The 144,179-nt window shown below is 42.1% G+C and overlaps 1 protein-coding gene across 1 annotated transcript; it reads right to left on the reverse strand.

Annotated features, from left to right (window-relative positions):
- Window positions 1–29,192: 29,192 nt before the first annotated feature.
- Window positions 29,193–103,108, reverse strand: LOC126184371 (uncharacterized). The gene is made up of 3 exons (XM_049926756.1): window positions 102,915–103,108; window positions 35,430–36,127; window positions 29,193–29,251 (listed from the first exon to the last, which is right to left on the reverse strand). Exons 1-3 carry the CDS (start codon window positions 103,106–103,108, stop codon window positions 29,193–29,195), a joined length of 951 nt encoding a protein of 316 aa, XP_049782713.1.
- Window positions 103,109–144,179: the final 41,071 nt, after the last annotated feature.

Here is a 144,179-nt window from a genome sequence, read left to right on the forward strand (position 1 = left end):
AGAGTCGAAAAGTTCGGGTCTGTTTGTTATCAGTAGGTCCAAGATGTTATCTCCACGAGTCGGTTCTCTGTTTAATTGCTCGAGGTAATTTTCGGATAGTGCACTCAGTATAATGTCACTCGATGCTCTGTCCCTACCACCCGTCCTAAACATCTGAGTGTCCCAGTCTATATCTGGTAAATTGAAATCTCCACCTAAGACTATAACATGCTGAGAAAATTTATGTGAAATGTATTCCAAATTTTCTCTCAGTTGCTCTGCCACTAATGCTGCTGAGTCGGGAGGTCGGTAAAATGAGCCAACTATTAACCTAGCTCGGTTGTTGAGTGTAACCTCCACCCATAATAATTCACAGGAACTATCCACTTCTACTTCACTACAGGATAAACAACTACTAACAGCGACAAGTACGCCACCACCGGTTGGATGCAATCTATCCTTTCTAAACACCGTCTGTGCCTTTGTAAACATTTCGGCAGAATTTATCTCTGGCTTAAGCCAGCTTTCTGTACCTATAACGATTTCAGCTTCGGTGCTTTCTATCAGCGCTTGAAGTTCCGGTACTTTAGCAATGCAGCTTCGACAGTTTACAATTACAATACCGATTGCTGCTTGGCCACTGCATGTCCTGACTTTTCCCCGCACCCTTTGAGGCTGCTGCCCTTTCTGTACTTGCGCGAGGCCATCTAACCTAAAAAACCGCCCAGTCCACGCCACACAACCCCTGCTACCCGTGTAGCCGCTTGCTGCGTGTAGTGGACTCCTGACCTATCCAGCGGAACCCGAAACCCCACCACCCTATGGCGCAAGTCGAGGAATCTGCAGCCCACACGGTCGCAGAACCGTCTCAGCCTCTGATTCAGACCCTCCACTCGCCTCTGTAGCAAAGGTCAGCAGTCAGTTCTGTCGACGATGCTGCAGATGGTGAGCTCTGATTTCATTCCGCTAGCGAGACTGGCAGTCTTCACCAAATCAGATAGCCGCCGGAAGCCAGAGAGGATTTCCTCCGATCCATAGCGACACACATCATTGGTGCCGACATGAGCGACCACCTGCAGATGGGTGCACCCTGTACCCTTCATGGCATCCGGAAGGACCCTTTCCACATCTGGAATGACTCCCCCCGATATGCACACGGAGTGCACATTGGTTTTCTTCCCCTCTCTTGCTGCATTTTTGGTAATTTCGCAAAAACAGAGGGGAGGATCGTCGCAGTATACAATAAACCCTCTTGTTTGAAGGGCTAATGAAATCTGACACTTTGCGTTAGTTATAATGCATGCAACAGTAACTTAAAATCACAAACGCCAATTTACTACGGAGTACCTTATGTTCACGCGCACGCACGCGCGCGCACACACACACACACACACACACACACACACACACACACAACTTCGGAAAAATCAAAAAATATTATTTTATTCAGATAGATATGTACTGAAATTTGACGTGAACGATTTTTTAAACTGGGATACTGCTGCTAAAGTTGTATAAAGCACAAATGTAGACGACAACTGATGATAGCAAATGGTTCAAATGGCTCTGAGCACTATGGGACTCAACATCTTAGGTCATAAGTCCCCTAGAACTTAGAACTACTTAAACCTAACTAACCTAAGGACATCACACACACCCATGCCCAAGGCAGGATTCGAACCTGCGACCGTAGCAGTCCCGCGGTTCCGGACTGCAGCGCCAGAACCGCTAGACCACCGCGGCCGGCGTGATGTTAGCACAGAACAGTTTTTCAAGACGTTCAATGTTCGAAGATCGAAACATGTCGCGACACACGCACGATTATTTGTACAATTAACACAAAAGGACGTTTAAATTTGAAATGAAGCTATAGGATGTCGGTTTCCGAAGTGGATTGCTCTGGATACGTGATTTTATTCGGGCACAAAGAAAAGTCGACATACATAGATAAATATATGAAATGACAACTTGAAAAATAAGAAATTCTGTTGTTAATTACTCTACTACCTCTAACCTGCAAAAGTGGTTCATTGCTTGAACTGTGAAAAGTGCCGATCTCTTATTAATGAACTGCATTCACATTTTACAATTATCGCATTTGGACATTTCGGTCACCGCAGTTGCAATTGTTTTTTCTTTAAAAGTTCTCCGGATATGTAAGGACATGTTTCGTGAGCATGTTTCATAGGTACAGGGGTTGATAGGAATAAAAATAAATAAATGAAAAAAGTCTCTAATATAAGAAAATTACAATGCACTCGCTTTTTTAACCAACATGCTTCTTTCTCTGTTTAGATATCTCAATTCAGCAATATATGTTGTTACTACTTTGGTTTTATGTGAATGAGTGACATGAAAGCAGTAGAAGTAATATCGCAGACTTCCACAAAATTTAAGAAGATTCATCAGCTTTTTTAGTAATGCACTTTGCAGCAGTAGCTCTCTTTCTTATGTATAACTAGCGACCCGCCCTTCATTCACACGGCCAAACGACTTGTCTGGTGCATCGGTATTTTTGTTGATGGGGCCACAGTGTCATGATTGAAATTCAAATAAGAACGTTAAGTAACTGCCTGTCATCACTTTCATATAACTTACACGACTTAAGCAGCGCAAGCCAGAAAAGTCTGAGGAGGCACGAATGTTATCTGTGCCATATTTAACTGGTATTACGAGTGGCATCTCGTGCCAATGGCGGGAGCTGCGAGCTACTGTAGCGTCCGTCCGCCCGGCTGCAACGCCAGTTCGGCGTCAACTACGACCACTTGCTGGAAATCCGACTCCAACGCGAGCTACATTTTCTGTGTGTTCTTTTATGCATTTCCTACGTAACATCACTACGAAGAACCCTCAGACACGTAACATCGGTAAGAAGCACCCTCTGCCATGGACAATCGGTACAAAGCATCCTCTACCATGTAACATTTTACAAAGGTCCCTCTACCACACAAGTCGAGGATGAAACATCCTTTGCCATACAACACTGCTGCGAAGCACTCACGGCCACCCAAGAATGTTGCGATGCACCCTCTGTCGCATAGCATTGGTAAGGAGCAACTTCCGCCGCTCCACATTGGCACGAAGCACTCTCTGCAATGTTACATCGCTACGAAATACCTTCTGCCACGCAACATCGATACCAACCGCCATCTGTCATGTAACATCGCTAGGGTGCTCCCTCTACCACGCTACTTTCGTATGAAGCACCCTCTGCCGCGCAGCATCTGTACGAAGCACTCAATGCCACACGATATTGGTTCGACATCTGCCACACGACATCGGTACGAAGCAGCGTCTGCAACGCAGACTTGATAGGAAGCGCCTTCTGCCACACAAAACTAACATCGTTGGAACTGATTGTGCTAGCACCATTTACGGTAGTTTCCTGTATCATCGGTCTCCCTCGCTGTGCCAGCTCACAGAGTGGCAGCATTCGGTCAAATTAACCTGTATACATGTCCAGATAATTCAGTTTATGCTTCGTTCTTCTAACTATGCTCCTTCAATACACATACACTACTAGCCATTAAAATTGCTACACCTAGAAGAAATCCAGATGATAAACGGGTTTTCATTGGACAAATATAATATACTAGAACTGACATGTGATTACATTTTCACGCAATTTGGGTGCATAGATCCTGAGAAATCAGTACCCAGAACAATCACCTTTGGCCGTAATAACGGCCTTGATACGCCTGGGCATTGAGTCAAACAGAGCTTGGATGGCGTGTACAGGTGCAGCTGCCCATGCAGCTTCAACACGATACCACAATTCATCAAGAGTAGTGACCGGCGTATAGTGTCAAGCCAGTTGCTCGACCACCTTTGACGAGACATTTTCAATTGGTGAGAGATCTGGAGAATGTGCTGGCCAGGGCAACAGTCGAACATTTTCTGTATCCAGAAAGGCCCGTACAGGACCTCCAACATGCGGCCGTGCATTATCCTGCTCAAATGTAGGGTTTCGCAGGGATCGAATGAAGGGTAGAGCCACGGGTCGTAACACATCTGAAATGTAACGTCCACTGTTCAACGTGCCGTCAATGCGAACAAGAAGTGACCGAGACGTGTAACCTATGGCACCCCATACCATCACGCCGGGTGATACGCAAGTATGGCGATGACGAATACACGCTTCCAATGTGCGTTCACCGCAATGTCACCAAACACGGGTGCGACCATCATGATGCTGTAAACAGAACCTAGATTCATTCCAAAAAATGACGTTTTGCCATTCGTGCACCCAGGTTCGTCGTTGAGTACACCATCGCAGGCGCTACTGTCTGTGATGCAGCGTCAAGGGTAGCTGCAGCCATGGTCTCCGAGCTGATTGTCCATGCTGCTGCAAACGTCTTCGAACTGTTCGTGCAGATGGTTGTTGTCTTGCAAACGTCCCCATCTTTTGACTCAGGGATCGAGACGTGGCTGAACGATCCGTTACAGCCATGCGGATAAGATGCCTGTCATCTCGACTGCTAGTGATACGAGGCCGTTGGGATCCAGCACGGCGTTCCGTATTACCCTCCTGAACCCACCGATTCCATTTTCTGCTAACAGTCATTGGATCTCGACCAACGCGAGCAGCAATGTCGCGAACCGATAAACTGCAATCGCGATAGGCTACAATCCGACCTTCATCAAAGTCGGAAACGTGATAGTACGCATTTCTCCTCCTTACACGAGGCATCACAACAACGTTTCACCAGGCAACGCCGGTCAACTTCTGTTTGTGTATGAGAAATCGGTTTTTTAACTTTCCTCATGTCAGCACGTTGTAGGTGTCGCCACCTGCGCCAATCTTGTGTGAATGCTCTGAAAAGCTAATCATTTGCAGCATATCACAGCATCTTCTTCCTGTAGGTTAAATTTCGCGTCTGTAGCACGTCATCTTCGTGGTGCAGCAATTTTAATGGCCAGTAGTGTATGTCTCAGTTATAAAACAACATCTGTCGTCCTCGTTTCTGTGGCGTCGTTAAAGGCACCTAAGAATTATACTATAAAAAAGAAATAGAGAGTATCAGAAAGTTCTCTGCGTAAATTCAAACCTTCATTGACCCGTCAGATCAAATGTAACGTCGGAAACACTTTTACTCCGTTGTTATCAAATGGCGAAGTCGTCTGGAGCTCACAGTTTATATTCCAAAGTGCTATCTACTGTGCCATTTGAAACGTATGCAGCACTAGGAGTGACATTAAGGTCGGGGCTTGCAGCACGGATGATCTGCAAATGCCCAACAGAAAGGGGAAGTGTTCACGCGATGACAGCTAGTAGTACCTACCACTGTAGCGCTCGACTTAGTGGCTGTTGCTTCGCATCCAGCTGGTGAAATGAATATTCACCGCCAATGTTTCCCTGACAAGTGGTGAAGAGGTAGTTGTGTGAAGTTCCTGATCGCAAGATTGTGTGAATCTACCCTGGATTAAATTCTAAACCTTTCTGCAGTATCTCATCGAGGAATGTTATGTGACACAGTTGATGATGAACAGTCTTTCGGATGGCTATCCAACAGTAGTAGGCTATATACCAACCCGGGTTTCAACCTCTACCTCCTCTGTCACCAACAACACAAACACTACACTCCTATTCAAACATAATCGTCGCAATAACCTGCTATAAACAGTCACACTTGAGACACAACACTCAAGAGGTGGTTGAAATCCTAAGGTACACCCAGCTATCACTGAGGAAAAAAAAACTGATTTTCAGAATGCAGGGCATGACACTCGTTTCAAATTTGATTCTTCTATTTGGCAAGCCAGTAATTTAGCTATGCAGTGTACTCTCCCCAATATCTAATAATCAGCGCCGGGCAGTGGCGGATACAGAAAAACCTCAAGGAGAGGGCGCTAAAGATATCTTGAGCTGCCTTTAATTTTGCCGTAATAAAAAGTAATCATGTCTATGCAAAGGTTAAGAAAGTTTTATTTAAACTGATTATACACATATACAAGAGAATGCCGTCTTATGATACGATAAAAGTTACAATTGTAGTTCTCTTCCTTAAATAATGAATTCTATGCGCTTATTCTTCCTGGCAAATTGGTTAATTACATCGTCAATAGGACAATCAATGTTAGTGTTCAACAGAGCTAAGCCATTAAGTTGATCCTCCTTCATTGTCGACCTCAGCCATGTCTTTGCGCGCCGCAATGTTGAAAAACTTATTTTTGCTGTAGCAATAGATGCAGGTAGACAAGCAAATATTTTGTACAGCGTGTGTAAAGTAGGATAGTCAGATCTAGGACAAACACACAACGCTTGCATAGGAAAATCACGATCATTAAGGGCGCTTATGCTCGTTTTCTTATATCGAAGAATCTCTCCCATTAGTCTCTTTTTAATCACAAATAGTGATTCTTCTTCAAAGAACGGTAGTTCAGTTAAGCAGTGATTCAAATTATGTGCCAGATCATTACCGCCATGTTATCGAACAAATGCCAGACCGAATAACGTATCGAGATCACTAGAATGGGTGCGACTTTTCTCGTAGGTATGTGTTAGCTATTATGTGCCGGATAGAAACGTATAAAATACGATGACGCGGACGCGCGTACTACATAGGAAAGTACAACTACTGATAACTCGATTCAGTCGGATCGAACGAATAGCGTGCGGGCTGACTGGCGCCGGGAAAGGGTACATTTGCTCACACAACTGAGATCCTGAAGTTAGTTTTCAACAAAAAAGAACATCTGTCTTACAGACGGACGATTAAGGTTTAACTTCCCGTCGACAACGAGGTCATTACAGACGGAACACAAGTTCGGATTGTTTCAAGGATGTTGGAGGAAAGCGACCGTATCTTTTCAAAGGAACCATCCCAGAATTTGCGTGGAGTGATTTAGGGAAATCACGGGAAACCTAAATCACGACGGCCGAACGTGGATTTGAGACGTCACCTTCCCGAATACGAGTCCAGTGTGCTAACCACTGCGTCACCTCGCTTGGTATAAATGTTACATAGGTATAGAGGTGGATGTTGTACTCCACTTTCATTTGTTTAGAAGCCTGCTTATGTCGAAATTTAAGTCTTTTTCTGCTGATCTTCCATTAAATCAAAAACTAATCTTCTAGCATGTATTAGATAAATGCTACGTTGACAGCAGTTTTATTACTGTACTGCAGGTTGCAAATAGAATAATTTTGTCCACGTACCCCTGTCACTAACAACATGGAGTCTTATGTGTGACTGAATATGCGAAAACCACGTGGGCTTCCACTGTTTACTCTGTGCTGGTGTGCCGCAGCCAAATCGCATATAGTTTACGAAAGAAAACATGTTTTATGTTTTATCGAACACATACAGATTGTCTACACCATTCAACAGCCAATGTCAGATACAGATGAAACATAAATGACAAGTTAATTTACGCAGTACTAATCAGTTTATAGTGACGTACTTGAGAGTGAAATATTTATTTTTGAATATTTAGACACTTTGACAAAGACTGGGTGTTGTGTGATGTCCTTAGGTTAGTTAGGTTTAAGTAGTTCTAAGTTCTATGGGACTGATGACCATAGATGTTAGGTCTCATAGTGCTCAGAGCCATTTGAACCATTTGAACACTTTGACAAATTCGAAAACAGGCATACACAGGTCGTCAAACGTAGAATTTTCATCCATCCGAAACCATTTGTTTTTACTCAGGATGTGTTTGTTTCGGATTTCTCTTTTTTTGTACACTTGGCAACCTAGTGAACGAAAAGCATTAAACATTCTTGTGTCATCCAAGAAGGTGAGCATTCGAGGCTTGTTTAGATTACACCATATACATTGTTCGTTCAGATCGTGGGAGATCTTCGAGAATGTAGAACTTAACAGAAAAAGAAAAATACACAATATCTATTAACAAAAGAATTGTTATCCTAACGTTCGACTGCCAGGCCCTAAGTAAGATGGTTCTCAAGGAAGTTGAAAAAGTAAAAAATAGATATTACGCATTTCTCTTTTACAAATTAATTAAAAATCATACCATAGACATTTTAACGTATGCATATTAAAGTGCTGATGATGATTCCAATATTATTGTAACCAAACATCGTCCAAAACAAAAACAATTTGCAAACCTTGTTCAGTTATAGCGCATTACTGCACTGAAGTTGAAGTTATATATATAAGACATCAACTTATGTACATATTCGTTTTCGGGCCGTGCCCATCCAACTATCTCAATAGTAAGGTCAGTTATGACGATACGAATGTAGAGGCAACACAACACTCAGCCTCGAGATCTCCTACCGGACTGGGAATCAATCCTGGGTCCCTTCGCTTAGTAATCCCCCGTGCTGACCGCGCAGCTACCGGAGCGGACTGAAGTCAAGTTATGAGATAGAAGCACTGGGCGCCAAAAAATTAGAAATCCTCAGGGGAAAGAAATAAATATCGTGTAACGTCTCTTCTAGCCTACGCTGTGACACCAGTTTTGCGAGTCTACTTGTTTTTTTCTTTTTTTTTCACGTATGCTATATCCAACTGAAGCGACTCATTGATGACTGGGATCCGTAGAGTTGTCCAAATTGTTGGGATGTTGAGTGCTACGTTTCACCCGCTATTCCGAGTAGTCCCATACATTTCCTACGAGGTTAGGATTGACTGACTTACCTGGCCAATCGAGGTGCGTTAAGGCTCCTGTCTACCTGTCAAAGCAGGAACGTATGTTTGCACCTGTGTAAACGCAACACTGTCGTCAACTTGGAGGCCGAGAATGTCCACAGCATACTCGTCATGAAGATGTACAAGAAACGGCAACATTCGGTCATCGAGAATATTGAAATAAAACTACCTGGATCAAGTTCATAATAGCCTTAATGGATGTGGCCACGTAATGGTACGAAAAACGCCCCCAAAACATCACAGAACCACCTCCGGCCTGAGCTACACCCTGTGCACATTGCTGGTTAAAATCCTCATTGGGCCGTCGGTGGAACTGACGCCCTGCATCATTTGAAAAAGACGCAAAACTGCGACTCGTTGGACTACACTACACGCCTCCAGTGGGATACTGTTCAGTTTTTGTGTTGTTTGACCCACTGAAGACGTGCAGCTTAAAGTACCGCTGTGATAAGTGGCCTTTTGCGAAATACACGTCTCCAAATGTCCATTGCATGCAGTTCCTTTTGCAATGTGGCATTGTTTCCTCAGAAATGCCTACACTTACGACTACATTATTACTCTGCAATTCACAGAGGGTTTATCGAACCACCTTCAAGCTACTTTTCTACCGTTCCACTCTCTAAAGAGGTGCGGGGAAAACGAACACTTGAACCTTTCCTTGCGAGCTCTGATTTCTGTTATTTTGTTATGATGATTATTTCTCCCTATGTAGGTGGGCGCCAACAAAATATTTTCGAATTCGGAGGATAAAGTTGGTGACTGAAATTTCACGAGAAGATCCTGCCGCAACGAAACACCCCAATTCGTATCTCATACCTGTGTCACTTTCTCCCCTGTTTTGCGACAATATAAAATGAGCTGCTTTTCTTTAGACTTTTTCGATGTCCTCCGTCAGTCCCATCAGATGCTGCGGATCCTACATGTCACAGCAGTACTCCAGAAGTGGTCGGACAACCTTGGTGTACGCAGTCTCTCTAGTAGGCTGGTTGTACTTTCTAAGTGTTCCGCCAGATCGCAGTCTTTGGTTTGCTTTGCATGTGATAATGCCAATTTAAGTTTCTCGTAATTGTAATTGCTGAGTATTTAGCTGCATTTATAGCCTTTAGATTTGTGTGGTTTGTCGTGTAAACCGAAATTTAGCGGATTTCTTTTAGTATTCATTTGGATGACTTCACGCCTTTCGTTATTTAAAGTTAATTGCCGTTTTTGCACAATACAGATATCTTGCCTAAATCATTTCACAACTGTTTTTGATCATTTGATGACTTTACAAGACTGTGAATGAAAGCTTCATCTGCAACAATCTGCATCAAAAAATGGCTCTGAGCACTATGGGACTTAACATCTGTGGTCATCAGTCCCCTAGAACTTAAAACTACTTAAACCTAACTAACCTAAGGACATCACACACATCCATGCCCGAGGCAGGATTCGAACCTGCGACCGTAGCAGTCGCGCGGTTCCGGACTGAGCGCCTAGAACCGCTAGACCACCGCGGCCGGCCAATATGCATCGTTTATGTATATCAGGAATAGCAGAGGACCTAGGCACGCAGTTTGATTAGAAGTCTCTTGTGACGAACGGTGTCAAAAGCCTTCTGGAAATCTAAAAATATGGAACCAGTTTCACATTTCCTGTAGATACCACTCATTACTTCGCGAGAATAAAGAGCGAGTTGTGTTTCACAAGAACAGTATTTTATGAATCAGTATTGACTATTTGTCAATAAGTCGTTTTCTTCGAGGTTCAAAAATGGTTCAAATGGCTCTGAGCACTATGGGACTAAACATCTGTGGTCATCAGTCCCCTAGAACTTAGAACTACTTAAATCTAACTAACCTAAGGACATCACACACATCCATGCCCGAGGCAGGATTCGAACCTGCGACGTAGCGGTCGCGCGGCTCCAGACTGTAGCGCCTAGAACCGCTCGGCCATTCTGGCCGGCTGTCAACCACAGGTGGCGCCCGAAGCATGTTCGTCAGACGAGCCAGGCAGGCCCTCCAATCGGCCGCGTGGATAGTCTTTTACTGCCTGCCACGGCAGCCATGGCAACAGTAACTTCTTCAACAGTTTACGGTCAAATTGGTCGTTCCCAAGTCGTCAGTTAATTCGGACTTCCGAACCACGTTATTCAACTCTGGTGTTTAAATGGGACTTCTCTGTATTCCTTTAACGCATCGATACTCGCGAAGAGCAGTAGCACTACTGCTGTCGTTCTGACAAAAAGAGAGAGAGAGAGAGAGAGAGAGAGAGAGAGAGAGAGAGAGAGAGAGAGAGAAACCTGTATGAGTAAAGCTCTGCTCTCCCAGTCAGACCCATATTGGCTGTCTACAACTATGATGCACGCTGATGCTTCTGTTTCAACCCTGTGTCACCATACAAGTATCTGCGTCTAACGGCAACATTAACACTAACAACGCAAACCCTACAGTGCACAGTCTCATATTATTATTATAATTTTGGGTATCCATGCGGTACATAGTTTTACATCTACACTGGCTTGGGTAGAGAAAGTTTAGTTATGACCACCCTGTAGATGTAGAAGTTAACACAAAAAAACATGTATGTATACGTCACAGGACAATAAGAGCAATGTTCTCAGGGAGACTTAGAGCTACAATCGCAGTTTTTATTAAAACTACAGGGATCACAGTGTCAAACCTTTACGCCCTATGTGATCTTCAAGCAGTGCATGATCTGTGTCAATTGGGGGATGCTCATTCGTGACTTCGCGGACACCTGTGGTGGTTGCATAAGGCACTACGAAAGCTGTAAGCTGTTGACTACGTCATTATTGCTTCTGACCGCTAGTATTGTTTCATGTCTTTTTTGACCTCTTCACCAATGCACATAGCATTTTTCAGGAATTGTCGTACTGTTTGCTTACAGTCGTACTGTTAAGTTCTAAAAAGTATGTTAATGAATTTCATTAGATTCCCTGGGACTCGATATCATTGCAAGTTCATGCTACAGACAAATCTATAATGTTATCAAGCGACGTACTTCGAGCTCACACATCACGTCATTGTAATCAACAGGAATTGCACGCAAGTCCATAGGCATCTGGTGCCGACTCCCTTCAGTTTCCAGCAGAAGATTTCTGTGGTCCATGCTACGACGATATGCAGCTACTTTTCTTCCCAAAGGTAGACCAACAGGCAACAACATACGGAGTCAGCGGCGTTCGCGGCGCACGAGGCGGAAGGTCAATGTGGAGGCTGGCCGTGTGGCATCGCCCGCTCTGTCTGTGAGGGGACATGGGGCTGCTCCTTCAGCAAGGTCCGAGCAGGCACACGGGGAGAGGGGTTTATTAGTTATTGGGAGCTCCAACGTTAGGCGGGTGATGGAGCCCCTTAGGGAAATAGCGAGAAGGTCGGGGAAGAAGGCCAGTGTTCACTCTGTCTGCTTGCCGGGGGGTCTCATCCGAGATGTGGAGGAGGCCCTACCGGCGGCGATAGAGAACACTGGGTGCTCCCGACTGCAAATTGTTGCTCATGTCGGCACCAATGACTCCTGCCGTCTGGGTTCAGAGGTCATCCTCAGTTCGTACAGGCGGCTGGCGGAATTGGTGAAGGCGGAAAGCCTCGCTCGCGGGGTGGAATCAGAGCTAACTATTTGTAGTATCGTTCCCAGAACCGATCGCGGTCCTCTGGTTTGGAGCCGAGTGGAAGGCTTAAACCAGAGGCTCAGACGATTCTGCGGAGATCTGGGGTGCAAATTTCTCGACCTCCGCTATCGCGTGGAGAAATGTAGGGTCCCCCTGAATAGGTCAGGCGTGCACTACACGCCGGAAGCGGCTACAAGGGTAGCGGAGTACGTGTGGAGTGCACATGGGGGTTTTTTAGGTTAGAGAATCCCCTCCCTAGGCCCGACAAGACCCCTCCTGAGACGCGGCAAGATAGGAGTAGGCAAAATGCAACAGGGAATAACAATATTAATGTGCTAATAGTAAACTGCAGGAGCGTGTATAGAAAGGTCCCAGAACTGCTCTCATTAATAAACGATCACAACGCCCATATAGTACTAGGGACAGAAAGTTGGCTGAAACCAGACGTAAACAGTAACGAAATCCTAAACTCAGATTGGAATGTATACCGCAGAGACAGGCTGAACAGTGAAGGGGGAGGCGTGTTTATAGCGGTAAGAAGTGCAATAGTATCGAAGGAAATTGACGGAGATCCGAAATGTGAAATGATTTGGGTGAAGGTCGCGGTTAAAGCAGGCTCAGACATGGTAATTGGATGTCTCTATAGGCCCCCTGGCTCAGCAGCTGTTGTGGCTGAGCACCTGAAGGATAATTTGGAAAATATTTCGAGTAGATTTCCCCACCATGTTATAGTTCTGGGTGGAGATTTTAATTTGCCGGATATAGACTGGGAGACTCAGACGTTCATAACGGGTGGCAGGGACAAAGAATCCAGTGAAATTTTTTAAAGTGCTTTATCTGAAAACTACCTTGAGCAGTTAAACAGAGAACCGACTCGTGGCGATAACATATTAGACCTTCTGCTGACAAACAGACCCGAACTATTTGAAAAAGTTAACGCAGAACAGGGAATCAGTGATCATAAAGCGGTTACGGCATCGATGATTTCAGCCGTAAATAGGAATATTAAAAAGGGTAGGAAGATTTTTCTGTTTAGAAAAAGTGACAAAAAGCAGATTTCAGAGTACCTGTTGGCTCAACACAAAAGTTTTGTCTCAAGTACTGATAGTGTTGAGAATCAGTGGACAAAGTTCAAAACCATCGTACAATATGCGTTAGATGAGTATGTGCCAAGCAAGATCGTAAGAGATGGAAAAGAGCCACCGTGGTTCAACAACCGAGTTAGAAAACTGCTGCGGAAGCAAAGGGAACTTCACAGCAAACATAAACATAGCCAAAGCCTTGCAGACAAACAAAAATTACGCGAAGCGAAATGTAGTGTGAAGAGAGCTATGCGAGAGGCGTTCAATGAATTCGAAAGTAAAGTTCTATGTACTGACTTGGCAGAAAATCCTAAGAAATTTTGGTCTTATGTCAAAGCGGTAGGTGGATCAAAACAAAATGTCCAGACACTCTGTGACCAAAATGGTACTGAAACAGAGGATGACAGACTAAAGGCCGAGATACTAAATGTCTTTTTCCAAAGTTGTTTCACAGAGGAAGATTGCACTGTAGTTCCTTCTCTAGATTGTCGCACAGATGACAAAATGGTAGATATCGAAATAGACGACAGAGGGATAGAGAAACAATTAAAATCGCTCAAAAGAGGAAAGGCCTCTGGACCTGATGGGATACCAGTTCAATTTTACACAGAGTACGCGAAGGAACTTGCCCCCCTTCTTGCAGCGGTGTACCGTAGGTCTCTAGAAGAGCGTAGCGTTCCAAATGATTGGAAAAGGGCACAGGTCATCCCCGTTTTCAAGAAGGGACGTCGAACAGATGTGCAGAACTATACACCTATATGTGATTCTTGAGTTTCTCCCGGCGTATTTGGTAATCAAAATATCCACGGGTATGCTGCCGGTCTATAGTGTCCAACGGGCACAATATTTCGGCGATCAAACATGTCGCCATCATCAGGTGAACTGACGGACTGAGCTCCTGTGAACGTACCGGCACGGAGATCCGTACGCTATGGCTGCTCAGAGGGAACTGGGTTCGGTCGCGGCGGCGGCCGATTTAAATACCCTCCGCCCGCGGCGCGCTCCCTCCGCCGTCCGCGCCCAGCGCCACGGTCGCGCGGTGGAACAGCTTGCGACGGCGTCTGAGATGACGTCGGTGTGATGGCTCTGTCCGCCGTGGTCGTCACAACTATACGTCTGCTCGATTTACTCTTGATTAACCCGATCGCTGGTTCCCAAGGGCCCGCATCTCGTGGTCGTGCGGTAGCGTTCTCGCTTCCCACGCCCGGGTTCCCGGGTTCGATTCCCGGCGGGGTCAGGGATTTTCTCTGCCTCGTGATGGCTGGGTGTTGTGTGCTGTCCTTAGGTTAGTTAGGTTTAAGTAGTTCTAAGTTCTAGGGGACTGATGACCATCGATGTTAAGTCCCATAGTGCTCAGAGCCATTTGGTTCCCAAGCCTTGCTAAGATTATAGCCACAGTCCCGGTTTATGAGGTCGTCATTGGTGCGAATTTCGATGGCCTCTCTAACAACGCTGTCCCAGTATCTCGACGTCTGTACCAGAATCCTCGTGCGGTCATACTCCATGGCGTGATTTTCCGACAAACAATGTTCAGCGACCGCCGACTTGCTCGGATACATCAGTCGAGTGTGCCTCTGGTGTTCACGGCATCGATCCTCGACGGTACGCATCGTCTGACCAATATACGACTTGCCACATTGACACGGAATCTGGTACACGCCGGCCTTCCTCAAACCGAGGTCATCTTTGGCGCTCCCCACCAGTGCACGAGTTTTATTTGGAGGACAAAACACAGTTCCGACCCGGTGTTTCTTCAGAATGCGGGCGATTTTCCCCGAGAGTGCGCCTGTGTATGGAATAAATGCAGTGCCTACCTCCTCCCTCGTGACTTCATCCATCTCAACAGGTTGTGCTGCAGTGGTTGGGCGGAGAGCACGTTGAATCTGCCACTCTGAGTACCCATTTTTTCGAAATACAGTTCTCAGATGTTCCAATTCCTGGGGTAGACTCTCTGCGTCAGAGATAGTGCGCGCCCTATGTACTAGAGTTTTAAGTACCCCATTCCTCTGTGAAGGGTGGTGGCAGCTGTCTGCATGCAAATACAGATCAGTGTGCGTAGCCTTCCGATACACCCCATGACCTAGGGTGCCGTCAGCCCTTCTCTTGACCAAGACGTCAAGGAAAGGTAATTTACCCTCCGTTTCAGTCTCCATAGTGAATTTGATGTTGGGGTGTATGGAGTTTAGATGTGTAAGGAAGTCAAGGAGTTTATCCATACCATGTGGCCAGATGACGAACGTGTCGTCCACGTAACGGAAAAAGCAAGTAGGTTTCCATACGGATGACGACAGGGCTTCCTCCTCGAAGTTCTCCATGTACAAATTCGCTACCACCGGTGAGAGTGGGCTACCCATGGCGACTCCCTCCGTTTGTTCGTAGTATTCTCCATTAAAAAGAAAATACGTGGAAGTCAAGACATGCCTAAAAAGTTCAGTGGTCTTCTCATCAAACTTCTGACTAATCAATTCTAGTGACTCTCGCAGGGGTACCCTCGTAAACAAGGAAACGACATCAAAACTCACCATGATATCTGACTCATCCAACCTGAAGCTATCAAGGCGTTTAACAAAATCCACGGAATTACGGATGTGATGAGGGCATTTACCCACATAAGGACTTAATATTCCCGTCAGGTATTTGGCCAACAAATATGTAGGTGCCCTGATGTTGCTGACAATGGGGCGTAATGGTACCCCCTCTTTGTGAACCTTCGGGACTCCATATAGTCTAGGCGGTACCGGACCTTGGGGTAACAATTTCTTAGCGTCACCCTCCGGTAAATCTGCGTCTTTGAGAAGCGCCCTCGTCTTGTTCTCCACCTTCTTTGTAGGGTCAACGCTGATCTTCCGGTAGGAATCGTCATTTAGCAGGCTCTGCATCTTATCAGTGTAGTCCTTATGGGAGACAACAACTGTAGCATTGCCTTTGTCAGCTGGTAAGACAACAATTTCAGAGCGCTCCCTCAGATCACGAATGGCCGCCCTCTCTTTACTGCTGATATTTGACTTCATCGGCTTGGATTTCGTCAACGCACGACAAGTTTCACGACGTATTTCCTCGGCTGATTCTGGCGGAAGTCGAGCTGCAACCTGTTCAACAGCACTAACAATTTCTGCGACCGGAGTGAACTTGGGGGTGGGAGCGAAGTTGAGACCTCTCTGCAAAACCGAGACCGCATCATCACTCAACACCATGCCACTCAAATTGATGACAGTCTTGCACGGAACCTGCAGGGATGGTTTGTCAAGGAGACGTGAGAACTTAGCTGTTTGACGTCCTGTAGCCTTCTTATGGGCGGAATCAGCTGACACCCAAGCGTTGACGAAATCCAAGCCGATGAAGTCAAATATCAGCAGTAAAGAGAGGGCGGCCATTCGTGATCTGAGGGAGCGCTCTGAAATTGTTGTCTTACCAGCTGACAAAGGCAATGCTACAGTTGTTGTCTCCCATAAGGACTACACTGATAAGATGCAGAGCCTGCTAAATGACGATTCCTACCGGAAGATCAGCGTTGACCCTACAAAGAAGGTGGAGAACAAGACGAGGGCGCTTCTCAAAGACGCAGATTTACCGGAGGGTGACGCTAAGAAATTGTTACCCCAAGGTCCGGTACCGCCTAGACTATATGGAGTCCCGAAGGTTCACAAAGAGGGGGTACCATTACGCCCCATTGTCAGCAACATCAGGGCACCTACATATTTGTTGGCCAAATACCTGACGGGAATATTAAGTCCTTATGTGGGTAAATGCCCTCATCACATCCGTAATTCCGTGGATTTTGTTAAACGCCTTGATAGCTTCAGGTTGGATGAGTCAGATATCATGGTGAGTTTTGATGTCGTTTCCTTGTTTACGAGGGTACCCCTGCGAGAGTCACTAGAATTGATTAGTCAGAAGTTTGATGAGAAGACCACTGAACTTTTTAGGCATGTCTTGACTTCCACGTATTTTCTTTTTAATGGAGAATACTACGAACAAACGGAGGGAGTCGCCATGGGTAGCCCACTCTCACCGGTGGTAGCGAATTTGTACATGGAGAACTTCGAGGAGGAAGCCCTGTCGTCATCCGTATGGAAACCTACTTGCTTTTTCCGTTACGTGGACGACACGTTCGTCATCTGGCCACATGGTATGGATAAACTCCTTGACTTCCTTACACATCTAAACTCCATACACCCCAACATCAAATTCACTATGGAGACTGAAACGGAGGGTAAATTACCTTTCCTTGACGTCTTGGTCAAGAGAAGGGCTGACGGCACCCTAGGTCATGGGGTGTATCGGAAGGCTACGCACACTGATCTGTATTTGCATGCAGACAGCTGCCACCACCCTTCACAGAGGAATGGGGTACTTAAAACTCTAGTACATAGGGCGCGCACTATCTCTGACGCAGAGAGTCTACCCCAGGAATTGGAACATCTGAGAACTGTATTTCGAAAAAATGGGTACTCAGAGTGGCAGATTCAACGTGCTCTCCGCCCAACCACTGCAGCACAACCTGTTGAGATGGATGAAGTCACGAGGGAGGAGGTAGGCACTGCATTTATTCCATACACAGGCGCACTCTCGGGGAAAATCGCCCGCATTCTGAAGAAACACCGGGTCGGAACTGTGTTTTGTCCTCCAAATAAAACTCGTGCACTGGTGGGGAGCGCCAAAGATGACCTCGGTTTGAGGAAGGCCGGCGTGTACCAGATTCCGTGTCAATGTGGCAAGTCGTATATTGGTCAGACGATGCGTACCGTCGAGGATCGATGCCGTGAACACCAGAGGCACACTCGACTGATGTATCCGAGCAAGTCGGCGGTCGCTGAACATTGTTTGTCGGAAAATCACGCCATGGAGTATGACCGCACGAGGATTCTGGTACAGACGTCGAGATACTGGGACAGCGTTGTTAGAGAGGCCATCGAAATTCGCACCAATGACGACCTCATAAACCGGGACTGTGGCTATAATCTTAGCAAGGCTTGGGAACCAGCGATCGGGTTAATCAAGAGTAAATCGAGCAGACGTATAGTTGTGACGACCACGGCGGACAGAGCCATCACACCGACGTCATCTCAGACGCCGTCGCAAGCTGTTCCACCGCGCGACCGTGGCGCTGGGCGCGGACGGCGGAGGGAGCGCGCCGCGGGCGGAGGGTATTTAAATCGGCCGCCGCCGCGACCGAACCCAGTTCCCTCTGAGCAGCCATAGCGTACGGATCTCCGTGCCGGTACGTTCACAGGAGCTCAGTCCGTCAGTTCACCTGATGATGGCGACATGTTTGATCGCCGAAATATTGTGCCCGTTGGACACTATAGACCGGCAGCATACCCGTGGATATTTTGATATACACCTATATCTCTAACGTCGATCAGTTGTAGAATTTTGGAACACGTATTGTGTTCGTGTATAATGACTTTTCTGGAGACTAGAAATCTACTCTGTAGGAATCAGCATGGGTTTCGAAAAAGACGGTCATGTGAAACCCAGCTCGCGCTATTCGTCCACGAGACTCAGAGGGCCATAGACACGGGTTCACAGGTAGATGCCGTGTTTCTTGACTTTCGCAAGGCGTTCGATACAGTTCCCCACAGTCGTTTATTGAACAAAGTAAGAGCATATGGACTATCAGATCAATTGTGTGATTGGATTGAGGAGTTCCTAGATAACAGGACGCAGCATGTTATTCTCAATGGAGAGAAGTCTTCCGAAGTAAGAGTAATTTCAGGTGTGCCGCAGGGGAGTGTCATAGGACCGTTGCTATTCACAATATACATAAATGACCTGGTGGATGACATCGGAAGTTCACTGAGGCTTTTTGCAGATGATGCTGTGGTGTATCGAGAGGTTGTAACAATGGAAAATTGTACTGAAATGCAGGAGGATCTGCAGCGAATTGACGCATGGTGCAGGGAATGGCAACTGAATCTCAATGTAGACAAGTGTAATGTGCTGCGAATACACAGAAAGATAGATCCTTTATCATTTAGCTACAAAATAGCAGGTCAGCAACTGGAAGCAGTTAATACCATAAATTATCTGGGAGTACGCATTAGGAGTGATTTAAAATGGAATGGCTCTGAGCACTATGGGACTCAACATCTTAGGTCATAAGTCTCCTAGAACTTAGAACTACTTAAACCCAACTAACCTAAGGACATCACACACACCCATGCCCGAGGCAGGATTCGAACCTGCGACCGTAGCAGTCTCGCGGTTCCGGACTGCAGCGCCAGAACCGCTAGACCACCGCGGCCGGCTAAAATGGAATGATCATATAATGTTGATTGTCGGTAAAGCAGATGCCAGACTGAGATTCATTGGAAGAATCCTAAGGAAATGCAATCCGAAAACAAAGGAAGTAGGTTACAGTACGCTTGTTCGCCCACTGCTTGAATACTGCTCAGCAGTGTGGGATCCGTACCAGATAGGGTTGATACAAGACATAGAGAAGATCCAACGGAGAGCAGCGCGCTTCGTTACAGGATCATTTAGTAATCGCGAAAGCGTTACGGAGATGATAGATAAACTCCAGTGGAAGACTCTGCAGGAGAGACGCTCAGTAGCTCGGTACGGGCTTTTGTCAAAGTTTCGAGAACATACCTTCACCGAAGAGTCAAGCAGTATATTGCTCCCTCCTACGTATATCTCGCGAAGAGACCATGAGGATAAAATCAGAGAGATTAGAGCCCACACAGAGGCATACCGACAATCCTTCTTTCCACGAACAATACGAGACTGGAATAGAAGGGAGAACCGATAGAGGTACTGAAGGTACCCTCCGCCACACACCGTCAGGTGGCTTGCGGAGTATGGATGTAGATGTAGATGTCTCCTCATAATGATGTTTGGTCAGTGTATTTCACCTCGCAGACTAAAGAGAAATGTGGGGAAAAGTTTACTTCCTTCCTGTGTCCTACAGAAAGAGCACTCATTACAAACGCCTAAGGAAAAAAAAAAATTTATTTTTTTATGAAATTTGCATGTGAAGTCGAAATCTGTGTTTTCGTGAACAGTTCATTATTTCTATTGGACAAGGATAGATGAAGAAATAGTCTCGGCGTACGCCAGAAATGCCGGCCGTTGTGGCGGAGCGAGTCTAGGCGCTTCAGTCTGGAACCGCGCGACCGCTACGGTCGCAGGTTCGAATCCTGCCTCGGGCATGGGTGTGTGTGATGTCCTTAGGTTACTTAGGTTTAAGTAGGTCTAAATTCTAGGGGACTGATGACCCCAGATGTTAAGTCCCATAGTGCTCAGAGCCATTTGAACTCTTTTCTTTTTTTGTACGCCCGAAATAATTTAGTGAAGTAAAGAGATTTGATGTGAAGTTGCGTCCTCGCGCATACGATTAATCTTAGGGCATTATTAAGGACTGAGGATTGGATAGGTCACAATATGAACTGCAGGTAATCTACTGACTAAATTAATAGCCTCCAACCCTTACAGGATTTTTTAATACACGCTCCTCCGTATCCCAAGATCATAGTAAGGGCTCAAAATTCAGTTAAAATGCAGCTTTTGTTCATACCGATTCATCACAGAACTTTCCTTGGTGGTGATTATGTGGTTTCTTCAAAGACAAATCGTGTGACGTTTCGTTGAGAATGGAGTACGTAAACGTACAACTGAGTTCCCGTTCAGTATTATCTTACATGAATACAGCTAACTGCCTACAGTTATTCAGGACATATAAATGAATTCTAAATGCTTTGGTGGACAAACAACATGACACACAATTAAAGACTCATTAGAAAAGCATAAAATTTGTGGAGCACAAATTAATGGCTATATCAATAAACGATTAAGGTATCACCCAAATACATTAGCCTTAGAAAATCGGATACATTGTGCTACGGCTCCTTCAAAATAACTGACATCAGTAACGTAGTGTTTAAGACAGTAGAAAAGTATTTGCTAAGAGCTGGTCTCAAAGAACGGCCGTCGTCAAACACGCCCAGATGAAGCAAGTGAGAAATATACTATTGATGGTTGCAACGTCTTTGTTTACAGCCTCTGTATGTTCACATTACCCGCAAACGCTCGCGATAAGCGGGAAATTCGGTTCCGAGCCGTTACAAAATTCGCAAAATGTGAATCAATTTAGTAATATTTATCACACCTGTCATATTCACAACAGCGCCTGTTTCTTCAGACGTGCATGTATGCCTGAAGGACATCGTAATGTGAAGATACAGACACTGTACAAACACAGACATTATCATCATCAATGATGTATCCAAGCCTTGATGGGCTAAAATGACGATAAAATATGTGCCTCTCTCTCTCGGCGGGATCACAAAATGTTTGGGCGTAAGGGTTGTGGACCGCATCATACATGGACGTTTGGGTTGATCTTGGAGGCGTACTCACATAGCTGAAATGGTTAAGGCGACCGCTCGCAATAAGTGGCAAATCCAGGTCTGAGTTTCAGTCTGGCACAATTGTTCATCTGTCACAAACAGCTGACGTCAAAATACTAATATACTGCATAATATTTACCACGGCTGTAATCGTCAGCCGGCCGCGGTGGTCTAGCGGTTCTGGCGCTGCAGTCCGGAACCGCGGGACTGCTACGGTCGCAGGTTCGAATCCTGCCTCGGACATGGGTGTGTGTGATGTCCTTAGGTTAGTTAGGTTTAAGTAGTTCTAAGTTCTAGGGGACTTATGACCTAAGATGTTGAGTCCCATAGTGCTCAGAGCCATTTGAACCATTTTTGTAATCGTCAGAATAACGTTAATTCCTTCGGATATGCATTCATGTCTGAAGGACATTGTGATGTGAAGATCGACATTTTATAAACTCAGACATTATAACCATGAATGATGTATCCATGCCTCGACAGGCAAAAATGTCGATAAAATATTTGTCTTTCCCTCTACTGGAATCACGAAATGAGCAGGATCAAGGGTTGTGTACTTCAAGCATGTGGAAGTTTGGATCTGTCCTGGAGGTTTGCTCAAATAGTAAAAGTCGTCTGTCTGCCTTCGGCAGTGGCGCGGATGTCCTGTTTACGTCCTTGCCACGCTAGTGCATGAGCGGTGTTGTCGCGTACCTCAGCCATCATCATGCTCTAAGCATACTTCGAGGAAGAGTGAAATATCCATACCAAAAATCGTCACTGAAGGACGAATATACAAGACTGAAGGCAATGAAAATCGAGAAATTTCTATTAGATGAAGTTCGGGTTGATTATAATGAAGTTATCAACATCCAACTTTCTCAGTTGTAAGCAGTGTGGTGTATATGAACATGATCAACATGGCTTGTGACAGGATTCTCAACGCGACGCGAGGTCGTCTTAAATCCCAACATTCAGATGGACATATAAGTAATGTGCAGGTGGAACATGCAGGAGTCAGACAGAGGACGATATGGGTGTTTGAACTACCGTTTGAGGTTCCCACTGAGATGGTGGTTAGTGCACTGAGCACCTATGGAAAAGTGGTTAGCTATAGAGCTGACAATTGAGCATACTTCATGACATACCAGGTTCTTAATGGGATGCATCAGGTCCTTATTGAACCTTTCAAGCATGTCCTAGTTGTACATCAGCGGCTGTCGTGCCATCATCATTCATGCCGGTCAGCTGCAGATGTGTTTGGCATAAGGCCAAGAAGGTTAGTAGGACGACACAGAAGGAACAAAGAGGTTGACGGAGCTCCCTTCACTTATGCCTTCATTGTGACCCATGTGATATGGATGGAAGTCACCTCCACGGTTGTGACAACCAATGTATTCATCCCCAACAGTCAAGACCCTCCGACATCTTTGGACACCGATGCCCATGTGTGCAAACAAATGTCTCTGAAGAGGCTGAAGAAACGTTGGCTGGCTCTGTCAGGCACCTGCCAGACGCTTTCTCAGGAAGAAGATGATCCCACCAGCAGCATGTTTGTCTGCAGGATGACACCATCATGGAACGACCAGTCTGGCCCCAGTTGGCGGCAGCATCAATGACACACATGCACAGTGATATGCCTATGTATGAAGTAGTCAGAATCAAACCACGACTCCGTAGTGGATGCAACCTTGACCACTACAGATATAGTGCCTCAACCGAATGAACACCGACCAAACACGATGCTGTGGTCCGAAAACTTTGATAATGGGCCGCAGGACGGAGTGGCTGGAGCGGCTGCAACTTCGCCGCTTCATGAATCCTAACTGATAGTGGGTTTAGGTGGGGGGTGCTGCCGACGGCAGAGCCGTTTTAGAAACCTCCGTCTCTCCCTACTCTCATGTACGCTGCCCCTCGCCATTCCTCAATAAGTTTATCGATAGGCACTATCAGTCTTAACACTATTGGCACATGGGTCAACCTAAGACGCTCCGTGACTAGTTGAGGGCGGTGGACCTCGATATGGTCCTTCTGCAGGAAGCTCGCCTCGATCTGCTTCCACCTATTTATGGGTACTACATCTAATATACACCATGCGTCGATAACGATAGTGGGACGGCCGTACTCCTGAAGAAAGGTATCGAGGTGGACGACGTAAGTTACCTCCCATCAGCTCAGGGCCTCGCTGTCACTTTTTGGGGCGTCAGGATCATCAACGTTTAGGCTCCAACTGACACTGATAAATGAAGAAAGTGAGCACAATTTCATATGGAAGACGTAGTGCCATTATTTGAGGGCCACTACGGCCACATCATCCTCAGAGGCGACTTCAACTCTGTATTGTCCTCAAAGGACCAAATTCCACACCACAATCCCGGAATTGAACCACCTGGTAAACAAACCGCACCTCATAGATACCTGACAACATGTACAAAGCGGCCAGCAAGGATTCAGTTATATCACCAGTCACTCGGCTAGCTGTCATGACCGTGTTTACGTCTCCCCAGGTCTTCGGCAGCGACGCTCGCTGCGGAGCTATGGCCGACGGCATTCTCTGATCATGTTGCGTATGTCTGCATACTGTATTATCCTTACCACGGCGGGAAGTGTAGTGCGTGTGGGACATATGGAAACTGTATGATGCGCTCCTCAAGGAACCGTAGTGCCAGCAGCAGATGACGAAGAAATGGAGGGAATGTGAGAGGCGCCTTCCGTCACATCCATATACACTTAGGTGGTAGCTCGAGTGCACCAAGCCGGCCGTCAGATGCACGCTGATCCGGTATGGGCATGAAACAAAAGTGTTGGAATTGCCATACAATAGAATGCTATTGGCTGCTACTATGGGAGCTAGCCACACAAGCTCCGTCTGCTGCAAGCAGAGGGAATTACAGAGGATAGAAGCAAAGTTTATCATGCTCACGCATCGCAGTCTGGAAGGCACACTTGTATATGCGCACTGTCGGAATTGGCTCGGAGGCGAACCACAGTCCATGTACCATTTAATCTGTGAAAAACAGTGATGCCGAAGAACGATAGTACATGCACTCAACATGCCAGATGGCCGACACCTGACGGCCCAAAGAATATTGCAGACGCCTTTGTGGAACACTATCGGCGGTTCTATTGTGAGCGTGAGGTTGATCTGAGATTCTGTTATTCTGCGCAACGGATTAATCTGAGATGTACCCTTTACCCTGTAACTCCTGCAAGATACAATTTCCACCCCCACACTACTACAGAAGTCAGACAGACGCTCCTAAAGTTCTAAAGAGAAATGCCTGAAAAACTTTCAGCAATAAATATCTTCTGGAGTCGTCCGCTGTAAGGAAATGACACAAAAATTCACAAAATTTCTTACGTAACTAGTGGGATACTTGGTTACTGGAGTAGTGCTAATTAGTGTAAGAAAAACATGAAACTAACGAAAGTTATTATTTATTTTGCAAAAATTCTGAGAAATCACAATGGCACTTTTAGTTATGAATTGAACTAGTTATATCCTGGTTCTTTTCGGAATGTAAAGTTACCTCTCAAGGATAGGATTCGCTAATGAAATTTCTATACAAAGTTTAAGATAGTTGTTGAATTGGCAGAATGTCTGAGAGGCGCGCCTACTCAACTTGAATAATTATCCTTTAGAATGTTGCTAGGTACGGTCGAGACTGTCGCGTGTGAAATGCAGTGAAGTGTACTGTTGTGTAGGAAATATGGGGCTCGCAATAGCTGTAGCGCACAATACCGTAAGCTGCGATGACTGCTGTCTGCGCCGCTCGCTGCTGACAAATAAGATAACTCTCGTTCTATCTGAATTGGACTTCGCCAATTAAACTCTCCCTACGCCTTGATGAAGTCAAGGATTCCTATTCGCCCTTAGTCTAACTATTGGCGTGGTACACCGGTCAGATAGCCAGTCCACCGCGATGCCACTCAAAAATGCTTGCCTGACACGGATGTACATCGCCGGAGTGTGGACCTTTCACGGAGATATAGCTATTGATAAGAAAAATGCTTGCCCTTCTTCTTCGCACAGCACCATATGCAGTGCTCCCACAGTTGCTTTTGTTCCCGGATTAGACGTTTTTCCCTAGAACTAAGACTAATCAAGGATATCAAAAATGGTTCAAATGGCTCTAAGCACTATGGGACTTAACATCTGAGGTCATCAGTCCCCTAGACTTAGAACTACTTAAACGTAACTAACCTAAGGACATCACACACACCCGTGCCCGAGGCAGGATTCGAACCTGCGACCGTAGCAGCAGCGCGGCTCCGGACTAAAGAGCCTGGAACCGCTAGGCCACAGCCAAGGATATCAAAGAAATGTCAATATCGTATCAGTTCCACGATGGTGACAAGAGTATTCTAGATTTTAGGGCTTTTTACAGGAACTTTATAGTCGTCTTCAGCACTATCCGTGCTATCGATAATAATAAGCCAATTTTTTGGGCAGTATTTTCTTGAACCCTCCCTACAGCTAGAGTGTGCTGGCCATCAGAAGGTAACTTCATTGTGAGTGTCTAGTTCTCAACACATGACCAGTAACAGGGACATAAGGCATTTTTCTTCCGAGTCTACGTGCCCGGACCTTGCATTCAGGACAAGGGAATGAACTTTTAACTAATCACATACAGCCGCAGGTGTGTGGCCTTTTGTTCGTTCTCCCAGGAGGGCGGTCTCTTCCTATTTTTCAGTATTGCACATTGTGTTGTTGTTGCTTACTTACCACAAGGAACCCACTGTGCAAAACAAACTCTGATGTGGTCCCCTTCACTAACTTTTCATTATTGTGCATTGTGATGTCGGTGGAAAAATATTGAGATCAAAGTTCTTAAAAAAATGGATGCTAACGTGAAAAAAGAAAGAAAGTCCCAGTCCGGCACAAATTTTCGTCTGGCAGTCTGTCATTAAAAGCTGACCCCAATCCGGATTGGCAAAAAAAGAATCAGTTTTGTGACGAGAAATACTCTGCTAGCAATGAAAACCGCAATAGCTGGAAGGATAGGAAATATAAATCTTTTACTTATTGTGCGTATACAATATGTTAGTAGTAGTGGATGATTAAATTTTTAGGCCATTTGGGAGTAGACAGGGTTCACAGAAATGCAACATCTGGTAAAATCCACGGCTCTAACACGACTGACATCGAGTCGAACTGAGTTAGGATAGTAGTTACAGGTGCAGCATGCGTCAGATTTATCAGTCATAGCCGGCCGCTGTGGCCGAGCGGTTCTAGGCGCTTCAGTCTGGAACCGCGCTGCTGTTACGGTCGCAGTTTCGAATCCTACCTCGGGCATGGATGTATGTGATGTCCTTAGGTTAGTTAGGTTTAAGTAGTTCTAAGTCTATGGGACTGATGACCTCAGGTGTTAAGTCCCATAGTCTTTAGAGCCCTTTTTTTATCAGTCATACCGGCTGGCAAGTAGTGGTGTACTAGTTTCTCGGCAACCCATGACCAGATGTTTTCTACATCTACATGGATACTCTGCAAATCACACTTAAGTGCCTGACAGAGGGTTCATCGAACCACCTTCACAATATGAAACTTCCTGGCAGATTAAAACTGTGTGCCCGACCGAGACTCGAACTCGGGAGCGTTGCCTTTCGCGGGCAAGTGCTCTACCAACTGAGCTACCGAAGCACGACTCACGCCCGGTCTCACAGCTTTACTTCAGCCAGTATCTCGTCTCCTACCTCCCAAACTTTACAGAAGCTCTCCTGCGAACCTTGCAGAACTAGCACTCCTGAAAGAAAGGAAACTGCAGTGACATGGCTTAGCCACAGCCTGGGGGATGTTTCCAGAATGAGATTTTCACTCTGCACCGGAGTGTGCTTCGGTAGCTCAGTTGGTAGAGCACTTGCCCGCGAAAGGCAAAGGTCCCGAGTTCGAGTCTCGGTCGGGCACACAGTTTTAATCTGCCAGGAAGTTTCATATCAGCGCACACTCCGCTGCAGAGTAAAAATCTCATTCTGGAAACACGTTCACAATAATTCTCTGTTATTCCAATCTCGAACAGCGAGCGGAAAAAACGAACACCTACATCTTTACGTGGGAGTCTGATTTCCAAATAAATGGTTCAAATGGCTCTGAGCACTATGGGACTCAACATCTGAGGTCATCAGTCACTTAGAACTAATTAAACCTAACTAACCTAAGGACATCACACACATCCATGCCCGAGGCAGGATTCGAACCTGCGAGCGTAGCAGTCACGCGGTTCCGGACTGACGTGCCTAGAACCGCACGGCCACCGCGGCCGGCTCTGGTTTCCCTTATTTTATTATAATGTTTTATTATATGCTCGTTTCTCCCTATGTAGGTCGGCGTGAACAAAATATTTTCGCATTCCCAGGAGAAAGTTGGTGATTAAAATTTCGTGAGAGGAGCTCGCAACAACGAAAAACGCCTTCTTTTTAGCATATCATGACAGTGTCACTCTCTCCTTTGATTCACGTTAATACAAAACGTGCTGCTCTTCTTTAAAATTTCTCGAGGTACTCCATTAATCCCATCTGGTAAGGATCCCAGATCGCACAGCATTACTCCGAAAGAGGACGAACAAGCTGTCTCTTTAGTAGATCTGTTACATTTTCTAAGTGTTCTGCCAATAATACGCAGTGTTTGCTTTGACTTCCCCACAATATTTTCTATGTGTTCTTTCCAATTTAAGTTGTTCCCAATTGTAATTCCTAGGTATTTAGCTGAATTTATGGCCTTTAGATTAGACTGATTTATCGTGCAACCGAAGTTTAATGGATTTCTTTTAGCACTCATGAGGATGACCACACACTTTTCATTGTTTAGGGCCAACTTCTGATGAGTTTACTAGACGGTAAACAACAGCATCATCTGCAAACAACCTAAGACGGTTGCTCAGATTGTCTCCTAAATCATTTATGCAGATAAAGAACAGCGGATGTCCTATAATTATTACTTCTGTTTTACTCGATGTCTTTCCATCAGTTACTACGAACTATAGCCTCTCTGACAGAAAATCACGACTCCAGTCACACAACTTAGAAGATATTCCATAAGCACGCAGTTTCACTACAAGCCGCTTGTGTAGTACACTGTCGAAAGCCTTTTAGAAATCTATAAATACGGAATCAATTTGAAATACCTTGTCAATAGCACTCAACACTTCGTGTGTGTAAAGAGCTAGTTGTGTTTCACAAGACCGATGTTTTCTAAATCCATGTTGACTGTGTGCCATTAGATCGTTCTCTTTGAGGTAATTCATAATATTCGAACACAATATATGTTCCAAAATTTCGTGCATGTGGAAGTTAATGATATGGGCCTGTAATTTAGTGGATTACTCGTACTATCTTTCATGAATATGCTCTGATGAAAGCTTCCTGGAAGTTTCATAGTGAACGGATTTACCATCCGTTTCTATGCACCAGTGTGTGAAGAAAGTAGTGGATAACAGATTTGGTTATGTCTCAGGGCGAGCACTGGTAACGGGATTGAGAATGTGACAAAAATAAGGAGGCAAGAGGCGGGCTTGATCGGCGCAGCACGGAAAGCTGTGCCGGGGAGTGGTGTCGGAGCCTGCGCAACGTGGACCGCTTACCGGCCGGAGAAAGCGAGTGCCTGATATAAGCCTGCACGCTGCTCCGCGCCGGGCTCTGATGTAACCCCACAATCGTGACATTACTGGCTTACTTACGCTCCTATAAATGTCGATGGCGTGATTATGCATTTCTATCGCCGAATACACATTTTGACAGTTTTGAGCAAACGCCTCCTTCGCAGAGGACTGACATATAAAACCGAGAAGAACACGCAACGTTTCGAAAAGAAAAATCAAATTTCAGGTATAGTTATCGTAATAAAATACTCGAACAAGCTACGGAACAAGTATTCAGCTGTTATCAGCCGCATCTTTTGTAGTGGTTTTTGGTTTCGGTGCTTGCAAAGAAAAAATATTTCGATGAGTTAGTGACGGAAATAAAACGAAATATTACTTACTTTGCCGCATAAAGAAACAGATTTACGTTTGGATAATGCATTATTCACCGCAGACCACATAATTATATTTATAAAATGCAAAAAGTGCGTGAAACAGGTAAAACCCCGAAAGTAGTAAGCACCGCGTGAAACAAATTTCCAATTAGTTTGTGACTGCTACACGAACAAAACGTTTATAAACATCGTTCCGATGGTATAGACATACTTAGGCCTACTTTCACATATAGCACGAATGGTTTTTCACAGGATTTTCCATGCAATAAATTTCTTATTCATTCACTTGTATTTTCGAACCGTAAAAAGAGCATTTTGTGTTCTGCTCAACAAGCTGAAAATTTATACTATTTGGTATTGGTTACACAGTCGGTTCTCACTGGCAGCAATTAAAGTTGTGTAAAGTACTCGAATTATTTATTTTGACACTTTCTGAAAGTCGTTTTCTATCCACATGTCTTATAAAGAGGCTGAAACAGGTAACGATAATACATAGTTTGTGACTGCCAGTCAAAGATGCGGTCGCTACATGAGCTAAACGTTTATGAACATCGTTTAGATCGTCTAAGCATATTTAGCACAATGGTTTTTTGTAAAATTTTCCGTGCATTAATTTGTTATTTTCTACCAGGTAATTGGCCAAGGAGATTAAGGAGATTAATACAACAAACTTACTTAAAAAGGCAGTTCAAATGACTCTGAGCACTATGGGACTTAACATCTAAGGTCATCAGTCCCCTAGACTTAGAACTACTTAAACCTAACTAACCTAAGGACATCACACACATCCATGCCCGAGGCAGGATTCGAACCTGCGACCGTACAATACAAAGAAGTGTGAAACATGTATAGGTGAAACAACAAGAAAGAATTTTTACTCGCATAAAGCTAAATTCTCACCGTAATAATTTTATGTCTTAATATTCTCTGTTCCCGTTGAAGTTAAGACAAAAGTAGAATTCGTCTACAATACTTCTCAGACGGCATGTTACTTCGAAGAAGTCTACAGCAGTAAGTATTTTATTTTTGAACTCAACGAAATCAGTCAAAACTGGAAGTACAACACTGTCTCGTGTAAATCGACATAAAATTTGGTAGATGTTGTGTCTGGAGGCTGGGAAGTCTTCGATAGTAAATATGTGGTGTCATTCCTCACGCTTTTATGAGATACATCTGGTAATAAAGCAAAGAATAATTCAGAATTTGGTGTTCTCCAAATATACAAATCATTACGAGAGGGGAATGAAGCGATAAGAGATAGAAAAAGAATCCATGGGAACCCCCAGACCTTTGAGTTTAGTGGTTTGACACTTGTCCACGTGTGAAACCTGAGTTTCTCCTGGCGTATAGAATTTTAGAATGTTCAAATAACTTACGGGGGTACAGCCAGGTAATGTCTTCGACGACTGCCGATATTTAGACAGGTGCACACCCTGTCATTTTCAAGGCCCAAACGCAGCGAGGACGCGTTATGCGAGGCAATTTTAAACACACAAACACACACACACACATACACACACACACACACACACACACACACACACACGAAACAAACACACACATACATATTGTACATACTAGAGCCACCACACAAGCGAAGATGTCCGACGTCAGAAGCGATAAAGAATATTAATAACCAACGAATGAGGTAGCAATAACTTTCTTCCTCTGTTTTTGACAAGGGAGAAGGCATAACTTCTGACGTCGGTTTGTGCCTTGCGACAAAGTATGAACCTGTCGAAATATCGGCGGTAGTCGAAGATGTCAACTAGCTGCATTCCCGTTAGTCATTTGAACACTTGTCCACACTTGTCCACTTAGCCACCGAACCACACTACGAGACTCGCTGTCAATAATATTGAAGAGGTATTTAGGATGAAGTATACGATTTTCTTAATATTATCCACGCCGGAAAAAGTGAACATTTAGAATACTCTTGATGAAACTTGCAGATGACCGAACTATTGTGTTCTTTTACGCTATTGTAATAAATATAATTATTTTATTTTTTTCCCTCTAAGAGATGTTTTATCACCGATGCCGCAGCCGTAACTGTTGAAACTTTTTATTTTTCCATTTTTTGTCGATTTCAAAATTATTTGAGAAAATGTCATCTAAAAATAGTGGTCGAGCTATTTGTAAAGATCTGTTCAAAACATAGGGAATTTTAACTAAACCATGTAAGTAGGCTACGTTTCCCAACCAGTCTTACATACCAAAAATAGCATTAATAATTGATAACTACTGCAAAAACAGATTTATCAATGACCATGGAACAAGAGCTAGATTAAACTTTAATTAACAAAGAAAGAAAAAAAAGCATAACACTCAAATCAACATTTTCTACCAGGGAATTGGCCAAGGAGATTAAACAACAAACTTACTTAAAAAGGCAGTTCAAAAGTGCCTGTTAAGCAATACATAGGCCTAGTATACATTAAAGGAATACTTAGATAACATAACGAAGGGGTTGTTGAAAAAATGTAACACATATAAGTAATAATAACGACAATAAAAATATGCCACTTCACATACCATTTTCACATTATATTTCTTTCCTTATATGGAGAAATCCACTTCCAAAACTATTCAGTGTATAATGCTAATACCGCATTGTCATTTTGACCTCAACATCTGACTTTTTTTTATAGAGGGATGCTGATTCAATTTCTCAGGCTAGTCAGTGGCAAGCTGCATAATATGAAATGGAATCCAGACATCGTCGTTATGGTCCTGACATCAGCTGGTAGTGTGTGTAGTGTTGAATTAAGAAACCGTCTTAGTATGGTGTGTGTGGTGTGTGCACTGAATGGGAGTGTTAAAAGATTGAACAGTATACCACTAGCCTTTTCCAGCCATCGTCGTTATGGTTCTGACATCAGCTGGTAGTGTGTGTAGTGTTGAATTAAGAAACCGTCTTAGTATGGTGTGTGTGGTGTGTGCACTGAATGGGAGTGTTAAAAGATTGAACAGTATACCACTAGCCTTTTACATTATTAGATATCTTCTTTGTAAAGCAGTATTGTACACTAGGGATAAAACTAATGAGGTAGCACTGTTTTATACAGACTGGCCTTGTATTCGGGAGTGTAATGGTTCTAATATTCATTCGGTCATTCTTTCGTGGAATCCTAAATTACTTCAGGCTAATGCTGGGATGGTTTCTACTATCAGGCCTAGGCCGACTACCTGTTACATCATTATCGAACTAGACCTGTGCGTATAATGTATGTTATTTTTGTTTTTCTTACATATTAATACCAAAACGTTGCCATTATCCTTGTAAAAGTGATCTATGGATTAATATACTACTACCACTACTATCACTGCTGCTACTATGAAACAATTTGTACGCTTAGGATTCTTCCCAAAGACTAATTTGCTGCTTCACAGGCAGCGTGGAGGTAATTTAAGCTGAGGGAGCGAGGAAATGGTACAGAAAAATGGAGCTGTTGAGTCTCGCACACAATATTTACCAAGTAAGATTACTTTACGCGAGGACTACAGTGCACAGTCGTGTGAAGCTGCGTCATCAAGATGTTTACTAGAGTCAAATATCCTAACGCAAACAGTTTTGTCAGTCGGCGCATATAGTTTTTTGCAGTGGAGAGAAAATTGTATGTTTCTAGCTGGTATCTTTGATAACATCCATCTGAGACGGAATCCAAGTTACTTCACTTGTAGGCGATGTAGGCCTATGGGTAAATACAGAAAACCAACACTATTTTGCAGAAGATGGTCTAATTAATGTTACATGATTCTTGAATACATTAATGTAGTTCTTATGCATCCTAAAGTACCTCCTTGGTATAAACAATAGAGACTGACAGAAGTATAAAAGTGCAGACACTAGTTTAAAGCAGGGAAGCACTCCGTAGAAAGGGAATATAATGATACATGATGAACAATTTTGCACAGGTCAAAAAGTCCACTAACATATTTCTACGGATTATCGTTTATTTTAATTTTATTATGAGCTAGAATCATTTTAGAATTCAAAATATTCACTGCAGCTGACTTTACATATTCAAGTCCGAAACCACTCATTACCAAATATAAAGTATTGATGAAGCAGTAACTTATTTTTAGCATACGTTTCATATTTACATAATACTATTTCACTTTCATTTACGACGTTCCTCTTCTTATTTACGGATTATTTTGCCAGATAATAAGCCCACTGCCTTCCTTTGTTCGCTCCTATTCTGCGACACATTGCTACGAAGACTTTATGACATATAAAAATCATGCCCTCACACCAAGAAAACATGAAAAGATTCTTCTCATATCTGTATTCCATAATATAATTAGAAAAATTTACAACTTAATATGTATGGTATATAAATACATCTGATACCATCGTGACTCACTGTTAAGCAAAGAAATATATTATTATTATTATTAAGCATTACAATCCATGAAGGCTTTTTGCTGCAGAATGGACAATGTTGAACCACTTTGCTCTGTCTTTACAAGTAATTTGCCACTGTCTGTCATGTCCTAGTTTTCTGAGATCGTCTTGAATATTGTCCAAGTATCTCATGCGTGGGCGTCCAAGAGGTCGTCTTCCGGTGGGAATCTCTTCAGTCACTTTCTTGATGGTCCTGTTTGGTGGTGCTCTGATGACATGCCCTATCCATTTCAGTCTTTTGGCTTTAATTTTGGCCACTATATCGGAGTCTTTATATAATTTGTAAATTTCATTGTTATTTAGCAATCTCCATTCATCACTGATCCTATCTCTTATGGGTCCAAATATTTTTCTCAAAATTTTTCGTTCAAATACTCTTAATCTGTTTTCCTCTTTTTTTGTGAGAGTCCAGGTTTCAGATCCATAGGTGAGTACTGGTATAATCAATGATTTGTATACTTGTAGTTTGGTGTTCCTAGATATTAACTTACTTTTGAAAACTGTCAAGAGACTATAGTAGCATTTGTTAGCCTTCTGAATTCGTGATTCTATTTCAATTTTTATGGAGTTGTCAGAGGTTACTATTGTACCAAGGTAATTAAATTCATTTGTCTTTGTGAAAGCTGTGTTATTAATTTGCAGTACATTATTATTTGATGGATAGCGGGATAATATAAAGTACATTGTTTTGTCTGTATTCAGCTGGAGGCCTGTGCCATTTGTGGCTTTAATTAATTGTGCTGTAAGAAGCTTCAAATCATTCTCACTGTCAGATAATAATGCAATGTCATCGGCGTATGCTACAATGTTAATTTTGCTTTCCAGTTGTGCTCCAATTTGTAGTAGCTTTACTTTTTGGATTATTCTATTGATTACTATGTTAAAAAGAACTGGTGAGAGTGAATCCCCTTGTTTGACTCCAGTTTTAACCTCAAAGTCTTCAGAAAGTTTGCCAGCTACTTTTATTTTGTATTTTGAGTTTAAAGTGCAAGCTTTTATTAAATTTATCAATTTGTTAGGGATGCCAATCTGCCTCATGCACTTCCATAAATATTCCCTGTTGATACTGTCAAAAGCTTTTTTAAAATCAATGAAAAGCATATGTACATTTTGATTGAATTCATATTTCTTTTCACCCAACATCCTTAGGACATATATATTGTCAATAGTCGATCTGTTAGGTCTAAATCCACATTGGGCATCATCTAGGGAGTCTTCAACGTAAGGGCTTATCCTTGCTAACAGTATATTTGTCAGAATTTTATATGTTGTGTTTAGTAACGCAATTCCTCTGTAGTTTGAACAATTTGTTGGGTCCCCCTTCTTGTATATAGGGCACACAACTACTTCTTTCCAATCATGTGGGACCTGTTCCTGCTTCCAGATGTTGGTGATGATTTTGTGTAAGCAGTTTACAAAAGGAAATTTACTGAGCTTCCATATATCTGTGTCTATACCATCACTTCCAGGAGCTTTATGTCTCTTCAGCTTCTTGATGCTTTCTTTAATTTCTGCTAAGCTGGGCTCTTCGTCCGATGGGTCAGCAGTAAGATATTCATTGTCATCTTCCTGAGAGACGCTTATAGTTGGAGCATTTAGTAACTCATTAAAATATTCCTTCCATCTGTTAGCAATGTCACTTCTTTCTGTTAGCAAGGAGCCATCTGGGTCTGTTATGAACTGTCCATAATTTTTTATATTCCCACTTTTAAACATATTTATGCTCTTGAAAAATCCTCTGGAGTCTGTGGTACGGTCATTCTCAGCTCTTTTTAATTTGTGATTCATAAAATCCCTTTTCTTTTTCCTAATGAGTTTCCTGGCATGTTTCTGTTTCTCTTCAAAAATAAGTTTGTTTTGTGTTATTGGTTTTTGTAGGAATTTTTCCCTTGCTAATTTTCTATCTTCGATAGCGTTCGAGCACTCGGCATCAAACCAGGGGTTCTTAGTTGTAGTAAAATGTCCCAAAACTGAGGTAGTTGCTCGTGTGATATTTTCTTTCAGAGCGTTCCAGGCTTGATTAGTATCATCATTGTTAATTTTACTTTCCACTTCAGGTTTGTGTGTTTCTAATTCTCTAATGTACTGGTTGAGAATGTTTGGGTTTTTCAGTTTCGTTGTATTAAACCTAGGAACACCATTTAATTTAGACCATTTATGTCTTGAGAGTGAGATCTTGAACTTGGCTTTTACCAGAAAGTGATCCGAATCGCAGTCTGCTCCCCTTTGACTTCTGATATCATGTATGCATTTATGATGTTGTTTTTCGATTAATACATGATCAATTTGATTTTTTGTGATGCCATCTCTTGAGGCCCATGTTTGTTTATGTATATCTTTATGTGCAAAATATGTACTTTTGATCAACATGTTTTTGGAAGTGGCAAAGCTAATAAGTTTTGTTCCGTTTTCATTACTCTGCTGATGTAGACTATGAGGTCCAATTGTAGGTTTATAATGATTTTCATGTCCTAACTTGGCATTGAAATCTCCTAGAATTATTTTAATTGAATTTTTCGAGAATGTATCATATACCTGTTCCAATTTGTTGTAAAATTCTTCTTTAATATTGTCCTCTTTATCCTCTGTTGGAGCATGGCAATTTATAACATTTAAAGTCTTATATTTGCATTGAATCGTAATGTGAGATATCCTTTCATTCACTGCCTCAAATTTCCTAATAAAAGGTAACAATTTGTTGTTTATTATAAATCCTGTCCCTAGTGCATGTATTTGTGTATCATTTCCCCCATACATTATTGTATACTTATTTTTGTTTATACTTCCATTACCCGTCCATCTGATTTCTTGTACTGCAACTAAATCCATTTTATACCTTTCAAGTTCCTGTATGACATTTATCAGTGATCCTGATCTATAGAGACTTAATACATTCCATGTTCCCATATTCATAACCTTTAAATTTTGCAAGTTCGTCATCAAGTTTGGTGGCCCAGCTTTCTTGTCATTCTGATTCGTAGCAATCCATTTTCTCCTACAGGATCCTGTGATAGGGTCGCTGGCCCTAAGCACAACCCCCAACCTGGAGGACCAGGGTCTTGATTTCGGGGATGCCTACCCCTAGAGCAGTTGCTTTCACTTCAGCTAACGAACTTGCTCTGTCCGGCCTGTTGGTCCGCGGGAGGTATTTGATTTCCCTCCTACCACCCATATCTGGGAGGCGTTCCCCGATCCGCCACCTGGGGACGCGCCCTCTAGGAGTTACAGGCTCTCCCGAGGGAAAGAAATATAGCCCAACAAAATTATCATAAATCTCTCCTTGTTTGGAGCTGTCTTCGTTTTTAAGCTTAATCGAAGTAGTAATTATTAGAACGTAAATTCAGAAGCCAGGATATGCAGTTACATTGTATATACAAATATGTTTGCCTATTGCTTTATCTGAGGAGTGGGATAACAGCTCCAAACATGTAGGAACTCATGATAAAGTTTTGCATTGGTTTTTTCGATTCGCGTGTGTCAATTTCATCTCATTTACCATTTATAAATTAAATAGCTATTAAGAACACTGAAATGAAACACTAAATAAATACTTGGCACTATTATTTTTTGCAGTAACTCACAGTGTATAATATGGCAGGGTACATGTCCATATGCTGGATTGGATCTAGAGCAGCTTTCTAGGGTCTTATAGAGTAAATGGATCATAGATCATTGTCCATAATTTCTCACCAAATGGAGCTGTGTGTCTAGTAACCTTTGATTTATTACAGAGTAATTTTACAGGCATCTGTTAGACGTCTAATGTCACATGGACAATAAAAATAAATCTTTCACCTAATAATTACATTCACAGCACAGTAACAGCACTCTTATACGAACAGAAAACCAAAAGTAAAACGAATTTATCACTCAAGTAATGCAAAAACTCTCAGACCAACATGTAACCATTTTTAAAGACATCATTGTCGCCTTCAAATATCAAAATTATTTATTTCTGAAGTTTGCGATTGCAATTAAGCCTTTGGTAATTTGTAAGGGGGACAGGTATGATTATTAATTATATGACAGTTCTTTGATTTTATCTATAATGTAATATTAAAACGTAGTGGAATATGTATAATAAATAATAATAATTATTATTATTATATATGAGCAAACACATAATAGTATTTTTTACTGACCCTGGGAAAGCATTTGTCTCTGTAGACAGAGAGTACTAGATAAAATCGTTAGGGATTTTGACATTTAAAAAATTTAAATACAATATTTAAAGCGAAATTTGTGGTAGAAATGTCTTACTCATTTGAACTGAAAACTGATACTAGACAAGGGGACGGCTTATCACCTATAGTGGAAAGTGTTGTACTTGGAGCATAGTGTACCTAGGAACTCATGATGTTTCCTAATCGGTGTTTCGATCTAGTGACTGACTTTAGAATCATATGAAGGAATGAGCACTAGAATCTGCCATAAGCAATTTCCAGCATCGTCTACGGCTTCTGTTGTTAGAATATGAGGTTGTATTTTGTGCAGCATTTATAAATATTAAGAGTGCTACATATTTAAGTGATGTATACGGTATTAAAACTATCTGGAGTATATTGTTAATTCTTCAGTTACAGGGTTTTATAGTGAGTAAAATTCTATGTATGTTTCAAACTAGTTACATAACATCTTGATCACTAGGCCATACTTCATCGGTCGTGCACTGTGCTCTACATTGAAACAGAAGGAAGTCTTTTACCATGGAACACGCTATATTTACAAATAAATGAGTTCCTTCAATGTCTTAACAATTTCCCCTGTCTTGAAAGTGGAAATTTGTGTTGGTTGGCAACACTTTGTTTTTCAAAATATTTATAACTTGTAACTGGTTTTCGACAGGACTTTTCTTAATTTTAACTTACTGATTATTGATGTGCAGCAGAGTAATAATGCAATACAACGATTATTAAATACAGTGTTCACAAGATTTTCTCGATCGCAACACTTTTAAATTTGAATATAATAGTTTTTCCTTGATACATGACCATCTTGTGGCTTGGAAAGATTTTTCACATTTGCAAAAACCTTACTTTTCTGAACTAACGGTTATAATTTCAGAAAAAGATTGCAGCACACAAAGTAAATGCTATTATTTCAAAATGGAGTAAGAAAATACTTCAAACTTCTATTACAGAGGTAACTAGACGCGAAAGCCTGAAACGTGTTCGAAGGTACAGCTCTCTCTCCTACTGTTTAAATGTGTTCCGGAATAAAAATTGCAAGGATCTGAAATTTGGAAACGAAAATTTCTAAACAATGAACCAATAATTCTGGGAAGAAAATAAACTGGAATTAAGATAAGTTGCTTGGGTTTTGCAGACGATTTTGCAATACTTTCAGAAAATCTGACAGAAGCTGATGCTCAGGTTAGTCTGATGGAAAGAGTACGGAAAAAACTCCTCTCAGAACTTCGCTTAAAAAGAAGCTGGAGAGACTAGAGATACTTAAAAGAGAAATTATTAGAAAAAAGATTATGAGTGCAGTAGGAATTAAAGCAGGTTGGAAAGTGAGAGGAAACGAGGAAATATAACAAAATATACAGCAAATATCAGGAGTAATGGAAAGCGAAGCTTAATTTTCTTTACAAACATGTAACAAATCAGTCAGAACAGGCTAACGAAACAAATGTTCATGTACAGCAGGAAAAAGAAATGAACAATAGCATAGATTACAGAAACAAGAAAAGAACTAGAGAAAAACAATACCAAAGAATCAGAAATATCAGAAATAAACATTTTTGAGAATAAAATACTAAATTTAGAAAGTTTCGAGGCAGAAGAAATAACAAATAATGAACAAAATGGACAGAAGAAAGGAAGACATCATGGGATGAAGATGAAGGAGTACTGGATAAACTGAAAACAACAATGAAAAGAGAGGAATTTAAGTTGTTATTTGAGCCTCGATCCAATAAGAAGATTGACGAGGAGGGACACTTGGAAAAATTCGTGCTTTGGCTCATGACGAAATTTAAAAGTATTAGACAATGTCTAAATTTTTAATTAAAAATGGCTGATGGCCCAAATAACAATCGTGGTCTTCAGAAATAAATTATTTTAACAATCTAAGGCGACAATGATGTCTTTAAAAAAATCATGTGACTGTTAGCCTCACCCAAGAAAAGACAATCATGTACCCATTTATTTCAATACTATTAAATATCTACTCCATTACTGTACAGCAGTTGTTCAAAGCCCCTACCAGCATATTTACGACAGACTGTACAATGAAATATTCTGGAGTTTTAGACACGTTAGATTGACATACGGTTCTAGCGACCGCGACAGTCCCAGAAATGAGGACCATCGGTATGTCGACTGGAATCTGTAACCGAGGTCACTATAACACTCTATCGCAGTGTTGCTCCACCGGGACATAAACGGTTAGTAGAAATGTAGAAATTTTCATCAGTACTTGGCGGTGATGGGAGTGGAGTAAAGTTTCTGATCACTTGAGCGCGCCCAAACGGCCTGGTTAAGTACGTAACAACTTCGCATTGCGTTATCGTGTGCGGGCATGTGTCACTGTTCATGGTGATCAGTACGTCGGATGAGAAAGTTTGTCTTAGCGACGTTTCGGATTTAAAGTCGAACAGGCTATGCGCCAGCACTGTTTCACAGTTCCCCTTCTGTCTTTCACCATCAACAAAACAAATACCGTACAGCACTATACACACACTGAGTAGCCGCCACACAAAGGAGTTATAAATTAAGATTTTTACTGTAAGCGTGTATAACAGGGTCGGCATCCGACATCAAAAGAAGGCTGTCGACATTATATTTTCTAATGGACCTAAACATGGAACAGGGCCACAATGTCCAATGCGTCCGTAGCTCGTGGTCGTGCGGTAGCGTTCTCGCTTCCCACGCCCGGGTTCCCGGGTTCGATTCCCGGCGGGGTCAGGGGTTTTCTCTGCCTCGTTATGACTGGGTGTTGTGTGATGTCCTTAGGTTTGTTAGGTTTAAGTAGTTCTAAGTTCTAGGGGACTGATGACCATAGATGTTAAGTCCCATAGTGCTGAGAGCCATTTGAATGTCCAATGCTTCACATCCGAAATTGATCACAGTGCTGCGGTATCCAGTCTGGTTGAAGCCACGGAAGGCTACACACCTTCCCAGAAACTTGGAGGAAATATTCAACGAATTTGTTGTAGACTTACGCTATCAGTCTCTCTGGAAATGCTGTTGCTAGTGACGAGCCACTGGAGATAATGGATTCATTATATGAAACCACTTGTCGAATATTTCTAAACAACCTTCCGAAATCTGTCGACAGAGAACACATCAACCCAGTTTTGTTACTGATTCATAACATTTCGCCTAGATGCATATACCTACATGGTTAAATCAACTGTGTTTTTTATTTGACGTAAGCAATGAATCTATTTAGGTATTCATGTAGTTAATAATGTCAAGTCCGTAAATCGACTCTCAGGAATATATTAAATTTTTATTTAAATTATCGTCAGTGCCAAATTGCCATAAACAAAGACGTAACCAATTTTTACTTTTTTATTTTCTTACTTCAGAAAAATATGTAAAGCGAAGGAAAATTACATGTAGAAAAAGAGTTTTCATTATTTACGTGAAAATCGAGTCCAGTCAATCGTTGTTACACATTTCCATCTTCAATTACTTTATAAAGTTTTATTATTCACTGACGAAAGTGTTGATATGGCATTTAATACAGAAATAATTTTGTAAATAAAGGAACTAGTGAAATATTATTATATTAGGTACACAAACTATTACAAATTTGGCAGTTTTAGAAGAAGAGGAAAATAGTTTTAAAAGAAGACGAAAAACTGTTTTAAAAGTTCTGAAAATGGAGAAATGGATGAAGTACCAAAAAAATAGTGTCATCATATTTATTTTCAGCGGTTGGACTATATACTTAAATAATTGTAAATAATATTCGTAGAAATAATGGGGTCACAGGAGATATATAACCCTGATTGGTTCAGACTCTTTCATGAGCTTGGGATGACTGTCTTACAAATCACAGATCCTAAAAAATGTCTTACAAAACCTCAGTTGAATTCACTAAAGGTTGAAAATTATCCTTTCCCATAAACATTACAGGTGTTGGAGGTAAAGTCAGAACACTAAACATTATGTGCAAGGGTAGAAAGTTTTTCAGAAATTCATTGTTTATGGGACTGTTTGTTTTCGTTAGTGGAGCAGCAAACTGACTTTACGTGATCTTGTGCCAATAATTTCTTAGTTCGTTCAGAGTGTACGCTACTTGTACTCCACATTATACGCTGAAAGTAAATCAAAAAGTGGCATGTTACACTTCATCTACCTTGTTTACAAGTAAGATTGTTTAAAAAATTGTCTCAGTCCTGCGATACTGAACAAGATAATGATTAACAATGAATATAGCATATGAATTTTATCTGTGTTGTTTCTGAATAAGGCAGCCTCAGAAACATGCCGAAACATTTGTAGATATACTAACATGATCGTGAAAGTGCCTTTCCGTCTAAAAAGCGCTGTTATCTGGTATTTAAACTGAATAAGTGACACAAGTCTTAAAATCTTGCTATAAAAAGAGACTGGTCTCAGTATCATAGCCAGTTCATTAACCTGTATTCTCACTTTAGTCGTCATCTAATATTTACGAAGAATCGTTATGCTAACTCATAACATTCCTACAAATGAGAGAAGATGTATTCAGAGTTTCATAAAGGACTAATCATGAGAATGTTGAGGTCTAGTGATTCAGTCCTCCAAACGGATAGACAGGCAGTATGTTGCAATACCTCTACTAATCATCAGATTGATCTCTACCAACTTAAACTACCAATTGTTCCCAAAACTGGATAGAAAAGGGAAGGACAAAGTAAGGATATGAGGATCGGTCAGTTCAAGTGCAGCTTAAGGATCATCATAGATCCCAATATAACAGTGTCACAGCTGGTTTTAAGTAAGCTGGAGCCATGACAAGTGGCACTGCTGTGAAGACAGCTGACCTTCTACAGTTTTTAGTGCTTGGGGAATATTTTGTATCGTGCGTGAACTTTCTTGACTCACGTTGCCGTGACGTCTGATAAACTATGTTGCAGATTCCATACATGGATGGACAGGGAGTAACTCAGCTATAACAGCTGACTTTTGTTTATCAAATTTGGTTGCTCATACGGCTATGTCCTTTGAAAATTACTGGTTCACATGCAATCGATTTGGGGTTGACTTATAGCTCAATCGCGTTCTAGAGTTCACCAGTAATTTCACTAAGTAGTACAGTGTCAAATGAGGACATGGTCATAAGAACGCAACAGCCATCAACCAAATGGGATCCAGCCAGTGGGTCCAGTAGCGGGGCAAACGGAAGAAGAAAGTGGTATCAGGAAACAGGGACTGCCGGAATTTATCAGTACCTGACGGGTTTTCCATTGTCAAAAAATAAATATCGTGACGCTAGTTCCTCTGTTAGATATGCAAGAATCTCAGATAGATGTAGCTGCAGCTAAGGATTAGAGAGATTACAATGATCGACCAATAGTTTTAGAGAAAGTAGGGAAGATTGGGCAAGGTCCTGGCGTAACAGTCATGCTAGAGAGTTGGGTCAGATGGTGAAGGGACGATTAGAAAACAAGTACCAGATCACAGTGCTCGTTAAGACAAGAGTATGCCTTAACCAAGTGGATCTTCATAAATTCTGCTTCCTGCCGCAAGCATTATCATAACATGATCACCCCCCTAAAAATGAGAGTGATATTTGAAACAGTAGTTCAGAAATTCAAACACCAGTTTTGAAACACTGAGAGGAAAGAAGTACATAACATATCTGGTACAAACTAAAAATATAACATATTCAGTAAAGTAGTCATAGGCTACTTTGAAAACTGTTGCCATAAAAATTGAACAGCGTCAGCAACTAAAATGACAGTGTCAGAATATTACGAAAACTGAAGTATGACTTTACTTATTATCGAGAAACACTGACGATGCCTGGGTTAAATTATACAACAAAGAAAGTTCTAAAATTATTAAGTAAAGCATCAGAATATTAAAATACATCTAATTTTAAGAAAAAGTGTCTTCTGTTCGTAGTATATGAACTATTTCGAACATAGTGGAAAAAGTCAGCAAAACCAGATCAGACAAAGGAAGAAAATAAATAATGAAGTGGGCAAAGATGGTCCCTCTCCACGCCAAAACTAACCTCTGACGTTTCTTTTATGTTATTAGTAGCTAAATAGGTTTGAACACCCTCCTCCCCCCAAGTGGATGGCATACTCTTCCTAAACGATGTTCCAAAACAAATTCGATTCAAAGTAGATACATCCTATAAGTCCCAAAGAGATTTATGAGATTTTCATACCTCCAAAAAATAAATATCATAGTGATTCTAATGAAATAAGTAACAAAGCAATGAAATATTTACCTGCAGAGGTTTTTGCTACACTTAGTCATTTATGTAATGAATATGTTCATAATGGAACTCTTCAGACAGAGGTAAACATGTCACTTTCACGCCACTTCGCGGGAAGGCAAGCAGTAATAGCATAACTGAGTCATACATTATATCAACATTTTCGACGTTTTAGAGAATATAATGTATAACGGAATATGTAAACACTGAGTGCAGTAAAACAGTGTCAGTGACAAACAGTTTCGATCTGAAAAAGGGCTGTCCACTGCACGTGCTATATTCAACTTGGTAAATGATATGTTAGACTCAGTAAAGCAGGAGCTATCACTGTTAAGAATATTTTGTGACTTTGCGAAGGTATTGATTGTGTTAACCATGTTACCATACTGCGAAAGGTAAAATATTATAGAACAGTTGATAGCGTTGATTCATGATTTATGACTAACATGTATGATAGTAAACAGTGTGCTTAAATTCTATTTCCATCACATAGCAAAGGGAACTTTCAGTTTGAAGCAGTAAGATATGGCATCACAAGTGCGTATTCTCGGTAATTCCTGGTGTATAACGTACCGTATTTTACGGACTGTAAGACGCACTTATTTCTTAGAAAAATTGCTTCCAAAATTCAGGTGCATCTTATATACGAAATTAATATAAACATATCCAGTGTCTGATTTAATATTCCTGCCAGTCTTAAAAATGGCCATATATACGATTCCATGGGAACCTGTCTCTGTCTGGAAACACTGGATTGAACTGGCAGCAGCAGTGCACCATGCGACGAACATGAGTTGCGGGGATTCACAAGCTTCCTAACACTGCCGCTCTCCCGCCCAGCCATCGCAAACCCAGAACACTGTGTAGCCTATGATGCCTCACTGCAGTTTAGGGTGCCAGTGAACTTAACTGAAAGTGGTTTCTGTTATTGGTAACAGCACAATATTTTAATTGTTTTAATTGAATCAACTGTGGGTTCTTGATGATACAATGTTAATTAATTAAAACACTGCTTTTTGCCTTGTTTCACAAATTTTATTATGGCTACTGCAAAGCCTAGGTTTCGGTTATAAGCCTGTTTTCAAGTACATTACTGGTTCCAAGGATGATAAAGCAAAGATAAACATGATGATAAGGCAAAGACAAGCATCTAAACTTCTTAACGTATCGATCCTTGGCTTAGTGTAAAATTACTTCAAAGACCATTTTTTGACAAATTACCTATGGAATTATACAATTCAGCAATTAAACTAACATGACTAAACATACCTAGGAATAAAGTTGTGAATTAGTCTAGAACTTTTTTATCTACTGATGGATTGAGGCCTAAAGTTTTCTTCTATCTAGTTGTTATATCATCTTAAAGAGGTGAATAACTGTGTTTGGTTTGCTCATTTAATAATAGGTGTGGTAAACATCTGTTATTTTTTTTACTTCGAGAATATGTAACTGGTTGTGTTTTGCCCCTTTTCCTCTGTGTGCAAGACTTCTACGTCTACTTTGTGCTTGTGGGTTTTGTGAAGGCAATATTCCGCAAGGCTATAAATGTGAAGCATTCCAGCACATTATCCTCCGTCTCCTTTCTTCCCCATGTGCCAAGAAGTCTATGATCAGGAATTTAATACAATAAAAACAATAGCCACAAATCACGAATCTGAAGCCAGCATCATTGACAAATTTCTAAGTAAAAAGATGAAGAAGTAAGCTGGTCCCTATTGTTCCCAATGAACAACACCAACAAACTGGAAAATAAATGGTACAGATTACTGTTTATAGAGAAAACGTCAAACAGGATAAGTAACGTTTTGAAGGCAAAGGGTTTCTCGGCGCTTTTCTATGTCCCTCAGACAATAGGTAGTTGCTCGTTGAATACAAACGACAAACAACCAGCCATCACAAAAAGTGGGGTTTATCAGATCATATGTATATCTTGCTACATTGGACGGACTGGGAGGTCAGTCTGCACCAGGCATAAAACCTGGAGATTGAACAAAGCAGATTCAGCCTTTGCGGAACATTGCTTTAACAAAAACCACAAATATGTAATAGATGTAGAAGTCTTACACACACAATGAAAGGGGACAAAACTCAGAAAATTAGAATTTCTCGAAATTAAAAAACAGATGTGTATATCCCAACACCTATTATTAAATGATCAAACCCAATTCAATTATTTACCTCTTTTAGATGATATCACACCTCTAGATAAGAAAAAATTTGGTTCACAATCCATCAGTAGATAAAAAAAGTGCTAGGCTGATGCATAATTTTGGTCCTAGCTATGTTTAATCATGTTAGTATAATTTCTGAATTGTGTTATTCCATAGGTAATTTGTCAAAAAGTGGTCTTTGAAATAATTTTCCATTAAGCCAAGGATCGATACATGAAGAAGATGAGATGGTTATCTTTTACTTGTAGTCATGTTTATCTTTGCTTTATCATCTCTGGTATCAGTAATGTACTTGAAAATGGGCTTATAACCCGAAACCTAGGCTGTGCAATAATCATAATAAAATTTGTGAACCAAGGTAAAAAACAGTGTTTGATTAGTTAAGTACAATATTTTTGTTAGTAGCTAGTTTCGTAATGGAAAGTATAAAGGTATTCATGTAATGTGGCTAAAAATTGAAAGTAATAGCATTTGCAGAACATGGAATCAGACAGAGCAGCCGAGTGGCATTTCGGCCCTCCACCAACACACACACACACACACACACACACACACACACACACACACACACAAAACATTCGCGACTGGCGGGCTAGTAAACAATAACTGAAAACAATGAGCGAGACTAAATGCGCAAATAGGGAACTGTGTGCAAAATGGCCAAAACCAGAGGATGACATATTGAAATAGATTCAAGTATACCGTCAAAATGACAATGGAATTAATACAAAAATGATTCAAATAGATGCTCGTAAGTTAGCGCTACAGTGGAACTTAACAGACTTTAAGGGTAGAGTTGGTTGGTGCTACACGTTTATGAAGCGTCATGCGGACCAAAACCAAAATATCTCAGAAAACGCCACAAGAGCATGAAGAGAAAATATTATCTCTCCATCGTTTTATCATTCAACATCGAAAGAAAACCAGTGTGGAACCAAGTCAAATAGAGAATATGGTCGAAACTCCTCTGACAATTTGATGTGACGGGTAACAGAACTGTTGTCATAACAAAAAAACAAGTAGCCATGAAAAAATGCACTACACTGTTGCCTTTTCGTATTGTGCTGACGGTACTAAACTTGTCCCAATGATCATTTTCAAGCGCAAAACAACGTCAAAACTTCTACAATACCACTAGATGTTGTTGTTCACGTACATAACAATAGTTGGATGGAAAAGGCTGGTATGAAAGTATGGATTAACAGAATGTAGTAGAGAAATAAAGGTGTTTTATTGAAGAAGAGTTCTCTTCTTGTGCTAGATCAGTTTAGTAGCCACTTCAAAAATTCTATGAAAGAGACATTGAGACAGGGAAATACAGAGCTTGCTGTTATTTCGGGAGGACTTACTTCACAACTGCAACCTCTTTATGTCTCAATAAATAAATCATTTAAAGTGCATATAAGAGGTATCAAACAAATGGATGATGGATGAAATCCAACATGAATTCACGCCGAAGGGAGCCTTAAAGTGACCTCCAATCAAACAAGTGTGTCAGTGCATAAAACAGTAGTGGTCTGGAGGGAGAGAAGACATTATTGTTAAATCTTTCAAGAAGTGTGGCGTAAGTAACGCTTTCGATGGCAGTGAGGACCATCTTATAGATAAAGGGGTCAGAGATGATGACGAAGCGGAAGAAGAAGAAGAAGAAGAATAAGAAAGTTCAGAAGACAATTTTCAGGGATTTTAAAGGTCAGTTCGGTTTTATAAACTAAGAATTTTTTTTTAGTCTGGCATTGCAGTCTAATAATAAAAATGGTAAAAATGTCATTTAAAAATTGCTTAAAAATTAAGGTGCATCTTACAGTACATCGTATCTTATAGTCGGCAAATTACGGTATATCTCCTACCTGCGCTATAGAAGAATGTAAATTTTGTCCTGTATGTAAATGATACAAGTATGGGGATAAAAGGTAGTATCTACATCTACATCCATACTCCGCAAGCCACCTGACGGTGTGTGGCGGAGGGTAGATCACGACTGAATTGGAAAGCCCATATTATATGTGTAAGGTAGTACCTGATTTCAGCTGTATTTTCAGTAACGGTACGCATGATTATCGCTATGGATGAATTAAAAATGAAAATAACTAGTTTATTCTGCATATTTGTATCATGTATGAGTTGTAGAATCATTTTTGGGGATAGTTGACTTAGATCTCTAAGTGACGATTCCGCAAAGCATAAGCATGTTATGAGAGTTTTTGTATCTGGTGTAATTTTAGACTAGCCTGTAGAGCTGTACTAAAAATCTGGTATTCTGATACTGTTTCCCAATATACACATCCATAATAGTTCAAATCGTTCAAATGGCTCTGAGCACTATGGGACTTAACATATGAGGTCATCAGTCCCCTAGAACGTAGAACTACTTAAACCTAACTAACCTAAGGACATCACACACATCCACGCCCGAGGCAGGATTCGAACCTGCGACCGTAACCATCCATGATAGTGTAAAGAATGATTATAATATTGGGATAAGAAACATTCTCTCTGATAAATACAAGAGTATAACATTAATACAGGAAGAGGCCTAATATATGAATAAACGTACATTCAACAACGCACTCGAGAATATCAAATAGCTAGTGGCCAATATAGTGAAGATAAAGAGTGGATTACTGAATTTTATGATATGAAACTCCTTCTGCTTCATTGAAAAGTATGTCCACAAGGACACCTTTAAAAATGAATTATGTTATAATAAAATTACATTTTTTTTTGATTGGCGACTCCATGTTGTCTTGTGCACTACGACCAGGTAACAGGTATACTTGAAAAAAGAGACAGCATTGGTCGTATATTTTTTCTATTGCAAAATCGATTTTCTGTCACTGAGTGACCATCTTCAGTGCTATATTGTATAACAAATTGGGATGCACTGTCACTAAGCTTACGGCAATCACATAGACTCTATGTGATTGCCGTAAGCTTAGTGACAGTGCATCCCAATTTGTTATACAGTATAGCACTGAAGATGGTCACTCAGTGACAGAAAATCGATTTTGCAATAGAAAAAATATACGACCAATGCTGTCTCTTTTTTCAAATAAAATTACAGTTATTACTTTAATTCTATAATATTTCATAAATTTAAGGAATTCTGTTGTTCTGATCTTGGAAAAAAAGTGCATCTATCTCTATATTCGAGTGACTTCTCTCCATAGGGCTCGTGGCCGATGATTTATGTAATATTGTGTAAAATGTAATCCTTGGTGGCCTTAAGTTGAAAATTATTCCAGCATTCATAAAACATAAACTGACAGACATGGAAAGTGAGGCTTCATGAGGAACTGATACTTATCAAATTTTGCAGAAATGTTGCTAACATAAAGGGTATTAAATGACTAAACTTTCACTGCATTCAGAACGATGTCCTTAATCAACAAGAGTACGACACTAATGGAGGAGAATAGACCGGCATTTTTTGTGACATGGAAGCAACTATCTCCGAATATCATATTGTAGAATTTCTTGTCATGCCTGAAACGCCTGCTGTGTCATGTCTTGAAGACTTCTGGTTGGAGAATAGTATGAACGTATGCGTCTTCCCGTCACAATACATACAAGCTCCACTGGTGTCAAATAGTGGGCCTGCGCAGTTAAGAATCCATACAATCGTCAAGGTAATTGTGTTGTGAACTGCAGTGTTATCTCTCGCACTATCCTATTGGAATATGCAGTTTGGTACCCTGGTCATGAAGGGTATGACAACAGAGTTCGCGATTTTTTCCACATACTGGTGATCATTCGGCTTTCCTCACACAGTTACCAAATTAATCATGTTGTCACATCCAGTAGCTCCCCACACGATGATTACAGGTGTTTGAGAGATACGGGGGTTGAAAATCGCTACTTCCTGTGACAAGTTGTCGTCGTTCACTCCACCACAAACAGAAGCGAGACTCATCGATGAACAACTCTCATTGTAATTCAAGTCTCTGTTGTTAATGGTATGTTGACAGCCGCAAACGATGCACGACAACTCGAGATCTCAATCCAGCTTCTAGCAATCTGTTCCCTACGGTTCATGGTGACACTCTGTCTACAGCCTCTGCCAGCATTTCAGCTGCTGTCGTCCGTCTATACGGCAGAGACAGCTGAACAATCCTACGATCTTCTCGTGGTGTAGTCCTAGTGGAAGGACCCTTGCCGACTCTTCTTGTCACACTGTTGTCCACAGCCCATCTCGCCACCATCCGTTCTACACTCATTGCAACTATAGCCAATCGCCTGTGCGATCCATCGGTATGATGATTCCGTGTCCCTCATGGCAATGATTTGATATTTCTCACAGTCCAGAAGATGGCGATAAGTTACACGTATACGTCCTCTGGAAATGCTATATTGAGATCACCACTTTAATGTTTCAGTATTAACCTGTGCTCACGCAGTTCTTCATCTGTAGGAATGGCATTTCTGTGAATTGAAAATAGTGAAAATAAGGTCGCACGATGATGACATTGCAATCAGTATATCTCACAGGCATGGAAGCACAGTAGTATTTGTTTGGTAGTGTTCGGTCAAGGTGTTCATGGTGTAACACTTCCATTTTCGTCAGTGTATGATATAGGCCTATGCTTCTCTAGGGCTCGCCATCGAAAACGGCACACCTGTCACAGTGTGCGCCATAATTAGACTGTTGACGACTTGAAAGTATTTGCTTGTCTGACGTCTGCTCCTCTGTCTATATTGTGGTGCAATTTCTAGTGACAGCAGCCCCCATAGCCATCGAGCATGTCTTGTGTAAAAATTTGTCGTCGAACCTAGTAGCGGTTTTCAGCCTTACGAGTGCTCCATAAGATCTTAAATTTGTTGAAGATATAGGAGATTCAAGAACGGTAAATCCGCTTACTCAGTCTCTGGTACGATGACTACTATACACAGGAAACATACTTGCAATAATACGTTCTTCAGTAAAGAAGACCTTCGAAATCACAAATTTTATGCAAGCAGGCGCTCACCCTCATTTGGGAAAGAATGCTGTCGGCTTCACGGATGCAACACTTCCACGAAAGGGCATTAGCGTGTCATAATAATAAAAAGTATTATTATTATTATTCTATTCAGATCGGTAGTGTTGTGCTGAAAATGGGAGGATCTGCAGCTATGATAATTCGTAATGTTGCCCAGGGTAAATCTGACCCTTTGCAATATTATGTTATCAGCGGACCGATCTTCGCGGAGGCATCTTTCTTGTACCCATCACTGCAATAATAACAAGTAAGCTCTCTTGACGTTTTCGTATAGGGTAAATGTAATCCCAGTTCAATGTTGTCATGAGTAACTCACCTTAACTGCTACGTGAAGGTCGCGGTTCTCAGTCTAACACCTCTGTAACTACTTCCTGTAATTTGATATTTTCCTTTAGCGTTCCTGTCTTGCCTTAAATTTGAAATTTTATTTAATATTTTAGTTCCAATTAAAAACTTATCCTTTTTTCAATTGTACATTGCGATATATAGTTACCCTGTATAAAATTAAAGGCACTTACAAAGTGAAGTTCGTAGCCGCCAATGTAGGCTGGTGTTTTGATTTTCTTGCAGATACAAAGTAGCTGCACGTTCCAGTGGACACGCCCTCGCTGAGACGCAGTTGTGGCGTTTAGAAGAAAGTGTCACGGCTGACGGAACCAAACGCCTGTTGCAACACATGGACAGGTATAAATATGGCTCAAGCTGCAACAAGCCGTGCGTAACTGCCGCTGACAGCAAAGCAGCAGCGCTATCACCTACGTGGACACAATTCAGCTATCCAAAACCAATCACCTCGGACCCACGTTACTGAACTATACAATGGATATCGTATTTTAGTAGCAGCAAATGATGTGGCACACAGCAAACGTTTCTTTAGTTCAGTAAACAACTACAACTACATCCCCCCTCATTTATTTTTGTCCTCATAGATCTAAGACAATCTGTAAATAGGATAAAATCGTAAGAACTGTGTGAAGATTAAATCAAAGGTGGAAGAATATCTGACAAGCCACATGGGTACGTACATCTGTTGTTCACCTATGCGTCTTGTTGAATGAGACTGAGCAAGCAGTATGTCTGCAACGACTGCGTCTTTTAAACCAGTTTCTCGGTGTACACTTCAGGCTAGTACTTCGCCACATATATATCACATATACGTCATGTTGTCGTAGTCAGGTATACTGACTACGGCTGCGCGTAAAACATAAACATCTTGAACATTTGCCTCTATTACTGCTATGCGTTTCTGAAACAGAGCACGCTGTTGTTTTGACTGTAACCCTCACCACAGGCCATTTAAGAAAACCATGTATTACGTTCTCCTGTTTAAACACGCAAATTCATCACGGTAAGAACCAAAAGAATTCATGCCTGCCAACAGCGAATCAGTCCTCACTGATGGCTCATTACCGTTATCCTATTTTTTCGAAACGATTTATGCTGTTTACTATTGTTTTAAGGTCAATTATATTACTAATTTTAACTCTCTCTTCGTCGTTTGTGTTCTTGTATCTTCGTATCCCTAGTCTTTTTCCTATCTCCCTTTATACTAGATGCTGATGCAAGCCAAATATCCTCTTATTACTTTGTTACCGTTATTACCACCATCAATATTATGTTCCCCTGCCTCGATTTAGCCGTATATCAATGCGACTTTATTAGTTTAACTGTTGCTTCAACCATCAAAACACGTTTGTTGCTAATTTTTTTGTTATTTTTCTTACAACAGTTAAGTATGATATTTGTGCGTGGCAGATTAAAACTGGGTGCAACACCAATATGTGAAAGCAGATTCCTGCCTTTCACTGCCAGTGCGCAACCAAACACGTCATACGAGTACACCACCGAGCGCATCTCAAAACTTTAACTTGGGATATTTCGTCGTCTTTCGTTCCAAGCAATACAGCGCAAAATTGAAACTCACTAAGTCCGGCCACCTTGAGGCGTTATGTCGCTGTCTGCGATGTGTTTATAACCGCTTTCTTTATTTTATTTACAATAAAGAAGGAACAGCAATTGATTATACTCTACCTGATGTAAATTTCAGTCACTCGACTCAAGCTAAATATATTAGCTGTTTTACTCCTTACATGAATAGCTGTCATTATGAGTTTGTGTAATATCTATTCTTGATATTGAAATGTAGATATCTGTTTTTGGTATTGTTCGTGGCACCAACAACTAAATTAATACTCCTGGTCTTTCGTTGAATGCTGAGTGACGTAGATGCTTTGAAGGAGTTTCAGAATGCAGATACTTTGGCGTGAAACAGTGTTTTAGTTTAATTACATAATTGATCTGGATCTAAAATAATATTCTGGTAAAACACAGTTATATAATTATAGGAAATTAACTGTTATTAGTATAAATAAATAACAATCAGAAGCTGAGCATCTAGTAAACGTCAATTGGTGGCATCTGCGGTAAGAATCTTTTCGTTTTTTACCTCCACATGGCAAGAAATTAATTATTACACCAACATTTATGGATGAAAGGTGCGATATCACAAATTTTTCGTTTTTTTATCAGTGTTAATCAATGTCTACTGTGTTATTTGTATGTCAAGAGTGCAAATCAGGTATAACAAAGGGTTTTATAGTCCAAACCGTCTCAGATTAATTGAACGAATAAATAAATACATTTCCAGCAGATCAAATTGCTGACATTGGAGTGACATGCAAGAGCTGAAGACATCCAGTCTCTACAGAAGCGCATTAAGCATACAAATGAGTAGTTGCCACCTTCCAACCGAATAGCTGCAACAGAGAAGGATGGCGTAATGCTGAAATGTCACCGTCGTGCTTGGTGGAAAGGTTAAAGAAAGGATGAAGTTTGCTGCCAGGTATCCCCGTAACGGGGCAATGAAAAATTATGAAAAGACAGAAATATTAGAGGTTTTCTGAGGAGATAGTATTGGCAGCCGACGTGAGCAGTGGGTCAGTCACAATTTAGACCAAATTTTGTGGATCGATCAGGTCCACAACTGCCCTCTGCTAGCCCATGCTGTTGCAGTCTTCACATCTAGACAGCCATTTAAATCTATAGTCTGCGAAACACTGTGAAGTGTATGGCATAGGACAATTCCCGTTCTACCCGTATTAGGATTTCTACTCGTTCCATTCGTATATGGATCGCGGGAAGAATGATTTCTTAAATGCTTTTGTATGTGCTATGGTAAAGTCAATATTAGCTTCGCGGTCTCTACAGGAGCGATGTATAGGGCATTGTAGTTTATTCCTCTATTTCTCATTTAATACTGACGCTTGAAAATTTGTAAGTAAACTTTTGCAGAGTAGTTGGTGTCTATTTTATAGTGTCTGCCAGTTCAGGTTTATCAGTGCCTCTCCTGTGCGTCAAATAAACATATGACCACTCTGTATAAGTCAGTATCGTCTGTTACTTCAGGAATACTCTAGGATAGATTGCGGGAGAGTTTTGTAAATAATCTCGTTTTGAGGTTGACTACATTTTCCCAATACCATAACAATTAACCGAAGTCTTATCACCTCCTTTTTCTTCGACTGAGCCTATGCTATCACTCCATTTCATATCCCTACAAACTGTTGCTCTCAGGTATTTGTATGAGTGCACTGATTCCAATTGTGACTCGTCGATGTTGTAGTCGTAGTATACTATGTTTGTTTTTGTTTTTTCCATTTTTAATTTTGAAGGACGCAGAGTTTTATGTTACGAACTTTTAAAGCAGATTGCCCATCTTCGCACCATTTTCAAATCTTATCAAGAGTTGACTGGATAGATTTGCAGCTTTTTTCAGGAATTACTTCATTATACCTAAAATAATCTAAGTTTACTATTATCATTGTCTGCCAGACCATTAATATACGACATGAAGATCAAGGGACGCAACCTTCTTCCCTATGGAACGGCTTAAGTTACTGCTGTCCGTATCGGTGACTCTCCATCCAAGATAAGATGCTGCGTCCACCCTAACAAGTTATCTCCAATCCAGTTACAAATTTCGTTTGGTACCCCATATGTTCGTCCTTATTTAGTCATCGTTGGTGTGGTAGTGAATTAAATGCTTTTCGAAGGTCAAGGAACGTTACATTTACCTTATTACCTTGATTCACGGCTTTCAGGATGTCATGCGAGACACTCCTGAGTTAGGTTCCGCATGACCAATGTTTGCAGAGTCCATGCTGGTTGGGACGGAGATGGTCATTCTGTTCAGGATCGTCTTCACGTTTTGTGCTCAGAATGTATTTTAAGATCACACAACACATTGATGGAAAAAAGGTATTGAGAGATAGTTTTGTGGATCACTTATGCTACTCTTCTTGTAGAGGATGTGACTTGTGATTGCTTCTAAATACTGGGCACAGCTTGTTGTTTCAGGTTTGTACGGCATACTACCGTCAAAAAGGGCGCTAACCCAATCACACTTTCTGGATGTAATGTGGTAGGCACTTCATCGGGCTGTAGAAGTCTGGGGTTTGACCACTATTGTGGTGGATGATGAGTCTGGCAGCGATCTGTACTGTAGGACAGGAACCATCGAGCATAGAGGACGGTGGTTGTATAAAATCGCATCAAATCAGCAGAAAAAATCACTCGTGAATTTCAGAATGCAACCAGCAGACCACCTAGCACCGTGACTGTGGGTAGACGTTTAAAATAAATGGGGTACAGAAGTCGAGCAGCTGCTCATAAGCCACACATTACTGTAGTCACTGCGATATTTGAAGTGGTGTAAAGATCGACACCACTTGACAGTGGATGACTGAAAACGAATGACTGGGGTGATGACTCACCCTTTACCCTGTGGAAATACCATGGAGGGGTTTGAGTTCAGTGACTGCCTGGAGAACGCTACCTTGCCATCACGTGCAGTGCCTAAAGTGAAGACCGGAGGTGGTGGTGTTACCGTGCGAGGATGTTTCTCATAGTTATTTTGTGGCCCAATTATTGTGCTTAAGGAAACGCTAAATGCAGATGGATAGGCACACATTTTACAACATTGTGTATTGTATATAGTTGAGGAACGGTTCAGATGATTTTAATATTATGTCAATGCACACTTTCAGAACATCAGCGGGGCAATAACTTATGAACAATAACATTCTTGAAATGGACTAGCCTGCTCAGAGACCCGATCTGAGCCAAATGGAACGCCTAAGGGAAGAGCCAGAACGTCGACTTCGCTCCAGAACCCATCGTCAAACTTCAAAACCTTGTCTGGTTTCGGCTTTTGAGGAAGAATGGGCTACCTTTCCACCACAGAAATCGAGATACTCACTAGAAGTGTCCCCAGTAGAGTTCATGCCACCATAAAGGAAAGGAGTGAATACTCGCCATATTAGTGTCCACTAATAGGTGTCCGGGCACTTTTAATCGGATAGTATATGTCAATGGCTCGACTTCAGATCCAACAATATAGAGTTCTATATCTGCCCATTCTCCGTGTGGGAATTGTATTTGGCATTGTATGCAACTGGGCGTACTGCGCTCGATCACGACCAAATCATATACAGTATCTGAAGAGAAAATCCACCTCATGCATGACACCGCTTCATTAATTTTGTTTTACTCAAACATGTTTCAGCATTTTCAGTGCTACCTTTAGTGGGTTTTTCTTTACGTTCTTTCTTACGTTATGTTATGACTTATGAATTTTGGAAATTTGGATTCTACCATGAACTCTATAGTTTGTCATTTTTCTTTTGTGCTGTGGTCTTACTTCTCTTGTTGATGAAGTGTTGGTATACTTATTTATTTCATTTAATGTTGTCGTTTTTAGCTGTTACAAATGTATTTAAGACATTTTATGAGCAGAACACAAGGTTTCTGCCTCCATTTCACGCGGAAGTGTCGCAAAAACTTGTGTTTTGATGGTAAAATATCTCAAATGCGTGTGTAACAAATAGAAACGACGATAGCAAAAGAAATAAGTGTTTAGATTCGACATAAGCAAGGGAAGCAAGACCACAGCACCACAAAAAAAAATGTAATGTAGAAACTGTAGAACTATATAAAAATAGAGAAAAGTTAAGATGGTGTTTTTAATGCTTCAAGTATTTTACATAGTTCCCCCCTTCCAAATCGAATACAATGCACAGAAGTTTCGTACAACCATGTGAAATTGCCAAGAAAGTCCTTCGTTGGAATGTTCAACTCACGCGTCACGTTGGCTTGGAAATGTAAGAGGAGCTAACACATCCAAAAGATGATTAATAGAGACAGTATGCTGAGACACCTGCGAACCGAATCAAAGAAAATCCTGCTATAATAGTTACATTTAATATAGCAAACAGAACAATTTTCCAAATTGTGGAGCGAGACATCCAGGGAAGGATTATACTTGCTATAGTAATTATAAAAGCAACGCCCTAATGAACTGAGCAGAAAATACGTTGGAACAAATGGTAAAAAGTTACCTGGTCTGATTACTAGGGGCCAGGCACCAAATTAGCCACACTCCGTGTGAGTTCAGCGGGTTCGACCCACGGTAGACAGCTTGACACAGTTGCAGGTTGCTACTATTTCAGACGTAAGAACACGGTGTCTTACAACTGCCTTTTCTCCATGTGGTAACTGTAGACGGCATAAAATAGGAATATTTGTGATATACTCGTGAAGGGTGTTTAGTAAAGAGGATATCTGTCTGTGCTATAGCTGACCACTTCCTTAACCCACCCCGTTGCCTGGGTTGTGTCAACTTTGTATTTTCGAATGGGAACCCCCATTTTTATTGCGTATTCGGATTATACGCCAAAAAATACGTACGCTTTACTCAAACCATTGTTTTCCAGTCGTAGTAGATGGTCCTGTAATCGACAAATATCATGTCTGTTTTTACAACTGAGAACCGACGCATTTGATTCTTCATTTCATTTACGATGCAAATGGAAGCCCTTGTGTTTGGTAATTTATTATGAATTGCAGTTATTGTGAAAGGACAGGGGACTCGCTGAAATCAAGGACCACAATAGTGAGAGGCAAGTGGACTCACCGACATCAAAAATCCCGATAAGAACAGAAACTATTACACCCACGTCGTTGTTCCTGGGTCACGCTAAGCGCAGTTGGTAAACAGACAATGAAACGGCTAATGTACTGTATAATCAAATTTGCAACATTAAATTTCGAACATAATACCAACCGTTAGAATACAAATGTTTACAGATGCATCGTGCATGAAATACACAATCAAATGCGTCAGTTCTTAATTGCAGAAACAGGCTCACTTGATATTTATCGATTACAGCGTCATGCACCACGAATGGCAAAAAAATGATTAGAGTAAACTGTGCGTATCTTTTGGCGTAGAATCCGAATATGTAATAATAATCGGGGGCTACAGTTTGAAAATTAGAAGCTGACCCCGCCCAAGCAGGAAGGGGAGGGGGTGATTACGAGGTGGTAATACGTAGCACAGCACAGATAGATATCCACTTTATTAACTTTTCATCAGTAACATTTATTTCGTACGATGCGTCGTTTTCGAGATATTTAGTTGTCTCAAAATAAAACAAACACCCTTTATAAAATGCGCCATCAGAATTTCGAGGCACAATATTCTAGAACATATCCATTGATGGGGCTTCCGAGATCTGCCTGCATTGATTCGTTTCTTCCTATCAATAGGTTTTATCGGATACCGATTTGGTGAGACTCTGACAGTCAACTACGTGCATGAGAATAATTTCCCCTCACCGCTTCTTTTAAATGTTATCCACTTCACCGTTGCCAAAAATACCCTAGTGTCCATAGTAAGAAGGACAGTACCCTTTATTTTTGGACGATTTTGCAGTTTTGGTTCCTCCTCCAACAAACTTGCAATGGCAACCCGTTAGTTACAGCTCATAGAGAGGACGTTGTTAGGGTGTGTTGGCAAGACGGATTTGACAATTTCAACTCGTATGTGTGTACGTGGTTCATTTAAAATATATTAAAACATCGTGGTGTAATCGTACAAAATTATATGAGATGGGCCAACTATATGAATATTATAATGTGGAAGGAATCGACCGTGGATGCGATTTATTGGAACATTTCTGTAACAATGACATAGGTAACCGGTTTCTGTTATTTTTACACAACCATCATCAGACCCATGGCTCCCTTAGGATGGTATGCGGAGCTCTCCTCAGCTGCTACGAAGTCAACTGATCGTTGATCAGTTGACGTCGTAGCAGCTGAGGAGAGCTCCGCATACCATCCTAAGGGAGCCGTGGGTCTGATGATGGTTGTGTAAAAATAACCGAAACCAGTTACCTATGTCATTGAAACATAAATGGTGTGATCAAGACTGAACTTTAGTCAAAATATAATAATATACTGATCACTGTATTCCAAAAATGTTTACCAAAATTGAAAAAAAGAAAAAAAAAGTTTCTGTAACGGTGAAGCATGAATCTGTTGCGATCCATACTTCAGTACTGCTTCTATGTGTGAGGTTCGTCTAAAGTCGGAGTGACTGAAGAATGTGAAATACTTCAACGAAAAACATTCAGTGTTAGGCCCTAGAATCTATACGTCATTTATAACGTGAAACACGACATTTGTAATTCTAAAACTCTCTCTTCGCAGACGATTCTAAGGAACCAATTAACCCACTTGCGTGCATGTTGTGGAAGGTTCACAACACTAAACTTAAAAAGGAGACGCGTACTGAAATGTACTGTCAGTCGCAACATTCGTGAATAGCGTAAAGAGGAAGCAGAGCTAGTTCTCTCAATTTTTGTTAAGTGTACATTTTGCCCCACCCACGCCTCTCACCATTTCAGTGTTACCCGCATGATGGAGTCCAAAGCCACAACCTATGAGAAGAGAATACTGAGTTAGCGGAAAAATTAAACTGTAGCTCTGATATTACTCCCACACTTCGTCAAATACACGCCGATCGAATGGTTCGCAATGAGTGAGGCGAGTAAGTTGAGTAACATGCCATCACTTCTGATATGCTGCGTGAGTAAGGATTATGGCATGCGTTTTACTTTCATTTGCCAGGAACCGCGGTCACGCGAGGAAGTTCCTGAGTCAGGCGTGGAGTGTTTGTAAGCGCCTAACGGTGTCAGAAGGACAAGTCTGGATGTCTGAAGAGAGCGGTGTCGTAATGCAGCTTCGCACATCACTTCACAGCTCCATGCACATCCAGACCCGTTAAATACTTTCCACACGTGCAAGAGATTACAGTCTCGCCTTTTACTTCACAGCCTTGAGAACTCTCTACTACTCTTAAATCTGCAGACTATTACTTCTGTGTTCCTTTTTATTTGCCTCGATTTTCGTGTGCAGCGTATCATTTTCACATTATATTTCTACATACAAATTTGCTTTCCTCTGTTTCTTCCATATATCTCCTTTGAAACTGTTGGTAAAATTTATAATACGACTAACAGATGGCAAGCTGAATGAGAAAATAATACACTACGGGCCATTAAAATTGCTACACCACGAAGATGACGTGCTACAGTCGCGAAATTTAACCGACAGGAAGATGCTGTGATATACAAATGATTAGATTTTCAGAGCATTCACACAAGGTTAGCGCCGGTGGCGACACCTACAACGTGCTGACATGAGGAAAGTTTCTAACCGATTTCTCATACACAAACAGCAGTTGACCGGCGTTGCCTGGTGAAACGTTGTTGTGATGCCTCGTGTAAGGAGGAGAAATGCGTACCATCACGTTTCCGACTTTGATAAAGGTCAGAGTGTAGCCTATCGCGATTGCGGTTTATCGTATCGCGACATTGCTGCTCGCTTTGGTCGAGATCCAATGACTGTTACCAGAATATGGAATCGGTGGGTTCAGGAGGGTAATACGGAACGCCGAGCTAGACCCCAACGGCCTCGCATCACTAGCAGTCGAGTGACAGACATCTTATCCGCATGGCTGTAACCGATCGTGCAGCCACGTCTCGATCCCTGAGTCAGCAGATGGGGACGTTTGCAAGACAACAACCATCTCCACAAACAGTTCGACGATGTTTGCAGCAGCATGGACTATCAGCTCGGAGACCATGGCTGCGGCTACCCTTGACGCTGCATCACAGACAGCAGCGCCTGCGATGGTGTACTCAACGACGAACCTGGGTGCACGAATGACAGAACGTCATTTTTTCGGATGAATACAGGTTCTGTTTACAGCATCATGATGGGTGCATCCGTGTTTGGCGACATCGCGGTGAACGCACATTGGAAGCGTGTGTTCGTCATCGCCATACTGGCGTATAACCTGGCGTAATGGTATGGGGTGCCGTTGGTTACACGTCTCGGTCACCTCTTGTTCGCATTGATGGCACTTTGAACAGTGGACGTTACATTTCAGATGTGTTACGACCCGTGGCTCTACCCTCCATTCGATCCCTGCGAAACCCTACATTTCAGCAGGATAATGCACGACCGCATGTTGCAGATCCTGTACGGGCTTTTCTGGATACAGAAAATGTTCGACTGCTGCCCTGGCCAGCGCATTCTCCAGATCTCTCACCAAATGAAAACGTCTGGTCAATGGTGGCCGAGCAACTGGCTCGTCACAATACGCCAGTCACTACTCTTGATGAACTGTGGTATCGTGTTGAAGCTGCATGGGCAGCTGTACCTTTACACGCCATCCAAGTTCTGTTTGACTCAATGCCCAGGCGTATCAAGGCCGTTATTACGGCCAGAGTTGGTTGTTCTGGCTACTGATTTCTCAGTATCTATGCACCCAAATGTAATCACATGTCAGTTCTAGTATAATATATTTGGCTACGGTCGCAGGTTCGAATCCTGCCTCGGGCGTGGATGTGTGTGATGTTCTTAGGTTAGTTTGGTTTAAGTAGTTCTTAGTTCTAGGGGACTTATGACCACAGTAGTTGAGTCCCATAGTGCTCAGAGCCATTTGAACCATAATATATTTGTCCAATGAATACCCGTTCATCTTCTTCATTTCTTCTTGGTGTAGCAATTTTAATGGCCAGTAGTGTACTTAACAGCTACTAATCGTCACCAAATACAGTGATAAGCCCTAATATTATGACTACTGCCCTCTGCGACGTTGGCGGGCACTTGGCGCGGTAACAAAAGTATGTAAGCGGAGCAGACACGAATGGGTGATCGCTCTACCGAAGATGTGGGCGTGAAATGGGGAAATCCATTGAAATAAGCAACTTTGACAAAGGACAGATTATTATTACGCAGGACCTGTGAACGAGTATCTCGAAAACGGCGAAGCTGATCGAATGTTCACATGCTACTGTCATGAGCATCTACGGAAGTAGGTAGAAGTACAGTGAAATTACCGCTAGGTGCTAGATGGTTGGACGTTCACGATTCTTCACAGCATGTGGGGTTCGAGGGTTTTCTGGCTCTGAGCACTATGGGACTTAACTTCTGAGGTCATCAGTCCCCTAGAACTTAGAACTACTTAAACCTAACTAACCAAAGGACATCACACACATCCATGCCCGAGGCAGGAATCGAACTTGCGACCGTAGCGGTCCAGACTGTAGCGGCTAGAACCGCTCGGCCACCTCAGCCGGCCGGGGTTTTCTGCTCTGCAAAGTAGAATAGATGGTGATTTGTAGCATTTCTACCGAAAGAGCATAATGCTGGTCCACGCACAAGTTTTTCGGAGCACACCGTTAATCGTACGTTGAGGAACATTGAACTCCGCAGCAGACCACCCCTACCTGCTCACATGTTGGCTCAACGACATCGTCAGTTATGATTGCAGTGGACACGAAACCATCGGGGTTCGACCGTCCATCAATGGAAACATGTGAGCTCTTCAGGTGAATCACATTTTTTCTACACTAAGTCGATGGTCGTGTCCAGAAGCGTCGTCATCGAGATTAACGGCGGCTCGAAACGACCAGCGCGCCACGGACGCAGGCTGCTGGGAGCAATTTTATGCTATGGGAGACGTTCTGCTGCACTTGAGTGGGGCCTGCGGTAGTAATCGAAGTCTCGCTGACGACTGCGAACCACCTGCACCTCTTCATGCTTGATGTGTTCCTCGACAGCGATGTCGTCTTTCAGCCGTATAATTGTCAGTGTCTCGGAGCCAGGCCCATGCTACAGTGGTCTCAGGAGCATTACAGTGAACTTACGTAGATGTCTCGGCTACCAAATTCGCCTGATGTAGACCCTATGGAATTCATCTGGATCGCTATTGGGCGCAGTCATCGTGTACGCAAATCAGCTGCCCGTTATTTACGCTAATTACTTGACCTGTGCGTAGACATCTAATGCCACATACCTGCACAAACCTACCAAAAAACTGTCGGATCCCTGATACGCAGAATCAGTGATATATATTTCGCTCCAAAGACGAAAAAAAAGCTATTAAGCAGGTGGTCATAACATTTTGGCTCATCAGTGTAACTGTTCTTGTGATCAGGGATCATCCAATAATAGCAAAGATGAATTATTATTGCAACGTATAGCATTTACTACATTGCTACGGTATTAATGCGTAAAATTAAGAGAGGAATGAATGAGTTTAATTTGTCCTTTATTGTAGACGTTAATTGCTAAACGAAACGACTGTTATCTACTTAACCAGCACATATTAGGTAGTAGGTGAGAAATTGGTCTATTTTTCCCTTATTATTAGCTAAGCAGGCTTTCGGCTAAAACCAGAAACTCAACGATATGGCATGTTAGAAACCTAAATAAGAGAAACAAATGCATTTATACAGGTCAAAATTGGAACCGAGATTCGAAACATTAATACAATAGAGAATGGTGTTACCGTTTTTTCCACGTCAAAAATTAGGTGTTGCATCACGGATGCGGCTCAGTGGAAATGTGCTTAGGTTAAAGGTTGCTTATTGTATGAGCCTACTTTCAAAGCAGTTATGTTCGCTGCGTTACGAGTATTGTGTGCCCAATATCCATCGGAAACGAAGTGTTAACGCAGTATAGAGTGATCTGAGTTACATACAGTGCAAAATTAATAGATTTTATTTATTGTCTGTTCTGACATAAACGATACCTTGAACCATTTTCTTATTCCGTAAAACTGTCATCCGGTAAATTAATCAGATTCAATAACAACAGTGCCAACAGCGCTGTAATATCAGATACAAAGAAAATAGTAAAATTACAGGCATCGATTTATGCGTCAGAAGAATTTGATAAAATTTATAACATCAAAATTAGTGTAAGGTTACTGCGGGTTCTTAATGTAACAAACAATTTATTGGTAACTTTCGGTAAACCATATGGATTATTTTAGAGTGAAAACTGTAGGGCAATCAACAAGTTCCCTAAGCCAATATTTTTGTCCAAATCTTGTTAGAGAAGAAAACTAGCCGGCCTTGTATGGAAACACCCGAGGCCTTGAATCAGACCCGAACCGCGATGAGATGATTGCAACACTGTGGCTTGTATCTGGGACGAGGTATCTACGGCCTCACGTACATTTCATTTAGCTAAGAAGAAGACGTTTGTTCCTATACATGTGGTAACAATTTATTTTGGTACCATTTACCGCTTCCCTGTTGTCGTTAGTTATATATCTTTCTCAGGAAAGTTAACTTTTTGTTGCAATAGATAGTAAAAAATTACTGAATATCATTTAGTGGTTCTAATAATTAAAGCATATGCTTACTACAACATTAAAAACGGAAACATTTGTGTTGAAAGCATCTGTGGAAATCTTTGAGTTGAATACGCAGTTGTCTCAATACCGGAATTAGTGGACTAAACAGTAGGTCATATATCTCCTGTGGTAATTTAACTGTGAAAATGAAGAAAAATCAGAATTTAACGAATTTTGTTTAAATGAAGACTGGTAATCGATTTAATGGAAATTCTGCTGATAATGCTTCTGTAGCCGAGGTTGTTAACATTTGCTGGCTGGGTTGCGTGATTATCGATTCCGACCTGACCACCTCGAATCTCGCCTTTTTGTAGGGTACTATGTAGTAAGAGCGTCTTAAAATTTTGATTTTGATCAATAGGTGGGGTGGGGATGTTAAGTTTGGTGCCCGTTTTGGTGCTATTTACGTAGTTGAACCTCTTGGGCATTTTACAGCCGCCAAATGTATATTACTTCACTTAAATTAGAAAGTTACATATAGAATCTTACGCGTGAGTTCATCGCTTTTTATTAGATGACGGCTGTCGGATTGTTGAGATTTTCTAAATACATATTTTCCATAATCTCTTCTAACAAAAAGTTTCACTGGAGCCAATGTCTACAACAGTTAGAGTTTTGTTAAACTCTTTCCTTTCGGATGGGTAAATTAAACCAGACACCTCGTTCGCTGGCTGATAGAAAAATGGACCCGAGAGAAAGGCGAAATTACTTGCATTGATATTCACATTTTTCATGGGCTATGACCAATATAAAGCGTGTTCTTCCAGTAGATTCGAAAACTATTACTCAGTCGATGTCCTAGTTATTACTCCCGTAGGATAGGTTTTATTTTTATTTCTATATTGACTTTCACCAACATAAAGATAATTAAATATGGCTAACTTGCGCCCATATGTTACATCTGGGGAAAGAATGTGAAACTCACAATTTTTTGGGAACAGTGTGGACTATGTTAACCCGTTGACAATGTTACGTATATTTGAGCACAGAGAAGTGGAGCTTAACTCAGTGAACAGTCAAGTATGCGTGGATGTGCGTATAAATCAGACTAAAAGCTTCTCTGACTGATTGCCACATCAGAGCAATATCTACACTCATTTAGTAGTAATGTCTGCTAATAGTTCCACACAGATACAGTTTTTTAAAATCATCACCAGGCTAATTATTACGTACAGACATAGTAATATATTTTTACGGTAGACTAATACTGCCAACTGAACCTACAGTGGGAAGCGGTGGGTAAATAAGGTGAAGTGTCAGGTCGTTGGTAGACATGGTACAGAGTGACTTCACTTCCCAATCTAATGCTTACTTTTAAGTTGCAAATATTTTATGAAAATTTTATTGAAATAGGAAATTAAATGTGCTTCAGTCATTGTTTAACACATATGATTCTCCAGTTTCAGAAAACGATAGATGCAGCCGTACACGCCATTATCCGTGTGTAGTGCTAGTATTTTTTGCCAGACACGGACATTATTGTAGATCCCTTCAGTAGCTCAAATGTTAATAGTTCAACAAAGGCTGATCAATCATGTTTAACCACGAGTCACCTCTTTCACAGTGAAGTTCACGTCGTTCAGCGTCCGCAAACCGAGAAGATGATTTTAAAGCATTCCACTGACTCACTACTGGTAAGTCCACTTCTTAGGATGCATTCATCCATAGTACTCACCTTCTGCTTGAAAATCCCAGACAATCTATCAACTTCGCATCTCTGAAACCTTTACTGTTAATTGTTACTCTGGTTGCGACTGCTCCCTATCTTCTACAATCCTCATATATGCGGGTATCCTTGTCACAATCCTTGATCCTGATTTCCAGCAGTTGGACAACATACCACAGACGAAACTGGTTACAATACATGATATTTAACATGAACTCCCCAAAAAATGCAACATTTTTCCTGGCCACGACTGCATCATTTGTACCGTTCCTTGAAGTCCTTACTGTCCTATGTAATACGATAATCAGTACGGGCTATATTCTGAGCTATGGGAAACGTGTAGAACCTCATTTTTCTTAAATTTAACAAATTGCCCACTGAGAATGTCCCCTTACAATTACTTAGCCCAACTTCTGTGTTTTGCAATCTCCTTGATCCCCGACCCCCATGCCTACTCAAGAAATCTAGTCATAAACAGCCAATTAGTTCTTCCTGGTAAGCTATGTAACCTCCATAACATCTTCTCTACCGACGAACAGCTCCAGTTTTTCGCCCACATCATATGCCAGCAGCTGCATAACGAAACATAGGTACCCCATTTTCATGTCTCTAGACACTGACAAAAGTCTATCGCTGTGTATACCATTCTAATGGCCTCTATGAGCTCTAGACTGATGCACCTCCAATTAACTGTGTCTTCCTCATAGCATCCTTTCTGTCCAGTCGTCCGTAGGGCTATTGCTGACCAACTGTAGGTGTAACTCAAGTCTACGCCAGTTATCCACATTTTGCATTCTCTTTATTGTCATGATGCTCAAAGCACCTCCTCCCATCCGATCTGTCCAGTACGCTGCTGGAACCACTTTCCTTCCGCTACAGCCAATTTCTCAAAAGTGATACGACTAATTGCATTACAATCTATAAACTGATGGTATGAAGAATGACTACATAAAGGGGACCCTTCCATATCAAGGCAATAGTTACTGAAAAACTACCCTTGCCTTACGCCTATAGGACTTCTACATACTCACTTAAAACTGCCCTGTCTAACTAATTAATACTGTAGAAATCTGAAACATATTACTAACCAGCGAACAGAAAGTGCATAACCGACTAAACCTATTGAAATGCGAGGACTGTATTATTCTTCTGACATTTACATCGATTAGACCAATCATCCCTTGTATAAATATCACTTCTTTTCCAATCTGCAAAAATTCCACGACCCTCTCCACATTCTTGAATGCCATTAATTCCAGATTTCTTTCTGCGTCTGTTACCTTAACCTCATTAATCCTTTCCCAGTATGTCAAATATCTCTTGACCGTGACCAAATATGAAAACCTACACATTTCCTATATATCTGTGAAATTAGTACTGAGTTATTGTTGTTTCCTTCCTACTGCACCTATACATGGCATTACCGGAACTCTATACCTAAACACCCTCCAAATTCTTTCACAACACAGCTCTAACTGGTTCCCACTCATAGGCCATAAGAGCATCTACCCTTTGTCGTTTTTATCTACATCAGAATTCCTCCTCCCGTTCTTTTCCTTCCTCTCTATAGCCGTGATCCTTCGTCCATTCCGATAACTTACTACCAAACACCATATTTTGCTATTTCAAACTTCTTCACATTACAGTGCATCAACATCTTCCATTGCTACTCATCACAAGACCCTCTCACTCATTGAACTTTTCCTCTCCCAAATTACATTTTCCCATCCTGTTTATTAAGCGGAGTAATCCATATATCTTTTGACTGGTGAAATATGCGATTTCGAAGCATCCATGTACAAAAGGTCACAGAGTATGTCAGTCGGAGACAACTCGTAAATGAGAAAGGAGACTTAGAACCAGAAAATTCTGACATATTAGGTTGAGCTGGCAAGCTTACGGAAGATCCTCTTCAGTTTTTAAGTCTAAAATGACTGCTGAGATGAAAAAAAAAAAAACAGTTTTTGACCCATGCATACTACCAGTAATAACTTATGGCTGTGAGACAGGTCTTGAAAACTGACAACAGCTGTGATAACGAAGTGCTGATCCCACGACCCTCCATACTCCATCCAATGACGCCGTTGACAGAGGATGAGCCGGCCGATGTGGACGTGCGGTTCTAGGCGCTTCAGTCTGGAACCGCGTGACCGCTACGGCCGCAGGTTCGAATCCTGCCTCGGGCATGGATGTGTGTGATGTCCTTAGGTTAGTTAGGTTTAAGTAGTTCTAAGTTCTAGGGGACTACTGACCACAGATGTTAGGTCCTATAGTGCTCAGAGCCATTTGAACCATTTTTGACAGAGGATGACACCGCGGCCGGTCGGTATAGATGGGCCAACCAGGGCCTGTGAATGGAATTTACGATACTATCAGAAACAAATTTCTTATATTCGTATTGACCAATGTCAGTTACTCTTCCTTCTTTATTGTTTCCCGTTTGCCCAGTGCTCCTTCATCTTCTCCCAGTGTTGACAAATTTCTTATATTCGTATCGACCAACTTCAGTTACTCTTCCTTCGTTATTGTTTCCCATTTGCCCAGTGCTCCTTCATCTTCTCCCAGTGTTGTCTTTTCTTCTCATCTTTCCGTGTTTTTCACGATTTATGATTTCGTCTCTCTTGAAAGACTTCTAAGAGTTCACTAATTTATTCGTAAAAAGAATTCTGTTATTTCCGATCCTTTGATGTGGTTCCTATGTATCTACGTACATCTATCTATATATGTAGTTCTTTTCTTATTTCTGTATTCCACGTTAATGTTGAATTATTTTTCCAGAAATATTGAAATATTTGTTTCCTTTGCCTGTCGTCAGGCATTCAGTAACGGTGTCCAAAGAACCTTCGCTTTGTCATTACTTCTGATGTTTTCTGTGTATTTTGGTAGAGCTCCATATTAATTCTCATTTTCTGACCATCAGTAGTTTGTATTACACCCTTTACTTTTCTAAAAATTCTCCTTAAACTGTTTCTATTCTGCCCAGCTCACAGTTCATCGTTAAGCATTCACATGCATATAATCATTCTGGTCATACAATTACTAGCTATGCATTTCTGGATGTAGATATTTCTGGCAAAACAATTTGCTCTTTCCATTTTACTAACTCTTGCATCAGCAGCAGATTTTTCTAGTATGTTTTGGTTTGTGGTTTCTGCGATATATTTGTGTTTGCTAACTCTATTTTGCATATTTCTGTTTCTTTGTATTTTTGTGCATTTATGATATTTGTCACGAATTTTGTTTTTCTTTTTTTTTCAGCTGAAATTCTGAGACCAGTTGTATTCGTTGTTCGTTCCCGACGATTTATCTGAGTAAGTGTTTCTGTCAACTATTTTGAAAGTATTGCAAAATAATCTGCAAAAGCCAAACAGTTTACTTTAATTTCATTTGATTTGCTTCCAAGAATTATTGGTTCAGGTTTGTTATTTTTTATCTCCAAATTCCAGATCCCTAGAACTTTTCAAACTTATTACTTCATTAATATATAAATTTTTTTAAAATTTATAACTCTGTTTTGTTTTTAAAATGGTTTATGCTGGGAGTGACTGTTATTATGCTGAAGTCCCAGTCCCGCCCAGTTGAGTGGAAGGACTGAAATAGCTATAAAAATGAAAAAAAAACTCCACATGAATTGTGACACTTCTTGATCATTAGAGAACATGTAGGCGCACATAACGTGTTTCTTTCTTAAAAACTGTACATCCTTTGTTAATATTAAGTTACAGTTATTTAAGAATTGTACCTGACGATGGAAGTGGAAGCTTAGAACTAAATTATCCATCACTGCTTGATAACAAGCCCTTTGTGTATACTTTCGAGAGTACAGATATTCCAGGATTACACGGATAGTGACTTTGCCTTAGTGGCCCCGCCGTTCTTGGTCCCCCCGGTAGTTTTAAAAGCGAGACTGCGGCGGCCGCCAGCCGGTTGCAGGCGAGGCAGCGGGCGCGTTGGGTCCTGTGCCAGGGAAAGTAAGCGGCGAGGCCGCGCCACGCGGCTTTCCCCACCAGCAGCAGCCTGCCCGCTTTTCGAATGCTCTCGCTTGTGCCCTCGCGCGCAGCGCAGCCAGCGCCTAGACCAACTCCACCGTTGAACGCTAAGCGGCCAAGTGTATCGCTGGGCTTCGGAAGTCGAAAACACTGTAGCCTCCAATTCTTGTCACTAACACCACGAGTTCGTTACAACAGGATCTGCTGGCGGATCTGTCACCAAAATATTATGATATCAATATCCACCTCTCAGTCTCATAATTTTTCCCTCTACATGCCTCATCTTAAGCCCACATTGCATTCTCTATACACTTCTTCCTTGGAAAGTGAAAAATATACAACTCCCTTCTCCCACACCCCTCCCCCCAGTCACACACATAAAAACGCGCACGCAAACACACACGCAAACACACACACACACACACACACACACACACACACACACAGGAGAGAGGGACAGAGAGAGTATATACACAACATGTATTTCAATAACCTTAACGAGGAAAATCATAGCTAATTCTGTTACTGTCTACAGCATTTTTTTTATAACTGTTACCAAAATGATCGATTTTCACTGAAATTCTTAGCTTCACTTGTTCATATTTCCTAAGGAAATCTATAGAAGTCAGCAGGAAAAAGAGCTATTGAAATTCTGGGTTTTTAGAAACATGCCTGTTTCATTTTTCATCCGCAACAGATAACTGTGTTCTTGAAGGTTTGTTTTCCTGATACACTGTAGGGAAGAAACTGGGACGCACCTTAGAGATATGGTGTGAGGATGAGATTTTCCTTTAAAATACTGTCAACAGACAGAAATCTAGTCGGACTAATTGGAGACACGAACTATTCTATTTTGTATTTCCACATAAACTGAACTAAATCGGAGTGGGTATAAAATTAACAATAAATAATATGAGCTTCTCTTCACAAGGTAGTATGGAAAATTGTATCTTGAGCACAAGAATAGATCGAAAATCACATTTTTCTGACAAATAATGTAGATAATATTACATACATAATGGTAAGACGACAGACATATGACAACATAACAACAGAAATTGTATTAAAAAAAGCCATATCACTGATCAAAAAACTACAAAATGTACCAATTACTCAATAAGCAGAATTGAAAAAGTTGCGTTAAAGAACTAAAGAAAGGTACCAAGACAAAATAGGAATGAAAAGTAAGTTTCAAATATCTAGTGGGTCAGAGAAAAAAAAGGATAGGGTAGATGGAGGTAAAAGTACGCATCAATGGTTTTATTAAATACTAAAAAAAAATTGTAGCAGTATTATATCAGGTACGCATGCAACACCCAGTTTCAAATCTTGGTAACATTAGGTAACAGTTTCATTGACATATAATTATTATTAGAGGAGTAATAAAAGTCTTCCTAAAAAGTAATTTTGTGTACTCGCACCCCATGCTGTGGGTGTGCGAGCACGTGAGCCTGGGGCAAGAATACGCAGTGCGTACCTTTACCCGGAAATGAGAAAAATAAAAAGGATTACAAATACATGCATCGAGAAACAAATCAGGAACTTTTTATTTTTCTGAGAATTCAAGAAGTAACTCTATTCATCTGAGGGGAAGACCGAAAACACTTTTATAGGGGGAAATCAAGTACTGCACTATTGCTTGTTCTTCTTCTAATGAAAGGTTTTTTGTGAATCGCACAAGGTGCTCACTACCTTTGCCGGTTTCAAGACGTTTTTTTAAGGCACCCTCTGAAATACCGACAGGTTTGAATGCTTGCCGTATTGAGTTCCTATCTGCAGTAAGGCCTAGAGATTGATGGTAGAGCGGCTGTGTTAATGGCTGTCTATTTGATTTTTTTCGGTCGGTTTCTGGAAAAAGATGCCGCTATGGAAGACGTGATTATATTCGAAATTCGAAGTGTGTAGGTATGTTTGATAAAACCACAACTCAACGAAAGTAAAACTACAGAAAATAAAAATCAGTTTAAGTTCTCTAAGGTGAATAATGAGGTCTCGAATGTAAATACCAACCTAAAATACTTAAGTGGAAGTACGGGTTAAGGGTAAAAGTTCGCAAATGGTTTCTTGATGGGCAAAAGAACGACCTTCGAGCTTCCACCTCATTAGAGATGCGTGCTTTCACTCCATTCCGCTAATTTTACTTTTCGGCAATCGACAGACATCACAAACAAGTAAAGTGATGGAGATCGAGGAGGATACTGGGAGCTTACATCCACCAGTTCTAAATAGATTTAGATTCACCTAATACTCAGTCAAAACTATACAAATTTTACATCGTAAACGTACAAAAGTGATTTACCGCATTTTCTCCAGCCGTTCGACTACCGCGAGGTTCTAGAACAGAACTGAGGAGATGATGACTATGCGGTGCCTTGTGGCAGAATGGTGAGCTTCTGCTTTAGAGAGCTGAAAACTTGATAATATGTACTCTTACTCGACGCGTACTTTTATCCCCACCTACCCTCTGTTAGTTGCCTGTCTAAGGTTGAAGCTTGTCACATAGTAAGCGTCAACAGTTGAAACAGCGTTTTTAGAAAACAAATATTATAAAACTAAGAGTGAAGCGAAAATCATCAGAAAATCTGGTGCCTCATTTTTTTCACTACTTAACCCAACATACTTTAAAATTATAGATTACAGAAATACTCCATCTTCAGCTCTTGTGCGAGGGTTGGAGCTTTAATAGTGGCAACTATTTATTTACAGTTCGTACAAAATAGATACGTGTTTCAAAGTTTTGCTGACCTTCAGAGTAGTCACCAGCATTGTGTATAACCCGTTGCCAGCGATGTGGAAGTCGTAGGATACTCTTAGCAGTGTCAGTTGTGTTGACAGTTCGAGTGCCGCGGTCTATTGCCCGACGAATTTGTAGCAGTTCTGAAGCAAATGCGGTGAAGTGTTTCCTTCAGTTTATAAATCGAGTTGAACTCACGAGGGCTTAAGTCAGGGGAGTGCAGTAGGCGGTATAGCACTTAGCAGCCCCATTGGTCAAACAAATCAGTAACAGCTTGCATTGTACGTGCTTGAGCATTGTCCTGCAAAATGATGGTCAGTTCCTGCAGAAAGTGTCATGAATTCTGTCTCTAAGCTGGTCGTAGGTTGTGTTCCAAAAATGATCTGGTGAGTACTTTGAAGGTCAGCAAAACTTTGAATCACGTATCTATTTTGTACGAGCTGTAAATAAATAGTTGCCACTATTAAAGTTCCAATCCTCGTATATTACGAGGCGTGCTGAAAAATAGGCCACCGAATACTTTATGTGAAAACTCTAAACTCTTTTTTTTTTAAATAAGGTAAATTTTATTAACATTATATGTCTTTATTCTTCATGTTTACAGGCCGGCCGGTGTGGCCGAACGGTTCTAGGTGCTTCAGTCTGGAACCGCGCGACCGCGACGGTCGCAGGTTCGAATCCTGCCTCGGGCATGGATGTGTGTGATGTCCTTAGGTTAGTTAGGTTTAAGTAGTTCTACGTTCTAGGGGACTGATGACCTCAGATGTTAAGTCCCATAGTGCTCAGCGCCATTTGAACCATTTCATGTCTACATATTTATTTCTTAACATAATTTCCCGGGAGACGAACAAATTTCTCCCAACGAGAGACTAATTTGTTGATACCGACACTGTAGAATATTTGACTTGCTGACGGGGCCACAGCCTCACCTCTACTTGCGCCACTTCATCATATCAAAGCGAAGTCCTCGAAGGTGTTCTTTAAGTTTTGCAAACAGATGAAAATTGGATGGGGCAAGCTGAAACTGTATGGAGGATGATCGATGACAGTGAACCCAAGGCGTCAGACCGTTGCAGATGCCGCAGCGCTGGTGTGTGGCCCGGTATTGTCACGCTGGAGGAGAGGGTGCTCCTTGTGTGGACAAACTCTTCGAATTCGTGCACTCCGTTTTCTGACGATCTCTCATACACCGTTATTGCGTCAGCGAAACAGGAAAGTCGACCGAGTAATATGCGTGCTATGTAATACTTCAATCGAAATTGAGAACAGAATGAAAAAAATGGGAGGCATTACTTCTCAAAACGCCCTCGTAGCTAGGAGACCTTCGAGATCAGGGACGAAGCAACGCGTCATGTTGACTTTAGAACTGAACTGCTACGAGACAAAATTGAAACCCATGATACACTATGCTCAGAGCCCGGTATGAGGCTATTTAATGTAACTGCCACATTTCATTTGGGCAGTGGTCTTAAGTGTAATGCCTCTGATTGCATGATATGACTGTTGTACAAATAGTATTCGAGTCATAGAAAAGAAAGATGGCACAGCGCAACTTTTGGATTATGGTATTCACAGACATAATTGGCAGAGTAGACGAAAACCACATAGTTGTTCAGTAGCTGAAAGTTGTGCCATGTATCATTTCACTGTTGTGGAGAAAATTCCATCATTGAGAAAACATTCAACGGCAGTATGGGTAGGCTTGACCAGCAGCATTAGTTTCATTACCTTGTAGCTAAGTGCATGAAGACATCAAACCATTACCGCCCAAGAAGTGCTCTGTAGTGATGGTTGTGACTGATGTGGTTCTCATTTCTGCCGCCCTTGACGTATCTCCCAGTTACACTGCAGTCCTTTTTCGCAAATGGTTAAATCTGCATTAAAATTGAGAAAATTAAGCAACTTGTACTGTGTGAAAAATAACATACTGGAAGCAGAGCACTTACCTTACATAAAAATGATGAACAGTTCCAAATTTGAAAGTTGTGTCAAGTTAAAACAGTACTGCGATAACTAAAAGCTAGAATACTTCTTCTCCCCCACTGTCCATCAACTTGTGCTGTCCCCGACCATATACTACACAAATTTAAAAACGTACTGCAGTCAGCCTGGTCCAAGAGTCTTCCTCATCTCTTCATGTGTAATTCAAGCTCTGGACCATTGTTTCGAGCAAAATAGTGCGGTGGAAACACTTGATTCGCATTCGGGAGAACGGAAATTCAGATCACTGACCAAACAATCAGATTTAGGTTTTCAATCGTTTCCTTTAATCACTTAACGAAAATGCCTGAAAGATTCCTTTGGAAAGAACATGGCCGATTTCCGTCTCTATCCAGACTTGTGCTCCATTGCTAATAACCTCATCGTCGATGGGATATTAAAACCTGAGTTTCCATCTTTCCCTGGACCTTTTAGTGCGTATCTCGGCCCCAGGAGTCGTATGTTTCATTTGGGCCTCTACCATATTTTTACAATTTTTATTACTTCGTAACTTTTGTACTTTGAGAATATTCGAAAGTGTATCATATAGTATTTCCATACCATGTTACTCGTATCTCACTGGTTCAGTCATCATAGACAACACATTTTTAAAATGTTTGCTAATTTTAGCGTTCTCACACTTTACAAGTATGCAGAAGTTTCTCCACACTTCACACTTCGCACGTCTAAGCCTTGACAACTAAACACCATCTGTAACTCATCTCTTAATTTTTCCACTCATCGGTCTATATTTTTGAGGTAATTATGTGTATTTCCGACATAGTTCTATGTTTGTTAGTGGATAACGCAACCAGAAACGCATGCTTTTAAATTACTTTATTTCAAAGCTATAACCGTTTTTGAGCTATCACGCCCATTTTCAGGTACCTAACATTTCAATTACATTGATATTTTGGTCAGCAGCCTGTTTTCTGCTCCTGCACTGCAAAAGAATATTAGCATATTTAGAGCACTTTTTATGTTGTTTCGTTAGCAAAAATATGCTAATGTGTCTGCATTTATTTAGATGTTGGTGAAATAGTTTTATACACTTACATGTGTTCTTGTGGATGGTGATCAGTTTTAATGTGGCACTGACGGTTATCAAAGACGATGTTTCCCCTGCTGCACTGCAGACAGCACACATTTTTTAAATAAATCACTGTGACACACTTCATAATATTCATAATGATAGTTAGAGCGTCATACATGCCCTTTACATTCGATGGATGCTTTTGTTTACCATGCAGAAAGCATCCATTAAGCAAAGATATGAGGGCTATTCGGAAAGTAAGATCCGATAGGTCGCGAAGTGGAAACCACAGCGAAAATCGGATGAAGCTTTGCACAGATGTGTTGAACAGTGTTTCTAGTATGCCTACCGATAGCGTCACATCGCTCTTTTGAGTTCCGAGGACACAGTGCGCACATGAAGATGCGTACAACAATAGTGTCTCCCACCTAGAATGGGTGCCCACTGCGAGGTTTCGCCTGACTTCATGCAACCCCACATAACACGCCTGTCACGCATTTCCTTCTTCATGACAAATATCAGCCACACACTGCGGGGGCAACGAGGATGCCTGCATCGTTTCCAATGGAATGTGTTTGATCACCCACCATACAGCCCAGTCTTGGCCCCCACTGATGTTCATCTCTGCTAACATGAACTGCTGGCTGCGAAGGTAACAAAATGGCTGTGAGCGCTATGGGACTTAACTTCTAAGGTCATCAGTCCCCTAGAACTTAGAACTACTTAAACCTAACTAACCTAAGGACATCACACACATCCATGCCCGGGGCAGGATTCGAACCTGCGACCGTAGCGGTCGCGCGGTTCCAGAGTGTAGCGCCTAGAACCGCTCGGCCACCCCGGCAGGCGCGAAGGCAACATTTTGCCACAGATAACGGACTAAAGACCAGCGTTGAGAAGTAGTGGAAAGCACAGGAGGCTGTCTTCCATGACGAGGGTATTGGAAAGTTGGTACAACGCTAAAACAAACATCTAATTCGGAGTGGCGACTTTGTAGAGAGCAGGAAGACATTTTTTTTTCGCTGTGTTTCCCATTCGTCCATCGCTCGGACCTTACTTTCCAAATAATCCTCGTGTAAAGATATCATTCATTTCCTATTGAGCAGAGATGTAAACTTTGCAAAGAAGATGAAATTGCTAGATGTTAATAACAAAAAAATTCCCAAGTATATGGATCGTTTTTTATTTGTATGCAAATTTTCCTTTTATTCAGTTTTCCATGTGTGTGCTTATGATGCGAGTTCCCCTCTAGGTTGACGAAGCAAGGTTCGTACTGTTCCCTGGCATGATGGACCTAGTGCTGCAGGAGCCCCCAAGTAACCCAGTGATTGCAAATTACTGTGGATGAGGAAACGTTACTGAATGCCTACTGGACAAACAATGAATGACTAAAGAGCTGACCATAACAACTAAGTCACAGTGGTGGGATTGCTATTACAATAACTAATGTGGTCGCCCTAACAAAAAGTTTCTGTTCGAAGGCCGTACAATACAGAATCGGTACGCTCAACAGGAAAAATCCCCGTGAACACTGAGGCAGACATCCCACCAACGCACCAGGTTAAAGATATCCGTTTCGCAAAACGCTGCTGCGTGAAGGAGTCGTTGCCATATGGGGACAAGCGTTGTCATAAAACTCAGCACCCCTTGTCGCAGTTTCCCCAGAAGTTTGATCTTAAATGGATGCCGCAATTTTTTCAACGTTGCGAAGTACAGTACCGCAATAATGGAGACACAAGTTTACTTGAAATCAATAAGCAATGGTCTCCAGTAATCAAAGAACAGTATGAGCATCACCTTTCCAGCAGTTGGTTGGCTCTCGAGCTTCTTGGGACAAGGGGATCATGGATGACACCTCTGCATCGTCGATGCTTCCGGCTCCTGTTCCCAGTGGTGGCACCAGCTTTCGTCACTTGCAACAATGCACTCAAGGAACGTGTTGCCTTCAACAATGAAAAGCATCAGGTGCTTCAGGCAAACAGCCATCCAGTTTGCTTTTCGTTTGGCGTCCAGCACCCAGGGTATTAATTAGCTGAAGACCTTACGGTAGGCTAACTCCTGCTGGATAAAGTGTTGCACGCTACCGAAGCTGATGTTGAATTCATTTGCTAGGGCACGAATGGTTATGCGCCGGTCCGCCCTAATAGTATCATCAACTGCCCGCTTGTTGTTACCTGTTATGGGTGAGGCTGGCCTCCCAGCTCGACCGGGGTCCTGTGCGAATGGCAACCAGCAGAGAACTTGGCGCACCATTCCACAACGATGGTTTTCGACAGACATCGTGCTCCATACAGGTTCTTCATTCCCCAATGAATGTCTAGCGGTGTTTGCCCTTCAGCAAATAAGAAAAGAATAACAGCGTGTTGGTCCTGTTTAGATGCATTTGGTAATAACGTCATCCTACTTCACATTTCTGCATTAAACACAAGCACATTAGAAAGGCATGAATACCACACTAATCCCTTGCCTTCATATGAGTGCTTATATACATGCATCGAAGTCGTGTTACGTTCTATATACGTTGCAACAATGCCCTCAAATTTAAATGTTTTGATTTCCCTTACACTAAATGAAAATTAGTGGTCCAGAAATATTAATTTGTTTATAAAAACAACAGAAAAACAGTTTCCCCACAAGAAACAAAACACTCTTAAAAAGAAAAAGAAAAAGAAAAAGAAAAAGAAAAAACACTCTTTCGCTGAAATCTGTGGTGAAAGACTGTGGTGGTTATTGTTCAGAAAACAAATACTCTTATGACTCAATGACACATAGTCCTTCGACTTTAACTATTAAGACGAGTGATTATTCGCATCAAAAAATATGAAAATATTGCCAGAAGATCATTAACTACACTCCTAAGCTCTGTGATCAACACAAATTTTATCGTTAATCTAGCCCCAATGTTGCCTAACCTTAAATCCAATCATCCTATCCCTCGTTGCTGATTCAAAACTTCGCACTGCATGCTGTTCTCATCACAGTTGGTTCGATGACCCTGATGCAGATGACACGATGATGCTGCAAGTTGTGCTCTCCCTTCACTTGCGAGTAGCATATGCAAGTAAGCTGTTACCCTAATATGTCTGCGCAAGCCATTGACGCTGATGGTAAAAGTCCGCTGCACTGCTCACTACAGGATGGAAATACTTCTATGTTGAGTCGAGGCAAGCTACTGCTCTTTGAAGACCTCCTAATTCCAAATACGAGCTCCTCTCTATAAACCAGACTGTACTCTAATGCTTCTCACCAAGGAATGCGCTCAAGTCAGTCTGTATGGCTCACCACCTTAGCTCATAGCAGTGCACCTTTTCCGTCCCCATGACCAGTTGCGAGGGATACACGAAACACAGCTCCCAATCAAAAGAGTTGGCAATAATATTTAACTCCCATCAGCATAGAGCCAATCGAACTTGACTGAAGCGGATGTCCGCCCAAACTCACCCCTCTAGCTTCTTACGCAAGCATTCCTCCCCCACAAGAATGCAAGTGAAAAGTCAAACATGTAGCTTTAAGTGCTGTTTGCTTTTCGCGAGACTCTGGAAAAGATGTTACCTGTCCCGAAACATTTTCAGGACAGATTTCTGTCATCCTTTTGGCCGCGCAGCTTAAGACTGATTTATTAGCCAGAGTCTCTCTCTGCATTTTTCACTCCCTGTTTCTAAAGAAAAGACGTCCTCTTGTGAGTCTGCAGAACATGGGCAGGGCTGTTTACAGATACAAGCGGGCACTGTGGTACCCCAGTAAGTGGCCAGGCAACACGTCGCATGCCTCCCCGAGTCATGTACTCAGCCCTGCAGGTTCCAAACAGAAAGCTCGTTGTAAATTTCACTCTTTCCAACAGCGTAGAACAACAGTACTTTTCGTGAACGCTACCCTACTGTCTACTGTACCATACGCACTGATGTTACAGTAAATGTAAGACGAAAGTTAGGCGATGAAATCAACTGAAAGACTCACTATGTATGAACTTAGCAATCACTCGTTATGTGTTTGTAAATTAAACTGCTGTCAAATAAGACTGTGCCCTTTAACTGATAACCATGTGGGTTTTCTCAAACAGAACCTCAGGATAAATATTTCTTTTTTTTTCGACAAAAAATTTATGTAGTGTTTATATAATTTGGTTTGAAAGGACATGAGAGGAAATTTGATGTTTGTTATGTCTGTACACAAGTAGTAGTACTAATGATAATTTCGTGCTTTCGCTTCTCGCACCCAGTCTATTGCAAATTAGTGGTGTCATTAAAAAAAGTAAAGTATTCTTTTCTTCAGTATATTTTTGTTTCGTATACACTTTTAACACCCCCCCCCCCCCCCCCAAAGAACCATGGATCATGCCGTTGGTGGGGAGGCTTACGTGCCTCAGCGATACAGATAGCCGTACCGTAGGTGCAACCACAACGGAGGGGTATCTGTTGAGAGGCTAGACAAACGTGTGGTTCCTGAAGAGGGGCAGCAGCCTTTTCAGTAGTTGCAGGGGCAACAGTCTGAATGATTGACTGATCTGGCCTTGTAACAATAACCAAAACAGCATTGCTGTGCTGGTACTGCGAACGGCTGAAAGCAAGGGGAAACTACAGCCGTAATTTTTCCCGAGGGCATGCAGCTTTACTGTGTGGTTAAATGATGATGGCGTCCTCTTGGGTAAAATATTCCGGAGGTAAAATAGTCCCCCACTCGGATCTCCAGGCGGGGATTACTCAGGAGGATGTCGTTATCAGGAGAAAGAAAACTGGAGTTCTACGGATCGGAGCGTGGAATGTCAGATCCCTTAATCGAGCAGGTAGGTTAGAAAATTTAAAAATGGAGAAGGATAGGTTAAAGTTAGATATAGTAGGAATTAGTGAAGTTCGGTGGCAGGAGGAACAAGACTTTTGGTCAGGCGAATACAGGGTTATAAATACAAAATCAAATAGGGGTAATGCAGGAGTCTGTTTAATAATGAATAAAAAAATAGGAGTGCGGGTAAGCTACTACAAACAGCATAGTGAACGCATTAGTGTGGCCAAGATAGACACGAATCCCACGCCTACTACAGTAGTACAAGTTTATATGCCAACTAGCTCTGCAGATGACGAAGAAATTGAAGAAATGTATGATGAAATAAAAGAAATCATTCAGATAGTGAAGGGAGACGAAAATTTAATAGTCATGAGTGACTGGAATTCGGTAGTAGGAAAGGGAGAGAAGAAAACGTAGTAGGTGAATATGGGTTGGGGCTAAGAAATGAAAGAGAAAGCCGCCTGATAGAATTTTGCACAGAGCACAACTTAATCATAGCTAATACTTGGTTCAAGAATCATAAAAGAAGGCTGTATACATGGAAGAAGCCTGGAGATACTGACAGGTTTCAGACAGATTATATAATGGTAAGACAGAGATTTAGGAACCAGGTTATAAATTGTAAGACATTTCCAGGGGCAGATGTGGACTCTGACCACAATCTATTGGTTATGAACTGTAGATTAAAACTGAAGAAACTGCAAAAAGTTGGCAAATTTAAGGAGATGGGACCTGGATAAACTGAAAGAACCAGAGGTTGTACAAAGTTTCAGGGGGAGCATAAGGGAACAATTGACAGGAATGGGGGAAAGAAATACAGCAGAAGAAGAATGGGTAGCTTTGAGAGATGAAGTAGTGAAGGCAGCAGAGGATCTAGTAGGCAAAAAGACGAGGGCTAGTAGAAATCCTTGGGTAATAGAAGAAATATTGAATTTAATTGATGAAAGGAGAAAATATAAAAATGCAGTAAATGAAGCAGGCAAAAAGGAATACAAATATCTCAAAAATGAGAACGGCAGGAAGTACAAAATGGCTGAGCAAGTATGGCTAGACGACAAATGTAAGGATGTAGAGGCTTATCTCACTAGGGGTAAGATAGATACCGCCTACAGGAAAATTAAAGAGACCTTTGGAGATAAGAGAACCACTTGAATGAATATCAAGAGCTCAGATTGAAACCCAGTTCTAAGCAAAGAAGGGAAAGCAGAAAGGTGGAAGGAGTATATAGAGAGTCTATACAAGGACAATGTACTTGAGGACAAATTTTGGAAATGGAAGAGGATGTAGATGAAGATGAAATGGGAGATACGATACTGCGTGAAGAGTTTGACAGAGCACTGAGAGACCAGAGTCGAAACAAGGCCCCGGGAGTAGACAACATTCCATTAGAACTACTGATGGCCTTGGGAGAGCCAGTCCTGACAAAACTCTACCATCTGGTGAGCAAGATGTATGAGACAGGCGAAATACCCTCAGACTTCAAGAAGAGTATAATAATTCCCATCCCAAAGAAAGTAGGTGCTGACAGATGTGAAAATTACCGAACTATCAGTTTAATAAGTCACGAATGCAAAATACTAACGCGAATTCTTTACATACGAATGGAAAAACTGGTAGAAGCCGACCTCGAGGATGATCAGTTTGGATTCCGTAGAAATGTTGGAACACGTAAGGAAATACTGACCCTACGAATTCTCTTAGAAAATAGATTAAGAAAAGGCAAACCTACGTTTCTAGCATTTGTAGATTTAGAGAAAGCTTTTGACAATGTTGATTGGAATACTCTCTTTCAAATTCTGAAGATGGCAGGGGTAAAATACAGGGAGCGAAAGGCTATTTACAATTTGTACAGAAACCAGATGGCAGTTATAAGAGTCGAGGGGCATGAAAGGGAAGCACTGGTTGGGAAGAGAGTGAGACAGGGTTGTAGCCTGTCCCCGATCTATTCAATCTGTATACTGAGCAAGCAGTAAAGCAAACAAAAGAAAAATTCGGAGTAAGAATTAAAATCCATCGAGAAGAAATGAAAACTTTGAGGTTCGCCTATGACATTGTAATTCTGTCAGAGACAGCAAATGACCTGGAAGAGTAGCTGAACAGAATGGACAGTGTCATGGAGGCTATAAGATGAACATCAACAAAAGCAAAACGAGGATAATGGAATGTAGTCGAATTAAGTCGGGTGATGCTGAGGGAATTAGATTAGGAAATGAGACACTTCAAGTAGTAAAGGAGTTTTGCTATTTGGGGATCAAAGTAACTGATGATGGTTGAAGTAGAGAGGGTATAAAATGTAGACTGGCAATGGCAAGGAAATCGTTTCTGAAGAACAGAAATTTGTTAACATCGAGTATAGATTTAAGTGTCAGGAAGTCATTTCTGAAAGTATTTGTATGGACTGTAGCCATGTATGGAAGTGAAACATGGACGGTAAATAGTTTGGACAAGAAGAGAATAGAAGCTTTCGAAATGTGGTGCTACAGAAGAATGTTGAAGATTAGATGGGTAGATCATATAACTAATGAGAAGGTATTGAATACGATTGGGGAGAAGAGACGTTTTTGGCACAACTTGACTAGAAGAAGGGATCGGTTGGTAGGACATGTTCTGAGGCATCAAGGGATCACCAATTTAGTGTTGGAGGCAGCGTGGAGGGTAAAAATCGTAGACGGAGACCAAGAGATGAATACACTAAACGGATTGAGAAGGATGTAGGTTGCAGTAGATGAAGAAGCTTGCACAGGATAGAGTAGCATGGAGAGCTGCATCAAACCAGTCTCAGGACTGAAGACCACAACAACAACAACTTTTAACACACTGAATTTTCATACTCTGTGTTAGCTATATAACAAATTATTTACACAGTTTACCATTTATTCCAGAACTAGTTTCTAAGGACTTTTTTCCTGGTTTATATAAAGATGCGTCAATGTTTTACCATTTCTCTTAATTTCTTTAACGATAAATACAAAGGTGTCATGCTTTTCTACTTAGTATTTATTTGATTTCAATGTAAATCCGTGCGGTTCTAGGCGCTACAGTCTGGAACCGCGTGACCGCTACGGTCGCAGGTTCGAATCCTGCCTTGGGCATGGATGTGTGTGATGTCCTTAGGTTAGTTAGGTTTAAGTAGTTCTAAGTTCTAGCGGACTGATGACCACAGATGTTAAGTCTCATAGTGCTCAGAGCCATTTTCTTCAATGCAAATTGCATGTAATTTTCTTGCCAGTTATTGTACACTGCTTCCAACGAAAGTCTTCTTTCTTTTATTTTTGTGACATGATTACTATTTTTGTTGTAGATGTGCAATGTAAATTTCATATAACACGAATGTCTGAATCAATAACCTAGAATACTTAAGCTGCTGTTGGAATAATGGATGGTTATTGAAGAAACAAGTTCTAAAGTTAAAGCGTGAAAAAGTTTTTCTTGGTTTCTGGAATGGTTTTCTTCCTCTCTGTTGGTAAAGCAAAATCTTGAGACCACCAGAACTAAAATGTATGAATCATGGCACCAGTGACAGTATTATGAGAATGAATCAATGGATGACTCAGAAATTAAATTAATAATAATTGGTAAGATTTAGAGAATGAATGAGGATTACATACTGCGATTTTTCTTGGCATGTACTTAACGGTTCAGACACACAGCAGAGCTATATATAAAGAAATATGATTGTGGTTGTTGTTGTTGTTGTGGTCTTCAGTCCTGAGACTGGTCTGATGCAGCTCTCCATGCCACTCTATCCTGTGCAAGCTTCTTCATCTCCCAGTATCTACTGCAACCTACATCCTTCTGAATCTGCTTAGTGTATTCATCTCTTGGTCTCCCTCTACGATTTTTACCCTCCACACTGCCCTCCAATGCTAAATTTGTGATCCCTTGATGCCTCAAAACATGTCCTACCAACCGATCCCTTCTTCTAGTCAAGTTGTGCCACAAGCTTCTCTTCTCCCCAATCCTATTCAGTACCTCCTCATTAGTTATGTGATCTACCCACCTTATCTTCAGCATTCTTCTGTAGCACCACATTTCGAAAGCTTCTATTCTCTTCTTGTCCAAACTATTTATCGTCCATGTTTCACTTCCATACATGGCTACACTCCATACAAATACTTTCAGAAACGACTTCCTGACACTTAAATCTATACTCGATGTTAACAAATTCCTCTTCTTGAGAAACGCTTTCCTTGCCATTGCCAGTCTACATTTTATATCCTCTCTACTTCGACCATCATCGGTTATTTTACTCCCTAAATAGCAAAACTCCTTTACTACTTTAAGTGTCTCATTTCCTAATCTAATTCCCTCAGCATCACCTGACTTAATTTGACTACATTCCATTATCCTCGTTTTGCTTTTGTTGATGTTCATCTTATATCCTCCTTTCAAGACACTGTCCATTCCGTTCAACTGCTCTTCCAAGTCCTTTGCTGTCTCTGACAGAATTACAATGTCATCGGCGAACCTCAAAGTTTTTATCTCTTCTCCATGAATTTTAATACCTACTCCGAATTTTTCTTTTGTTTCCTTTACTGCTTGCTCAATATACAGATTGAATAACATCGGGGAGAGGCTACAACCCTGTCTTACTCCTTTCCCAACCACTGCTTCCCTTTCATGCCCCTCGACTCTTATAACTGCCATCTGGTTTCTGTACAAACTGTAAATAGCCTTTCGCTCCCTGTATTTTACCCCTGCCACCTTAAGAATTTGAAAGAGAGTATTCCAGTTAACATTGTCAAAAGCTTTCTCTAAGTCTACAAATGCTAGAAACGTAGGTTTGCCTTTTCTTAATCTTTCTTCTAAGATAAGTCGTAAGGTCAGTATTGCCTCACGTGTTCCAACATTTCTACGGAATCCAAACTGATCTTCCCCGAGGTCGGCTTCTACCAGTTTTTCCATTCGTCTGTAAAGAATTCGCGTCAGTATTTTGCAGCTGTGACTTATTAAACTGATAGTTCGGTAATTTTCACATCTGTCAACACCTGTTTTCTTTGGGATTGGAATTATTATATTCTTCTTGAAGTCTGAGGGTATTTCGCCTGTCTCATACATCGTGCTCACCAGATGGTAGAGTTTTTTCATGACTGGCTCTTCCGAGGCCATCAGTAGTTCAAATGGAATGTTGTCTACTCCCGGGGCCTTGTTTCGACTCAGGTCTTTCAGTGCTCTGTCAAACTCTTCACGCTGTATCTTATCTCCCATTTCGTCTTCATCTACAGCCTCTTCCATTTCCATAATATTGTCCTGAAGTACATCGCCCTTGTATAAACCCTCTATATACTCCTTCCACCTTTCTGCCTTCCCTTCTTTGCTTAGAACTGGGTTGCCATCTGAGCTCTTGATATTCATACAAGTGGTTCTCTTCTCTCCAAAGGTCTCTTTAATTTTCCTGTAGGCAGTATCTATCTTACCCCTAGTGAGACAAGCCTCTACATCCTTACATTTGTCCTCTAGCCATCCCTGCTTAGCCATTTTGCACTTCCTGTCGATATCATTTTTGAGACGTTTGTATTCCTTTTTGCCTGCTTCATTTACTGCATTTTTATATTTTCTCCTTTCATCAATTAAATTCAATATTTCTTCTGTTACCCAAGGATTTCTATTAGCCCTCGCCTTTTTACCTACTTGATCCTCTGCTGCCTTCACTACTTCATCCCTCAGAGCTACCCATTCTCCTTCTACTGTATTTCTTTCCCCCATTCCTGTCAATCCTTCCCTTATGCTCTCCCTGAAACTCTCTACAACCTCTGGTTCTTTCAGTTTATCCAGGTCCCATCTCCTTAAATTCCCACCTTTTTGCAGTTTCTTCAGTTTCAATCTGCAGTTCATAACCAGTAGATTGTGGTCAGAATCCACATCTGCCCCAGGAAATGTCTTACAATTTAAAACCTGGTTCCTAAATCTCTGTCTTACCATTATATAATCTATCTGATACCTTTTCTTATCTCCAGGATTCTTCCAGGTATACAACCTTCTTTTATGATTCTTGAACCAAGTGTTGGCTATGATTAGGTTATGCTCTGTGCAAAATTCTACAAGGCGGCTTCCTCTTTCATTCCTTCCCCCCAATCCATATTCACCTACTATGTTTCCTTCTCTCCCTTTTCCTACTGACGAATTCCAGTCACCCATGACTATTAAATTTTCGTCTCCCTTCACTACCTGAATAATTTCTTTTATCTCGTCATACATTTCATCTATTTCTTCATCATCTGCAGAGCTAGTTGGCATATAAACTTGTACTACTGTAGTAGGCATGGGCTTTGTGTCTATCTTGGCCACAATAATGCGTTCACTATGCTGTTTGTAGTAGCTAACCCGCACTCCTATTTTTTTATTCATTATTAAACCTACTCCTGCATTACCCCTATTTGATTTTGTATTTATAACCCTGTAATCACCTGACCAAAAGTCTTGTTCCTCCTGCCACCGAACTTCACTAATTCCCAATATATCTAACTTTAACCTATCCATTTCCCTTTTTAAATTTTCTAACCTACCTGCCCGATTAAGGGATCTGACATTCCACGCTCCGATCCGTAGAACTCCAGTTTTCTTTCTCCTGATAACGACGTCCTCCTGAGTAGTCCCCGCCCGGAGATCCGAATGGGGGACTATTTTACCTCCGGAATATTTTACCCAAGAGGACGCCATCATCATTTAATCATACAGTAGAGCTGCATGTCCTCGGGAAAAATTACGGCCGTAGTTTCCCCTTGCTTTCAGCCGTTCGCAGTACCAGCACAGCAAGGCCGTTTTGGTTAATGTTACAAGGCCAGATCAGTCAATCATCCAGACTGTTGCCCCTGCAACTACTGAAGAATGAGTAAATTACGAAGTAAACAATGTATAATAAAGAATAAGTCATGGTGTGGGTCTGCACTCCCATTCCTATCGATTCCTTTCATATTACCAGAAAAATTTAAATGAGGTGAAAACATATAAAAAACATGCTTGAGGAACGTCTCACTAACTTTACATTAGTGAGACGTTCACTGTACACTTTTTCACAGTCTTTGAGGTAACGAAATGCGTCCGTCAATTGTCTGGCGTTTCATGAGATACTAATTTCCATCACTCTGATGAAAATAATGAATGTAGTAACTTCAAAGAGTAACCGAAATAATTGCAAAAGATAAGTACTTAGTATCTTTCATTTCCCACCTTCTTCCAGTAATTAGATGCACTGCTTTGTAGAGGGGAAGGGGACGTGGGCTCGGCGCTCGGCTCCTATCCTGGCCGTTGCAGGCAAATGGGCCGTTGTTTATCGCGATGGTGTCTAATTGGTTACAAAAATGGTTCAAATGGCTCTGAGCACTATGGGACTTAACTTCTGAGGTCATCAGTCCCCTAGAACTTAGAACTACTTAAACATAACTAACCTAAGGACATCACACACATCCATGCCCGAGGCAGGATTCGAACCTGCGACCGTTGCAATCGCGAGGTTCCGGACTAAAGCGCCTAGAACCGCTCGGCCACCGCGGCCGGCTTGTCAGTTACGGTTCAAACGTTCTGGACACGGGGACTTCGCGACAGTTCGGTCCTCAGCTGCCAGTTACCAGGAAGCTTTTCCTTTTTTTTATGGGACGTTTGATTGGTTATTTCGCATTTTACCTTAGGAAAATGATCTGCGTCAGTGATCTCTCACTTCATTGGGTGACAACAGACCACACACCTTTACTGGCCGATGCTGCTATAGGCGCACTGTTTTTTTTTTCAAGGACACTAGGAGGAAATAGAAGAAAAGTGTTTGGTCACTCTGGTTGGACACCGACTCTGGAGGGACTGATGACCTCAGAAGTTAAGTCCGATAGTGCTCAGAGCCATTTTGAACCGATTCTGGATGTTGGTTTGGCTAGTGCTGTTTTGCTTGGATGGTTGACCTGAACTGAAAACTTAGAGGATGTAGTTTCGATCAAGCATCATTTGGTGTTAGGGTCCAAATAGTGACTTGATTTTTTAGTACGGCATAAATGATTTTCTTACTTCTGTCGATTCACGAATGAATATCTTTGCACATGCTTCCACACGATTGCTAATTGCAGTGTCAAGTAAATAATTCATTCTCTTGCATGGCAGATTAGCATGCTCGTCTCACAGCACGGTCAAGGGAATAATTTCTGCTTGTTCCTTGGAGACAGTAATTTTCATTTTGTTTCTTCCGTATCTTACAACCCACTTAATATTTTCTCATGTGTATTGACAAATTTTTATTTGTGTGTAAATTTTCTTTTTACTCAGTTTTCCATGTTGTGCTTATTAGAGAAAATAAACCGGGCAATGACTTAACTTTTTCTATTCATTCTGCGACCAAACAATCCCTGCCCCATTGTCCATTTACGAGTGTGATTTCCTTTTAATGCGCTACGCGGACTTTCAATTACATATCTGAATAAACGGGGAACGCTCTGACTGCCCAAAGTCCAGCAAGCACCAGATATTAAACCTCACGACTGGGATCTTGCAACTTTCCAACTCATATGTCTGACCCTCAACAACAGCACCGTATTTTTAACCACTAGCAATTTGATTACACAGTTTCATCTAAACCAGTCCTGTTTCATAAAGCACTTTTCGACACCTTAATTACCACGGCACTGAAGGTAATGGACGACAGGTGTCATGGATAAAACTACACCATTTAGGTTAAGCTTTTTCGCATCATTTTCTCCGCTTTTTTGTTCAGAATTGAGTACGTTGGCTAGTCCACTGTTCGTGCTGTTGATCACAGTGCTATTTGTTGAATTGTATCACGTGCATATTACGTTACACTCACACCAGACAATCTCGTGTCCAATAAGCAACAATCAGCGCAAATTTCACGTTTTTTAGGCACCGTAAAAATGTTTAAGCCGTGTTCACCTCAATAATTTCGTATATGCCTATATCAACTCATCTGCTCTAGCTTGAGTTCTGATAACGGTATTTCAAGCACTTTCGTTGGTTCCACAGGAGCGCACATGATCTCATACATCTGGGCCTGAAACCTCACGACTTAATAGCAAGACATAAAAAAGTAGTAAGTGAAACAACAACCGTGAAATCAAACCAATTCACATCTCTAAAATCCAAATCTTATGTGGTGTCGCATTCAATACCATGATGATCACGATGTGGTTTGTAACATTCTTGGGCCCTCCGTACCTAGGTATTACAATTACGAACAATTTAAATTGGAAGGAACACACAGAAAATGTTGTGGGGAAGGCTAACCAAAAACTGCGTTTTATTGGCAGGACACTTAGAAAATGTAACAGACCTACTAAGGAGACTGCCTACACTACGCTTGTCCGTCCACTTTTAGAATACTGTTCCGCGGTGTGGGATCCTTACCAGATAGGACTGACTGAGTACATCGAAAAAGTTCAAAGAAAGGCAGCACGTTTTGTATTATCGCGAAATGTGGGAGAGAGTGTCACAGAAATTCTACAGGATTTGGGATGGACATCATTAAAAGAAAGGCGTTTTTCGTTGCTACGGAAACTTATCACGAAATCACAATAACCAACTTTCTCCTCCGAATGCGAAAATATATTGTTGATCACCAAGATAAAATACGGGAAATCAGAGCTCGTACGGAAAGATATAGGTGTTCATTCTTCCCGCGCGCTATACGAGATAGGAATAATAGATAACTGTGAAGGGGTTCGATGAACCCTCTGCCAGGCAGTTAAATGTGATTTGCAGAGTATCCATGTAGATGTAGATGTTACTATTCTGTCCAAAACATGACCGAGATGTTAGCGCTCAAACCCGTTCCAGTCGTCCTCAGTTCACCCAGTGTGTGAGGATGGCTCAGGCAAGGATGCACGAGGTGAACGTTATGTCCTCATGCATTTACCCATTGCCTAAATGTTGACTGTAGAACTGGAAACTAGGTTTGAGGAGTGAAGGATACTGTCCCAATACACGATAGCCGTCAAATTACTCTTGGTAGCAATAAGAACTATCCAACATCTGTAAATGTCTACTATGGATCTCCACAACATAATACTTGAAAAATTTCGAGTTATTCCGGTGTGAATTCTCTTATAGAAGGAACCTATGCAATTCTTACAGTGTTTCATAAAGTGCAAAACACAGAACTAATGCGAAAACCACTAGATTTCATGCACAAATGGAAAACTCTGTTGGCACTTGTTGAAATCCTGGAAGTCGCAAAAACATAACTAAATATGACGAAAATAATGAAATTTTTGACTAACTTCATATGTAGATATGATGTGATACACTTGCATAATATCCTCAGAGTGAGTGCAATTCACTCAAAATCTGTCCGGATTGCCGCTCGCATTAGCAAGCCGCTCCCAGGATGAAAGGAGACGTGCCGACTCTGGATCGAATACACCTGGTGGACTGGTGTGCTGGCCAGCCTGGATGGGTTTTGGGTGTTTTCCCACAAGCATGTAAGTGAATACTGGGATGGTGCTCACGTCCCATCTCATTTACACGATTCACAAGCGTTTAGAAAACGTTCACAAATTTTCACATTAATAATACTAGATGCAGACTGTTGGGGTGCACGAATTCCGTTCCGTGGACTGGAAAAGATATGCTCAAGCTTACACTGATGCAAAACAGAAACTGCAATGTGATATGCACAATACGCATCTACGAAAATAAATTTCATCTTTTGTGATAATAGGTTATAATTAGTACTTTCTTTTGTACAACAGACAGCCATAGACTTGTCGTATTTGCCACATTTCCAACCACATTCAGAACAGTTTTCAACAAATGCAGTTTAGTACGCGTTTCCAATATTAAGAAAATGAGAATTTGTGTAAAAAAGTAAACAATTAGCGATAAATTGTGCAAATACACTGAAGCGCCAAAGAAACTGGTATAGGCATGCGTATTCAAATACAGAGAGACAGGCAGAATACGGCGCTGCTGTCGGCAACGCCTATATAAGACAACAAGTATCTGGCGCTGTTGTCAGATCGGTTACTGCTGCTACAATGGCAGGTTATAAAGATTTAAGTGAGTTTGTACGTGGTGTTATAGTCGGCGCACGAGCGGTGGGACTCAGCATTTCGGAGGTAGCGATGAAGTGGAGGTTTTCTCGTACGACAATTTCACGAGAGTACCGTAGCTATCAGAAATCCGGTAAGACATCAAATCTCCGACATCGCTGCTACCGGAAAACGATCCTACAAGAACGGGACCAACGATGACTGAAGATAATTGTTCAACGTGACAAAAGTGACACCCTTCCGCAAATTGCTTCAAATTTCAATGCTGGGCCATCAACAAGTGTCAGCGTGCGAACCATTCACCGAAACATCATCGATATGGGCTTTCGGAGCGGAAGGACCACTCATGTGGTTCAAATGGCTCTGAGCACTATGGGACTCAACATCTTAGGTCATAAGTCCCCTAGAACTTAGAACTACTTAAACCTAACTAACCTAAGGACATCACACACACCCATGCCCGAGGCAGGATTCGAACCTGCGACCGTAGCAGTCCCGCGGTTCCGGACTGCAACGCCAGAACCGCTAGACCACCGCGGCCGGCACCACTCATGTACCCTTGATAACTGCACGACACATAGCTTTACGCCTCGCCTGGGCCCGTCAACACCGGCATTGCACTGTTGATGACTGGAAACGTGCTGCCTGGTCGGACGAGTCTCGTTTCAAATTGCATCGAGCGGATGGACGTGTACGGGTATGGACACGACCTCATGACCCCATAGACCCTGCATGTCAACAGGGGTCTGTTCAAGCTCGTAGAGGCTCTGTAATGGCGTAGAGCGTACGCAGTTGGAGTGATATGATACCCCTGATACGTCTAGATACGACTCTGACAGGTGATACGTGCGTAAGAATCCTGTTTGACCACCTGCATCCATTCATGTCCATTGTACATACCGACGTACCTGTGCAATTCCAGCTGGACAATGCGACATCCCACACGTCCAGAATTGCTAAAGAGTGGCTCCAGGGACACTCTTCTGACTTTAAACACTTCCGCTAGCCACCAAACTCCCCAGACATGAACATTATTGAGCATATCTGAGATGCCTTGCAACGTGCTGTTCAGAAGAGATCTCTACCCCCTCGTACTCTCACGGATTTATGAACAGCCCTGTAGGATTCATGGTGTCAGTTCCCTCCAGCACTACTTCAGACATTAGTCGAGTCCATGCCACGTCGTGTTGCGGCACTTCTGCGTACAAGATATTTAGGCAGGTGTGCCAGTTTCTTTGGCTCTTCAGTGTAATAGGAAATACTGAAAATTCAAGAAAAAGGATGGTTATGCGTCACTGCCTAGTTTTAGTAGAATTTGGAATAGTTTGTAAGGAGCCATAGTGTAGCATTGCATGAAGCTACTGTTGCGCAGTAAGCATAGTATGTCGCTGGTGCTGAAGTGCAGAACGCCATCGCAGCACAACGCGGAGTCCACTGATGTCAAGGCCATAGCACACTGCCAGGGCATCGGCCGTCACTTTGCCTGATGTCAGCGTCACGGGGTGCTGACGCTGTTCCTTCTTGCCAGGGAGCCTTCTCCAGTCTGGATCACTAGAGGGCGGGGGGGGGGGAGGGGGGAGGGTGTGTTGCGCCACGTTTCTAACGACTTAATGTAGATACCGAGTGCTGCCGCCACTCATCATAACCTGGGAGGAATCCGATATAAAGATCTGATGTAATGAGCGTTATGAGTAACGTTAGTTTTATCTTAAGCATAGTTATCATCATTACCTTCTTGATCTATTCAATATTCCCTGCTGCATAGAGGTCTCCTTTAATATTTATGTTTCATATATTACAGTCTTCAACTATTTGCATATATGATGATCTTTCATATTTTTTAATGTCGTTTATCTACCTTATGTTAGGCCACTGTCTTCGTCCTTCATCCTCTCTTAGCATGCATCTCTCACTCACTGAGAAACTCACAGTTTTTGATTGATTTGCATGGTAAGACCTCGTCTTACAGTTATAAGTCAAAACTGCTGAAATACACTGATTATAAGCTTCCCTTTTCGCAGATGAAGCAACAGATGAGAACCAAATCTCCCACAATCTTCAAATGATGTTATGGGAGAGCAACATAGGTTCAAAAAAAAAAATGGTTCAAATGGCTCTGAGCACTATGGGACTTAACGTCTGAGGTCATCAGTCCCCTAGAACTTAGAACTACTTAAACCTAACTAACCTAAGGACATCACACACATCCATGCCCGAGACAGGATTCGAACCTGCGACAGTAGCGGTCGCGAGGTTCCAGACTGTAACGCCTAGAACCGCTCGGCCACTCCGGCCGGCAGCAACATACGTCTTTCATGTCATGTCATATGATCCAGCATGTCCAAGAAGACCTTCAAAAGCACAAATAGCTTCAGTATCCAGTAGATCTAGAGGTAAGAAACGTAAAATACTGCGGATCTGTTACTGAAAATACACAAATATGTTAATGAAATCGTATCACTGAATACTTTATTCACAGTGTTTCATTCAGCAACTACTCTCACAGCCACACTGTCGTATTTACGTCTTAGTCTGGAAAAGCTGCTTGAGTATGACAAAAGACTTCACATTTAATTAAGGAAGCCATTCGTTGTATGGTATTATGATAAGACACCAGTTGTGTTAGCATAGTGCATATTAATAGCGTCTCCTGTTATATTACTGAACAAAATAGGAACAAATATCTGAGGAATTGTCAACAATATATTCCACATCGTTATCGAAAACCATCTGATGATGCGCAGGTATGTTTTCGTATGTAGCGATAACGACCTTTTGATTCTGATTGAAGCCACTTTTAAAGTGCAGTCGCCAAAACAAAATAATAAAAAAAAAAACAAAAGAGAATAAAAACTAACTTTTTTGGCCGTTGATCGATAAGGGGCAAAAAAGGTAAACACTTGCGGGTGACAGATTAGAAGACGTGCGGTAGGAGTGTTTCCCAAACCAGGCTCCTTGGTGCTATTTTCCAGGTCGAATTTGTTACTCTGCAACTGCAAGTCGTCTCATTTGTTAGCAACACCTGTCAACTGCTGATTAGTAGTTCGTAACACAAAATACCTTATTTATCTCTCCAGATGTCTATCAATAACAAAATGTTTTGTGGACGTATACAGGCCATTGTTTGAGCCGCGCGGGGTAGCCGCGCGGTCTTAGGGCCCCTTGCCACGGTTCGTGCGGCTCCCCCGTCGGAGGTTCGAGTCATCCCTCGGGCATGGGTGTGTGTGTTGTCCTTAGCGTAAGTTAGTTAAAGTTAGATTAAGTAGTGTGTAAGCCGCTGAACTCAGTGGTTTGGTCCCACAGGAACTTACTACCACCGCCATCGTTTGAGATAATGCTTGTTATGGCTTACTCACTATTTTCTCCTTATGGAGATACAATACGGTACTTCAAATCACCATCAGGCGGCACTGATTTAGGTTTATAGTGAACTCCTTCTATCTATTACGGCAAATGCCAAGATCAATCCTTTGAAAGTGCGCAGACGACTTCCTTCTCCATCCTTCCCCCCAAAAAATGGTTAAAATGGCTCTAAGCACTATGGGACTTAACATCTGAGGTCATCAGTCCCTTAGACTGCTTAAACCTAACTAACCTAAGGACATCACACACATCCATGCCCGAGGCAGGATTCGAACCTGCAACCGTAGCAGCAGCGCGGTTCCAGACTGAAGCGCCTAGAACCGCTCGGTCACAACGGCCGGCCTATCCTTCCCAGTTCGAGATTCTGCTTCACACCCAATGTCGTTATCGACGGGAAGTTGTACCGTAATCCTCCTTCTTTTCTTTTAACCTCAATATTGCTACAGAAGGCAAGTGTAACGTGATGGTTAATTACTCGTCACACTTGACAATTATCGGATACACTGTCGGTGACCACAGTAGTAAATCGCAGAAACGTCCTTCATCAAAAAATTGTTCAAATGGCTCTGAGCACTATGGGACTTAACTTCTGAGGTCATCAGTCCCCTAGAACTTAGAACTACTTAAACCTAACTAACCTAAGGACATCACACACATCCATGCCCGAGGCAGGATTCGAGCCTGCGACCGTAGCGGTCGCGCGGTTCCAGACTGTAGCGTCCTTCATCAATGCCTGGTTCTCTTCCTGAATGTGGTAATTAATTTATATCAAAACGACCGTACTTGAAACGATACAACTTCACTTTCTCGAAAGCACTCACTCCACGTAGGACACAGGTGTTTCGAATAGCCACCACTGCTTTCACGCTTTTGTTAAACACAAACAGAATACAGTGACACAAATTTTAGACTTTACTTTGTTTTAGAGTCAGTTTTGTAATGCATAAACGAAGCTCCTGATAACGTATTCAAGTTGTCATGGCACAAGCTATACTACAAACTTGAACAAAATGAGACCATAGTTAAAGACGCTTATTGCAACATGCTATACAAAAAGCATCACGGACCATGCTGAAACATAGTATTATATCATACACAATGCCACATAATGTTATACTTGCTTATAATGTTATACTTGGACTGAGGCTAGCTTTTAATGGCTAAGGTGTGGGTTCGATTCCCACTGGGGGGTTCCAGTTTTTATCAGCCACGAACATTTTTGAGCTTCCTTCAAAGTGATAAACATCTCTCATCTATTACAGAAGAAGACGAGACAAACCAGTGAACACTTTGGTTTGTGATTATTGTCGGAGAACCTGGAAAATCTTGTTTCTGACATTGGTAACACAAATTGCACTGAAAATGATACATTCCTTAGCAAGAAGAATTCAAATGTGCTCTTGCCCACTACAGAACTGTTCTGCAACAACATTATGATGGTTAAATCTGTTAGCTAGCAGACTGCTAAGAACAATTAGAGAATGAATGGTCTGTAATATTAAAGAAGGAAATGTGTGACACACTTAACAATTATCTGCATGGTAAACTCTCCAAGTTCATCCCTGCAAAACATGAAGTCAAGGCGAAATTATCATTTTTCCTACACAGGAATGACACTGTGGCAGCAGTAGACATATTAGAGAAAAACGCCATGGAAGCACTGGACAGCATTTCGAATAGATATAAAAATCCTTTGACCATGCCATATAAAATGAGTTTACTGCAGATAAAATGGCTCTACTAATGGATGAGGTGCCTGGGATATTGCACCAACTTCGTATAGAAGTCTATTACGTTATGGACTTGGATATAATAAATGTATAACTATCATTTTTACCATCGGATATTGGAAATACAAGCTGGAGCATTTGGTAAAAACGATTGCCACAAAGAAAGAATATAAACTGGAAATGGAAAAAGAACAAACCATTCTAGGTGCACAAGCAAAGTTTAGAAATAACTATAAACAAAGTATATGTAAAATTTTGGATACAACTGGGGAATTATAAATATCAGTATTTTCGGTAAATACGCACCAAAAAATGGTTTAAATGGCTCTGAGCACTATGGGACTTAACTTCTGAGATCATCAGTCCCCTAGAACTTAGAACTACTTAAACCTAACTAACCTAATGACATCACACACACCCATGCCCGAGCGGTCGCACGGTTCCAGACTGTAGCGCCTAGAACCGCTCGGCCACCCCGGCCGGCAAATACCCACAGAAAGTGGCCATACAACGGAGTACTCACAGAAAATTATGGATTTGAGGGCTTTTGCTATATTAAAACTGTTTGCAGAGCTTTAAACCGATCGAATAACTACATTTAATAGCCATTCGTTTGCTAATGTTGTAAAATTGAAGTTCTATATGGAAATTCTGTAAGAACGTGGAGAAAAAGACTTGACAACGTATACTCAAAAAGATGTGGAATGCTTTAACAATAGTGTAGTGCAGGAAATAAAAAGCAAAATCAAAATCCCTGTATGCTCTCTGCTAGAAGAACTGCAAGAAGGAATAGAGTTAACTCTTAAGGGATGAAAGATATAATTGACAGAAAAAATACATACGTTTTAGATCTGAGATGATACCTTCTTTGTCTTTATCACATTACTTGTTTTAAAATGAATTTGATGATTCTTCAGAAGTTCCGGACACTCAAGGCATTGGTCCGATGTCTCCTTCGGATTTGGAGAAAATGATTAAAAAATCGAAAACACAGTTTCTTTTGAAGTGCAGTGGGGCAGAGGGAGGAACGCAGCTGATCCGACATCTGTGGAAGATGTGGCTACAGTATTGCAGGAGGGGTCGAGAGGTGGTGAGCAAACATGCAGTGCACGGGGAACTGCCTGAACGTTGGACATGCCTGCGAGCACGGCTCATAAAATCTTGCGAAACATCCTGAATTTCTACCCACAAAAAGTCACCAATGTTCAGGAGTTGCTTCCTGCTGATACGCAGCAAGACAAACGTTCGCTCTAGAATTTCTTGCTCGCTTGGAAGTGGAAAATGAATGGCCATGGAACATTCTGTAGACAGACGAAGCCCATTTCTATCTCTAAGAACATGCCAGTACACAGAATTGCAGAATATGGGCAACAGAATATTCGCGCGCATATGAACCAGTACCACGTCATTGTGCAAAGATGACTGTGTGGCGCGGGTTGACGACATCGTTTATCATAGGACCGTACTTTTTCGAGTCAATGAGTCCTGCAGGTCCTCTTACGTGTACCGTCATTGGTAAAATGTATGAGAGTCTTTTGGACACCAATGTCATTCCAACCGTCGAACAGCGTGGATTTGTCGGTAGCATCATTTTTGTGCAAGATGGCGCCCCTCCGCATATTGCACAGGCAGTGAAGCGGCTGCTGCAGAGACATTTCGTAAATGCTAAAATTACGAGCCGTCGTTTCCCTACAGCCTGGCCGTCCAGATCACCTGATCTTAATCCGTGTGACTTCTAGCTGTGATGTTATCTGAAAAATGTTGTGTTCAGTGCTCCAATTACGAGCGTAGCTGAACTGAAGAAACGCATTGGGCAACGCATTTTGAACGTGACCCTCCAGACACTCCGATCTGTTGTGGAACATGCTGTTTCCCGATTTCAACTTGTGGCGGAAAACGGTGGACAGCATAGTGAACATGTTTTGCACCAGTCTCACGAAAACTAGAAACTGATGCTGTTTTGCTTTTTATACGGTTTTTGATTACAGGGCATTTAAAACCCGATGTCATTTTGCTTTTTATGCGGTTTTTGGTTCCAGTACAATTAAAACACCATGTCAGTTTGCCTGTTTATACGGTTTTTGGCCTCTGAACAATTAAAAACCGATTTTTCCCATCCGATGTGGTACGATCCTGTTGTGGGGAATGGGCTTATCTAACTACCGAACTTGTGTACATTGAACAGTGTGGATAGTGTAATGTACAACTCAAACGATAGCTGTCGTATTCCGATTCATCTGTTATTTGCAGCCAACCCAATTTATGTTAAGGTGCAGACAGCGCTATCTGTTGGTAAAATTTTCCTTATAATATATATATATATATATATATATATATATATATATATATATATATATATATATATATTGTTCCGTGACGTTTCCCCCTGCGTCAATAATAGGCTATGCAAATTTGACGTCATACTGAGTAGTAGTTGTTTTTCTAAAGCGTTTTGAAACTGGGACATTAAATGTGGAGTCCCTGCAGATTTAAATTGTAGGTTAAAAGTTAAGCTGGTTCCTATTAAAACTATACAACCAAAATAAAGAAAGAAATTTTCCCGTGTGTTATGTATATGCAAACATTAATAAAGGTTCAGTACAAGAATAATTTATTTACAAAAGTCTGCTATATATGATAATCTTTTGGATGATGACCTAGAAAAGTAGTCGAATGTGGGAAGCTGAAATCATAGCAACCCTCATTTCATACCTACATGAGCCACATATGTTTCGTACTATTATGCAGAATAACAATACAGAAAATGTAGACAGGGAAATAACATTGTGGCACTTAATTTGATGACCCATTGTGTTTTGGATGCCAAATGAGCTGATACAGAGAACGAGATGGTGTGTGTGTGTGTGTGTGTGTGTGTGTGTCTATGATGAAACTGTGTAGGTTCTGTGAACGCTGGCAAAACTATCGCACTGCCACTCTCCCCATTGGAGGGTTATGTTCGACGTTACAACAGTATAGCGTTGAATAACTTCATTTTCATGTACTGCATAACATTTCTCGTCTTCACAAAATTGCGTGTGTCCCTGAGACATTGAAGAGCCAGGACACTGTGGCAATGAAGTGGCTTACATATTCACCGGAGCTGAATCCTATAATATATTTTGTTCATCATGCTTTCAGGAGACTTACCGCATATGGGGTACTCCACCTCACACAATTCGGAACATTAAAACCCCACTGAAGGAAGAATTTTGTAAACAGTCCTACAGAATAGGTTAACAGCTTCATGGATAGTGCATTTGACTATTACATGTCACGTATTTCCGTCCTCGGTGGGCATATAATCTGTTGGCATGAATCGGCAATAATAACTCTTGTCGTCGCGTAATGCAGCTATGAATGTAGCTTTATTTTTGTGACAGTTAACACATTCTGCCGGGCAGGGACTCAGGCCTATACCTCTTTTACTTCTGCACGCTTCATGGACTCAAACCTTCATGTGTTTCCTTCCACATTTTCCAAGTTTTCTGTTTTTTATCATCTTGTGTTCACCAATGATCAGAAATGCCTACCACAGCGCATAAACAAAGTATGCACACTGATCGGCCAGAACATCATGACCACCGATGTACTATCGATATAAATGCGTTCAGGCGATAACAGTGTCACTTGGGGAGGAATGGCTGCAAGTCAGACACACGTATGGCGCACGAAATATTAGTGGGCGTGCTATCCATATGCAGAATAGGGAGGACTGGAGAAGGCGCGGGATGTATCTGAGTTCGAACGAGGGCAGATTTTGATAGCCAGAGGCTCAGCACTAGCATTTCGGAAACTGCACGAGTTGGCGGGTGTTAGAGGAGTGCTCTGGTAAGTGTCTTCAATACATGGCAAAATCAAGGTGCAACCATGTGTAGACTTCGTGGGGTTGGACAGCCACTCCTCATTACAGATGTCAGACATCGTAGACTGGTTGGACTGGTTATACGGAACAGGGAGCGAACTGTGGTGGAACAAAAATCAGACCTTAACGCTGGACAGAGTACACGTGTGTCTGAACACACAGTGTACCAAACACTCCTAACGATGGGCCTCCACAGCTGACGATCCATTCAAGTGCCAATGTTAACATCACGACATCGGCAACTACGACTGAAATGGGCACATGGCTATCGGCAATGGACGTTAGTGCAGTGGCAGAGGGCTGCATAATCTGATGAATCCCAGTAGCTTCTTCATCATGCCGATGAGAGGGCGCAAATCCGTCGTCTTCCAGGATAACATCTATCTGACCCCTGTACTGCAAGATGGAGACAAGCTGTCGGCAGTTCCACTATGCTTTGGGGAATAGTCACGTGGACATTCATGGGTCCAGTGTAGCTTGTACAAGGCACCGTGACGGTCAAGGAGTGTCGCAAACTGGATCACTACACCCCTTCATAACGACCATGTTTCCCGACGGCAGTGGAATTTTTCATCAAGATAATGCGCCATGCCACACAGCAAGGAGTGCGATGGAGTGGTTCAAGGAACACTGTGGCGAGTTCCAATTAATTTGCTGGCCTCCCACCTCACCAGATCTGAAGCCAATGGAACACATCTGGGATCTGACTTAATGTGGCGTCGGAGCTCATCGCCCCCTCCCAAGAATTTATGGGAATTAGATGACTTGTATGCATATGTGGTACCAACTGCCTCCAGCGAACTATCGAGGCTTCGTTGCTTCCATATCATGATCCGTCCCCGCCGTTATCTGTGCCAAAGGTGGACATACTGGCTTTTAGGCAGATGGTCATAATGTTCTGGGTGATCAGCGTACCTTGTCTACAGGTTCATAGCTGGGGGATACGGGGCTACAAGGACAGCCTGAATTGTTGCCAGCTTTCTGATGACCTACTTTCCACATTGAAATCATGAAAAATAGCAAGTATCTATCCCACTGCATCCCCCATTCCTCTAATGTAACAATCCAAGACGCGAAAGTAGGTCACTTGTGCTAATTTTAGAACCCAAGATGGTGGAACTAGCGCAGTTGCACTAAGTTTAAATTGGTAGGAAATTCAGAAATACTGGATCATCTCTCCTGGTGTACCCTGAATGTTTGTCAGACCTATTTTCACTATGGAATGGCTTTTGTCCCAAGTCTAAAATTGCAGGACATTCGCAAATCCTAATTTTTCCCTGCTGATGCAGCCTGCATGGTTGTCATACTAACTTCTGTTGCAAGTGGCCACTTCTACAAAGTTTAAGACGGCAGGAAATTAAAGAATCCTGGGTTTACCATGCTAGCGCAGCCGCCATTGGTTAGGCCACTTGTTATTTACTGGATTTTCAATAGCTCTGTAGTACAATTTGCTAGGTTTAAACATGACGCACTGTCACTTTCTGTGTGTGTGTGTGTGTGTGTGTGTGTGTGTGTGTGTGTGTGTAATAGCAGTAGTAGTAGTAGTAGTAGAACGGGAATATGGGTTAGCATTTTATTTATTTCTTGAAACAATTGTAGGACATGTCAATCAGCTGGTCATAGAAAATGTGCCACTTACACTGCAATTGTGGGGGCGGGGTGGTGGAGGGGGAGGAGGGCGGGGAGCCTCTTCTGACCGAAAGCAGTTTTCTGATATGGCCGGCAGCCACAGAGAGGACTCTGTCAATATATTTGGCACCGAACTGGGAAGCTCGATGCCAAGATACCCAACCACACACTCCAGCAGTGTACTTGTAAGTAATGGAAATTCAAGTGTGCCAGTCACCTCTAACATGTGTGCCCAGTCAGCTGTGTCTTGACACTGTGGCATGGTCACGACAGGTGACCACGTCAGCAGTCACACAAAACTCAGTCACACCGATATGAATGCAGCAAAAACCGATATGAATGCAGCAAAAACCGATATGAATGCAGCAATATGAGGAAACACTAAAACTATTCTATTCTACAGCGAGAAATGAGGAGAAAGTGCTGATACTTCTATTATGTGTACATATGTTAACTACACCTCTGCACCTCTGACTATGCTATTTCTAGCACCAGAATATATATATATATATATATATATATATATATATATATAGTGGAACTAGCCCAGTTACACCAAGTTTAAATTGGTGGGAAATTCAAAAATTCTTGGAATTCAGGGGTGGCCCGCTTTTTGTGCTGTCAACTGTGACACCCAGTGGAGAGCACCCAGCAGCCTTCTAAATTTAGGAAGCATAATGGAAAGTGATGTAATCAGAAGTCTTTGGCGGCAAAAGAATCTACTGATGCAAAACTGACTGATGAAAGTAGTAAACTAAATGAGTGAATAACGAAACTCTAAACTGATAACCATATGTTAGTGACATTCCCCCACAGGTCATTATCCAGCTGTGGAGAGAAAACTTGCTCATTAAGGTTCATTAAGATGTGTGGTCGCTGTGGTGCAGTCACTAAGATAGTACCAGTAAATACATACCATAGATTCAAAATAGATTACCAAGTCTGTGCTGCAACGACCACAGACCACAGACATTTTGTTGGCGTGAGGGTACCGACACTGCAACGTGAAAATAATATATAGAACGTTCTCAGTTATGAATGAGTGATCAACGAGATAAAATGGCCACCATGAAGTCGTCTGCACTTAAACAAATACAGCCATCATCGTGTGTGTGTGTATATATATATATGTGTGTGTGTGTGTGTGTGTGTAGAGTAATTCAGTTTTTAGGTGACGTGATCGAGTATCCACTGACGAAGCACATATCAATCTCCAACACATCATTCAGTTTAAATGATAGCCAGAATCAATGTGTCAGTATAAGAATGAATGATGTTGGATCATTAGTTACCCAGCTGTGGTTTGTGAAAACTCTCACTAAATCAGTAGTAAAGTGATATTATCCCTGACAGAGTGGATTCCATTATGCAATAACTCTGTGGTGATTACTGACACGTTTGCTCGAAATCCTTAACCTCAGACTCCAATAGTGTTATTAGGCAATCACAAAATCTGTGCAGGCGATTTCCCACGAACAACCAAATTGCATAATTAGAAAGAACACCCATACATCAGAGTAGATATTTAAGAATTTGATGTTCACAACTTACACCGTCCAACACGCACTGGACAAGTGGATAAGTTGGCAATCTTATGTCTACAGTTTTTATGAAAACTTATGGACCAGTTTAATAAAACTATCACAGCAGACTCTGCATCCCACTGAAGAAAACGTAGCTCAAGTTATGATGCATGTTGTGCATCAGTATGTGATAATATGTACGAGTGTATCATACTAGATGTAGGCATAGAATTGTGTTTCTTATTTAAGCACGCACACATATCCAGCTATATCTAAGAGTTTATAAATAATTTATTTATTACACTGTAGCCTATTAGCCACAGTTTAAACACTGGCTATATTCATTCTTCATGTTCCAGGTGCTATCTTCGGACGAGAATTTCCGTCAGCCAGACGCAGTCGCTTGTCCTGTTTCAGTGGAAACCTTTCAGCCTGCAAGATCCAGGCACTCACAGAGGGTGGGTTTAATGGTATTTTGGAGCTCCAATGTTAGGCACGTTGCATACGGGTGGAGTCATTCCAGACGTGGAACGGGTCCTTCCGAATGCCATGCAGAGCACAGGGTGCATCTAACTGCAGGTGATGGCTCACGTAGGTACAAATGATTTGTGTCGCTTTGGATCGGAAGATATTCTCTATGGTTTCGAGCGGCTATCTGAAAAGGTAAAGGGCGGCCGGTCTTGCTTGCAAGATGAAAGCAGAGCTCACGATTTGCAACATAGTCCACATGACCGGTTGCTGCTTTGGTACAAAGCCTAGTGGAGGATCTGAATGTCCGAGCGGTTCTAGGCGCTTCAGTCCGGAACCACGCGGCTGCTACTGTCGCAGGTTCGAATCCTGCCTCGGGCATGGATGTGTGTGATGTTCTTAGGTTGGTTAGGTTTACATAGTTCTAAGTCGAGGGGACTGATGACCTCAGATGTTAAGTCCCATAGTGCTTAGAGTCATTTGAACCATTTGAGGATCTGAATCAGAGACTCAGACTGTTCTGTGACCATGTAGCCTGCAGGAGACTCGAGTTACGCCATAAAATGGTGGGGTTTCGGGTTCTGCTAAATAGGGCAGGAGTCCATTAAACGCAAGAGGTGGCTACAATGGGCATCGGGGGCTGTATACCGTGACTGGGCGGTTTCTTAGGTTAGAGTTATCGAGGAAACACAAAAAGGGCTTCAGTTTCAAAAGGTACTTGTCCGCAGCTCGTGGTCGTGCGGTAGCGTTCTCGCTTCCCGCGCCCGGGTTTCCGGGCTCTATTCCCGGCGGGGTCAGGGATTTTCTCTGCCTCGTGATGACTGGGTGTTGTGTGATGTCCTTAGGTTAGTTAGGTTTAAGTACTTCTAAGTTCTAGGGGACTGATGACCATAGATGTTAAGTCCCATAGTGCTCAGAGCCATTTGAACCATTTTCTCAAAAGGTGCATGTCGAACACAGGCGCTGAAATCTGGGTAAAGCCGAAATTTTTGCGAAGGACCTAACGGTGTTCTGAAAGGATAGGCTAAAGACAGGTGGCGGTAGCGTGTTTGTTGGTGTTACAAGTATTTTATCTTGTAGCGAAATTGAAGTAGATATTTCCTGTGGGTTTTTATAGGCAGAGGTCACTTTCGGCAACCGGAATAAAATAAAAATTGGATCTTTTTATCGACCTCCCAACTCTGATGATAGAGTTGCTGAAAGGTTCAAGGAAAACATGACTCTAATTTCAAACACGTACCCGACTCATACAATTATAGTTGCTGGTGACTTCAATTTATCCTCTATACGTTGGCGAAAATACGTCTTTAACTCCGAAGGTACACATAATACATCATCCTGAATTGTCTTAACGCATTCTCTGGAAATTATTTCGAGCAATCAGTTGATGAGCCCACTCGAATAGTGAACGGTTCTGAAAACACACTTGCCCTCATAGGAGCAAATAATCCTAAGCTAATAACGAGCATCAAAACGGATACGGGGATTCGTGAACACGGGGTTGTGGTAGAGAGACTGAATACCGCAACTACAATATCCAAATTTATCTATAAAAAAAGGAGCAGATAAAAATTCGCTTGACGCCTTCCTGAGAGACAATTTACACTCCTTCCAAATTAACAATGTAAGTGAAGACCAGATGTGGCTTGAATTCAAAGACGTATTCAGTGCTATCGTCAACGGATTTCAGATTGATTCCGTATTTCTAGGTTTCCAGAACGCTTTTGTCACCGTACCTCACAAGCGACTTGCAATCAAATTCCGTGCTTATGGGATATCGGAAGATCGAAATATCATCTCAGTTATGCGACTGGATTCGTGATTTTCTGTCAGACAGTTCACAGTTCTTAGTAACTGACGGAAAGGCATCGAGTAAAACAATAGTGATCTCTGGCGTTCCCCAAGGTAGTGTTATAGGCCTTCTGCTGTTCCTTATCTTTATAAACGATTTAGGAGACAATCTGAACAGCCGTCTTAGGTTGTTTGCAGATGATGCTGTCGTTTATCGTCTAGTAAATTCATCAGGAGATCAAAATCAATTGCAAAACGATTTAGATAAGATGTATGGTGCGAAAATTGGCAATTAATCCTAAATAATGAAAAGTGTAAGATCATCCATATGAGTGCTAAAAGGAGTCCATTAAACTTCGGTTACACAACAAATGAATCAAATCTGGAGGCCGTAAGTTCAACAGAATACCTAGAATTTACAATTAAGAACAACTTAAATAGGGAAGGACACATAGAAATCGTTCTGGGGAAGGCGAACCGAAGACTGCGTTTTATTGGCTGAACACTTAGAAGATGCAACAGATTTACTAAAGAGACTGCTCATACAACGCTTGACCGTCCGTTTTTGGAATACTGCTGCACGGTGTGGGATCGTTACGAGATAGCATCAACGGAGTACATCGAGAAAGTTCAAAGAATGGCAGCACGTTTTGTACTATCGAGAAATAGGGGAGAGAGTGTCACGGACATGGTACAGGATTTGGGGTGGAAATCATTAAAACAAAGACGTTTTCCGTTGCGGAGGGTCTTCTCACGAAATTTCAATCACCAACTTTCTCTTCCGAACGTGAAAATTTTTTGTTGACGCGACATACGTAGGGTGGAACGATCAGCATAATAAAATAAGGGAAATCAGAACTCGCACGGAAAGATATACGTATTCGCTTTACCGCGTGCTATTCGAAGCTGGCTGGTGTAGCCGAACGGTACTACGCGCCTCAGTCTGGAACCACGCGACCGCTACGGTCGCAGGTTCGAATCCTGCCTCGGGCATGAAAGTGTGTGATGTCCTTAGGTTAGTTAGGTTTAAATAATTCTAAGTTCTAGGGGACTGATGACCTCAGATGTTAGGTCCCATAGTGCTCAGAGCCATTTGAACCATTTTGTTTTTATGATGTTCGAGTTTGGAATAACAGAATTGTTGTGAAGGTGGTTCGATGAACCCTTTGCCAGGCACTTAAGTGTTATTGGCATAGTGACCAAGTAGATGTAGATGTAAATGTACCCAAATTATTACCATCAACAGCACTTTTTTCTATTCATCGGCTACTAACTATAAAGAGTGGTTTACAAACATTCTGGTGTAATGGAAAAGGATATATGTACCAAATTGAAGTAAGGAACATTGGTCCCGAAAAAACCGACTTGAAAGTTTTAAGCTAAAGTCATTCTGATACGTCTGACAGCAGGCCTCTTCTACTGCAAGCTCTTTGCTTTCCATATTTTGCGAGGAGGTGGTAAGGACCAAAAGAAGATAACGTGGTCCAGTAAATGTGGGTTCTAAAATGCATTTCGAAAGAGCTATGAGCACTTGTTCAGTAGAGGAGGTCACAGTAGCAAAGAGCTATGAGCACTTGTTCAGTAGCAAAGGTGAAAAAGTTAGCACCAGATCTCTGAGCTCGATAGACAGTGTTGTCTAAATTTATAAAAGGTGAACAAGTGCTCATAGCTCTTAAAATATGCCCTTCTGAGCCCATTTGTTCTGGACATTTTTGTAATGTTATGGTCCATACTACCTCCTCCCAAAATATGGAAAGCAAAGAGATTGTTGTGGAAGATATCCACTGGCACAGGTATCAGAACGATCTTCTCTTATAATTTCCGACTCGGTCGTTTCCGGGCAAGGGCCCCTTACCTTGAACTGATACATTTATTCTTTTCCATCATACCTGAAATTTTGTATCATCACGGAATCACCCTGTACGAGATACACTATTACATCAAACAAACAGTACTTTCCATAGTCATAACTAATTCTACTATTAATAAAAACTACATATACTACGAAATCCATACCTACCACTATTTTAACAGCATCAGTTCTTGTCTGGTGCGTTCCAAAATGCACTCTATCGCTCCCTGGTGTGCCTGCATATCCTGCCGGTTCCTTGGGCGCTGTGGAGGGTGTTGTTATTGAACTTGCCTCTTTTGGTTGCAGGGGACGACTCCACTGAGGCGAGAAAGCGTCGTTGCTGTTAGTGAGATGCACAGTCATATCCTAGCCCACGTTACTCTGCTTCTAATTTCTGGGGTGACGAGACATGGCCCGTGGTCACGCTTACGTTCTGGTGGTGCTTTTACGATCGCCGTGCATGCAGTGTTGGCTGTTCGGTTGCCGCAGCAGCTGGCTTCGCTGCGTTGCGTTTCAATCTTGTCGTAACATCCTGAAACGCAGTATACGGGATTTGATCGATACACATGGAATTTTTCAGGTCGAACAGACAATTTAGCTCCTTGGCGCAACTAATGCAATTGTTGAAGGACTACGTTACATTCATCTTGCAGATTGCTTCTGGAACTTACCTTCACGTGAATCACAGTTCGTGGGGGTATGCCAATACTCCTACAACCGCTTCTTTATCCTGCAGCTCTCCTAATACCGGGTCGAGAACCAGATCCCAGTATTTGGGGCCACGTACTGATACCTGTGGCCAGACCTTTAGAAATATCTTTTGTAAGGCTCTGTTCTGGGTGCTGCAAAGTTGCTTCTATGTTTTGATAATAGTTCTTCAAACAACTGTATAACGCTTGTGGGTAACCCAAGTGCCTCAGGCGATCAAAAAGTGCTGACCACCATAAGTGATCGAAATCCCAGGCGAAATCCACCATTGCGGCTACAACACATTTATGCAGAACTTTTCACGTCTTATCACGTCATTTACAGCGTCTTCTTTGGAATTTTCACTTCTGAATCCACATTGTTGTGAGTTCATCCAATGAAGAAGTCATTTCTCTGTAGTCTTCCACATAGCAGTTTCTCCAGCACTTTCGCTTAGGTAAGGAGAAGGCAAATTGGTCTGTTTGGTTTTCCCATTGTGGATGCCAAAGTGCTGGTTGGGTTCTATGACATAGAGCAAAAAATGAAATTCATAAGTAGTGTTTGATAAACTTTTACTTAACTTGATTTCCAGTGACAAGTCCAGATCAATAACTCCATAAACACTATAAGTTCTCGATCCAAGATGAGTCCACAATTACATCCTGCGGGCTTTCAGATAATATGAAATGACGTGATGGTGTGTGGCCCTCAGCTACTTACCCTCCGACTCAGAGTTGAAAGATTAAAAGTTTTGGCTGGTTTCCTTGTCTAGGGGCTGGGATACGTAGTTGCCGCATTACAGGCCAAATACTGCTGAGTCTATAGTCGATGATAATACACACATGAATCGAATGGTCGAAGGTTTCTATCACTCGCTAATTGCGAATTATGAATGTAACATATAAATTTATAAATGAAAGATTGCAATTACATAAAATCTGCAGTTACTATCTTCACGACTTTAAATGATGAGTACGATAGTAGAAGTACTTTTGAGAATGCGGTATATTTCTGCAAAACACTTATTGGTGTCGTTGGTCCAGCAATTAAATAAAATATAAGTTGAATAACAGGGAAACAATAGATTCCTACTGCGCGTAATTAGTTTCAAAGACAACATAGCACGCGAGGTATTCACTTCTAAAAGCATACTACGTCTTCACTGTAGAAACCTCGGAAGTCTCACAAGTTTTTAAGTCCGCACTCCGAAGTATTTCTATCTCTCGCGACCACGCGCAAACCGCTCCACACTCGCCAAGTCTCTCTCGCGACCGTGCGTCCGCCGCGCCGTCGCGTCCAGCCTTCCTGTCCCTTACTGCCCAGCACTGGCATCCTGCCAGAACTTCGGTAGTCGCCTCCCTTAGTAACGAGCGCTGTGATTGAACAGAGCACTCCCTCCACGTCTCCAAGCTAACGTACACTCACAAACATAAAACACTTTCGAAATACTGGATTTACATTTAAATAACTTGAAATTAAATAAATATTCCTACAGCTGGACCATAAACACGCTCTAACACACATTATTAGATACATAAACAAATTAAATAAACGTATATCACAGGAATAGAACATAAGGTAGGTCAGTAGCCTAAAACACAGTAAATATTTAACTAATTTCTTCATGAATAGTATACATCGGATATAAAACGAGACATAGATGAATAAGTCTATTTATAAGCATGCTGCTACCGTTTTTTCGTGTAACTGTGGAGTACTTACGGGCAGACGCGGTAGATAGTAATCGGTCACTTTCACCTCCAATAACTCATGTACAGTTTAAGTTACATGCCTGTAATTCATACCAATTTAGGTTTACACTAATAGCTTTCTAAAGACACGTAGATCGACGAAATCAGATGAACCGTTTAGATTTTGGAAATTTGTTGCTGGGTGTTACTTGCATAATTTGTCGTCAGATACTGAAGTTTAAACTAATAAATATATTGAAAATCTGATTACACCATCAGAATTTTCGTGCAGATAATGCTAATGTACATGTTTCTTTTTTGAGGTATCGTGATTCATCTGGCTACTATTAATTTCTATACGAGCTGTGAAATGTCTGCCATTAACGTGTCACAAAGTCCGCCATCTTTGGCACTCCCGGCGTGCTTCCTTCATCAACATAGCGTCACCATGGAATTTCCAGCCACGTGGCTGGACCCCTCTTGCTTTGGCCAGCTTCTGGCACCACGAGCGGCCCACGTCCGCCAAGCGGCCCGTGCGGCCACTGCTTCCTCCGAACTTATTTTCAAGGCGCCACAATTCGCGCGTTACCTCACAATCCACAATAATAGCAGAGACTGAGTGTCGAGGCACAACGATTAGATCACTGGCTAGACTAGACTACACAGACTGGCAGGTGTGAAGTGCAGCGTCCTTTCAGTCAGTTCCATGGCTGCGCTGGTCATGCGGACTTATGAGGGCGTGTCTCTCAGTCGGACACAGATTGATGGTGCCATCAGATGATTGCTGCTAACTTCGGAATGTGGACTGGCTTGAAGTGGTTCCCCGCTCCCCCCCCCCTCCCAATAAAAAAAAAATCCCCTCCGCCGTGGTGCACTGGTGCTTCCAGAAACAACTGCACGTGGAAAGTCTGGGCGCAGGTGACACTGAGGAGGCAGGAGCTAGAACTTCAGCGAATGGCAAGCTACTGCCTGCACCCCGACATTCATCTTGCGAATGGCTAGGAACATCAGTTAAAAATCCAGTCATAGGACGAACACTCATGCCAAACAGAGAGTATCTCCTTCTATTGTTGGAGGCGCAATGGTGACCAGAGGGTCCATAGCAGCCCACTGGAAGACAGCAAAGTGAAGTCGGCCCGTCTCACGCGGCTGGGGCTACTGGAGCTGCGGTGACAGTGACGGTGCTGTATCGACGTCCATGGGCGTCTGGACCCAGCGCAGGATCCGAGGAAGGCAAAGGCTGTGGAGGCTATGAGGTCTTCCTGGGCACCAACCCTGCAAATGAAAAAGCTGCAGCAGGATCACGCGGCCCACAAAAACGAAGTTGATTTTTGATGGTGTTTTTCCAGCCTGTTGGGACCCTGTACAACATATAATGAGCGGTTCAAGAATCTGATGATAACGTCATATTTCCAGCATCTGCGTCTGCCAAAAACTCTGGAGAAGAGCAAATCGCCCACATTCAACGTAGAGCATTGCGGGGGAAGGGCCAACTGCTGCGGAACATGAAGCAGCTGAGGCAGTATCCCTGCAAGAACTCTACAGACGGTTTTCCATTACATGCCTGGGAACAGTAGGACGAGAGGAAAAGCACTAAAGCTTGCTCCCACATATGGGAGGCGCTTAACTTATTCATCTGTTGCCTGAAATTTCTGATAAAGCATTCCACTTCACCACTGGATTGATGGAATTTTGCGGTTGTAGCATGCTTGATGCTGTTGGCATCGCAGAACGGCAGAAAATCTGTCGATGTGAACCATGGTACGTTGTCTGGAACGTCACAGTCTTGATAGTGCTAGCTGTTGTGGTGGAGTGTATGTGCACCAGAACAGAGACTTGCTAAGTGCATCCACAACCAGAAGACAACTGGAGTTGCAGTAGGGACCTAAAAAGTCGATACGCAATCTTCGCCGAGGCGCATTTGGTTTGGGCAAGTCGAAACATTTTTGTGGTTGAGCAGCCTGGTGTTCCACATATGCTGGACACTATGAGGTTAATTTTTCTATCTGAGGGCCACGTCATATTATGTGCAATGGCGTCGGGTCAGTTGGTTGTGTGCATAATGCTCCAATGGCCTTCTGGAGCAACCGTGATACAACAACATGAGACTCATCAGTGTCTGTATGTAAGAGGATGACACCCCACTGGGCCGATAACCCATGCCAAATTGCAAAATAATGACATCAGCAGGATCACATATCTACCTAATCGTATGTGGCCAGTCGGTGTGGAGACACTGCAACAGAACCTTGAGACTGGGGTCCGCAGAGATCGCCTGCACAATCCGTCGGTGGTTGATGGGAAAACCATCAAGCGTTTCATTCTCCTGGACATCAGTATTAAAGCAAGAAACTTCTAAGGTGTCAAACGCCGAGTCAGTGCTGAGTAGAAGCGGAGAATGAGTGTCCACATTCGAATGCTTAGCCATTGGTCTTCACACAAATTCATACTGATAATTTGAGGGGGCAGAAACAACAGTGCGGCTTTTTTGCTGTGCATAGAGGGCCTGGCTTTGCAGGGCTGAACAATGAGGTGAGAGACTTATGGTCCATCCCTGCCATTTAAATAATGATGGAATTTGGTCATGCCGTATGCAATAGCGAGAGCTTTCTTCTCAGTCTGTGAATAGTTGCATTGTGTTTGGTTTAAGAGTCTGGGTGCAAAAGCATCTGGCTTGTCCAATGATCCAACTCTGTGTGAGAGAACAGTACCAATCCTGTAAGAAGACGCATTAACGGCTTAGAATGATCGGAATGTACCAAACATCGATCGGTAAATAAAGTTTCTTCAGTTTCTGAAATACGACTTGCACTTACCATACCAATCAAATGGAACATTATTTAGTCGAAAACATTGCAGTGGAGCTGCTGCCTGCACAGAATGTGGTATGAGCCGAATGAAATAAGTGAGTTTTACCTAAAACAGCCTGTAGTTCACCGACATTGCAAGGAGATGGAAAGTCCCAGGTGGCAGTTAAGTGTGACTATGAAGGGTGGATACCATGATTACTGATAAAGTGTCCCAAATACACAATATTAGTCAGTAAAAATGAGCTCTTAGCTTTAGTACACTTTAACTCAGCATCTGAGCACACTTGGAATAATTTCCTTAGATTGGAAAGAAGTTCATCCAGAGTACAACACGAAAATACGATGTCGTCCAAATACACTCCTGGAAATGGAAAAAAGAACACATTGACACCGGTGTGTCAGACCCACCATACTTGCTCCGGACACTGCGAGAGGGCTGTACAAGCAATGATCACACGCACGGCACAGCGGACACACCAGGAACCGCGGTGTTGGCCGTCGAATGGCGCTAGCTGCGCAGCATTTGTGCACCGCCGCCGTCAGTGTCAGCCAGTTTGCCGTGGCATACGGAGCTCCATCGCAGTCTTTAACACTGGTAGCATGCCGCGACAGCGTGGACGTGAACCGTATGTGCAGTTGACGGACTTTGAGCGAGGGCGTATAGTGGGCATGCGGGAGGCCGGGTGGACGTACCGCCGAATTGCTCAACACGTGGGGCGTGAGGTCTCCACAGTACATCGATGTTGTCGCCAGTGGTCGGCGGAAGGTGCACGTGCCCGTCGACCTGGGACCGGACCGCAGCGACGCACGGATGCACGCCAAGACCGTAGGATCCTACGCAGTGCCGTAGGGGACCGCACCGCCACTTCCCAGCAAATTAGGGACACTGTTGCTCCTGGGGTATCGGCGAGGACCATTCGCAACCGTCTCCATGAAGCTGGGCTACGGTCCCGCACACCGTTAGGCCGTCTTCCGCTCACGCCCCAGCATCGTGCAGCCCGCCTCCAGTGGTGTCGCGACAGGCGTGAATGGAGGGACGAATGGAGACGTGTCGTCTTCAGCGATGAGAGTCGCTTCTGCCTTGGTGCCAATGATGGTCGTATGCGTGTTTGGCGCCGTGCAGGTGAGTGCCACAATCAGGACTGCATACGACCGAGGCACACAGGGCCAACACCCGGCATCATGGTGTGGGGAGCGATCTCCTACACTGGCCATACACCACTGGTGATCGTCGAGGGGACACTGAATAGTGCACGGTACATCCAAACCGTCATCGAACCCACCGTTCTACCATTCCTAGACCGGCAAGGGAACTTGCTGGTCCAACAGGACAATGCACGTCCGCATGTATCCCGTGCCACCCAACGTGCTCTAGAAGGTGTAAGTCAACTACCCTGGCCAGCAAGATCTCCGGATCTGTCCCCCATTGAGCATGTTTGGGACTGGATGAAGCGTCGTCTCACGCGGTCTGCACGTCCAGCACGAACGCTGGTCCAACTGAGGCGCCAGGTGGAAATGGCATGGCAAGCCGTTCCACAGGACTACATCCAGCATCTCTACGATCGTCTCCATGGGAGAATAGCAGCCTGCATTGCTGCGAAAGGTGGATATACACTGTACTAGTGCCGACATTGTGCATGCTCTGTTGCCTGTGTCTATGTGCCTGTGGTTCTGTCAGTGTGATCATGTGATGTATCTGACCCCAGGAATGTGTCAATAAAGTTTCCCCTTCCTGGGACAATGAATTCGCGGTGTTCTTATTTCAATTTCCAGGAGTGTAGTTCGTACAAGAAGGAACTGTAGCAGTCATCTGTTATAAATAACGTTGAAAAATTGCAGATGGAGATGTGGTGCTGAAGGGCAACCACAAAACATAAATAACCCAATAAGGGCGTTGATCACAAATACTCATTGGGACTGTTCATCTAAGAGAAGCAGCAAGTAAGCGTCGCAAAGATCAGTCTAGGAAAAGAAGCTACCAGTACCAAGCTTGTCCACGAGTTCTTCAGTCTGTGACAAAAAAACAGTCAATTCCAGTAAGCATAAGCGTAATTTGCCATATATCTTCTTGATAATCGCCAAAGAGAGTGCCCACTAATTGGCTGTTACCGGTGAAATCATACCACTGCCCAGTCAAGATAAGAGTTCCCTTGCTACTTGACCTCCGACAGTGTGAGGGATGGGTTGCGTTCTTTAAAACCGTTGTTGCACATTGCCTTTCATGGTAATGTGGGCCTCGAAACTGTTAGCTTGCCTAGGCTATCTTGGAAAATGATACTCAGCTACCCTGACAGTAGGCACAGACAAGTTATTAGAGAGAACATTGTCTTTGACGTGCGGACCAAACAGATCAAGACTCAATACCAAAAATACACTCTTCAGTCACATTAATGCGATCACCTTTCAAAAGCATTAATAACCACCTTCTGTAATGTGGACCACTACGAGATGTGTAGGAAGACGGTCAGTGGAGTTCTAGAAGGTACAGACAGGGATGGAGCCACGCCAGCTCCAGTGCTGCAGCCAGCTAGGTTTCTCCGTTGAGGACCCCTGGAGCGAACAGCCCAATCGAGGTGGTCCCACAGTTTCTTGATTGGGTTTAAATCTGGGGAGTTTGCTGGCCAGGGGAGTATGAAAAAATCATCCTGGTGCTCTTCAAAACACACGTGTACACTGCAAGCCATGTGACACATTGTATTGTCCTGCTGATAGATGCCATCATACTGAGGAAAAACAAACTGCATGTAGGTGGACATAGATAGATGCATACTTGTGTTGATACATTGTACCTTGCAGAATGACGAACTAACAGACGCCCATATGCAGCAATGACCGCTGAACGGTTGCTTTGGAGACATTTTTCGTAGCTCCTTGCTTCATCTGGGCAATCAGTTGCGCAACAGTTGCATGTCCATTCGCCAATACACATCTCTGCAGCTGTCGTTCGCCCGTCATCTACGGCCTGTGGTGCACCACAGTTGTCTTGGCGCCGGTTTTCGATAGCGCTAGTTTTCCATGCGCTGTGTGCTTTAACCCTTTTCGACTCCAGATAAATCACTCTGTTTCTTCATTACGACAACTACAGCACTGAGAACTAAGTCTTTCGTGACGGCACTGTTGTATAAAACATTCTCGGAATTCTTGCCGCGTCAATTCAGGGAGAAACCTCGAGCTTTTCACGATTTCCACCATCGTCTTTGTCAGGAACAACTGATTGTCAAAGTAGCTGCTGTGGTGGCCATATATAGCCCAAAGACGGACTCTGATCAGCCGGTAGTTACGTCATGCTGTCCAGTCCAGATGGTGCCAACGTCTGCGCTGGTGGCGCCACTGCTACCGCCGTAGCGTAAATATCGCGAAGAATATCCCTGGTTCTTATCTGAATCGAGAGCTCTCTTTCATGCACTCTTTCCCATTCTTGACTTTTAATATGCCGTTGATGTTCTGCACAGCGATCGTAAACGATGCGGATGGACTGACTGATGTAATTGCCTCCACATTCACATGGGATGTTATAAATCCCAAGATTCCTGAGACCGAGACTGTCCTTAACAGGGCGTAGCACCTGTTACTCTGCGGCGCTACGGCCTGCAAAATAGGTAGCGTCCTGGGAAGACGTATCATATCTCTTTTCTGACTTTTTAGGAAGATAAACCAGTGTTACGCCCTGTTAAGGACAGTCTCGGCCTCATGATTCCTGGGATTTACAACATCGCATATGAGTGCAGAAGCAATTACATCGGTCAGTCTATCCGCACTGTTTACGACTGCTGTGCACTACATCAGCGGCATATTAAAAGTCGAGAACTGGAAAATCTGCTGTTGCTGAACACAACCTCACAAACAAACATAAAATACTTTTTGACAAAACAAAAGTTTTGTTCCGGGCTCCCACACACTGGGACTCTATGATTAAAGAGGCTGTAGAAATAAGAATGAGCGAGAAAACCTTCAATCTTGATGGCGGATGTAATCTTAGCTGTACATGGAAGCGAGCTCTCGAAAAGAGAAGAGCCAGAGACATTCGTCGTAAGGCTACGCTACGGTGGGAGTGGTGGCGCCACCAGCGCAGACGTTGACAAGATCTGCGACAGCATGACGTAATTACAGACCAACCAGAGGCCGTCTTTGGGCTACACATGGTCACAAAAGCAGTAATTTTGACAGGCAGTTGTTCCTGACGAAAACAATGCCGGAAATCGTCCAAAGGCTGAGGTTTTACCCTGATTGACGCGGCAAGAAATCCAAGAATGTTTTATATAACTACTGCATTGTTTTCCGCATCTCCTCGGCACGGTCTGTATACTCTCCACTGCTGGTATTGCCATCTGCCTTCTGAGAGTGGTTACTGCACTTTGACGTCGAACATAGGCGGTGGTCACGTTGATGTCAATAGCCTATGTATTTTCACTTTCACACGAGCACAACACTGTGAACGATACTGTTTTTTTGACTTTACAAATGTGTCAGGTAGGCTGCAGATACCTAGTACAGGAATATCATGTCCATCGTAAGCAGTAAGAGTCGTCTGACTTCCGTTGACTGGGCTTCCCTAACAGTTAGTATGTGCTTCTATTCAAAAAAGTCATTGACGCACCGGTTTCCAATTGCATACGTATTTTGTGTTTGGAAATCTGCAAAGTAACAAATAATAAATAAGCTTGAGCTGGATGGAAGAGTTTGTGACTTCTTCACTCTTGCACTTGATTCCCACTGAGCAGTACTACAATCACTACTTGGCTTTGGAGATATTGCAATTACATCCATTGACTACTAGTGGCTAGCGTTGCTGCCTCTGGATCACGAGGGCTTGGGTTCGATTCCCGGCCGGGTTGGGGGTTTTCTCTGCCTGGGGACTGGGTGTTTGTGTTGTCCTCATCATTTCATCAAAATGGTTCAAATGGCTCTGAGCACTATGGGACTTAACATCTGAGGTCATCAGTCCCCTAGAACTTAGAACTACTTAAACCTAAGCAATCTAAGGACAGCACACACATCGATGCCCGAGGCAGGATTCGAACCTGCAACCGTAGCGGTCGCACGGTTCCAGACTGAAGCGCCTAGAACCGCTCGGCCACACCGGCCGTCTATCATTTCATCAGATTGGGCTGAGTAAAAATAGGACTGTGTAAAAATTGGGACTTTGTACGGGCGCTGATGATCGTGCAGTTGAGCGCCCCACAAAACAAACATCATCATCCATTGAGGATTTAATCGCACCAGCCTGCTGCCTAGCACTCTGCTGTGCTGTTGACGAGACTCTGCGTGTCGCAGCGGGCGAGATTGTACTGTATTGTATTGTATTGTATTTTATGTTAACAGGAGACCTAGAAACGACAGAGAGGCTCCGTCCCCGCCGCAGCCGCAGTGGCCGGCAACCCCACGGCGACTACCGCAGTTCACTTCACCCTTCCGCCGACCCACACCGAACCCAGGGTTATTGTGCGGTTCGGCCCCCGGTGGACACCCCCCCCCCCCCCCCCCCAGGGAACGTCTCATAGCAGACGAGTGTAACCCCTATGTTTGCGTGGTAAAGTAATGGTGAAGTACGCGTAAGTGGAACACTTGTTTTCGCAGCAATCGCCGACATAGTGTAACTGAGGCGGAATGAGGGGAACCAGCCCGCATTCGCCGAGGCAGATGGAAAACCGCCTAAAAACCATCCACAGACTGGCCGGCTCACCGGACCTCGACACAAATCCACCGTGCGGATTCGTGCCGGGGACCAGCTACTCCTTCCCGCCCAGAAAGCCGTGCGTTACACCGCACGGCCAACCGCGCGGGCAGGACGGGGATACTTAACAAAGCAAGAATTTTGAGTAATGGCATCCATAATCATGAGAGCACTATGACAACATCCACACTTACACTTGAATTTGGAATGCCGTGGAAGTTCTTGAAGTCAGCCACGCACTGTCCGCCCCGGTAGAATGGTCAGCGTGAGGAGTGGCATGCCAAGGGGCCCGGGTTCGATTACCGGCTGGGTCGGGACTGGGTGTTCTGTTGTCCTACCCATCATCATCTCATCCTCATCGACACGCAAGTCGCCGAAGTGGCGTCAAATCAAAAAGACTTGCAGCAGGCGAACGGTCTACCCAGCGGGAGGCCCTAGCCACACGACATTATGTTCGCCCCCGGTAGCTGAGTGGTTCGTTCAGAGGGTTTAGCTACCATCTGTAATAAAAAAACTGAGTGAACGGATCAACGAACAACCTGAACGAGTGTCATCGGACGTCCGCCACGAACAAATTCAATGAACAATATAGACCAAAAGTGATAAAAGAAAGTGGTCAGCGCGACGGAATGTCAATCCTTAGGGCCCGGTTTCGATTCCCGGCTGGATCGGAGATTTTCCCCGCTCAGGGTCTGGGTGTTGTGTTGTCCTAATCATTATCATTTCATCGCCATGGATGCGCAAGTCGTCGAAGTGGTATCAAATCGAAATACTTGCACCCGGCGAACGGTCTACCCGACGGAAGGCCCTAGTAACACGACATGTATTTTACCCACGCACTGCTTATGTGTCTGATTGGGTTATCTACGCAAGTGAAAGAATTTGTAATGTACACCTGCTACATTAATCTGTTCATGATAGCACTAGCCCAGCACATTGTATGTTACACTTTCGGGGCGGGTAGTGGGAAAAAGTTTGCGGGCCAAACTGTGCAATAAAACACCAGCTGTTTCAACGAAATATGGTTGCCAGTCCCTACCTTCAGGGTGGTGCACCTGGAAGTGAGCGTCGAGCTGTGAGAAGTACTCGAACGATTGCTCTTGTTGAGAATAAAATGCATGGAATGGCTGCGCAGAAACAGGTGTTGCTTGCTCTGGTGTGGCTGCGGGTGCTGTGGCCGCCGCAGCTGCGTTTGCTTGGGTTGCTGGCAGTCTGTTTATGGAGTCCATAAGCTATTGCATCTGCTGAGCCTGCAGCTGAATAATCTGAGTTAGTGACAGTTCTTGAGGGGTACTGGCAGTGACCAACACACAAAAAAGAACACCCGTACACAAATAGAGCGCAACCACTAAGCTATGTTGGAAGAAAGTGCCAACTAAAGTCACTGTACAAAGCAACCACCAAAATAGCGCAAGAAACTCTGCCAGATGCAGGCGAATTTTCTGAAACACACAATAATGACAATAATGTTAACACGCAGAGGCAACGTGGTGGACAAGCACGGATAATGTCCAGAATTCTGCAAGAATTAATAAATACACTAGCGGAAACCGAAAACAATGTTCCTGTCAGGAAGCAAGACAACCAATAAAACGACGTCGCAGATGTAATTTATTAACGACAAATAGTACCAAGCAGCAAACAAACTCAGTTTTTCCCCCATCGCCAGTTGTTTTGTCGTTCCGTGATGGATGCCAAGCAGTTAGTGGATTGTACGACAGAAAGCAAAAGAATGAAATTCACACGAAGTGTTTGATAAATTTTACTTAACTTGATTTCCAGTAACAAGTCCAGATCAATAAACAGTGCAAGTCCTTGAGCTAGGCCGAGACCGTATATGTCCAGTACTGGCCGAGGCTGAGTGTCGAGGAACAACGATTAGACTCTGAGCTAGAGTAGACTAGACAGACTGACAAGTAAGACCTTTACGCCCGCTCCGTTGCGGCGCAGGCCGCGGTGGTTGGTTAGGATGTACCTCGAGCTGGCAGCAGATTGGCGGTGCAACCACATGCTTTCTGCCAACTTCGGAATAGTCTGTAGGACTCTGGAGCTAGGGGGTGTCTGCACCCTCTTTCGAGATAATCACACTTGCTTGCTTCCAAATATCTGGTATTCTTCCGTGCAATACACATGTAGTCGGCACAAATATAAACTTGCGTGCATATGAAGTTCACGTAGAACTTCAAGAGAGATGCCATCAGCACCAGGTTAATTGTTCATTTTCAGCTTCACGATTTTTTCCTCACCTTCTCATCCGAAAATGAATAAATTACCTAATCTCCACAGTATGTTCCCTATTTCCCTTCCGTTATTCCCTGCGTTCAACAAATTCGTATTCTGCAGTGTCGTCTGGAGAGACTTGTGTCCATAAGTAATTATGCATATTGCCACCAGCTTCCTATCTCTACGCCGTCTGCTTGTTGTAGAGTTGATAACACTGTCAGAGATTTTATCTTTTGACAGACTATTGTATGCAGCGTTCCCCGTGGTTCAAGATGTACTCGTAGTTTCTATACCACGAATCGGTTCCACTTCTCTATTCTTGCCTCTCAGATGCCGTTTTAAACTGCTGCTTAAGATCTCTGTATCTGTCCATCCTGCGTACCTTTCTTGTGCAGTACGGCCTTTCTGGTAGGACCTTCTTGCCCTTCTGATCTCTGTTCCTAGTGTTTGAAAACTCTCGTTCCATAGTACTTATGAATCCAGTCCATTTGCCTTATGAGTGGCATTGCACATACTATGGCCACTTGTGTTGCAGTGAAGAGTTCTTAAGGTTTCCTGTCCACGTTGTCGTTTACTGTCATCGGGCTCAGACAGTGGATATCACTCTTCAGATGGCCGAGCGGTTCTAGACGCTACAGTCTGGAACCGTCGACCGCTACGGTCGCAGGTTCGACTCCTGCCTCGGGCATGGATGTGTGTGATGTCCTTAGGTTAGTTAGGTTTAAGTAGTTCTAAGTTCTAGGGGACTGATGACCTCAGAAGTTAAGTCCCATAGTGCTCAGAGCCATCTGAACCATTTTTTCCTTGTATTGTATCGTGTCTTTAATGTGTTTGATGAATCTCTGCAGGAGTGAACTTGAAAGATCATAATGTTGTGGTCACTCTCGTTGAGGCTTCTTTCAACTTCCACATTCTGCTCTTCCAGACCACACGTTCGTTGGTATTGCGATGCCTATATTGGAGTGTGTACCAGCCTTCCCTTGATATTTGAATTTATTTCTACTTCTGTTTGCCACTTCCATATTTAATTCCATTATTGTTTCCTGTAGTATAATGCCCCTTTCATCCTCCACTGAACTATGCCACAGTTGTGACTTAGTGTTTGCGTCGATGATGTGGATTAGTGGCTTCCTGCTGGTAGGTAACAGAAGCCATTAAATTGCTATAAGTGTTCCACATATGGCGTCACTGAACTGAAATACCTTGAGACAAAAATTAAAGTTCTTGTGGCTGTAACTCAAGACAAGTCATGTGATCTTTACAGTATTGTGGAAGTTTAATAGCTGAACTTTTCTTATTGACCGCATACGATGACCAGAGCTTTGACTGGAATTCGAGGCATTTTTACCTTTATGTATTATTGCTGTAAACACAGAATGCCGAACTTCATTTCTTCAGCTGCTTTGTGAATTTCATGCATGATGTCCTGACTTATTATATAATATATTTCTCCTACGAAAAACTGTGAGCATTAAGTTCTCCAGAGGCTGAATGTCAGTAGGTAGGTTCTTCGATCGCAATTTAACTAAAGTAAAACATTGGGTTTCGAAAGCATTATAGATTTTCCTTTTGGGTGTTTGGTTCTTGAATAAGATATGCTCATCCGAAAACGAGACCTTTGCTGTAGCGACATTGTACGTAATTGCAGTAGATGAATTTGTTTACTGAGAGATTGCGTCATAGTATTCCCCGTTCCATAACTGGGTTTAACACCTTCACAGGAGAGTTGTTTCTGCAGTTCGTTTCATGATGGATCTCTTCCAATCAGCACATAAAGCGGTTATCGAATTTCGTGTGAAGAAGGAGAGCATTCTTCACAAATTTACCTCAGGATGAAAGAGGTATACAGAGAGCAGTGTCTTGCACGGCGTACAATATTCCAGTGGTGTCAGCGATATGAGGCAGGTTGTGTGGGCAAGAAGATCCTCGAGCTCCTTAAAAAATTTCGACGGGATGTCCTGGGACATCCTCCTTACAGCCCCGATGTCTCCCATGTGACTATCATAGCTTCGCCTCCTTAAAACAATCTCTGAAAATTCAGAGGTTCATCTGTGACAAGAAAATGCAGGGCACTGTGGGAAACTGGATCTGCCTGCAACCCAGAGGTTTCTACACTAATGAGTTCAACCCGTTCCTACCAACTGGGATCGGCGTGTCAATGTCAGTGGAAATTATGTGTAGCTGTACTGTTCTACATGAACCGTAATCATAATTTCTTAACATGCAACTGTAGTCTCCTTTTCATTTGCGCACACCTTATATATGTCTCAATGCTGCTAGTAGGTTTGAAGGTGGAGTGCATATTCACGTCCTTCATAGATCTGTTGCAGGTTCGTGCCTGTTTTACTCTCAGTTGAAGTTAGTTTATAAATAAATAAATAAATGTGTTACACATGTGTGAATGTTTTTTCTACTAAATTCCATGAGCAGATGGATGAAATTCACTCTTTACAAGCATTTTGTAGTAACTGACTGATTTGAGAATACTGCAGAAAAACGTAAGGAGAATAAAGCATTTCTACCTGGCAATATGTGATCGATAATTGTAATGGCCTCAGACTGTGGCAAGACGAATTTTCTTATGACACTGCTAATGCATTGAGAGTTAACTTGAAACATGTATATGTATTTTCAAAAACATTATTCCAAAAAAAAATGGTTCAAATGGCTCTAAGCACTATGGGACTTAACATCTGAGGTCATCAGTCCCCTAGAACTTAGAACTACTTAAACCTAACCAACCTAAGGACATCACATACATCCATGCCCGAGGCATGATTCGAACCTGCGACCGTAGCAGTCACGCGGTTCCAGTCTGAAGCGCCTAGAACCGCTCGGCCACCGCGGCCGGCAGCCCAAATACTATCACAGTAGATAATGTCAGGCATCGACCTTATAACATATTGGGCATTCAATAAAAGCAGCAGTACCCATCAGCTGAAGAAGTAAGCCGATTATTCTATTTACATTCCATGACGCTGTGCTGAAAAATCAACTTCAGATACGGAATTGATTCAAATAGATTCTAGGGTCCCAAAGCAGTTGGTAAGGGATAACAAATACCTTATTATCACTTTCATACAAGATAATTTGAATTTAAAGCAGATTTATCAGTCTCATGTAGGAACTGACATGCCATTCCATGAATTTATATCTTTACGTGGAGATTGTTGAAATCATACACAATATTTGATTTTGGTTATTGATCAAAGAAGACAACTGAGTGACAGTCAGCAGAGTTGACATTTTCAGGCAGTTTAAAAAAGTATTGCAGCCCAAATATCAACTATTACAGCATATAAGGAGTCAATTACATCATTATACAACAGCCTAATGACACATTCGCATGCATTACCGCCCCCGCTCCCCATTTCAGTCTGAGAGCAGTCACAACATCGGTCGTACATTGACGTGAAAATTTGGATAGTATCCAAAGTCATTCTACGAAACTTCAGATGCTTAAGTGATAGTATCAAATGCCATACAATGAGAACTTAGATACTCAACAAAAGTTTCAGGGATACAAATATTCATCCCCTGGTCATTTTGAAGTTAATCGATGAATTAGTTGCAAGGGTTAACGCAACTGAAAAGAAAAACAGCAAATGATAGTATACAGGGTGTTACAAAAAGGTACGGCCGAACTTTCAGGAAACATTCCTCACACAAGTGAACATGTGTCGGAAACGCTTAATTACCATGTTAGAGCTCATTTTAGTTTCGTCAGTATGTACTGTACTTCCTCGATTCACCGCCAGTTGGCCCAATTGAAGGAAGGTAATGTTGACGACGGTGCTTGTGTTGACATGCGACTCATTGCTCTACAGTACTAGCATCAAGCACATCAGTACGTAGCATCAACAGGTTAGTGTTCATCACGAACGTGGTTTTGCAGTCAGTGCAATGTTTACAAATGCGGAGTTGGCAGATGCCCATTAGACGTATGGATTAGCACGGGGCAATAGCCGTGGAGCGGTACGTTTGTATCGAGACAGATTTCCAGAACGAAGGTGTCCCGACAGGAAGACGTTCGAAGCAATTGATCGGCGTCTTAGGGAGCACGAAACATTCCAGCCTATGACTCGCGACTGGGGAAGACCTAGAACGACGAGGACACTTGCAGTTGACGATAACCCTAATGTCAGCGTCAGAGAATTTGCTGCTGCACAAGGTAACGTTGACCACGCCACTGTATGGAGAGTGCTACCGGAGAACCAGTTGTTTCCGTACCATGTACAGCGTGCGCAGGCACTATCAGCAACTGATTGGCCTCCACGGGTACACTTCTACGAATGGTTCATCCAACAATGTGTCAATCCTCATTTCAGTGCAAATGTTCTCTTTACGGATGAGGCTTCATTCCAACGTGATAAAATTATAAATTTTCACAATCAACATGTGTGGGCTGACGAGAATCCGCACGCAATTGTGCAATCACGTCATCAACACAGATTTTCTGTGAACGTTTGGGCAGTCATTGTTGGTGATGCCTTGATTGGGCCCCATATTCTTCCACCTACGCTCAATGGAGCACTTTATAATGATTTCATACGGGATACTCTACCTGTGCTGCTAGAACATGTGCCTTTACAAGTACGACACAACATGTGGTTCATGCACGATGGAGCTGCTTGCACATTTCAGCCGAAGTGTTCGTACACTTCTCAACAACAGATTCGGCGACCGATGGATTGGTAGAGGCGGACCAATTCCATGGCCTCCACGCTCTCCTGACCTCAACCCTCTTGGCTTTCATTTATGGGGGCGTTTGAAAGCTCTTGTCTACGCAAACCCGGTACCAAATGTAGAGACTCTTCGTGCTCATATTGTGGACGGCTGTGATACAATACGCCATTCTCCAGGGCTGCATCAGCGCATCAGGGATACCATGCGACGGAGGGTGGATGCATGTATCCTCGCTAACGGAGGACATTTTGAACATTTCCTGTAACAAAGTGTTTGAAGTCACGCTGTTACGTTCTGTTGCTGTGTGTGTCCATTCCATGATTAATGTGATTTGAAGAGAAGTAATAAAATGAGCTCTAACATGGAAAGTAAGCGTTTCCGGACACATGTCCACATAACATATTTTCTTTCTTTGTGTGTGAGGAATGTTTCCTGAAAGTTTGGCCGTACCTTTTTGTAACACCCTGTATATAAATTTTGTATGATCCCAAAGTCTGTTTAGTGTATAAGTTAATGTGGAACAGCATGTTGACAAAACATAAAATCGTTGAAGTATACAAGGCTCGGAGACACTGAACGCTGAGGTTAGAGCATTTCGAAAGAAACCTTTCTTGCAGAGTAATGTTTAGGCCCTTTACTGAATCTCCTGAAATACTCTTGAAATCAAAAGATGAAGGAGAACATACTGTTAATGATGTGATCAAACACTAACGAATTACGACATTTTCTAATTGATTATATCTCTGGTACTGGAGAGAAGCTGCAGCAAAATCTTCCTAAAACACATATAGCAGCCACAGTGACTTACAAAGCATGTCAGTGATGTTGTTTCCACTAACAGATCTTTAAGCTAGGAAGACAATTCACCTATGAAAAACTAAGAAGTCATCAAACATAGATGGGATTCCTGTCTTTGCTCCAAAGAGGGGCATAGATGGATTACAAACCCCATTAACAAATATAATAAATGAGTCCTTCAGTTCAAGTATTTTTCCAGAGTATCTACAGAATTCCCAAGTGGTGCCCTTACTAAGGAAAGGTAAAGCAGAAAGCATTGAAAACAACAGGCCAGTTTCATTACTGCCTTCATTCTCAAAAGTAATTGAATATATCATACATTAATAAGCTACATAAGTCAATATAATATTTTAAGAAAGGAAGAACAGTGTGGTTTCAGAAGTTGGAGAAGTACAATATCGGTCATTACAGAATTCACAAAAGTGGTACTTGAATCTCTTTATCAGGATGAATGTGTTTCAGATATTTTCTTGGTCCTGTGCTAGACTTATGATACTGCTGACCATAAAATACTTCCAAGAAAGCGAGAAGCACTAGGTATAAGAGGAATAGCGACCGAATCGTTTACTTGCAACACAGGCTCCAAAATGTGGAGATAGTTCACACATCTGCTGATAATAAATTTTCAATAAAACAGTTGTAACACAAGAAACACATCAATAGAGGTTCCCTCAGGGTAGTGTATTGGGTCCAATTCTATTCTTAGTATATATCAGTGGCCTTCCAGACAATGTAAGACATAGAGAAAAAGTTCTCCCTCCTGATGACCACACCATAGTAACTGAAGACGCCAGAACTCTTATCAGAGAATACAAATGAAACCCTCAAGGAGATTTACAACTGGACAGCACGTAAAAGCTTTGAGGCATATGTATTATCGAATAATAATTATGAGAACTGTAATTTAAAAACTCCACATAACCGGCATGTAAGGCATTCACACACAGGCGCGTTAAAATATGAGTTCTAGATGACTTACGGCAGGCAGATCTTGCAGATATGAGACAATATTCATGGAAGAATGAAGGTTTCAAATATTTTTAACGGAAATCGATATATACTCCAAATTCATTTGGGTCTCACTCGTAAAACCAAAGAAAGGTAAGCCAATTGCGCAGGTGATTGATCAGTTGATGTAGAAGGAAACGAATCGCAATCAGGGCAACCTCCAAATTGAACACGGCAGTGAGTTTTATGACAGGTATTTCAAGACAGTACTTGAGCCGTACCAAATATAACTCTACTCGACACTCTTCCATATCAAGGCAACTACTGTGAAACCTTTCAACCATAGATAAAAACATGCATGTAGATGTATATTAATGTTCGCAGATCATATCAATGGACTGATTTTCTCCTGCAAATAACTTTTCAGTATAATGAAGCCACAGAGGCCGGAAATACAGCACAGAAAACATATTAAGTTCTGATGATCTCAAGAAGGCAAAATTTACTTAACAAAGCTGAACAAATAGCACAACAAACAGAAATTAGAAAATATGCATGATGGTCGATGGAATGTGATACATACATTGCAACAAAAAAACAGGCTTGACAAAAACGACGGTCACAAGAAACAGAGAAACACAGATTAAATTTCATTAGAATTAGTAAAATATTATATAAAAATATTAATAAAGGTTAAGAAGGCATATAAAGGAAGACTGTCCTCCAGAACTATCAAAATATCAAGCACCAGCTCTTAAGGTTAGAGAAGATCAGGGGAACATTGTTCACAGAAATACAGAAAACTGAAAAAATGGTTCAAATTGCTCTGAGCACTATGGGACTTAACATCTGAGGTAATCAGTCCCCTATAACTTAGAACTACTTAAATCTAACCTAAGGACATCACACACATCCATGCCCGAGGCAGGATTTGAACCTGCGACCGTAGCGGTCGCGCGGTTCCAGACTGAAGCGCCTAGAACCGCACGGCCACACAGACCGGCAAGAAAACTGAAAGATGTTAACAGAATACTTTGAGAAACTCTTCATTTGTGAACTTATTCTTGAGGAATTTGAATTTAACCCAAGTAATTCTGATAAACCAGATTCAGAACCACCAACAGTTTAAGAATTGCAGAAAATCATTGCAAAATTTAGAAAATAATACAGCATGAGATGCAAATCAAATAGTGGCGGAGCTATGGACTAAAGCTAATAAAAATCCCATTAAATCTCTTCAATGTGTCTTCAACAAAATCCACCCTCTCCACGAAAAAAGAATTCAAAACAGGCGCAAAATCTTACAAAGGAATACCATTGCTGGGTGTAACTTATGAGATTCTTTCAAAGTCCTTTTAAATAGAGCAGAGCCGCAATTCGACCCACAACAAGGAAAAATGACATACGTAATTTCCTTCGTCGATTTCAAGAAGGTGTACGATTCAAGTGATAGAGAAGTCTTAATATCAGCAGTAGAAGAACTGGATGGATAAGAAAATAACTAACATAATAAAAGTCACTATTACAAATACGTTTTCAAAAGTTAAATTCATGGTTGCAGTATCAGACAAAATGGTTCAAATGGCTCTGAGCACTATGGAACTTAACATCCGAGGTAATCAGTCCCCTATAACTTAGAAGTACTTAAACCTAACTAACCTAAGGACATCACACACATCCATGCCCGAGGCAGGATTCCAAACCTGCGACGTAGCGGTCGCGCGATTCCAGACTGGAGCGCCTAGAACCGCTCGGTCACAACGGCCGGCAGTATCAGACACATTTGAAATAAGAATAGGAGAAAGACAAAGAGATGGGCTTTCCTCATTATTGTTCACTTGTGCACCTGAGAAAGTAATAAGGCAATGGAACAAAAATATAAAGAGCGGAATGAGACTGGGTTGCAAAAAGAAGAATCTCAGAATCAATTGTATTGCTTTTGGAGATGATCTCGACCTGTTCGCTGAAACAATGGAGAAAGCAAAGTAGCAAATCCTTGAACTAAAGAAACAAACATTTCCTCTGGAAAAACTAAAATCATGGCAGACAACAAGCACCCAAATTAATATCTAAATGTCCAAGACAGGAAGAATAATTTGTAAAAAAAATTTTGTCCTGTGTGCTGCATGCGCAGTCTCCCTGGAAGCCGTATCACTGAAAGTCTTTTCTGATCAGTGAATTGAACCAATAATACCTGTACAAACATAGGCTGCCGCTGCCATTATCACATTCAATAATTTTTTTTTTTTGGGGGGGGGGGGGTTGTGACGGCATCGTCAGTACATAAAACCACCAGCCCTAAAGAAGGTCACTTGCAACAGTGACCGAAACGTTGATAGCCCTACATATTGACAATGTAGTTACAAACCCAGAAAAATTTTATTGATCGTAATATCTGGTTTGGTACCAGTGGCTACTTTGTACGGAAGGGGTTGGGGTAACCTTGAATATAGATCACTCAATTGCCTCAGACGTAATCTGATACCCCAGAAGTCTGTTATAACCGTTTTGGAGCCAGAGCTGGTAGTGCGTATCTACTACTAGCTACCAGGACTCTTGTATCTTTAGCTAAATAATCATCGAGTCAAGCATCATGTATTTAGAAAAATTCTTACCACAGTTATTTATCACAAGTTTCCTGCAGAACTCGTATCATCTTCGCACTTTGCTATTTTTGATTATCTTCGTACTTTGCAGTTCTTGATGGTTAACTCGGTATAGTTCCAAAAATTATTATTTAAACTCTTGAGTTTTAGACATCTTTTGAAAGCGAGTGCTTCGTAAACAAATAAACCACCTATCTCCATAAAAAGCACAGACTTTAATACCAAGAATTATACTCGCAACTAAAATTACCTTGTTATTATAGATCCTGCACATTATATAAAACATGATTAGGATTGCACAACTGTCTGATATTTCAGTCTTTCAGAATTCAGTATGGCGTACAACGCTTTGTAATGCAATCAGAATCTCTGAAAGTGTGAAGTGAAATCGAAGCGAGTGTTGACATGATCCTAAGAAATCTCTTACCATGTGACATACATAGCTATGTAGCTACGCACATACGTCCAGTGTGGGCTCTAATTATCGTATGACAGCCAAACTTTGTAGATATTCTAATGTGATAACGCGGAACCTTTTTACTCTGGTAAAAAATAGTTTTGGTCATCAGGTGAAAATCTGGCACGGTGAATGCAAGAAAGACGTGTCGAAATGTTTCCATATCTACTGGATTAGGAACGGAACATGGGCAGCAGAAGGTCAAATAAGTGAGAAAGACATCATGTTGATTTTATTATTAACTGAAAGTTTACTGCTGAAAATTGGAGTGTGTACGTTCCGAGCAGGCTCGGGCAATATATGAGATCCTACCACATATGACCTCGAAGAGAGACTCGCAGAAATAACAGCCTTTAGGACGTTTACCGACAATCGTTCTTCCCATACACTATTCGTTGATAGAAAAGGGAAGGGGCAAAAAAATGGTTCAAATGGCTCTGAGCACTATGGGACTCAACATCTTAGGTCATAAGTCCCCTAGAACTTAGAACTACTTAAACCTAACTAACCTAATGACATCACACACACCCATGTCCGAGGCAGGATTCGAACCTGCGACCGTAGCAGTCCCGCGGTTCCGGACTGCAGCGCCAGAACCGCTAGACCACCGCGGCCGGCGGAAGGGGCAAATGATAGCTGTACCAGAAGAGATCATCGCCAAACAGCACAAGATAGCTTGCAGGATATAGATGTAGACGTTGTGAAAATGTGGACGAAGTGGCCATCACCTTGTGCTGTATTCACATTGCAGGGTCTAATAGATGTTCGTTGCTGCGTGTTACCACCTTCTATCCACTGGTTCTACACACGCTTCATCGATGAGTTAGCAAACTGTGTATGAGCCAAAATACCCAAAATACCACGGTATCATCTACCTAATTAGCATGTGCCAATAATTTTACTCCATTTCAACCCAGTCACGCCATCGAAGTGCAATATGTATTTCTTTTGTGTTTCAATTTCATTTTACTGCTTTTCACTGACTAAGCTTGTCGTTACCCGAGCTTTCAAATTATACACCAGAGGACGCTGCTCAGCCTATTTTTATGCAGTCTGTCAACAGTCTCATTCAGTTATTATTAGCACATAGTGCTCCACAGTGCCGTTTGGTCAGTTTCCACATAATCCAGTGTGCATTGTAGTGAAGTCGTCTTAAAATTATAGAAGAAATTAAAATTAGATTTTCTGGTCAAATGTGCATCTCTCCTATTAGGGTCACTCAATCGAAACTAGCCAGAGACTTCAAAATGAAAGTCGCTGAAGGGATGAAGATTGGGTTTAGCGTCACATTAATGTCGTTAGAGACGGACCACAAACTTGGATTGTGTCAAGGACGGGGAAGGAAATTGGCCGTGCCCTTTCGAAGGAATCATTTGCCTAGAGCTATTTCGGGAAACCACGGAAAACCTAAATCTGGATGGCCTGACGCGGGTTTGAACCGTCGTCCTCCCGAATGCGAGTCCAGTGTGCCAACCACAGCGCCTCCCCACTCTGCGAAAATCTGTGAAGGGATCGTAATGCCACTGCCAACGTAAGAAGGTGTGGCTCCGGTAAGAACGCTGAGACCCCAGTCTCATCTCTGGAGGGACGTGGGCACACAGTTACGTGACAACACAACGAGCACGTGCGAGCGTCGACTGTCCACTGCACTCACAAAGGAAACTGCCCATCGCACACCCTTCTGATTTAGTGGTACGGTGGCCCAGTGGATGGCCCGTCAAAAACTGAACACAGGTCAAGCATGAAAACAGGAAGAAAGTGTACTGAATTGTGAAAAAGGAAGCAGAATAGAAACGGCGAACGGTCCAAGCTCAAGATGTGCAACATCGAACGAACTTCAGTAGCCATGACGTCGTGGTTATGTGACCACTGCGTTGGACTGCGAAGGGGAAGATCCTTGTTCAAGTCTCCTTCGTGCCCCATATTTTTTTTTCACAAATTCATGAACTTTCCGTCGGTCACTGACGTGTCTGTTCGCTGTATTCAAATTTGTGTCTGTCGTGGTGAAGGACGGAAGATTGGGTTTAACGTACCGTCGACATTGAGGTCATTAAAGACGGAGTACAAATTCGGAATCTGTCAAGGATGGGGAAAGAAACCGGCCCTACCTTTTTAAAGGAGCGATTTAGGGAAGTTACGGAAAACCTAAATCGGGATGGCCCGACCCGGGTTTGAACTGTCGTTCTCCCGAATGCGAGTCCAGTGTGATAACCACTGCACCACCTCGCTCGGTCAGTGTCGCGGTGTAACGTCTGTCTGCAGCAGTGAAATGTAACGAAGGGACCTCCAGACGTGCATGCGTCCTTTTTGTTATACACAAATACCACATGTTATGAGTCTTCCGTTCCGTTTTGGAAGTTTTGATCCTTGAATTCCTGTTTTGTAACATAGCTTACACCCGTTAATTTTTTTTTATTTTTTTATTATTATTATTTTTTTTTTAGTGTGAGACGCCTATGCGGCATCCCTCCTGCTTTCACTATTCACCACATTTACTTGCGACGGTAATATAACATTTTTACCACGTGACTCATATTGTATAGCCAATGTCAATTGCCAAGACTACAGAAGGAAAACAGATATGTTAACAACGCGACGTACAGTTCACAAATTTGTGAAAAAAATGTGGCACGATGAAGATCTGAACACGTATTTCCCGTTCTGCACACTCACACCGAGACCACACAACCACGACACCGTGGTTCTTACAATTCGCTCGATGTTGTACATCCTGAGCTTCGTCCTGTTTTCATGCATTATCTTGACAGACTATCCACTGGACCCTTTTACCACTAAATGTGAGAGTGGGTTCGATGGGAAATTTCCCTTGTCAGTAGCATTGAAAACAGAGATATGGAGCTTTCAACAGAACAGCATAGATCTAGTGCGTTTCCTTACAGCGGAAGGAATTCGGGGAACGGAAATGCGTCGAAGAATTACACAAGTGAACAGAGAGCACTGAACGTCCGTTGCAATTCCGACACTCAGGCCGACCTCTGACGCAATGGTTGCCACCGCAACTCACCGGTCTTCCATAATGAGGTTATCCACCGCCTGAACAATGGTACTGGTAATGTGGTGTGGCGTACCAGATCGTGCGTCAACTGCCAACGACATCGGTTCTTCCTTGAATCACTTGTTCTACACCTTGACTCTTGTGGCAGACATGCAGTGCTCTTCAAATACTTGTGGCATCCTTTGATGAAATTTCGTTCCCCGCTCTCCTTCCGCTGCCACGAAACGCACTACACATCTTTCCTTTTCTTCTGAAGTCTCTATTTCTGTGTTTTCAGTACTACTGAGTGCAGTGGACAGTTTACGCGTGCACGTGTTCGCTCTGTCATCACGAGGGTGTGCGCCCATGTTCCTCCGGCGACAGTGGCATTATTATTCCTTCGTTTACAGCCCCCAGTAGGTTTCTTTCGGAATGGCCACAATACATTGCAGATTCTCTTTCAGTTAGAATACATCGGTTACCTATACGTTGACACTCAGTAAATGCTTTTCAGACAGTGTGCTTGCTTTTTTATTTCTGGTTTATCAGCTATACTCACGAACATGTAACACACAGTTTGCATTTCAACCAACTTGATACTCTTCCTAAAAGATGATCTACATAGCTGATGTACCTCATAATGAGTTAATGTACAGTAGTCTAAAGCAACTGTAAGGTGCTCAGTAGCAATACAGTATGGAAGACTTTATTATAGCCGCCTACAATAAACAGTTTTTCGCGATAAGCGTTTAATTAGTTCGCGCTTCTCTGGTTTCGTTAAGAGTAACATTTTTCTCCCAAGTGAAAGCTTTTTTCTTTACCCTGTGATCGTGCTTTTCATTCCTTCACTGCTTTCTCCAGCTGCGTAGAACTTTTCCTCAATATCTGCAGGAGTCACTTCCTGACTGATGTTTATGTTTTCCTCTTGCCGTCTGCTATAAGACGATTTGACATTACGCGCTGTAGTGGACTCTCTGATTTTCTGAATATTTCACGAAGCCTATTTTGCATTACCTTATGTAGTTGTAAATCTAACCTTTTATTGTGGTTTCCTCTCACGACGCAATGATTCCTTGTGTCTAACACTTTTTATTGTGGCTAATTTCATACACAATCATCAAGTCTTTGCCTCGAAACCTAAATACTATTTGCGTAATGTAGGAAAACCTAAATGGCGTTTATTTTCAGGCTAAGGATTAAGCTATCTCATTATTCCTCACGAATACTATGTAGTGATGGTCTGGCTGTCACTAAAAGCTAAAAAAGAGACGTAAATTTTCGTTCTACGAAAATACTGATAACTGTACTGTGTTGCGAATAGTAGCGATTCATAAACAGAGCTCTTCATTCACACGAAGTAATGAGTGTTATCAACATGGGAGCTCAAAGTGATTCCATATCTCTAGATTTTCAGAAAGTTTTTGACACAGTTCCTCACAAGAGACTTCTAATCAAATTGTGTGCCTAAGGAGTACCGCTTCAGTTGTGCGAATTGATTCGTGATTTTCCGTCAGAAAGGTCACAGTACGTAGTAATCGACGGAAAATCATTGAGTAAAGCAAAAGTGACTTGTGGTATTCCCCCTGAAGTATTATAGATACTCTGCTGTTCCTGATCTATATAAATGATTTAGGAGACAATCTAAGCAGCCCTCTAAGATTTTTCGCAGATGATGCTGTCATTTACCATCTAGTGAAGTAATCAGAAGATCAAAACCAGTTGTAAAATCGCAGATGCGATATCAGTATAGTGCGAAAAGTGGCAATTGTCTCTGATTAAGGAAAATGGTTCAAATGGCTCTGAGCACTATGGGACTTAACATCTATGGTCCTCAGTCCCCTAGAACTTAGAACTACTTAAACCTAACTAACCTAAGGACAGCACACAACACCCAGCCATCACGAGGCAGAGAAAATCCCTGACCCCGCCGGGAATCGAACCCGGGAACCCGGGCGTGGGAAGCGAGAACGCTACCGCACGACCACGAGATGCGGGCGATTAAGGAAAAGTGTAGGGTCATCCACATGAGTATTAAACAAAATCCGTCATAATTCGGTCACCAGATAAATCACACAAATCTAAAAGCTGTCAGTTCAATTAAATAAACAGTCGAATCAGTCCTTTGTTAATCCTACGTAACTTCGTACCAGAGTACTATTTAAAATAATGTCTACCATGAATTGCCAAAACAAATTGTAATCTTCCAATTCCTGTGTTGAGGTGGCTATGTGGGCACGTTCCGAAAGACAATAAATTAAAAAAAGCACTTAAATACTTAGGGATTGCAACTAAGAATAACTTAAATTGAAACGATCGCATAGACAACGTTATGGATAAGGCAAACCAATGACGGCATTTTATTAGCAGAACACCGGGACGATGGTACAGGTCTACTAAGACGACTGCTTGTCCATTCTCTGCTATAGTATTTCTGTGCGGTGTGGGATACTTACCAAATAGGATTGACGGAGGACAGTAAAAAAGTCCAAAGAAGGGCAGTTCGTTTTGTATTATCATGAAATAGGGGAGAGAGTGTCACGGATATGATAAACGCGTTGGGGTGGCAGTCATTAAATCAAAGGCGTTTATCGTTGCGGTGAGATCTCTTGATAAAAATTCAAACCCCAACTTTCTCATCTGAATGAGAAAATATTTTATTGTTGCCAACCTGCATAGGGAGACTTGATCATCGCAATAAAATAAGAGACATTAGAGATCGTACAGAAAAATTTAAGTGTTCAGTTTCCTACGCGCTGTTAGGTAGTGGAACGGTAGATAAATAGTTTGAAGGTGGTTCGAAGAACCCTCTGCCAATCATTTAAGTGTGGACTGCAGAGCAGTCATGTAAATGCAGATGTACATAGCAAACCCATTTGGTAGATAGCAGAGGAGAGGAAGTGTGTCCTGACACACTGTGATAAAGACTAGTTAAATTGCAGTGAAAATGATAGACCTATGCCGCTCGGAGTGGCCGAGCGGTTCTAGGCGCTTCTGTCTGGAACCGCGCGACCGCTACGGTCGCAGGTTCGAATCCTGCCTCGGGCATGGATGGGTGTGATGTCCTTACGTTAGTTAGGTTTAAGTAGTTCTAAGTTCTAGGGGACTGATGACGTCAGATGTTGAGTCCCATAGTGCTCAAAGCCATTTGATAGACCAATAATGTAGGACACAGGCTGATGCAGATCGTCACATCTTGCCTGTGATCTACAAAAACTACAAGCGTATCTCTAATACTAATAGGATTTGTGAACTGCGTACTGAAATGATTAATGAAAAGGACACAGCAACCAGTTACTTTGAAATTACATTATTTACGCTATTTCATCTTCACATTACTCTTCAACAAATTAATTTGAGCTGGCAGTCCTCCAAGAAGAGTTAATTCCAGGCAAGTCGATCTACATGTAACAGAATATAGATATAAAGTGACAACGTCGAGTGGAGGGAATTGTGACAATTCGTAAGAACTTCATTTAGTGTAACTAAACTGCTGATTGCATATCATATATAAGGAGATGTTTTCGAACAATCATAGTTGTATATCGGGTGTAATAGTTTCTTGATTGTCCCAATACTTTTTTTGTATTTATCTGTTTTTATTTACTAGACTTCCATTTCTTACCGAAATATTTCAAAGCAGTTTTATAAAACGAATATTCTGATAGCGATTTGAAGCTTTAACATGTCTGTTGTAACGTTGTAATTATTGGGAAATACCGGAGGACTTAATTCCCCGTCGACGAAATTGTCGTCAGAGTTGACAAAGGTAGGTAACGAAATCTGATGTGGAATTCTAGCAGGAGCGAATATGATAATTAGAGAAATCAAGAAGCTCGAGTCGGCCGGTGTGGCCGTGCGGTTAAAGGCTCTTCAGTCTGGAACCGCGTGACCGCTACGGTCGCAGGTTCGAATCCTGCCTCGGGCATGGATGTGTGTGATGTCCTTAGGTTAGTTAGGTTTAATTAGTTCTAAGTTCTAGGCGACTGATGACCTCAGAAGTTAAGTCGCATAGTGCTCAGAGCCATTTGAGCCAAGAAGCTCTAACCGTAATTAGAATGACTCTCTTTCTGGTAATCTGTAGTGTTTTTGCGCTACGAGAATTTTTTTGGTTGTTACGAAGACAGTAAAGAAACGAACATAAAAGTTTGCATCAAGGCGCCAAATGTTATTGTAAATGTTCACTATGACGTATTCGTTAATCTACTAGCGTTTCATTGTTTGGTAGTAATTATTAGTCTCTTGTTGGTTCTGGCTACAAGCGGTGTTATATTTCACGCCCTGATGGAATCCATGTATTTCAAAACAGTATATTTCGCTTGGGTTTGGCGATGTGACCATAATTCTGTCGTTGATTTAAAAATTTTCAGTACTTCTTTTCCGCTTATCATGGAGCCCACACATACAAAGTGAAAATTGTACAATATACGGACTATACGATGTAAAGGCATCTGAAAACAATGTCTGTTACTTAAAATGGGAAAACTTTAAGGAAAGAAGTCTCGTCGACGCCGGTCACGGAAACTGACAATGGCCGAGAGAGCGGTGTGCTGATCACATGCCCCTCAGGGCTGAGGATGACACGGCGGCCGGTCGGTGCCGTTGGACCTTCATGGTTTGTTTGGACGGTGTTCTTTTTTTTTTTTTTGTCCTGTTGACGAGTCATTAGAGACAGAGCAATAGTCCGAAATGGTGAGAGATATGCAAAGAAATCGGCCGTAACTTTCTCAAAGGTAGAATTTCGGCGTTTCCCTTAAGCAATTTAATGAGTCCGTGGAAAACCAAAATCTGAGTGACCATAGAGAGATTTGGACCCTGGTCCTCCATAATGCGAGTGTAATGTCCTACTAGGGTGCAACTTCGCACGGTGGGGTAAGAGTATCCGTGACTTTCAAAGACATGCTGAATAAAACCAAAGCTACCACTACGCTAGTTCGCGAAAATTTTGGTAATATATCAGAAATGTTCCACCTACAACAAAGACGTCAACAACGATAAGGGAAAATTTTGTGTTAGTCTATAGTCGCAGTTTATTTATTTTGTGTGCTGGCTTCAGATTTGGATACATAGCACCATCCTCAATGCGATTATAGCTTAAACAAACTTTTTCATTGTTTTAGAGGTCGCTGTTCCACTGACAATATGTCGGAATATGTACGGAAAAGAAAATAGGAGGACAATTTTATAAAGACATGTGAACTGCTGGCGCAGAAAGGTCTAAATAGAAATTCGTATTCTTCCAGAACGATAATATGATGTAGACAGAGGGAGAAAGCTTGATAATGTTCGAATATCAGTTTAATTGACCACACTGAAGGGTAATAATCATTCAATATGCCGCACAGACGCGTTTTGAAGGCTTTCGAGTGTTTAAAAACAGACCACTTCGACGAGGGAAGTTAAGAAATATAGCTTAGGGTACAGACGACTATCTCGAAGGCCATTTTAGTTACATTCCATAAATTCCTAGGACTAATAGGAAATGATAGAATACTTTAACATAAAAAAATATTTTGAGAGATTCCGTGGGTTATATCCCTTTATTACTGGGTATTATTGGCCAGCATGTATTGATTTCAGTTCATCATCCACTACCACGCATTGACTTGACCCTTACTTGATCTGCAGTTCTCTGACTTTCCGTACGATATCAGGACGCCATAATAAGCAGGCTCTTCCTAATCTCCTTCCAAAATAAATTTTAAGTTATTTGTTATAAAATAGCGACAGTTTTTCTCGCCATGGTCATCTGAAGTATTCTGGACAGTTCCAAAAGCAGGCATTCATGATGAAAAATCGAGTAGTCAGAATCTGTGTTGTCACTACTTTGACATATAGTTCAAGTTCTGCTACTGATGACGTCACTTCTTATGGTGCTGTAATTACATGACTAAGTCATTTTGGCCATAAATGTGGTAAAATTAAGAATGACGTGAAACAAACCATTCTATGTTTAATGGAGGGAAATTCAGAAATAGGCTAATTATTCTATGTGAAAGTGGCGGGGGATCGAAAAAAACAAAACAGTTGCCTTATATGGAACTCCGGAAAAGCCATTCATGTTCACCGAGAGCACAGGTAAAACAGCCCAAATCTTCTATCCTCCCACTCCTGACTAGTTTGAAATTCTCGCCATCTTTGTGCCGAAAATGTCAAGGATTAGACCACTTGCACTTGCTGCTTTTCGTAATATTCTGATTTTCTTATTTTTTCACCATTTTTGCAGATCATAAGCATTTCCAACATATTTCTCTGCCATAGTTTGTATACTAGTAACGGGAACAGTTCTGCCATTCAAAACTGCGAATTTCAACAATGTCTGCGCGCGTTTTGATAGTCTTCAACATCACATTTCTCAATTTTGCATATTTTCACAACTGTAATACTTCCCAAATACTCTCAAGAGTCTCACATCACTTTTTTGTGTCTACTGAAAGAGAAATTTTATCTCTGGGCCCTTAAAAAGTACACTATCGTATCAAAAGTTTCCGAATACCATTATCTATTGCCCACCATAGGAGGACCCTTCAGTATAAACGGAAGCGGGGAGTGTTGCGTTTTCAGTAGAGATGCAATTACAGCATAATGGCTCGTTTAGGAGAGTTCAGTGACTTCGAGCGTCGACTAGTCACTGGATTGCACCTGATAACAAATCGGCCAAGAACATTTCAACTCCACTAAAGTAGCCCAGGTCGACTGTTGGTGTTACGACTGTGAAGTGAAAACGCGAAGGAACAACCAACGATAAAGCAATAAATAGCAGGCAGACCTCATGTACGGATGGACAAGGACCATCGAGCACTGCGAACGGTGGTTATAAACAATACAATAAGATCAGTGGAAGGAATCACCCGTGAGTTGAAAGTGCGACCAGCAATCCATCAAGCACAATAACTGTCCGTAGGGTGTTAAAAAGAATGGACTACGATGGTCGAGCAGTTGCTCAGAAGCCACACATTTCTGTAATCAGGGCTAAGCGACTTTGAAGTGGTGTAAACAGCGACGCCACTGGATGGTGGATGACTGGAAGCGAATGATTTGGAGTGATGAATCACGCTATAAACCGTAGCATTCCTATGGAAGGGATTCGGTTTGGTGAACGCCTGCGGAACGTTACATGCCATCATGTGTATTTCCGATAGTGAAATATGGAGGAGTTTGTGTTACGGTATGGGGCTGTTTTTCATGATAAGGGTGTCGTCTCCTTATTTCTCTTTAAAAAAAAGAAAATGAGGAATATAAAAACACATCTTATTGCCTTGTGTACTGCGTAAAGCACAGGAACAGTTCAGAGACGATGATTGTTTGTAACAGCATGACAGTGCACACTATTATAAAGCAAAATCTGTAAGGCAATAGCTCGTGAGCAATAGCATTCCTGAAAAGTGCTGGCTTGGCCAGAGTCCCCCCTGAACCCAATGGAACACCTTTGTAATGCGTTAGACCGTAGACGTCGCTCCAGACCCCAGCGACCAGAATCACTGCCTTCTCTGGTTTCGGCTCTTGAGGAAGAATGGGCCGCCATTCATCCACTGACATTCAGATGCCTCACTGAAAATTTCTGCTTCAGAATTCAAGCCTTGAAAATGGCAGTGGAAGGACACACCCGATATTAATGTCCACTAACAGGTGTCAGGATGCTTCTTATCAGTTTGTGAATACTGGACAGTACGTTCCCCGTATTCTCGAACGTACAGTAAAAAATATTTATGGATTGTTTGTCTCAGAAATTTGCTGAAAAAAAGTCTCAAGTTCATATAGAACGGACACACACACCTACACACACATCTTCGGGAAAAAATGTTCAAAGTGACGGACTTTCAAATTTCCTGCTTGTACAAATATTTATTCATTGCCACGAAGACGTATAAACATAAAACGAAAGGTCAGTACTGAAGATGTTGGCAATTGCTATCGATTGGTGTTAGGATGACATTATTTGATAAATTTTTCAGTTTTACCAGTAACGATTTCACATTCCAGGAAAATCACACAATTGAAAATAGCCAATACTGCACTCACACAATCTGTATTTCCTCATTTGCTACCAATACGCTCCCTCCAGATACAATGAACGTAAATGAATTTCAAGTTAGTTGCCTTTATCGGAAATAATCTACCGAACATAAGAACACAAATGAAAAAGAACTTCACACTACGACAATTGTAGAGTTAACAATATACTGCAATAACATATGTTACCTTACAAAGAACGGACAGCTAATATCTATATTAGAGATCTGTTTGGTATGAAATTACTAAATTCTGCGTAACGCAGATTACAATAAATTTTCTGCCCTATTGTTAGCAAAATAACGAACAACAGCAATGAATACATCGCTGAAATTGTTGCAACATCTCAAGGTGGGCAGTCTTGATGCTTTTTCTAAAAAGCAACACTCCATTTATTTTATTGATGCTGACTTTATTAAATGTACTAGTGCACGTTCGAATCGTACACGTTTAGATCGCACTCCTTTCCCATATAGATCGTCTGTGCAGTTTAGTTTAAGCATCATTCATATATCGTGTTGTATGCACTAACTACTCACAAAGTACAGGTTGTGCATCAAAGACCATGGACTTTTTCGTTCATTTTCGTCGAAATATTCCTCATAGAGCATCTGCCTACAAGAGCAACATGCATCAAGGTTTCTTAAACTGATCAATGTATTCAAACCAAAATATGGAAACGGTGTTTACAAAAGACTATCATCTTCAGTACAGCGCTAATCGTTTTTAGCGTGGATCGTCACCAAAAATGGTTGATCATGATGAAGTCCCATACTCCTTGACAGAGCGTTGGGGAACGATGCAGGAGACCCGCATCGCCGTACTAGGCAAGGTCCTAGTGGAGGTAGTTTGTAATTGTCGTCCTCCGACCGTAATGAGGATGAATGATGATGATGAAGACGATACAACAACACCCAGTCATCTTGAGGCAGGTGAAAAGCCGAGACCCCGTGCTCGGGAAGCGAGAATGCTACCGTGAGACCACGAGCTGCGGGCAAAGTGGTTAGAGAGGGGCTACTTTTTTTTCTGAATCCTGCTGTAAGCAAGAGCTTTGAGTCTATCCTGAAGGCATGGGAACAAGGCAACCGTAGCAGCAGCTCGGTAAGATGAAATTCCTGCACAAAGTGCGGGTCTGTGAGATGAGACAGTCTTCCTGACGGGAAATCCAGTTCCGAAGCCAGCAGTGGTTGCAAGCTCGGAGTTTCCAGGGCTTTGCTGTTGAGTGCTCTGAGAGCAGCATTCTGCATCCGTGCTTTCTGGCTGTTACATCTTCAAGCTAACTTCACTAATATTTCGTGTACCGACTTACAGCCGTAGGTACTGCTTACGAACATCACGTCAGGGATTTTTTTTCTCTGCCTCGTGATGACTGGGTGTTGTGTGATGTCCTTAGGTTAGTTAGGTTTAAGTAGTTCTAAGTTCTAGGGGACTGACGACCATAGATGTTAAGTCCCATAGTGCTCAGAGCCATTTGAACCATTTGAACCATCACGTCAGGGATGGAGCACTTAGCCATCACTGACTGCAAAAGGCCGTAGCAAACAAGTTAAGATGACGTGACTTACGTACCCGATGGATGACGCCTTGGGCGCCGTAAGCTTTACCAAAACAAATTTTGAGAGCAGTAGCATTTAGATCGTGTTGTTTTTGACTTTATGTAGGACATTACCCTAGGACGATATTTTTGCGCAAGATGCCCTTTGCACTTTGGGAAATCAGCTGGAGACACCAATCTTTCTGGATTGCACCTTGAGTGCAGCGTTCTACCCAGGCAATTTGGGTCAGGCGCCACTGTAATGCCACTACAATGCGCGTCCACTAGCCACCACCTCGCTATTTGTACAGGAAAGTGTCAAAAAGTGAAAAGCAGACTACAAAGTTTCTGTATCCATTATTACTTTCTGACGATGGTCCTAAAATACCTGTCAGATTCATGTAGTATCATCCGAACGTTTCCAATTTCCTTACAGTCTCAAGAATATCACCAACTAGGTTGCAGTCAGTCCCGATGCATACAAGTGATATAGTATCCTACAGCTCGTGGATATACCGTAAATGAAATGATTTCATTCAAACAATCCTCATCAAGGCGCTATATTTATGGAATGCCTCGG

The sequence above is a fragment of the Schistocerca cancellata genome, chromosome 4 (genome assembly GCF_023864275.1).
Source record: "Schistocerca cancellata isolate TAMUIC-IGC-003103 chromosome 4, iqSchCanc2.1, whole genome shotgun sequence".
NCBI classification, from domain to species: Eukaryota; Metazoa; Arthropoda; class Insecta; order Orthoptera; family Acrididae; genus Schistocerca; species Schistocerca cancellata.

Excerpts from the sequence above, each read along its gene's own strand:
- LOC126184371 (XM_049926756.1), bottom strand. The coding sequence starts at position 103,108 with ATGCCACAGTGTCAAGACACAGCTGACTGGGCACACATGTTAGAGGTG. Across the intron at positions 36,128-102,914 it reads ATATCAGAAAACTGCTTTCG|GTTTAATACAACGAAACTGA; the intron begins GTCAGAAGAGGC and ends TGGTGTTCCTAG. Across the intron at positions 29,252-35,429 it reads CACAGATATATGGAAGCTCA|AGCCCGGCGCGGAGCAGCGT; the intron begins GTAAATTTCCTT and ends GGGTTACATCAG.